This window comes from Calypte anna, chromosome 3, assembly GCF_003957555.1.
Source record: "Calypte anna isolate BGI_N300 chromosome 3, bCalAnn1_v1.p, whole genome shotgun sequence".
In the NCBI taxonomy this organism is placed as follows: domain Eukaryota; kingdom Metazoa; phylum Chordata; class Aves; order Apodiformes; family Trochilidae; genus Calypte; species Calypte anna.
Genome location: NC_044246.1, coordinates 95,315,035 through 95,443,731, shown reverse-complemented (window position 1 = coordinate 95,443,731; position 128,697 = coordinate 95,315,035). Strand labels below are relative to the sequence as shown.

The following is a 128,697-nucleotide window of genomic DNA, read 5'->3' as shown; positions in this document are numbered from 1 at the left end:
TGCCCAAGGCAATGCCCTGGCTGCCTGGCTGGGAAGGGCTCTGGCTCTGCTCACAGGGTGGCTCCATGCCATAGGAATATCACTGAGCTTGATTCCAAACCCCAGGGATTAGGCTCCTCACCTTGATGTGAAAGAAAGCAGTAATGATCCCATGCATTTTAAAGGACTCTTTCCTCTCCCACTCCTTCACTGTATATAATTAAAAGTGCTTTTGTGCCTGGGCACATACCTTTTATTTTTCTGAAAACAGTAATTAAAAAAGCAAACATCCATGCAAGCTTTCATATGCCTCATCTCCAAGACAGATTGCATGCAGCACAATGGCTGGCTCTCTTTGCAATTTCAGGCAATAATTGGGCCATATTTCAGCACATACACACACACTTAGAAGCACTTCATCAAGGTTCGTATTGTTTCTGTACAGTTTTATCTCTGCACTATCACAGTATTGCTTTGGTAAGTGCACTGACCTCAAGGGAAAATCCCAACCCTACAATGGTGTTACTATCTTGTGTTTCTCAAAATTAGTACTTAGTTATCCCTCCTGTAAAGTATGGTGTGAAATTGTTGTGAAAAGACCCATACGTGGAAGAGCAATGGACCATGGAGGAGAAAGGAGAGAGGGGAGGAGTGCTGGGTTCAGTGGCATAAGACATGCTTGAGGGTTTAAGTCTTTTTGTTAGCTGGTGCAACATCCCCCCACACACTATTTCTAATATTTGCCATCCTCAGGATCAGGTATGTGAACTCAGACTGAGAGAATTAGGATAAACAAGCATATATTTTGAAGAAGATGTCTTACAGGTATTTTATTAAACTTGAAATGAATGGGTTGTTCCCAGAGACACCGAGATTCCTTTTTTCAGATAATAATTTTACAATAACAACAGTAGGGCATAGAATTGCCTGGGGCCAGCTTTGGGTAAGTTGAAAGAAAAAATCTGTTTTTCTCTCCATCATCTTTAATACAGTTGCGTTTTCTGTGTATGCCTCAAGTGAAAATGATATATTATTTTAAAATTATACTGAAGCATCTATTACCCTTTTAGTGAGCCTACATTACCGAGTATGACAACATTTAAAAAGACATTTCTTCAGAAAGGATTCATGCATCCATGGATGAAAAGCAGTTTTTCATCACAAAGGTAACAGCAGTTGCAGTGAGTCAGAGCAATGTCTGTCCTTCTGCGGGCTGACAGCAGCCAGTAGCTGTTCCTCAGGGGAAGTGTTACAATATAGAGTGGTGTTTCTCAAAGTATACCTTGCCTCCAGATTCCAGGCTTCCAGCAGTCTCCTACTTAGTGAAACTATTAACCCTTGACAAAACACAGCCTTTCATATCCAGCTGCAATCCCTGTGTACGCTTCAGTTTTCCAATGCACAAAAAAATGTGGTTTTTTTTGTTTGTTTCAAAACTTTGCCTGATCTCACTGGATGCTTCATAATTCTTGTATCTAGGCCATTCATGCTTTTAAAGACTTGTCATGGGTTAGGCCCAGCTGGTATCAACTGGACCTCTGGTCACTCACCCTCCACCCCCACTGTGGGACAGGGAGGAGAAAATCCACCTTAAGGTTCATAAACTGAGACAAGGACAGGGAGGTTTGCATTCCCCAAATATGATAACAGGCAAAACTGCTCAACAGGTTCAACTTGGGAGGAAAAATACTTAGTTAACAAGGAGAAAGAGAAAACATGTACAGAGCTTAATACTTTCTTACCCCACCCCTCCTTTCTTCCCAGTCCCGGATCCCTTCACTGCAGCCCTCCCCTCAGCAGCACCGGGACGGGCAGGGGGGGTTTAGGGTCAGTTCCCCTCATGGTGTTTCTGCCGCTCCTTCCTCCTCAGGGGGAGGACTCCTCACAGCCTTTCCCACTGCAGTGTGGAGTCCCTCTCATGGGAGAGTCCTTCAGGAACCCCTCTGCCATGAGAACCTCCCATGAGGTGCAGTCCCTCAGGAACTGCTCCAGCCCAGGAGCTCCTGCCCACAGAGTCACGGCTGCTTCAGGAACAGTCACCTCCTCTGACGCGGGGTCATCCATGGCTGCAGATCCACATCTGCCCCTCTCCAGGATCCTGCACAGGCTGCTGCTTCACGTCTGCCCACCTGTGAGACTGCAGGGGCTACAAATTCCCAATTACCCCACCGTGGTCCTGCAGGGACTGCTCCATGCCTGCCCAAATGAGGCCATTTACTCAGGTCAGTCCTACCTGCCTGCAGTCAGGGCTGCAAGGCGGCTACTGGGCTCCTACTAAGGCAAGAGCAATAAGGGGGTAATGGGCTCCTACTAAGGCAAGAGAAATAAAATTTCTAGTAGAAAATGTGTAGAAGTACAAAGTTAATGAGAGATATCTTCAAAAACGATGAAAATACAGGAAAATGAGAAATAGCTGAAGTAACTACCTAAGTACCAAAACAACACTTTGTTAATTTGTTCAGGAATTATAAATACTTTGTATTTTGTTTATATATTAAAAAAAATCTTCTCTATATCTTTATGGAATAAGTGTATTTTAATTTTGACTCATGACAAGTACAATTTGTATTGCAATCATAGCTATGAGGAAGGTAACATTGCTTGCATATTTACTGTACTTGTTAACATATGTCTGCAATAATAGGAAAATAATAGAAACACTGAAAACAAATGATGGCTGTTATCACCAGCAGAAAGGAAATTGTATACACAAATAGGTTGCAATGCATACAGGGGAAAGATTATATTTCAGTAGAAGAAGCTAGGAAAATAAATATGAAAAAATTTTATGCTTTCATTTATACAGTCATTATACTGTAAATAAAACTCAAATAATCATCTCGCTGTTCAGTGCAAGAAAAAATGTTTCATTTGGAAATTTTCTGCATTTTTATTTCAGATCCCTGTGGCAGGAAAGATGATAGGAATGGGAAAAGAAAAATAATTTTTCTCTAACTACTCTCTTTTCTCTAACTTACCTCTCTTTCCAGACTCACAGATCTGTTTGGGACACCCCTGCCCTTAGTGTTCTTTCACAGAAACCCAGCGTCTAAAACATTAAAATAAACAGTTCTTCTGTGAACAGTAAGGAGAAGATTTCATACCAATTCTGGCCTTATAAAAAGAGATCAAAGCATGGATGGATGCAAAGGAGTACTTTATATGTTAGGCAGCACAGGGAAAATGCAAAGCAGAAAATGAAAACGTGTATTTTCAGTGTATTCAGTATGTTTTCAGTCTACCTCTGTAGAGGTAACTGCCTGTGTTTGCCCAATCACAGGAGAGAAAAGAGGTCAATGGATGCCAGAATGGCAGAATGGATGACAGAGCCCCATTAGGCAATGGGGCTTATTCAGACCTGGGAGCAGACAAATCTGTTTTGAAGGACAGGAGCTGTTTCTCTGCAAGCAGCCCCCTCACTGAGCCCCTCCAGGATCTCCAGGCTGGGCTGGCAGTGGCTGGTGGCAGCTGTCCCAGCTCCACCCAGGACTGACAGCACTTTGCTCTTGGGAGGTGCAAAATTTGGCCATCCTGATGCTGTTGGAAGACCTCAGTTTGCCTGAGGGCTTCTCAGCCCTTGGAAAGACTCTGAAGTAGCTATTCCAGAACATTTTTTGGGCACACATCCTCTCTGGATGCTCCTTTTTCAGAATGTGAGTGCTTTTTTGGACTGAGTGTAATCCATATTTAGAGCTAATTCAGAAACAGTGTGGCTGGATAGAGAATTAAACCCAAAATAGCTATTAAAAAGTAATTATTCTGGAGTAATAATTAGAGCTCTCAATTCTGCATCAGATACAGTTATTAAGGATTACATTTTCCAGTGAATTTCCACATGGAACATGAGTGTTATACCAACTCTGTTTTGCTCAATCGGGTAAAGAGAAATCCTTTTGCCAAAGTCCTGGAAAATAAAAAGAAAGATATTTAAAATAAAACACTGCTCTAGACTGCAGTTATTTTTGCAATAGATCAGTCAAAGATATGACACTTTACTTCTGGTGCCTGAAGAGATGCATTATGAGCTGTAGCTTCTGTTGCGTCATTAAGTTACTCATTGCCTTAAAATTAACTAAAGATGATTCATGGGCAGTGAATGGCAAGGAAGAGAAATGCCATTTCAGAACACTGAAATAGTACAGCAGTTTATGTCTTTGACATTGTTATTTGGGTTGGATTTTACAGATACTGACAACAGGTGCCAGACTGCTTCCAAAGGCTGCTCAAGGTTGTACTTGGGCTTCAAGATCCCATTTAAATTGAAATTACCTGATTGCCTTGCTGCTGAGCCTGGCTTTGAGCCAAAGCCTGCTGCCCGAGCTTCCCCACCTGCCAAATCTGCTGCCTCACATCAGGGTGTTTGAGCAGAGTGGACACAGCAAGATCAAACCCCACTGTACAGCTCTCCTCCCCATGCTTGAGCAAGACCTGATGAATTTATACAGGTTCTCCAGGCAGTGAGAGTGGACAGAGTGGACAGAGTCAGCTCTGTGCCCTTCTGCTTTTGTTTTCCATGTTCACTCCACACATCTCTGCAGTGAAATACCAACTGGAACTGAAACACCACTGGACCAAACAAGTCAAGCAGTTATTTGTTGTATATATTCCAGTAAGAATCACTATAAATTTAATGCATTTTCTAGTACTAAACTGTAAAGATGGGTAGGAAAAAGCATGGGATGAAAAACATTGGTGCCATGAGCCCAAGGTACTTGGGCAGATACCCTTCCTGATAGTCAGTAGTCCCACAAAGGATGAGTCAGAGCAACTGCTGAGCTGAGATGCTCTGTAGATGAGTCTTTCTCACCACTGCCTATAGAGGAAGATTATCCACCTCCAAAACAGGTGTTTTTATAGCATCTGACATTAACAGCTTCCATTTAGGTCCATAATAAAATTATAGTATACATCAACAACAGAAAGGGTGAACTTTCTTTAAATCTATGCTTAAGTCCCCCCCCCAAAAAAAGGGTAAGATGCTACACCTGTCGAAAGACAGATGTTAGGCTGTTGGGACTGTCATAGTTACTGCTACAAGGCCAACAGGTAATAAATAATCATAAAGTCAGCCTATTAATTTCTTTACTAGCCCTGGCCAAAAATAGGCCACAACTATTTGTAGCAGAGAGACGAATACTGGATGAGTACAGAGAAATAAATTTCTGTTGTAAGTGATGAGTTAATGGGTGTTGAAAATATATAAATTATAGATATTAAATACTTATGCACTATATTTCTTCATCTGATAATTTATTTAGTGCAAACACATACAGTATCTTTACAGAGTGACCGTGGTGGCAGAAACAGTCCTGGTCATGTAAACCTGTAGGCATTAAAAGTAATCCAACTTCTATTACAAATGTCCTTGTCTTCCTTTCAGGAACCTCAAAGTTTTTCCTAATGTTAAATAACATGTTCAGGTAGTCCTCAGAAATACAGCAGGGATGGGCAACTTGAGCCATAGTACTGGCAAGGGAACTAAGATGCAGGACTTTCTTTTTTTTTTTTTTTTTAAAAAAAGGTGCAATAAATAGCATTAAAGAAAAATAGTTCACTTTTGCAGAGATTCGCATCTTTCTCTTTTTTTTTTTTTTTTTTTTTTTTTTTTTTTTTTTTCCAATTGCACAATTCCCTTGGTGGGAATGCATGGTGGCAGGAGCAAGCAGCAGGGCAAGGGCTGGGATCAGGAGCGTTCCCCCAGATGCTGTGGGCTGCAGAGGTGATGCAGGATCTGTGGCCTCTGCCTGAGACACTCCTCAAGTCTTTCCCTTAGCCCACAAAGACAGTGGCCCTTCTCTGAATGCACTGCTGAGACATTGTTTTGCAGGAGATTGGGAGAAATCCAGCAAATCTACCTTTGTTTTTCAAGCTGATCACATACAGTCCTCACTGGGTCCTGGTTACACTGGTTGCTCTCTCAAATTAAATTAAATTTAAACAATTAAATATGCCACTGCACAAAACCAATTGTACTGGCTGCCAAGACTAGCCTGAACATAAACACTGACACTGGAAAATAATTAGTTCAGGGCATTTCAGTGTGTGTGCCTTTTAGAACAGGCAGAAGCTGAGCAGAAAGCCATGCAGACAGGAAAAGTCCTGTTTGCACATCAGAAAGAAAACCAGAAGACCACTTTTTGGGCAGAATGCTAGTAAAAGGACAAGTCTGGAAAGAGGTGAATGGAAATTGTCTCTGTATGATCTTCGTGCTTATGACAATGGTATTTGCCAATAAACATAGATGTATCCAAGAAATAGCTGCCTTTCATCATTTACTCCTGTTGAGAAGGATGCACAGGTCACTGCACACAAGACAAATGCTTGCAATAAAAAGAATGAAAATACGTTATCTGATCTGTTGCATCTGAGGACTCTACTGGGATATTTAGAAGGTGCCTGATAATTTGAAATTAGAAACCTTGGATATCCCAGCTACAAGGCCTGATGAAACCTTCTCTAGCCCTGCTGAAGCCTGGCAGTACTCACACAGCACTCCCTGCAGCCCAGACTCAGCTGTGCCCAGCAGAAACTTTGAAACTTCTCTGCTGAGAGCTGCAGGGGTGAAGAATCTTTTGCTGCTACATGGGATTTTTAGGTGTATTTCTTGCCTGTTGAAATGAAACCATAGTTCATATGAAAAGCTTCCCTGTGAAACTGGGATGAGGTAATTTGAAAAGAGGGTGATTTCAGTATCCTGCCAGATGTCATGCTAACACCTATAACACATTACTGTGTGCATATAGTAAGTAATGGGAATTAAAGTTCAAGTAACACAGGATTTCACTGACTATCAGAGACAGAAGCCAACCTCCACCTCCCAAAGGGCAAGTGAAGGTTGTGATGGGATATGTCAAGCTCCCATCTCCTTACCAAGAGAAATGACTCTCAGCCTGTGGCTTGCTTACCCAGGAGCAGACATGTTAATCAGATGCCAAATCTCTAACAGGTGACTGCATTTTGCTCTGCTGGTATGCAAAGGATGCTTGGCAGCAAGGACTTTGAGTGTCCCTGCCTCCATCATCCACAGACATTCTTGGTCTCCTTGCAATGATTTCTTTCCTGCAGGACTAATTATTAGCTTTAAGTTTGTTGAGTAATAAACAGATTTTAGTGGGTTAAATGGCTTCTGATGTCATTCCTCAGCTTCATAATGGAACACCTGGATGTTGCCACAGCAAGAGACCACTGATTATTATTAATGTATTAAATTAACATGAAGTAATAATGATGGTGGAATTGTTTTTACTGAAATATAATTAACACGGGGAATGCATTTTAACAAGGAATAAATAAGCAGTAAATCCTAGAGGTAACTCCTGGAATGAGTATTACCATGTAAAGACATTCCTTTTCTTTTCCATATTCCTAAATATAATTTTATTTTCCTAATTTTCCTCCCTTTCTTCTCCCTATTCCAACTCTATCATTCTCACTCTGCTTCTTTGCACTTTTTTTTTTTTTTCCAACAAAGGGGAAGGAAATCCTGCAGTCTTCATTTTACTGCTCCTCCATAGTGAAATCAAGAGAAAACACAGCACAGAAGGAAATAAAGCACACTTAAAATTCTGCTACCATTGTCCCTGACATTTATATTGGTCTAAGTTACACACATTCTAATTAATACATGTAGTAAAAGGGAGAACTCAGCAGTGAAGATACAAAAGTTTACAAGCTGCTTTCACATCTTTATTGCTCTGCTAAAACCCAACTCCCCTAATCAGCTACACAGATTATTCCTTACATTCACAATGCCCAGCTGACAACAAAATGTAAATGAGCTCCTGCAATGGAAGAGGTAAAATCTATAGAGAAGATCTCAATGTTAACATATGTCTTTGTTCATGGTGGCAGGAAAAAACAGAACAGTAATATAATCCTCAAATGAGTAGTTTTTCTGCAAGTGAAAACAATCTCAGTGGTAAAAATTGTACAAGTCAATAACTGAGCTGCTAATTATTGAATACGGTACACACAAATATATGAATCATGCAGCTTAACAGAAACAATAATTTTGATTTTCATTTGAGGAGAAGAATTATTGAAGTGCCAAGAAGATCTCTCCTACTAACCCTGGTACAGCCCAGGAGCTGCAAGCGAGGTAAACCTACAATATAAGGAAGAAGAAACTTCACTGACTGATCCTTGCCTTCTGTAATTTAAAGTAGGCATTCCTTTTACCCAAAAGAAAAAAAAAAGGGGGGGGCACAGACTACTTTTTTTTTTCTGCCACCTGCTGCTCACAGCGAGCTCACAGTTGTTTTGGTGTCTCCACACAACACGTTGGATCTTCAGAGAGTGCTGAGCACTACAGGGGAGTCAATCCTATTTTCACCTAGGTAATTTGCAGGTTAAGGGTAGATCTTGCCTCAAACTATGCCCTACACTCCTGGGAGCTGACCCCACTATGAACTGGTTGTGGGTGGGATTCACCCAGAGAAACCTGATTTTCTAGCCCAGGGGTGACCTCTCATCAGTCTGCATCTGTAGGAATCAAACCAAACTTGTCAGATAGACTGCAGGGCTTCCAGGCAAGCAAGCACATGTGAGTTGGCCAGGCTGTACCTATATATGCTGTGCTGTCAGTTAAACATGCAGAAAGAACATGTGCATTTTATCAGTACAATGCAAGTCATTAGACTTCTCTCTGCTCTTACCAGTTCATACCAAAATCAGAAACTTTTGAATAAGTAAACACTCTATAATCACTTCCAGCTGTAAGAAATTAGTTTCAGAAGGATATGATCACCTATTCTGAGTTCTTGAGCCCTAAGTAACAAGTTTAATTTGTCACATGCCACATTAGATTGCAAGGCAACTCAGGCTGCTGTATGGAATTCCACAATTGGATGAATTTATATATAAATTCAAATAAAAACATCTTCAGTCTGCCATTCAGTCAAAGAAGGCAATCCCTATTTATCATATTCTCCTGATACTGGCTCAAAAGGCCATTGCAGTACGGACAGAAATACAGATATAGCCTTCCCATCATCACAAGTCAGCTGTGATGATCCCAGAGACAGATAATTAGAGTGTTCTCCTAAGCTTTTTGTGCTCAAACCAGTATTTCACTGGTTCAGCATACATGTTGCATTCACAGAAGGAAATATCCAGTGTTTATTCGAGGGCACTTCAGGATGTCAAGCCTTTTGTTCAAAAAGTGATCCCAGCAGCTTTCCCATCGTGTGGGACCAGTAACTGAAGCTGATGCCTTTTTGCTGACCTTTCTCTGCAAGGCATATATGCAATCAGGGGGGTGTAGCCAATGATGACAGCACTTTGAGGTATCTGATCTAAGGCACTTTCAAGGCACTGTGCAGCAGAAAGACAGTCAGGGTCTTCATACAGTTCTGATTGTCTTCTGGTAGACAGCCTGGTGCTGGCTCAAGGAAGAGAAATCTTCCCAGAAATTTCTCCAACTGAAAGAGAAGTTCAGCCCTGGTCATTTAACACAAATTTGACTTGTGGAGGTTTCAGTTGTCAAATATCCTGTGTTACATTCTGATCTTAGAATTTCCTTGGGGTTTATGGAGGTTATAGTTGAAGATATTTCAGTAAATTACCCTCCAGTGTGATACTTCTTTAGGAATTGCAATAACGGAAATGGCAGAGCGCAGGCCAGAACACTTGGCCACATAGGAAGGTTTAAGCAGGAATTAATTTGGGTAGAATAGTATTTGGCTCTAATCCCAAGTGAAGGAGTCTGGGTATTTAACTGTAGTGCAGCTGTTCATGTCAAAATGCCAGAAACAAAAAGCATCAAGGATTCTGGGAGAGCATGGACAGTATGGCCTCAAGGGGCAGCACAAGGAAGAGAGAAGATTTATTTGAAAAGTAGTTATTTAGTCCTACTATAATCCAAAAAATAAGAATTAACAATGGTCACAGCATATAATTTAGCTGATGCATTACACTCCTGCACTAAGTCACTTTCTATTGCTTGATGACAAAAGTTAAAGAAAGGGACCTCCCATGCCTATAGCATTCATCCCTCTTGTGTCTGCTCCCTGGAAATGGGAAGCACAGCACTGAAGATGCTCCCAGTTCACATCACACCAATAGCAACCCGTGGCTCAATACTTCAGCCCAAAGCAGTAACAACACTGTTCTGTAAGTCAGGGAGACACAAGGGCTTCACTGCAGATCAGACTGTGCTACTGTCAGACAGATTTCACCCACCATCCTCAGGGGAAAAAGTCCTGATTCACACCAATGTAGCTGAGGACTTCCACATACTGGGGACTAGTAACCTGCTTTCATTCACCTGCTCAGCAGTAATTGCCCAACTGCATTTCTCTTGCCCAATGGGAAATTTAGGGTAGCTCCAGATAGGTTGCTTCTTTTCCACAGGGAGTTAGATCTCCTCACATTTTCCATGGAATAAAACTGTTTAGATTAGCAGTTGTTATGCTATAGCTAACACAAAGTAAATTAAAAGGATACCATGCCTAGAGGTCCATAATTCTGAGAGCAGCATCAAGCACAAAGGCCTGAGGAAATAGTAGTAACAGGTTATTCAATAGTTTCATTCAATTAAGATTTCAATCCATGCAACAAATGCACTAAACAACTAATAATCTTATCCTAGGTAACCAGAATAATTAAGATTGCATTTGTTTGTATGTTTAGAAAAACTTCAGCTATCAGGGGAGGAGGTTTTGCTCTCTTCCCTGAACTAGATAATTTAAGAAAAGTCATTACTTGAGAGATTTTTTTTTTTTTTTACTAGTTAGATGGATAAATTGCTGATGGACCCAGGTGGCTCTTTGACAAGCCTATTTTCCTGACAAGGCTAGGAATTAAAGGGCAAATGGCAAGGTTTGTCCTGGGGGTTTCCAGCTTTCTCCCATGCCATGCTCTGCCTGGAAAGTTGCTTTTATTTCCTCATCTTGTGTCATGCTCCGCTTCCTGCTTTGACTTTGGGTTCTGTAGGGTCCTTGTGGGCTTTTTTTTCCTGTTTCTCTTCAGCAAGTTGCAGCTTTCTGATGACAGTGATAATGCTGATGACAGTGTTAGCAAGAAGATGGGCTTCCATTTTGGGTATTTATATGTACATATTTTAAAATATATTTCTATGTTCATATGGGGATATGTGTGCATGTGTATACATCTTCCAGGAGCTGAATACTGGAGCTGCTATTGATGTAATGAGATTCGGGATAAATAGCACATCCACAGTGCACAGGAAGGGTTTAAAAAAAAAAATGTGTCCTTGGAGTGCTTGGGATCACTGCCATTTAACCTCCTGGGCTCAGGTTGGTGGCTCTATCCTGAGAAAGGGTATAGGATCTTTGAAGTCCTGAGTCAAACTAGGTTGTAAGTTGCTGTCTGCTCTACAGCTGCTTTTTACAGAAGTGCCATCAGCAGAAAAAGCTCTGTAAGCTGAAATAACTTCTGCTATAAGAAACTATGAGCTCTCTAATTATATATTACATTTACAAGAAGCTATACAGAAGCACTATAAAGTGAAATAACTGGTGAGGAGTTTACACTTGAAAGGATTTTTATTTAATGTTGTTTGGAAGAAAAAAATACGGATTGATTTCATTACCTATTTTTTTGTAGTAAGTATTAAATGTCAAAAAGTAAAAGTTAACCTGAGGTGAACAGTATGAAATATAGTGTCACTACTGAAAGACTATTTACAAAGCTTTAGAGGCAGGAGGTCCTGATTTCTCCAGCCTGGCACGGAAGCTTAAAGAGCAGGACACTGAAGTAGAGCAGTGACAAAATCTGTTGCAAATCTTTGAAAGGGTTTTTTTTTTTATTACACAATAATGGATAAAAATATTGCTTTTTGCCTCTAAAATTGTCCTTGTATCCAAACTGCCTCTGGCTCTGTCCATCACAGGGCTGTGGTGAGTGGCCCCTGAAGTGCCTCAGCAGGGGCTGCTTTGTCATCACATGGAAAGAGCCCAGAACGGCTGCTGAAGGGGAGGCATGAGGAGAGCAGTGGTGCCTCAACAAGTCCTTTTGTGACAGTTCTAAACAAGAAATAACACTGGGGTGGACAGCTCATGCTTCTCTTAATTTCAATACTGTTTGTCCACTGATTGCATTTTCAAGCTAAATGTACTGGGGGCAATAAGGTGTCCATGTAGATTCTGATGTTAGCCCAGTGCTGCAAGACATTCCTGCCCTGATACTTTTGTTCAGCTGCTTATGATTTTCTTCTTATGGATTGTGTTTGATTCCCAGGAAGTATCTCAGAAGAAAATGGGATATTAAGTAGAGATTTCTTAAGATGGCTCCTTTCTTGAGAGCAGTGGCTGGTGGGAGGCTTCTCCAGACTGGTGAGATTTATGTCCTGGGAAGAAGACAAATCTCCACGCTCTTCAGAGCTGTGAAGCTGCCTCAGTACAAACATCTGAAAAGCTGATTATCTCAAGTACTCGGAAAGTATTTCTTGGGTAGAATGTGCTGTTTCATACTTTCAAGGTAATAACTCACATTGCATTTGCTTCTTACAGGAACAAAATATTAAGAATTCTGTAGAACAAAATGTTGTTCCATGAAGGGCAGTGTAGTGGCTGCAGAGGCTTCAGACAGGAATTTTGAGAAATAGCTTTGGGCAAGTGGGCACAGGAAGAAATCTGTAGAGACAGCCAAGAGCTGTGATTGATTTCCCAGTCTCCAACAACAACGACACTCATCAGAATGTGGGTTTTTTTTTACTTTGTGTGTGTGTGTTTTCCTCTGTGGTTTTTCACAGGACTACTTTCAGCTGAAATTTATGGCAGAACTTTCAGTTTATTAATTTAAATTGGCAGACATTTTTTTTAGTGTATTTTGGAGAAAATATTTTTAAAGTTTATACTCCTGCAGGGGTAAGGCAATAATAGTGTGTAAAACATTAATTGCTAAATACCATCTTTAATTTTTCCTTCCTGATTTTCAGGAAAAACTCTGCAACATAATATATAAAAATCAGTTTGGCCAATCCAAGAATTAACCACAGAATTCCGAGTTTTGTTATGTCTATTTGATAGGAGGTTTGCATAAATTTAGATCCAATGAAGTCAACTCAAGAACTATTATGGTCAAAAGACCTTCTCTGCTGTCCATAGGGTGCTGTTGTGGTGGCTCAGTCCATTATGAGCTATGCTTTTCTTAGCACATTTCAGTACATCCACAAGACCTTGTTGTCAGAAGGCATCTTAGCAAAAAAATTAAGTCAGAGAGCAACAGCAAACTGCAAAGCAAGACTGAGCAGACAGCATAGGCTATAAAAGAGGTCCAAGAGAGGAAAAAATTAAGTAAGTTCTGATGCTGAAGGGCTGCCTTGTCAAATCATTCCCTCAGTGACACTGCAGGGTCCTACTAAATTCAGTGGTCTTTAATCAATGTGAGTAAAATTTGATTTTTTCCAAAGTGATAGAGCAATGCTGGAGCTGTTTAGGATTGGGGTGTTTTGAGATATCTTGTAACATTTGTCCCATGAGCTGAACTGCTTCAGAGTCTGAGATGTCAGTCAGCTATCAGGGATTTTGGTTTTTACCACTTCCTGAAAAATTACATCTCATGGAGTCACATTTAGCATTTCTCCCTGAAAAAAATGTTACTAAAGAGCAAGTCTTTATCCACTTTTTGATTACTATTCCCCTGCCCTGTTCCCCAGGTATACCATGAAGTGTTAAAAAAAGCCAAAACAACCAACCCAAAACTTGCTAATGGTTAATAAATACAGTTCTATACTTAGTATACTGCTAAGTATGTAGAAAAACTTGTTAGCAAGCTAAATTTATTACCTAGGATCCTTCCTATAATAACCACCTATCCAAATGTTGCCAGTAGATTTGACCTCCTGATATGTTTAATATATAGTGGGGAACTTGGCTTGCAGCACTGCTCTGGGACCATCTCAGGGAACGGGAGCTGTCATTACAGCTGCCCCATGGTATGGGGTGTGATGCAGCTCTTTTCTCCCTCAACATACATCAAAATCTCCCAGTGAAATGAGAACAATTTTCTGCTGGCAGGAGAGGCACAGAAGGGTGTGTGGCTGACACTGTGGTGGGGTTGCAGTGTGGGGGGCTGCAGTACACAGGGAACACAGGGAGGGTAGGGGTGGCATTTTATAACATGGCAAATAACATCTCTCACCCAGCATTTTAATAGCAGGAGTTTGGCACACAGAGGGAGGTGCCAATGAGTCTTCCTGGGGGCTTTCATACTTATGGGTGGTGTATCAGGTGTTTCTGATTAAGGAAGCACTCAGTTTTAATGCTTCTTCTTGGGGTAAACTTGGTTGGAGAGGTGGTGCTCCACTGCAGGACATGATACTTCTCATAGTATCCCAATTCATCTCTTCCTTGTTTGTGGGAGAGGAATTTCATAAGACTTATGCTTTTGTGGAGGATGTTACAAAGGGAGATAGTTGAATCATTAGAGATATTTAAAACATTTTAAGAAACATATCAGCAGAATCATAGAATCATAGAATTAGCCGGGTTGGAAGGGACCTCAGAGATCATCTAGTCCAACCCTTGACCCACCGGAGCAGTTGCTAGACCATGGCACTGAGTGCCACATCCAGTCTTTTTTTAAATGTCTCCAGGGACGGAGAATCTACCACCTCTCCGGGCAGTCCATTCCATAGCCTAATCACCCTCTCCGTGAAGAAATTCTTTCTAATATCTAACCTAAACCTCCCCTGGCACAACTTAAGACTGTGTCCTCTTGTCTTGTTGAAGGTCGTCTGTGAAAAGAGTCCAGTTCCCACCTCGCTACAGCCTCCTTTCAGGTAGACAGCAATGAGGTCTCCCCTGAGCCTCCTCTTCTTCAGGCTGAACAGCCCCAGCTCTCTCAGCCTCTCCTCATAGGGCCTGTGCTCGAGTCCCTTCACCAGCCTGGTTGCCCTCCTTTGGACCTGTTCCAGGACCTCTACATCCTTCTTAAACAGAGGGGCCCAGAACTGGACACAGTACTCAAGGTGTGGCCTAACCAGCGCTGAGTACAGGGGAAGAATCACCTCCCTGGACCTGCTGGTGACGCTGTTTTTGATACAGGCCAGGATGCCATTGGCCTTCTTGGCCACCTGGGCACACTGCTGGCTCATGTTCAGTTTCTTGTCGATGCAGACTCCCAGGTCCCTTTCTGCCTGGCTGCTCTCCAGCCACTCTGTCCCCAGCCTGTAGCGCTGCATGGGGTTGTTGTGGCCAAAGTGCAGGACCCGGCACTTGGCCTTGTTGAACCTCATCCCATTGGAATCGGCCCAGCTCTCTAGTCTGTCCAGGTCCCTCTGCAGAGCCCTCCTGCCTTTGGGTTGGTCCACACTTCCTCCCAGCTTGGTGTCATCTGCATAAGCATAAGTAGCATAAGCATATGCATTTAGACCAAGTTATATATACTAAATCTAAGTGTCCAGAATCAGAATGAGAGCCCAGAGTGAAGGAAAATACACTGGCCCGTAGCCCATGCCTGTTTGTACACAGACATACTTCAAATACAAATGCACCGAGAAGTCCTCCCCATGCCCACTGTATGGAGTAGGCTTTGCTGTATGGTGCTTGTATATGGGTGGAATTTGTAAAGCTGCTCACCACATCTTTAACCCTGAAGCAATGTCTCTTTCCATGTATCAAAAAAGGAGCAAACCAGATGAGTACAAAAAGCCAACCCCCCCCCCATTTCCTACAGCCCTAACAACTCCACGTATTTCACCACATTTTCTACCAGCAGGCAGAAGGATGCGTTATGTGAAATCATAGTGGGAGACCACAGCTCACCAGAGCGAGCCTTGCCCAGGAGTTTTGCATCAAGTTTATAACTCTCTGTTTCAAAGTGAGAGAGATTACCTTATTCCCCATAAGGCATTCCATGGGAGAGGCAGTTTTTTGGCAGGGATGACGAAGATCATTTGCCTAAACCTCTCAACCTCATTATGCACTCAGCTGGTAAATGGCATATGCACCCAGACAGACTCCCAGAGAAGAAAATACCTCATCACTCATAGAAAGTAGGAAACATTAAATTTGCTAACATTACAGTTTTCATGGCACTTAAAATAAAAGCAGCTGGTGCTAGGAGTTGATTTAGTCTCATTTTCAAGACTTGGTTCTCTTCTGCCTCTTCCTTTATATTTTAAACACAGATGCAAGGCATTGACTGAACCTACCTTGTGAAAGTTTCCTGGTTTGGCAAAAACTATTATACATTAAAAGAATAATTTTTTAATTGCTGGAATCCATTCCGGTGGATTTGTGAACATCTGCATTTTAGAGGGATGGTTTAAGGATCTTGTCTGGAAATCTGTCCTCAGATACCCTTGCAGTAATGTATATTCAGATTCATTTATTTCAAACAGCAAATCTACAAGGCACAAGAGATTACTTAAAATGAAACATGTACATCATTTTTATAGAGGAGCTTTGGTAGGCAACACAGAAAAAGTATGTACAGTGAATCAAAACAGATCCTGTGGGTACACTGAGCTCCAGAGCTGCTTCCTTCCCCAGCATGCTGCTGGCTGTGAGGTGGCCCTGCTGGCTCCAGGAGCTCATTTATTCTGATTTGACATTTCAGTGAGGTCTTGCATGGAGGTGATCACCTTCACTGAGGCAAGGATGTTGGCTGGCTTTTGTAACAATAGTAATGTGATGCCAGTTTTGACAGTGAATGTTTAAATTAAAACCCCTCTGCATTTCTGACTGCATAAGTTAATATTTTCAGAACACTGTCAAAACCATTTTGGTGTTTGCCCAAGTCCTTTGAATCGTCCTAGAGCTGGTCAGAAGAAGAGCTCAATTTCAAAAAATCAACAGAGAAATGGAAATTTTCACTAAGTAAATTTATCTTTTTTTTTTTTTTTTTTTTTTTTTTATCAATTCTATTTGCATCTAAGTTTCTGAAAGAAATATTTCTTTGCTCTTTTGATCTTCATATACTACCCACACTGGTGCTACAGGGACAGACCAAGGTTGAGAAGGAAACCCACAGTAACATTTTGTCTCTTGATGATCAGTAACATATGAAATAAAAGCTCAGTTCCTAAAAAGAAACTAGGAATTTCTGCTGTCATATTAGCTTGACTTTACCTTAGGCAAACGAACTATTATTTGGGTTACATAGTATCGAGTAGTGGATTTAAAAAAAAAACAAAACAAACCTCTTTTTTCCACTGCCTCCTTGGAGAGCCCTAGTACCCTCCTGGCATGGTACAGCTCATTTTGGTGAGGTCAAGCTTTGTAATACCTAAAAAAAGACACCTGAAATAGGAAGCAATGATTTTGGCTTCAGTGTCTTTACAAATCTAGGCAAAGCATATTTTTTCCCCTGCCAATAGTACGGACTGTTTCCCGGGCAGAATGAAGAGAACTGCACTGTCCTTCTTCAGGACAGTTCTTGGTAGCACTTGGCACATCAATGTTCCTGGGTGCCAACTTGTGGGATGGAAAAGGTCAGGGATGGCTCATCCCTCCTTGCACATCAGATGGCATCTTCCCTCTGCAACACCAAGTGCTGGCTGGCATTTTGGCTGGTTCCAGGATAACCAAACACTCCTCAGCCTCCGGTCTGCACCAGCTTTATCCGGCATTAACTTTGCTGTCCAAAACGAGACACAACAGTCACCAGCACCAGACAAAGGAAAAGGACCCCTCCAGCCTGCATCCCTCCCTCAATGTCCCTGGAAGACTCTTTCCCACCCCCACAAGGATTTGATGTGGTTGGCTGCTCTTGTGATTCACTCCATCGATCCTGGGTTGCTCCTCACCCTCTGTTCCCATGGCTGACACTTTTGCCAAAGCATCAAGATTTTCGTGCTTGTTCTTCTTGAATCCCACTGCTGCTCTTAGAGCACTTTGCAGATTTTGGATCATTGTGAATTCTGTTCGTGTCTTTCAGTGACTGCAGACCTTCTGAGGTTGATGTTTTATGCATACCCACTATCATAACATGAGTCATTAGTAAAAATATCAGGCAGCTCCCATTCACAGCAGCGTGCAGCAGCCCATTCTGTACGGTGTTTTTTTTCCAGACACTCAAAGAATACTGTTCATTCTTTGGAGGTTTTCAAACAAGAACTGTAATCTTATTAATGTGGTTAATTTAAAAGTGCTTTCCCTCAGCTTGTGTATACAATTGTCATTTCAAACTGTCTTACTAAAGTCTTATGGTACAATACTTGCCCACTTGCTTCTCTAAGAAGGAACCTGGGTTGTCTGCACATGATTTATTCCTGGTAAACACGTTGGCTGCTTTTTATCCTCTTATTTTTCTGTAGGTTTGCAGATAGCTTTGGTTATTTGTTGGGTACTGTTAAGAGTTTTTTAAGCACCACTGAGTGGCACTGAGTAATCCTAGGCTTTTCCATCTGAAAGATATTTACTTTTCTTGCAGTCTTCTAGGACCTCAGTTGTCCTTAATGAACATCAGCTATAACCACTAATGGCATTGAAACTCCTTAATCCAGGTCCCAAAGTACTCCAATGTGAATTTCCTCAGGTCCATCTGATAATTGTTATTAGGTGAATGCTTGCTCTCAGGCACAACATCTCTCAGGAAATGGAAGCAAGTGGATTCTTATGTTAAAATATTATTTAAAATAACTACATATGGATGATATGGCTGGGAGGGAGTTGGAGTCAATGATCTTTTGAGGTCCCTTCCAACCCCTAACATTCTGTGATTCTATGATATTAATTAGAGCACAACTAAGAGCACAGTTTCAGATTTGATATGTACAGAGCATTTGAGGAATTGGTATAATTTCTTTTCAACATTATCTAATACAGTACAGACCTTTTCAGCAAGACTGATAGTCTGGGTCATTCAGTTGTTGCCTTATTCTCACTGTGCATGCATATTAGTGTTTTCCCCAATCCTTTTATTAGGAGCCACTGGCACAAAAGGCAGGAAAAAATCTATTACTCACCTTTGACTTTTCAGAAACACTGACTGGTCACCAGAGCTACTGTCAAACATAACATCTTGCTCATTTGCACAGATAGCAAACTGGGGTAGGCAATTGTGTCTGTGGCTGGTAGAGGCCTGGCACAGCAGGGACATCCCAAGGGCCTCTTGGAGCATCTGCCATTGGAGTTGTAGATGTTCATTCATCAAGAACTGATAAAATCCCTGGCTTTGGGTCACTTAATGTGCTGCTTATGCAGCTGGAGAAAGGGAAGACTGCTTAATCAGCTGCAGATAGATATGGAGCCAGATGACTTAAGATCTTGGCAAGTTTTAGGGTTTTTTTCTGAGGAGGAAAGGATCTTAAGCACCCAGGAGCCATCACTTCTGTTCAAGAGATTTATTTTTTTTAAGCCACCGACTATTTTTTACTGTTGTCTTTACTGCTATATGGCAGCAGCTCATATTCTTCTATGGGAAGACAAAGGCTCTTTGGCCCCAGTGTGCCATGGTATCAGGCAACTGAGGGGGCTGTGGTCAGCCAGGGCATTACATGGAGCCCAAAGTGCTGCACAGGTGTCAAGCATGTCCCTACCTGGGCAACTGGCAGCTGGAGCACACACTGCATGCATGGCAGGGCAGCCACCCACTGCCACTGCCACTGCCACTGCCACTGCCAGAGCAGAAGCATGAGGAAAAGTAAATATTGTTGTCTGCCTGCTGCAGATGGGGAAATGAAACAACTACCAGAGTCCCTAATCTGATGGAAATGTAAAGTTTGAGCTGCATTCTCCATATACACTCTCTTTTTCTCATTAAAGTAAAGTGGATGATTTCAGGTTCTTGGCACCACCTCAGCTCACGTAGCACAAAGCACACACAGCACTTTGTTTACAGTGCAGCATGGACCTGCAGATAATTCATTCTCAGTAATATTGTGCAATTACTTATAAATGCCTGTATTGAAAATAAATGAAAATTATTATTTTCTGAGAACTTCTCAGCAGTCCCTGGGATTAAGGAATATAATAACCAGTAACAATTTATGCCAAGCATTGTGTGAACAGAAAGAATACTATAAAATAGGCATTGACAAATGTGTATTTAATTTAAAGTTTTATTAGACTACAATGAGTGAATGCTGTCCAGCTTTAAAGGATCCATGAAAATTGAGTACAACTTACTTTTTAATCAAAGTCAGGGGTGACAGCGAAGCTCACAAGAAACACGACAGCTCAGGGGGAGAGATCCAGGGCTCACATGTGCAAGATCACTTGCTGTGGTACTTCACAACCCTTTCATTACGCATTGCGTGGTGCCTGAGTGTGGGTTATCTCAGGACAATTAACATTGTTTCTGTCTGAAAAGGGCTGTGGGACGACACAAAGATGGTTGGTGTGGTGTGGTGTGGTGTGGTGTGGTGTGGTCAACACACTGGATGGAAGGGAAGCCATCCAGAGAGACCTGAATAGGCTTGAAAGGTGGACCCATGCAAGCCTCATGGAGTTCAGCAAGGTCCTGAATACAGGTAAGGGTAATCTCAAGCACAAATACAGGCTGGGTGAAGAATGGATTGAGAGCAGCCCAGAGGAGAAGGATTTGGGGGTGTTGGTTGATGAGAAGCTCAACATGAGCTGGCAATGAGCACCAGCAGCCCAGAAAGCCAACTTCATCCTGGGCTGCATCAAAAGAAGCGTGGCCAGCAGGTTGAAGGAGATGATTCTCCCCCTCTACTCTGCTCTCATGAGACCCCACCTGGAGTACTGCATCCAGTTCTGGTGCCCACAACACATGAAGGAGATGGAGCTGTTGGAGGAAGTCCAGAGGAGGGCCACGAAAATGACCAGAGGGCTGGATCACCTCTGTTATGAGGACAGGCTGAGAGAGTTGGGGTTGTTCAGCCTGGAGGAAGAGAAGGCTCTAGGAAAATCTACATCAGCCTGTCAGTGTGTAAGGGGCCTTGTAAGGAAGATGGAGAGAGTCTTCTTACCAGGGCCTGTAGTTACAGGACATGGGGCAAGGGTTTTAAAAGAAGTTAGATAAGAAGTATTTTATGATGAGGGTGGTGAGCTACTGGAACATGATGTCCAGAGAAGTTGTCAATGCCCTCTTACTTATATGGTAAGAAACATCCCTCATCCAGGCCCTGTGGGGCTGCTGCAGCACATGGGCACCTTCTGCTTCAGCTGTGCCTCTTACCCTGGTGGCAGTAGAAGGCTCTATCAACCACTGGACTTCATGCTGGCCTTAGTACGCCTCTGGTCTTCAGCCTGTGGGCAGCAGCCATGACCCTGCTTCAGTGGAGGCAGGAGATGAGGCAGCTCTGATAACCTAATTGCTGAAGCAGTCCATTTCCCTGGAAGGAGAACCAAGAGAGGTAGCACTGGAAGGGACTAGAGTGAGCAGAATGGATCATTGCTTCTCTGGTAGGGAGATGGAGGGCAGTAGCTGGTGGGCTGTGAATGTGCTTCGTGGCAGATTCTCCAGTGCCATTGCAGTTTTCCGAGCACCTGGAAGCCATCCTTCCATGGAGAGTATCCTGTTGCTTTTTGGGAGGAGGGTTAGCAAACACATGCCAACCACCCATCTAGTGACTCCCATCGTAGTGCAATGACAGTGCAGACATGGTGGAAAGGGCTTCAGCTCCCAAGGAAATATGAAATGCCCTTGGTGGGTACCTAGTGCCTCACAGATGCCTGGACCTCTTTGTCCTCACTGCAGCCAAATGCTAGTCAGCCCTGCTAGCTTGGCCACACACCACTGCATTCCTCTCTCTGGTACAAGAATAGTCACCCTGAGTGCTTCTTCAGGCTCCCTGAGATTTCCAGGGGCCTCCAGATGGGAGGTGAGCTGCAGTGGGGTTGCCTGTGCTGGTCAGTGCCCAGACTCCACTTTCTCAGACCTGAAGACAGCATGCTGCAGCACAGCATTTCCCTGGAAAGCTGCCCAGAGCCTGGCAACTGTGCCTCTAAATTCTGTGTCTGATTATCTCAGTGCCTGTCTTCAACAGGAAATTGCTGTGATTGGAATAGGACATCTTTGTAGAGATAGTGTTGATTTGTCTCCCCTACCTTCAGCTTTTTTAAAGTGAGGTGTCCAGTACATGTTCAGTAAAAGAGAGGCACACATTCAGAGGGGGAGTTGGGCCACCTCTTGAAGGGGAGGAATTAATCTCTAAATATGCTCCTCTTTTGCACTCACTGTAGAAAGAACCTATGGAATAGCTCAGTCTGAATATTTAATGTGCAGTGGCTAAAGTTTAGGGAGATTAAGGTGTATCATCACTCTCCAGTTTCAAAAGACTTGAGAAAACTCTGGGTTTTTTAATGCATTGCTCAGCAAGGAACTAATTTTGCTTTAATGTGGGGGAAAATTATGAAGTAGAATTCAGACATGATTAAAAATAAAACAAAACAACAAACAAAAACCTCAGCAAAATTTTGAGGGACCAAGCATAAACTGGTTGCTTTCCATCTGTCCTTCTCTTACTTAGGCACAAACTGTTGCATAGTTAAACCACAGCTAAAACTACCCGTAGCCTGAATGAGTCCCCACCAAGCTGAGTGAGCTTTATGAAATGGTTGCAGGAGCATTAGCTCATGAAAGCCACGATGGGCTCAGCGTGATCTGGGGCTCCCTGGGTGGCTGGGAGTTGAGGTTTACAGCCCCTCTCACCCAGCAGGAGCCATGTTGCTTCTACTCTTGTTTGCTGAGTGATATCTCTCCTCCCATTGCAAGATGGGGGTCAGCTGAGGCCTCAGTGCCTTTCTGCTTGGCAAGGAAAAGGCAGGGAGATGCAGTGTTGTGTACAAGAGCAGAACTGTTCTTGAAAAATTGACAATAAGCAGGAAAATGGCAAAAAACATCATATGTATCTTCTCGTGCAAACACTCTCAATGCCTCTCTAGATTCTCCTCTTGATACTACAAAATCAAATTAAGTCAGATGGAGCTGGGATGAAACATTACAAGTAATCCCTAAGGTGAATTCTGGGGCTAATGAATGGGACATAATTGGCAAGTGAGGGAAAAGAGAACTCAGAGTGTCCTGATGAAAGAGCCCTTGTCATGTGTGCTGCAGATAAAAGCAAAGACCCAGCAGAAGTTTCCATGTTACTGAGGGAAGACACAGGGAGCTGAACAAATCATTGGCACTCTGATGCATCCTTCCTCTTGCCTTTGGGGTATTTACCACCTCCTTCAGCCTGAGGGGCAGAACCTGGTCATGCCCTCTCTCCCTTCTGTGCACAGACAGACACAGAGGTCAATCACAGCTCAGTATGCTACAGAGGAGCCAGAAAGCAGCTCTGGGAGCAGGAGACAGCAGGTGGGATTGAGGATTGAGACGTGAAACTTCACTGGAGGCTCAGAGATGCTTTGGGGGCCTTGGCTCAAAGCAGCAGCCTAGGGGCTCTTTGTGCAAAGTTTTTGGTGCTGTTCCTCCACCTTCTACTTGCCTACAGTGAGGATCTGCCATGGTGCAGCTGAAGACCACCTGGGGAGCAGAGCACAGTCCTATGTGCTGGCTTTTTGTTTGTTTGTTTGTTTGGGGTTTTTTGTTTGTTTTTTTGTTTGTTTTTTTTTTTGTTTGTTTGTTTTTTCCTTAGGCTAAAGCTTGCTTTTAAAAAGGAAGTCTGGCTCAGCTACCACAGGGAAGACTTGCAGTGTTTTTTTCCTCAGCAGTGCTGATTCTGGTCAAGCCTTTTTGCATTTTAGTTTTATGTGCCACCATCCCTTTTGGGTGTTTCAAGTTCCATTACTGAAGAACAGAGTTAGGAGAAAACCACTTGGTCACTTGCTTTTGTTTCAAATGATTAAAAAAAACATTATCAGCAGCAGGGTCACTGTGCTTTTGTATTTCTCCCCTACTCTGGCTTAAATAACAGCAACAAGGTAAAACACTTTCCCTCAGTCAGGAAAATCACAGAAGAAGAAAAAAGACCCCAAACACTAAGAGCTTTCAGGTATAAGAAAACCATCCACATCCCTTCAGCTCACCTCAGAGCATCCTCAGGCTGCTGTCAGGTGGCAGGGTGGAGGTGACCTCCTCAGGACCCCGTGTTGGATTGGTTTGGGTAGCAGAGTAGTGACTCCTGGGCTGCTTCCCATGAGAAGCTGCTCAAAGCATCCCTGGTTCCAAAAATCCTGCCCCACCTTTGGCTAATGCTGAACCCAACACTGACGATGGATGCACCTCTGCCATTAACATATCCTTGGGAGAGGGGGAGGTGAGAGCTATGCCAAAGAAAAGAGACCAAGGTTAGTGAGGAAGACGGGAAAGGAGATGTCTGATCAGAGGTTCTCCTGCAGCCCATGAAGGATCATGGTGAAGAAGATGTGGACCTGCATCCCGTGAAGGAAAACAGTGGAGCAGAAGTGGATCTGCAGCTATGGATGACCCCGTGTGTTACGGTCCGAGGTGACATTAAAATTTATTTTTGCTTTGGATAAGCAAAACAGAGTCCAAGCATAGAAAGGGTTGAGTGCAAGCAGATTTCATTTGACAATTGACACAGGCAAAAATTTAGAGCCAGACAAAAGAGGTAGAGAGGAAAAGAAGATATACGAGAGAAAAAGTGGTAAGAAATTGGTAAGAAAGCATGAAAGAGAAAAGTGGAGAAATAAAGGGTAAGAAAGTGGGAAGAATGAGAAAGAGAGTCACCACCAGGGGCCCAGCTGTCCAGTGAGGTTCTTCAGGATGGCGCTGATCCTGGACAGGGTCCCGTGCAGAAATGGTGGTGGGTCAAGAGAGGACGCCAGTCAGAGCATGGACAGAAACATATACCCCTGAGTCCCTTTTGTTCTGAAGGGGCAGCTGTCAGTCAGCCAGGTTCATTAGAAGGCAGGCTGCCTGGAGGAGAGCAGAAGGGTGTAGCCCTCATCAGTTCTTATCTCCTTCCAGATGCCATTCCTCCTCTCTTCCAGCCACTTTAGCCAGGTGCATCGTGCCTCCAAGGGTCTCCCAGCATTGAAGGTTGGTCCTCAGGAAAGGGGAGTAGTCTCCACCCATTCTCAGTTCTTATCTTCTTCCTGGTGCCATCCTTGCTCTGCTCCAGCCCCCTTAGCCAGGTACTTCACAAGTACAATCATTGTGGCTCAGTCGTGTCTGGAGGGATGTCCCAGCATTAAAGGCTAGTGCTCAAAGGAGAGGAATAACCTCCACCCAATAGGTCTTATCACATCAAGGTGTCATCTCCTGCTCAGCTCTGGCCAGCCAGGTCCTCCACCCAAGCCAGGGCTATTCATTTTAAAATTGCTTCTTTAAGACATTTGCAAATCAGTGAGGTCAGACTCACACACCGTGCCAGAGGAGGTGACTGCTCCTGAAGCAGCTGTGACTCTGTGGGCAGCCCAGGCTGGAGCAGTTCCTGAGGGACTGCACCTCATGGGAGGTTCTCATGGAAGAGGGGTTCCTAAAGGACTCTCTCCCATGAGAGGGGCCCCATGTGAGAGTGGGGAAAGGCTGTGAGGAGTCCTCCCCCTGATGTGGAAGGAGCTGCAGAAACAGCTTGTGGGGAACGGGTCACAAACCCTGGTCCCTGTGCCACTGAGGGCTCTCAATACCGGGACTAAAGTGCTTTGGGCCCTGAAAGAGGGGAGGGGTGGGGTAAGATATTTAACCTTCCCAGTTCTTGTCTCAGCCCAAGAGGTTTTAGTTGGATTTCCTCCTCCCAGTCCCACCGTGGTTGTGGGATGTGAGCGAGTGGCTGTTCCTGGCTGTGCCTCAACCAGGACAGAGCTGTCATGTGGTCAGCCTCTCATCTCTGGTGTCAGCTGAGCTGAACCTCACCCATCATGTCTGAATAGAAAAAAAGGGGAAGCAGCCATTGAGACTTAATTCAGGCCCTCCCTCTGCTTGGTATCAGACACCTACTCTGAGCACTCTGCATCCAGTGTCTCCTTTGCAGGTTGGACTTGATTGTTGAGGTGGTGTGGATTACACAGAGTTCCAAAAAGCTTTAAAAAACCTGTAGATTATTTGTTTTAAAGCACTTAGAGACCTTAAAAAAAAGTCACTTGCAAAAATGCTGCCAGGGATGTGAAGAACCAGCTCTTTCTGAGCCATTTGGGTTGCTTTTATGCTCACAAACACACCTCTATAAAGACAGGGACATGATTAAATGTCAGCAACAAATCACAGCTCATGATTACACAGTTAAAAACTGAAGTGAATACAGCTCCAGGAACCATATTAATCTACTGTTTGATTAAACTACCTTTCAGATGCCTTATTAAATTGTAATAGTTGTAGAAGAGTAACAAGAAAGTCATATGAAAGACAAGATTGATTTAGAGGATTATTTTGTATTGTCATTGACTACTCATAACTAAGAGGGAAAAAAAGGAGTTTTATCCAAGGTGAGAAAAGACGTGACAAGCATTAATATCTTTTGTTTTATCACTAGTATATTCCTAGGGAAGTGCCATTGCACTGCACAGGTAAAAAACATTTCTGAGTTAAAACTCTGTGGCCACATTTGACGGAAGCCAGGGAGGTGAGTAGTCACCATGAACACAGCTCTGCCACCAATTAAACCACATACAGTACAACTTGCAATGGAAAGGCAAAAAAAAGAAGACAGAACATTTTAAGAAGGGACTTCCCATGCAGCATCAGAACGCCAGTTTTATTGTTGATATTAATTACCACTACAGAAGCACCTAAAAACCTCACCTGAGGCCAGACTTCCATGTGTCTAACACTGGGAAAAATGTATGGTCTAAAATGAAGGGCTCCTAAGGAAGGCATGGGTGGCATGAATTACGCTTCCAGAACAACCTCCAAGCCATACAGTACCACTATCCGGGGCCATGGTGGATCCTTTTTAAATATAGAAGCTTGATAGAAGTTTTGCATGACATGAGACCTCAAGGTAGCTGAAGGGCAGAAAATAGTCCACTCATGTGATCTGATTCTTCAGCCTACAACACATTTGCTGTACAAAAGGACATGCATGTAATTTAGAGGCATAAAAAACCCTTCTTGTTTGGGTTCTGCTCTTTGTTTGACACACAAATTAAAAGCTCATCATCCCAATGATGTTAGCACTGCCTAGTAAGTGACCAAGTGTCCACTCATTGGAAAATACTCAAGTTTGCCTTCTTGGTCTGTGGCATATATGGAAATGCACAATGTGTAATTCTGTAGACTTCAGCCTCTTAGTTGATAGTGATTATTAATAGTAAAAATTAAAATACTTTCTAGAAGATGTATGAAAATATGTCAGAGAAGTTGCCTTCATTTTATACTGCCTTTATTAATATGATTATTACAATGAGTAATTGTCCTAGGTGTCTGTGCTGATCGATGAAGACAGAAATTCTGCTTTAGACAAAAGAGCTTTTCATACAACACTCCAGTGAATTTAACCAACTTTAGCACAAGAGATCAAGCTTAACGCTCTCTGATACTCACTAGCAATGCTATTTATCTCAAACAACTCTCCAATCTACACTACATCTATTTGAAGAGAATATCAACAGTGTTTGATTTTCTGATTATTTAATATTTTCATTTCACCTGCCTTTAGGAAGTGGACTCAGGCATAGACTATAAATACCTACAAAACCTCTTGGGATTCCTTCTCAAATAATAAAGTAATTACCTTGATGTATCAAGACATAATTCAAACTAGAGAAGTTCCTGCTGTTAGAAGTGGATTAGTTTAGTTGAAATTGTTTGGCATCAGGAGATATTTGCTTGATTGGTAAAACCAATCCAATATATTTTATGAAATGGCTTTTAAGGTGTGTTTGTAAAGAAGGTCTAGTATTTACTAGCTTGAACAGTACTTCTATTGAAATGTTTTTACAAGTGAGGGAAAGTAAAATGTAACTCCTAGAGAGTAATTCCTCAAACATAACAATTTATGTGCCAAATGAAATCCATTGCTAGTGTTTCTTAAAACCTTTGCAAAACCAAGTAAAACAGCATTAACCTCCCTCAGCTCACCAGGCTCCCACCTTTCATCAGCATTCAATTGTTGATGAATTGCCAACATTTTTGAAGTAAAAGCCATATAAACAAAAGGACAAATATGTTTAAAATGTAAATGCTTTGGGGGAGATCAAGGAAGAGATTAAATACCACAGTCTGGCAAAGGATATAAGGATGTTCCTTAAAACCCCCTTTGACTCCAGTAGGACATAAACATATGCTTGAGGTTTGGCATGCTCAGAGCTTTGAAGACTGAGTTCACAAGCAGGTTTGGGAATTGCACATGGAACGGTATCCTGCCCAGATTTTGGGAGTCCTGCCACATACTGAGCCTCCAGGCAGGAACTGGATGGCTATAAACATGACAAATTTAGGTAGGGTCCAAGTACAGGGCACAGGAACTGCAGGGAAGGGGGCCAACTTAGCTCTTAGGCAATTAAGAGGAAAAAGTCTTCAGATTGTCCAAACTGTGAGTTTGGGCCCCTTGCTGCAGTGGGTGCAGAGCTGGGACAGGTTCACACAGTGAGCATCCTCCCAGAGTCAGGACCATCCGAGTCCTTCAGAACAACATACAGAAGGCAGGTACAGCACCATGGATTCCCTCTTGAGAGCTGTGCAGGTGCCTTTCCTTCCTCTGTCAAATAGGGTTTTCTCTAAGAAACAACAGGATGGAAGGGGTTGGGGGATGTTAGCTTGCAGTCCTATTTTGGGCAACCCTCAGTCTACTGCTGCACTTCCAGCCACAGGGAAGATGAGGAGATGAGCCCCCCTACCAGGTTTCACTGTCTTGTGCTCAGTGTACCCCAGCAGTGGGGAAACCTGAGAGCAGATCTCCCAGGGAGCTGCAGCAGTGAAAGGGATGCCAGTGAAGGCATATGGTTGTTCACCACCCTCAGCACGTGCTTTAGGAAATCTAAATTTTGGATTTAGAGTTTTACAGGGGCAAAGAGGTGAGCTATAGGTGCTTACACCTCCTCATGGATGGATTTGCAGCTTTTCACCAAAACAGTATTTTAGCCCAGGCCTGAAGTCATCATCAGCAAGTTTAAATGTATCCATTCTGTAATTAATTTCAATTACACGTTTCTGCTGCTTCCCTGTATGCTCCTGGGGTTCCTAAGGCCCCAGGTACCTTTACTGAGTCTCTCCACATTCAATTTGCCTTTCCCCACTGTTGTCCTCCAGTCATTTTCATTGGTACCAAATACATCTTCCAAAATTATTCAAACAAATTCTCATGGAAAAAATGCATTTCCTCAAGAGATTCTGCCCACGATACAGTAAAATAAGAGCATCTCAGTGGTCCACTTATAATTTATTTTCTTTAGCGGATCTTCTGAAAATTATATTGTTATACTTAAAAATGGCATCATGTTATTATACTTCGCTTTTATCTAGTTCTTATTTTATTTAGTTCTGATCTATCTATAAGAGTTCATATTAGCATAGCAATGGCATTGAAAACAGGTAGTGATCTTACATTCACCCAGCATGGTGGCAGGAATTCAGGCAACACAAAAACAGCTGCCCCAAATCATATAAATTGATTAGAAGGCCATAAATACGGCATACTGGGGATGTGTGTGTGAGCCACACCTTATCTTCAGTCAATTAGATTAAATGCTTTCCAGGTATATCATTCTTACTTTGGTCAAAAGGATCAACTATTTTGTTTCATTTCTTGTAGGTGAGGGCAGAAGACAGAATATTCCAGTATTTGAGGTTTTGTTTTAAATATAAACAGAAGGGGATAATTTGTGACCTGGTACGTCTGGTACATTGTAAAAAAAATGACCTCATAAACACTAATTTTCTAATCTTCAGTTTAACAAGAGTTGTGTGGGGGTAAGAGACATTTCTTTAAGGGGGGAGAAAGGGAAAAAGGGGCAAGAACAATATTAAAAAGAAAAAAAGGAGGCAAAAATTTCAACCTAATTCAATTTGCATTTGTAACATTGCAATGAGCAATCTGAATACCTTAAAATATTGAGCTGTGTAGGATGCCCCTTAGTGGTTGAATATAAACACTGTTGACAGGAGAAATAATTTTAAACAGAGAAAAACCTCAGAAATAATGTTTGTATTTATTAACTGAGAACAAAGGATTTTAAACACTAACATATGCACAGAAGAGCCTACAAAACCACGTTTACATAAAACACTGGGAACAGTTGGAAAAACGCAAACCAATAGTAACAGAACATTCCTGAATAAGGTATTGTATTGAGAAAGAAGAACAAGAAAACAAGAGAAATGGAGGGGGGAAAAAAGGTCAATGCCTAATTTTATTTTTATCATAATATATATTATAGGATGAGTGGGCTTTGCAGAGGAGTATGATAAGATATAGAACTCTGAAACAAAACCCAGCCCTGTATTTTACTGATATTTTCTAGAGTAAAGCATTTCTGTATAGAACTACAAAGTTATCTCATCTGGTGCCATGGTTCTTCCCAACACCATATGGATGACATAGCCTCTGGCCATCACTGATGTTGCAGAAGACTACCAGCTTGTGTTAAAAAAGACAAATGTTTCTACACAAAAAGCATCAAGAAATGTTTAAGATTCAATATTAAAGGTTAGAGTGCACAATATCTGTAATACACACAAATGTACAAATCTAGTTAGATATAACAGTACAAAGGCTCTGCAAGAGACTATTTTTGCTTGGTTTAACTCTTATCATGATTCTGTGATGCTATGAATATATTGCTTCTGACTTTCTTTATAAAAAGCAGTCTTTGCATAGGACTCAGTCTACAAAAGCTGCAATGAAACATGGTCCCTCCATCAATCTGTTTACACCTACTCCAGTTTTAGCTGTATTTTATACCTTTAGATTACTCTCTATGTATACACTGGGAAACAAAAGCAGATGTACAATTGTCTTATTTGGGGATCCGATGCCTCTGCTGTCCTTATTCTTTATTTCTTTCTGGAAGAAGTCTGCGATTCTTCCACCTTTTTAACTTTGCACGTGGAAGTCATGGCTGCAAAGTATCTCATTACCTCCACACGGGTAACTGAGGCAGAAAAGCCACACATCAGTACTGCTGACATCAGCCTTTACTCCTCGGGTCGAGTCCCAGCAGAGCTTAATGGGTCAAGGGAAGCCTCTTCTGTCGAGTTAGTTGGTGTGTGCTGTAGCTGGATATACTGATCCCACACATGCCCAGCAGCAGCGCTGCCCGGTGCAGCAGTGTGTCTGATGAGTTGATAATGATTTTTCCTGCAGCTTGAGTCTGTGGGAGACACAGGGCAAGTTACATGCTGATTCAGCTGAGGGAAAGGCAAAAAACAAGTTTTTGGAACCTACAAAGCACTTTTTTTCCTCCCCATGTCACTTAATATAGTATGACTTTGCTGCCCAATGAAGAGTATTCAGCACAAAGTATTGCCCGTTTTGGAAGGCCCCTCTTTAGAAAGGATACATTTCTGATCCGATTTTTCTTTCATTTGTAACTCATTGATTTTGGTGACTTTAATGGGGTTCCCTCTGGCTACTTGGCAGAGGAGAGGAGCTGAATCAACTGCAGAGGCTTAGGGATAAAGGAGAAGAGACTTTAAGTACAAAGATCTCTTCCTTCTCATAGATTAGCTACTAACACAGTGATGCTCCCTTGAATGTTAGTTATTAATTCAGGAAATCAAGGCTAAAAGGGATCAATAACATCTTAGATTAGCTCTGCAGGTAGGACTAGAACAAGTAGACAACTTTTAACACAGTCTCCTTGTCAAATCCAACAAAGAAGCAGGAAATGACAAGATAATAACTATTTATTCATTATCTGAATACAATCATAAAATACATCAAATTAATGCTTCTTGCCTAGTATGTATGATACAGTGACTGAAGCAGAAACACAGTTGCATGGACCTCCTAAAGAGCAAGCCACAAATTCCTATACTTATTGAGATCAAAAATTAAAATATATTATGCATCTTTCCAGATGCAGCATTTCTTATATGTAATTATGGTTAGGCCTTAAAGATTTTTTTATGCTTTCCCTTGCAGTCCATGGAAGGAAAGTATGGCATCACCTACAGGAGTGACAGATTCCATGGAGCCTGATCTTCACTTTCAGATTCTAGGTTTTTTATGTAAGCTTCAATAATCACAGAATCATCAGAGCTGAGTGCACTGACCTTGCTAAATGTGGCTGGCAGTGTGGCTACTTCAGCAGCAGAATAAATAAAGATAAAGGACATTCCAAATAAAATTACTATGTAAGCTGATATGAAAAGATAAGCAGGGAAACACGAAATAAATTGACTGCTAGGACTCCAACGTGGTACCCTTAGCTCAGCCTCTCCTCTACCCAACTATGACCTCTCATCTACTTTAGTCTATAATTTTGAATGCAGATCACATTGTTCAGAGCTCTGAGATTCTCCAATGAAAGAATATAGATACACTGTAAAAATCAAAGTATGGAGTACAATAATAAGCAAGATGTTCTATTTGGTAAATGGCTTTGGCTGGTTTATTCTCTGACTTAAAACATTTTCTATGCAAGGTTGTGTTTTTTTTTTTCTTCATATAGTGATCAATACCTTGGCCTTTTAATGTTCCAGGGGTCAATACTGCTTGGGGTTTCAATATCATAACCACAGAAGCTGGTTGAGTGTTTCACTGACAGCTCATTTGAGTCACTTAGGAACCCATCACTCTCTCTACCATTAACATTTTCCTACTGCCCCAAACACACAAAGCATTTGCAAGAGAAACTGGTGAAGTAGTTTTTGTTTAAGCACTGCAAAAACATAAATTCCTTCCAAGTATTCTACATTTGGTATTCCAGCATGATACCAATTATCAAGAATTATCATAATTCATTTACTTTTCAGTAGAGGCTTAATTAAGGCTTCTTTGAGATGTTATCGAAGTTAACCCACCAGAAGCCAGCATTCCCTTGGGCTGGTAATGAAATAATTTGAAATAAAATCAGTGTGAGCAAAAGAAACACTGGTATTTCAAAGATCTAATTAAAAGTAGGAAAAAATTTTCATACCTGTAACAACCTTATATACCCAGGTATCATTCTCCGGAGAGTTATAACCATGATTTCTGAGGCGTAGATTTTCAGCTCCTGCAATTTTAGAACACACAAAACATTAATAAAATCCCAGGGTTTTTTTACAAGTTGACCCCCTAATGAAACAGGAGTTTTATTCTAATTATGGTTTACTACAATGCCACAAGCACTCTAAGGAGCACAGCATGAAGAAATTCTTTCCTCACCTGATGCTCTTTTCCCTGGAGCCCTTTACATGCTTAAGGTCCTAGGGGTATATAAAGCCCAGCTGAGTTGCATAACCTGCCACATGGTATCTGTCTGGATCTGTCTGCACCTCCAGGGGGTTGGCAGGGCCCTGACTGTCCTGCTGGGGCCAGGTATGTCTTGCAATATTGGAAAACTCTCTGGGGGTGCCTGAAGCTCATTAAAAGTGCAATGCAAGAGCTGAAATAGGGGCCTAAACCTGCTTTATTGATAGCCATGGACATCAAAAAAGGAGGTCATGATAGCATTTTGTCTTGTAGAGTGACAATGCAAATAGGATTGGATGGCTTTTAGTAACTTAGAGCACGCATTTATACTCATAGGTCAACCTGACTGGATAGGAAGCTTAATGCAGCCATGACCTGGATTGAAAGGATGTGCTTGAGTAGGGTTATTTGGAGCCACATTTAAAAATAAGTTCCAGTTGCAGTCATACTTGCATCCATGCAAGACAAAACTCCTCAGGTGGTATAAGTCAGCATAGCACCAGCCTGCACAATGAGTCCATATCAGTTTTCAACACAACTGTGCTATAGAACAGTGCTAAATTACATCCATTTAGTCTCTGCTACAGCAGCCTAAAGCTCTCCAAGGAATATTCCTGTTGTAAAAGAACAGAAACATGAAATATTTCTTGGAGAAATACTTCGAAATACTCCAGATTAGGTAATACATGATACCACTTATCAAGAGTTTTCATAATTCATTTACTTTTCAGCAGGTGCTTAATTAATGTTATATATACAGGATATATTTATATACGAAGGATATACATGTATGTTTTCTTCTGAGGCTCTGTCTTACTGCACACAACTGGCAGATCTCATTTTCCTCTCACTGCACCACATTTATACCACATGGACCCTGTGCTATGTCTCGTCCACCAAAAAGGCAACTTGAGTTGAACTCATCCTATGCTGTCAATATAAATACTAAAAGCAAGAAACTGGGAAACTTCCCATTCTGTTGGATTTTTCTTATTTGTTTGGATGGTTTTAAATATGCAACTTGCACAGTGACCCCATGCTAAATCTTAAGTGCTGTGTACCTTAACTACAGGAAATATTGTATTGGCATGCTGAGTTTTTCCTTTTAATTTCCAGCCTTGCCTGCATTTAAAGAAAAAATGACTTACTGCAGTATCAGAGTTTTAGGATTTGCAAAAAATTTGTCATTTTTTGTAAAAGTCTTTCCATTCAACGAATTGCACCTGTGGCATGGCATTCAGAAAGAAAGAGATTTCCAACCAGTTTTCCTTGTGTGGAAAATAAAAGGGAAGGGAAGGCAAAGACTATGCTCTGAATACCACAGCTGTCTTTAAAAATGATTTCTTAGCCAGGTTCAATGCAGCTGCATTGTAAAACTACTTCTGTAATTCCAGGTGTTACAAAAATCTGTATTACATCCCCAAGGACTCTGAAAGAATAACCCTCCCAGGCTGTTTCAGGAGAAAGCTGAACAAACAAGGGGCTGCCTCTGTTCTTTTCTGAGAACTGAGAATTTGTGCCACAGCACAAAGATGAATGTGCCCCTCATGGCCAGGGGACCAGCTAATGGAGCAGGAAAAGCAGGAATAGCAAAGGGCTTTCAGGAAATACCCTGTGGCCCCACATGCAGCGGAGACTACACACCTCATTCATCTGCTAATGCCTGCACTGCTTGATGGAGACACGGTTTTCCAATAGGCATCAAGCAGTTATGAATGCAAATGGTATAGTGACATTCTCCCCAACCCAAAATTAGAGCTGAAGGACACTTTGAACTCAGCTGTCAATATTCACCACCTTGTGCTCTATTTCCATTAAGAGGAGAAATCAATAATGAAATTACACATTTCTTCATTGTAATCCTCTGCCTTTCAGACCAGCAAGGGCTGTTTTCCCACATGCAGTAGGAACTGAGCAACAGGAACAACTTCTTTTCACAGCATTACAGGTTTCCCTCCCTTGAGTGGCTCTCCCTGAAGAGCACAGGGTGCTGCCCATGAGCACATCCCTGCCTCTGGAGCAGGGTGCAGGTTTACTCATGTCAGCATTGGCCACCAGAGGCAGTGGCAAGCAGCAGGGGCAGCACGGTACCATGGGGCTCAGGCTCCTGCTCTTCGGTAGGTTTTGTGGTCCACACCAAACCTGTGCTGTTCACCACTCTAATAAAGATGCTTCTGAAGTTTAGGCTGAAACTACACTGTCATTGTAGAATCATTTAAGGTAGAAAAGACCTTCAAAATAATTGAATCTATTGCCTAACAACTATGAAGTCCACCACTAAATGATGTCCCTAAGCACATCTGCACATCTTTTAAATAGCTGCAGGAATGGTGATTCAACCACTTCCTGATGCAACCTGTTCCAGTGCCTGACAACCCTTTTGGTGAAGACATTTTTCCTAATATCCAATCTATACCTTCCCTGGCACAGGCCACTTCCTCTCATTACTTGTTACTTGAAAGAAGAGACCAATCCCTACCTCACTACAACCTCCTTTCAAGAGATTCTGGCTGATAGTGGGCCCTCTCACCCCTGTGGCAGTCCATTGCATACATTCAGACATGCTATTTTCCCTCTGCTTTCTTGTATCTCAAACAACCCTATTTCTAATTTTTTTTAATCCTCCTGAAGCAAAGGGAGGGAGGGAGGGAGGCAGGGAGAGAGGAGGAAGGCAAGCTGGTAGAGAGCCTGAAACCACAGGGGATGGCAGCTGGGGAGAGTAGTTTCTCTAACACTTTTGTGGAAGCCCAGTGGCTGTTACACAAAAGATGTTGAGACAGGTTCATATGCACAAAGATGTGGCTGTGGCTGATGGAATGCATGGAGTGTAACAGTGAGAGTTGCTTTTGGTGAAAAAAGGAAACAATAGAGGAAGTGGAAGTACAGGAGAGAGAGAGAAAACAGAAAAGGGGAAAGTTCTTAGTGGCCAATGGCAAGAGAAGTGATGAGGATGAGCAGTGTCCTCAGAACTCTCCTGCAGTGAGGCAGGGACACCCAATAAAATCCCTTGTGGAAAGGACACAAGTCTCATTGAGACCTGCTCCAACCACTGCTGGTGGGGCCTGTTTGCGATGCTATTATTGCCCACTGGTGCCCTCTGGCCAGGGCTGGTGTGTGCTGACTGACTGCTACACTCCCTGCACATCTATTATTTGGACTCCAAGCAGTGGTAGGATAAGCAGAGGAAAGGATTCTCCCACTGATGGCAGCTGCTTCCTATGAGAACCAGCCATGGCCACATGGCCAGCTTTGTGGGGCAAGGCCACAAGAATGACAGAACAAGAGTAAAAACTTGAGGGGAAAATCCCCAAAGAGGGGAAAATCCTGTCCCATGGGCAGTGGGGGTGATGGGCACCCCCTGCCAAGGGAAGGCAGGCTGCACACTGGCAGACAGGAGTCTGTCAGAAGAATGGAGGTTATGGCACACCATGGAACATGATGCTAAGTGTACATCCTATGAGCATCACTTACTTGCAACCTGCTCTGTGCTCAAGGGTTGGAGCTGCTGTTTCCCAACAGTTGTTGTTCCTACCCGATGGATAAAAATTGCAGGTAGAACACTGCAGGTCTATGTGTGGTGCATTTCTGAACAATAAACTGTTTTAAAGCAAGACTCCCCAGTGGCTTTGAGGGTCATTAAGCTTGATTTACTCTAGGCCTTCCACAATGATACAGCAGCATTTTAAAAGAGGATTTCCCAGCAAGCATACACAATTTCAATTTTTATGTGGACAACAACAGAAACATGTATTATTTTAAAGCTCTAATTTTGAAAATAATTCAGATATTTGACTAAAGAAGTACTTTCCAAAAATCGTTATCCTTAAAGAGGCCAGGGTGGAGGAATATAAGCAGAATTCTGAACCTACTCACATCTTCCACTGCTACTCTTTGTGAGGGACAAGAGTTAACACCAAGTGCTGTAGGCCAATAAATAAAACAAACCACATAAAGAAAACAAACCAGCAAATCTTCCTCTACTCATAACCAAATGACTAATTCTGGACTTTTTGACTTCAGCAGTTATTAGATCTGAGAGTACATCCTTACAAATCATTTTGTGCATCGTTTATATACCAAAGCTAAGCTAAAAGGAATTTTGCCCAAAACAAAGGTAATTAAAACACCAGCTCTGTAAAGGAAGCAGGATTGGCCAGCTCATAGAAGAAAGAGATGGTCCTGCCTCAAAGAGCCTACAAACCACGGGGAGGCTCCTCCAACAGATGGAGTGGGCCAGGAAAACAAAGAGAATATATTGCTTGGCATGCAAGGCAATGTTCTCAGCTCACTCATAGTCAGATTATTTCCAAATTTTTGTAGGCGTTGCAGCAAAGCACAGCATTAAGGAGGGATGTGAAGGTGGTTAATGAATTTTAAGATAAGGCAGGCAAGGAATAGGAACAATGTTAGTCATATTGTTGTAATACACAGGAGCACAAAATGAGGGAGATGTATTGGACTACACTGATGACATCAGGAAGAAATACTGTCAGTAACAGAGGATGGAAACACTGTGGAGATGAGCTGAGACATAGATAGTTCAGTTCTCAAAGCCATCTAAGGTGACGGATAGAGAGCAGCAAGAGATTGTGTTGCTGAAGCTCATGGAGTTACGACTGAAGTAGCTTAAACTATTCATTTATTTCCCACTGAGAATTTATTTGTTCACTTCCCACAGCACCGCTGCCAAGCAGTTACTCCTGCATTTGCAGCCTGCCTACCCTGTCAAAAAATTTAACAGCTAAAGACTTAATAGCAGAAAAACAAGTTAATTTCTGCTAAGGGGGAAGGAGAACTTCTACCATGAAATAAAATTTTATGTTAGAACTTGCTGCAGTTTGTATCTGTTAGACACTATAGGGAAAAAAAGTAAAATCATAATATTTTACAAATAAATAAAGTATTTCCAAAGCAAAGGCAGATTAGCGCTACTTTCACCTGCAGCAGCACAGGTATAGCACAAAGGCACAAGCACAGCTCATCTGGAACCCAGTTCTGGTCATGTGGGGCTGGATCCCTTTCTCCTAACTCCAGATGTGGCTTGATGACTGCCTCAGAACTAGCCCCTGTTGTAATTTACCTAGTTTAGATGTTTAAGATGTTTTAGATGTTTAAGATCAGGGAAAGAAGTGATGCTTGATAGCACAGTGACTACAGCCAGTGCAGAAACAGAATCACAGAACTGTCAAGAGTTGAAAGTGACCTCTATAGATCATTTAGTCCAACTCTCCTACTAAAGCAGGATCACCCAGAGCACATTCCACAGGACTGCATCCAGGATGGTTTTGAACGTCTTCAGAGAAGGGGACTCCACAACCTTCCTGGGCAGCCTGTTCCAGTGCCTTGTCACACTCATGATAAAGAAGTTTTTTCTTATGTTTAAGTGGAACTTCCTATGTTCCAGTTTGTGCCCGTTGCTTCTTGTCCTGTCACTGGGAACTAGTGAGAAGAATCTGGCTCCATCTTCCTTGCACCCACCCTTTAGATATTTGTAGACATCAGTAAAGTCTCCCCTCAGCCTTCTCTTCTCCAGGACAGGGTGTCCCAGCTCTCTCAGCCTTTCCTCCTAAGAGAGATGCTCCAATCCCCCAGTCACCTTTGTTGCTCTCTGCTGGACTCTGTCCAGTAATCTCCTGCCCTCGAACTGGGGAGTCCAGAACTGGATGCACTATTCCAGCTGTCAGACAGTGATAATGTAAACACAGCCAGGCATGTGAACTGCACCCTACAGATTAGAGCAGAATTCAAAGTGAAGTTAGTATGAAGAACACCTACTAAGACGACCAGAGCAAATGAAAGGTATGTATTACAGCAAGAAGTTATACAAATGTTTTCACCTCACAAAAGGAGGTTTGTCAAATCCTTCCTCTTCACTTCCTTATCATCATGAGCAGTGATGTTCTTGAACACTGATTTTTGCCTTATTCCCCAGTTACTGGATGCCTTCAAAAGCCTAGCTGCAGTACTTGAAGTTGGGTGAATAAACTCACTGTCAGTTTTTCTGTAACTATGGTGTGTACTAGTGCAGATGTACTTAATAATTTTACAACTGAAAATCAAAAAACCCCACCAAAATGTAAAAACCCACAAATAACACCAGACCAAGAATGAGCATTAACAGAGAGACCTGTGTGAGGTCTTGCAGGTCTGAAGACCTTAATGGAAGTACCACCTTTCAAAAAGGTGACATTACACTCACAGCAACGACTGACAGCTCTGACATTTGGGTCTGCCTTAGTGACTTGTGCAGCTTTGCAGAATCTGTGTTGGACTGGAACAGAAAACTGTTCTAGCAAATACAGACTGGGAGAAGTTTTCCTGCTTGCTGTGCAAGTGACACCACATCACAAGCACCTCCCTATTGTGTCTTCTGTCGATACCACTCCCAGAAATTGGTTTAAGTGATTAAAATGCATAGCAGAATAAAGGCTGTCATTTCTGAGGAAAGCTTTGTGCCTTGCTCCGTTTGAGACTGTTTCAGAAACCAGCAAGTACAATAAGCTACCAGAGAAGCTGGAACAGTATGGACTGTTCTCATTGGCCTGGGAATTAGCTGGGTGCATACTGGTGGAACTATTTCATTACATCAATTATTCTAGGAAGGTTGACATCTGGCAGGCAGTGGACAGACTTCCAGTAGAGATCCAGCATCCCATTTAACCCTGGAAAACAGTTGGTAATCAAGCTCCCCTTTTCTCTTAAGTGTACTGCACTGTCTCACCATGATCCCAGGATTCAGAGCATGTAGCAGCTACTGCAGCAAGGCAGCACAATGGAAGGACAAGCAATGCAAACCTGACTGTGAAGAACATAGGTATCATAATTTAACACCATTTTTCAGCTAACAAGGCACTGCTGATCTTACTAGAGAAGCCTGTGGCACATTATGGATATATATGGAGACAGAAATATCTGACTTGTGAGACACATCAATACTCAAGAACACATCAACTCCTGTAATTGCATATGGCAATTAGCTGCTATTAATCCAAGACAGTGTATTATTTGTTGCTCTACAGGGGTTACAAATAATGGTTGCTACTTTGCTAAGAAACAAGATGTTAGGCTTTTTCCTGTGAACACCCTGTAATTTCCTTCCAGTTAAGAAGAGAAGGAACACATGGGGGTGAGCTGGTTAAGGAGTAAGGCAAATCCTCTCTCCCTCTTCTGCTTCCCCAAGGCCACTAAGATGGGTATCTACATCAAGACAGCTACCAGACAGAGGCTTCTGTGCCAGCTGAGCGTGTGTTCTTGGCTAGCCAGTCCTCAGTGGGTGTTTTGAACTGTGAGAGTTGATTTGAGAAATTATATTACAATTTGTGATGAGAACTCTTCCCATTGTGTCCTTTGCTAGTTCTGTGGCTGATGAGAAAAAAAGGTGACTCCATATCCTCATGGGCATTCCTTACACCATCTGCAAAGCATCCCAGATAATGAGAAGTTTCATCATGGCACCTCAGGTATCTTTTGCAGCTTAATACAGTGTATAGAGATACTGACCTGCCTCGGGTCCCATGTGAATAACCCACACAGCCCAGAGCCTTTTGAATGTGAACTACTTTTTTGTAAAAAGCTGGACAGATCATGCTGCTGTGAAATTGCTTACTCATGAAAACAAGCAAATGCTTTTTTAACTAAAGAGCAGGGTTCTTCCTCCTCTGCATCCAACATTGCAATTCTGTTACACACATGACAAATCTTCACTGTGAATAACACAAATCAGAGAGCTTAAGAAGGAGCCTCCTGAGATGTAATTCTGGAACTGCAGGTATTTGGGTATGGCAGAGAGGACAGAAGGCCACGAGGTCTCCTGTGGTGCCTGTGAAAGACTGGGAGGCTTGCAAAGGACTTGATGTATTTTATGTACAAGAAAGACCCTCTCATACAATATCCTCTGCTTTTCTATAGCTAGGGGCATTTTTTTTTTCAGAGCACAGCCACAGTGTGAAAAAACTGCCCCATATATGGATATTTAGAGAGTGTACCAGGACCCTGGAATGGAAAAGTATTCACTCTGAGAAGGTAATATAGATACATTCAAAGTATGATCACAATCAACTTTGATTCAAATTCTAAGGGACTGATTTATAACAGAAATACACAACTTCAGTCAATCATTTCACTGCTACCTGTTTCTTCCAACAAAATTTTCAGATTGTCAAAATGTGTGGGTTACAATATTCCATATGTCTTTTTAAATTTTGAGTCATGAATCCTAGACAGTTTGATGGTCTTTTTTAATCTTTTTAAAATCCTTGAACTTTAAGGTCTACACTTCAAAGCAACTGATCCACCTTCTAAACACACCTGCAGAATATTCTTTTGGAAGGGCTGGAGCTTGTTCTGCAGGTGGTCACAGTTGAAATTAATTTAGAGCTCTTTTCAATTCGTAGAATTTTACTGACTTTTGCTATTCCTGCATATGCAACTGTAGATTACTGAGGCATTCCTAGGTGGTCTCTTAGGAACGTTATTTACTTTTAGCAGTAATGGATATCTAGATCTGTAACATCCAAAAAGGGTTTAGAAACTGTAAGTGCTGTGATCCATCCTTGCAGGTATAAAGGCCTGAATATATATATATAGTTTGCTGTATACTGTGCATTTCCAGTGTAACAGGTAAATTAATTAGTCTACCCAAACCACAAAAGGTCTGTAAATTGTCTTGTAAGACTTCATGCTGTAGTATAAAAAGATACAAATTACTGGAGCCCCCCAAGTATGATAGAAAATGCCTCAAAGCTTTAATTTAAATTACACAGCTTTAATGGGAACCTTGCTCATTGAATTTCTGCTCTCGCACACTTTCTGACATCCCCTTGTTTTGTTTCCTTGTAATTGCTTTCATATTGCCAATTACACAGGGTTCCCATCCCTTACTATCTGTATTCCTACTTAAATCTTCTAATCCCTTAAGGAGACTTCTGGCACGACATTGTGCCAGCACAATTGTGGCTATTTAACATGATTAAGAATCTATTTCCAGGCATAATCCTGCCTAAAGGTACACATCTTCTGTTGTGAACTCTCTAGATGAACACTAGAATATTCTTTCAACAACTTCAAAAGAAGAGGGCAAAGCAATCTATGCAGAAATAAAACAGGAAGAATACATTAATCAAGAGTAGTGTTTCTAGAACATTTATTTTTTTATTACGTGGCTGTTATTCTGGTAAAAATTTTGTAGCTGTCTAATTGTGAGGTCAAGCAGAAATGATTGAAATGGACTTCATATTACCTAGAAGTGGAAAATGGGAAAACGAATCAAGAGTGAACATTTGCACTTAAGCATGATGCACTGGACTTAGCATGGAGTTCCTCTCTCAGAGGTTGTATTTCTCATGGCAAAACATGAAGACTCACTAGGACCTGATGGTATTCACCTAAACCAACCAAAGGATGAAACAACAACTGCACACTGTGGTGTGTAACCTCTCCCTGGGAATTGTCTCAGAGCCAGGGGAGGTGGTGAAATAGCTAATTTTTACAAAGGGTCCCAGGGGGGATCTAAGGAACTACAGACCAGTGAACCTGATTACGTCTTCCAGGAAGTCAGCAGGGACCATTGCAAGGAACAGAATGAGAAGAAATATGGAAACATATATTGGGAAGCACGTCATTAAGCTTCTATAAGGGGAAGACATGCTTCACAAGCCTATTGGCATTTTTTTTCAGGAATCAACAAATAAGTGGAGAAGGACACTAATAAAGTGCATTTTTAAAATGTATTGCAAAAAAACCCCAAAACCAAACAACCTCTTGAAAGGGAAGTCTCATAAACTAAGAAGATTCTAATTCAAAGTAATAAGTAATTAAAAAATAGGAAAGAAAAAGTAGGAATTCAGGGTTTTTCCACTGGAATAAAATCACCAAGGCACTCCTAGAGGACTTAGTGCCAGGACCTGTGATGCTCAGCAAAGTCCTAAGTGACCTGGAAAAGGTGATAAATAATGGGGGAACACAGTCTGCTGATTCCACTACATTTATTACGGGGAGTTAAATTGAAAGCTGACTATGCAGAGCTGCAGGAGAGAGCTATGACAATGAACAACTTGTGATAAAACAGCAGATGAAATTCATGTAGGGAAAAGAACATAATTACATAAACTGATAAGGACTGTTCAGGAATGAAATAACAGTTCTATGATGATGTCATCTCGGTAACCAGTGAGGGGTGAAAGAAGCAACCAAAATTATTTGGAAAGATCTAGAGCACAAATCAAAGTACACTTCAAAAAACACATCAAAACTGTATTTTTAAAAATGTAAGCAGCTTTAGTCCTCCCATCTCCATATAGATGAAGCACAGTCAAAAAAATAGGATATAGGAAAGATATAGGAAAGGGGAGAAAGGGTATAACAAAATGTAGGAAAAGTTTCTTTATGAAGAGCACACAGGACTCCTCATTGGATACACCCTTTTATTCTTCTTCCTGGTTTCCTTACTTCATCTACCATGTCATCTTCACCCTCTCATATAACTATCAGGGTCTTCCCAGATGTGCAGACAAATGGAGGCTTGAAATACAAACTGTTGGGATTTTATTTCCTCACTCAGAGTGAGAGAGAGGGCTTCCTTCCCTCTTCCTGTACTTCTTCAAGGCAGGAAATGCATAAGGACTCACTGTACACACCACCCCCCCACTCCCCCAAAATATAAAGAAAAAAAATGCTTCAAGTTTTTTTAACCTCCTTCCTACATCATAACCTTGTCAACAAGTTTTTTATTGATTATCAGACATAGACTTCTCCAGTTTTGAGGTGGACAGACTGCTTTCAGTGCATGGATCCTCTGTGAGGGAGGAGCTGCTGGGACAGACTGTCCCACCTTGAAGTTACTTCAAGATCTGATTGCAGACTCCTCCCATTTCATTGCTTATAGAAATCTCAGCCAACTGGTTTTCCCTGATAGCAAGGTGGTAATACTAGTTAAGCATGGTTCAGTCTTACCTCTCACTTAGGGGAAGTTTGTGTCATATTTATTTGGAAACTGAAGCACAGGTACTACAATAGATGGGGGGTGCACATGTCCTAGGTGCTTCATCTTAAAATTTAGCTTAGACCAGCTTTTTACTCTGATGGAAAACTGACTCCAGTTTGAGAGACGTGTTCATGTATTACCACTCATCTGAGCCCAAGACAGGTATTCTGCTACTGAGAAACACCCTGCTTCAATCCTTGGCTCATACCACTCCAAAGATTAATGCACAGGTCAGTTCAGGAAAAGGAGGACTAATGGATTGCAGACTGGAAACTGCCCTTTTTATGGGGTTTGCAAAGACTTTCCACAAGGTGCGTATCAGTTCATCCCTAGGAGCTTTTATACAAAAATACTTCCCTACCAGGGATAATGGTCTACAGGAAGTGTCCAGTTACCCAGATTATGCAGAAACTTCTTTACCTTGGTTTCCTACAGTTTAAAGCGTTCATCTTTGTTAACTTAGTGTCATATATTAATGTGAGCATTAAAAACTTGGTGGAAGTCTGTGTGTAGCATCATGGGATAAAACCAAAATTGTCAGTCACTGTAAAAATGCAAAGCACAACCAAGGGAGAGTGCTTTAATTTCAGACAGCAGTAAAATTGCTTAGCAAAGATAGTTAGATATTTGTATTTCTTCCCAATTGCAATGCAGAGGTAAGTGGCTGTGTACTGATAAAGCCATCTGTCTTGTGAGTGCCTGGAGGAAGACCCTCCACTAAAGCAGCATTGCCAGTTGTACAGTTAATATCCTGGTGCACAATTCTCCTGAGCTGAGAATTGGACTGCATTCATTTCCGCTGCCTTAGAGCACACTTCAGAACAGCGTGCTCTGTTGTGATGACTCCTGCTCACAAGCATGGGCTGCCAGATTGGGAAAGGGAATAAAAGTCCCTGCAGGGCATAATGGCAATGGAAGAACACCATTCCATGCATGGAGATAATAATCAGATTTATGGACTTGGATTTGAACCCAGAGAAGAGAAGGAAGAGCAACCATTGACAGAATGCTGTTACTGGGCGAATTTTTCAGATTATTTGCTTATCCTGGATATCACAAAGAATAACAACAACCATATAGGGACACATCTCAATAACAACAAAAAACAAAGGTGACAAGGACCAGCCTAGTTCAGATTTCTAATAGATCATTCTATAGGTTTTGTACTATTATGAGGTTCTTTTCCAAAGTTCTCTGGTTGACTATAAATAAAATACTATACAAGAGACTGCAGTAGAAACCTTTTAGGATTTATAGATCCCATTAATTCCTGTTATTTGGGATCATCTGTGGACAACTGGAACTGCATCAAAGGTGAGACAGTTACTATTCAAAAGACTAGATATCCTCTTAATCAATACCACCCCATCTTTGTGACTTCCATCTCCCAAATTTTCCCCAATCTCATTTGAAAGTGCAGGTCTTGGGTTATCTATGAAATTTTTATTGAGCACAGAGTTGAACAGGTCTGCAAATACCAATTGCAACTCACAAGGTTGCAATGTAAACATTACACTCAAGTAGCTCCCTTCCTTCTTCCCTCCTGTTAACACCACCCTGGTAAGTCACTGTCACCAGATGCTTCCCAGGATCTGCCATGTTCAGGTTCTCATCCCATGGTACCAACAGAGTAGTTTGAGACTGCTTCTCACTTAAGTGAAACAGGGCAAGGTCTTGAAAATTATGGAGAAAGCAGATGGTCATCAGACTTCGGGAAACACAACAGTCAGCCAAGTTTTTGTGTCTACAGGCATACACTTTTGCCTTTGTAACTAAAGTTATGGATGACACCTTGCAGGAAAAGAACGAAATACAAAATTTCCTCTGATCTTTAAAAATAAAGAATCTTTCTCAACAATCCTTAACTAATGCAAATCATTCCTCATAGAGCAAAAAATTGAAAACATGCAAGATAAATTTGAGAAGCTAGTTGCTTTGAATGCTTTTCAATTATTCTGCTTCCCCTTAAACATAATTTACAACAGCTTTTTTGATACAGTGCCTGCAGTTCAGACTCTGAAAGATTGAAAGTCTGACATTTAAGAACACTGAAAACTTTCACAGACAGAAAACAGTTGCAAGTGAGGGACTACCTAATCTAGTGAAGAAAGTCATACCAAGAACTAATGGCTGAAAGTTAAATCTAGACAAAGCCAAATTTAAAATAAGGCACATGTTTCTAACTATGAGAGTGATTTACTAAAATAACTGACAAGAGAAGGGGCACATTTCTTGATATCTTTAAATCAAGCTTGCCTGTCTCTACAGAAGACTTACTTTAGCAAGAACCACAAATTGTGCTTTTGTCAGACTGAAGTTACTGATCTTCACCTGAACTAAAAGGAAAATTTATGACCAGTGATCTAGACGGGCTCAGAGAAGATAATCTCATGTCCTTTTTCAGTCTTATCCTCTAAGAATCTATCAGTATTAACTGAGAAAGTATGGAGAAAAAACATTCTGAGTGACTTTTGCCATCTGGATAAAAATATGGGATGCAGCAGGTTGTAAATCATTCAGTAATAAATCTTGATAGATGAATATATTCTTGCAACGCCTTCTAATTTGTAAGTTTAGAGTTACTTAATATTTTACACATTTATTTTACACTGGGTAATTGAATTAATGTGAAAGGGTTAAGCAGACAGGTTAATGAAACACTGTGCCATGTACTTAGTGTAATGTGGTTGGAAAAATCAATGCACTTTGGTCTGTCAGTTAGCAATCACAGATTTAATTGAATAACATGTCAAGTATTTTAAACTGTTTACCAGTGTAAGTAGAATACAGCACTATAGTAATGGTAATGAGCTAAGAATCTTTCCCTGAATTCCAATCAGTTTTGAGCATGACCTTCATTTTAAGCTCTCACATGCCAGCCAGCTCAAATAGCTATTATTATACCTACAGAGTTTGGTGATTACTCCCTGATGCTGAAAAAAAATATATTTGCTATTGATTCACTCTCTAAAACACAGGTAATGAGTAATCAGTTTGATATTCCAAGCAATAGGTACTCCTCTGTGCATTTGTATTTGCTTTCTCTTCAATAGTGTTACTGGGAAGAGGAATCAATCACACAGCAAGCTTTTTTCTGAGCCTATCTGAGACATGGGATTGCACAAATGGAACAAGAGGAAGAGTAGAGAAGGAAAAGCACCTGCTCAGCTTGTGCTGGGTAAGTTCCAAGCAAAGCTGTACAACTGCTCTTTACTCTTCTTCTCCCTTTAACCACACCCGGGCAAGGAAAGACAGGAAAGCAGCAAGGAGGGTGGAGAAGTGTGGCAGCCATGTCCAAGTTAAGGAGTTTGCTACTGCCAAATCAGCACCATGAGTGGGCAGTGTTTTGGTCATGCAACCCGTACCTCTCTGTCCCTTTGTCAGATGAAGCAAATGAATTATTTCTTTGTAAGACACACACTGGCACCTCAGATGCAACAGAAATTCACTGTGCTGGGTGCTCATATGCAAGAGGCCAATCATTGAATCAAACTGCTACTAGTTTAAAAAAGGAAAAAACAGATGAGAAAATAGGCAGATTGATGTGGGAGTACCCAGGCAGTATTAGTCAGCACAGTAGGCACTTGTCTTAGCACACCACTGACCTAGGCATTGCCAAGCGTTCGGGCAGCATCATGGCAAATAAAAGTTTTGAAAGAAACTCTTGAAAATGGAAGACTGCTCTTTGGAGAGCTCTGAAAGGCTCTGTAAGAAAAAGCAGAAATACGTTAATCTGAAAATTCAGCAAGTGGATGATGGACGCTAGTAGCAGAGGCTGAGAAGAGGAATCATCTGTGCACAGACTGAGGGACTGAGAAGACTGACAAAGATCTTGGAAGTGAAAAAAAAAGCCTCTACATCATGCAACAGAAAAGAAGATACTGAACTAGAGATTCAGTCCTTCTCCATTTTTATGCAGTCCTCTTTAGTCTTAGGTAACAATTTTTTTTTAAATTATGTGTCCTAAACCAGAATGTGGCTATGCAGTAATAATGTGAAAGAGAACTACAGCTTGCTTGTACATTTTACAAATTTAAATTTTACAGTCCATAAAAATTACTATGGACTATTTTTTCTACAAAGGTACTCAATTGTGAAAACTTCCTTATTAAAGCTGTATATTGGACTTTTACTGACTGTTGTGCATATCTCTTTTCAAATAATGACGGAATAGACCAGGTTTTTTTTTTCATAGAGAGTTAGAGAAAGGAAAAATATGCAGCATTTGTAAATTTCTGTTTCTTCTTTATACTTATGTAGAATTTTTACACCATGACTTAGTTCAGCATAAACCTATTTATTTAAAAATTTAGTTTTTAAAGAGGAGAAAGTTGGTAACAGTGAAGCTATATTAGATGCATAAACATGTGCAGTGCAGTCTTCTTTAAGTCCAGTCTAGGGCTGAAGCAATTAATCACAAACCCTACATAGTAATAACCTGAGGTTGGCCTAAATATTATATATAATGCATTTTCCCAAACTCAGTTTGCTGGCCTTTTCACTACCTCTCTTTTTTATATACTTAATGTGTGGCATCCTGTACAACCACAACACACACCACTTTCCACTCTCTGTCTGGGGACTAGCTTTTCGATAAACCAGGTATTACTGCATAAAGTATGTTTCCTTTGGTAAAAGACAGTTCAAGATTTTTCTGCCTTAATGCTGCCACTCACCCCTTTTTTCCTTTCTTGTCTCTTTTTTTTTAAAAGTCCTTTTTTTTCCAGAAGTCATTTCAGAAATTCAGCCTGAGTAGCACACCTCTCTGCACTGATGCAGGGGAGAAAAGCCAGCTGTCATAGGAAACACATTAAGGAATTGATAACTACATAATCGTAAAGTACTATATAAATTATTGCATCACTTAAGAAGCAGTAAAAACCTGTAACAGTAGAGGTTGATTTGCCCATTACATAACCGCAAAAAAGAAGAAATAAGGTCTCACAGGCAATTTTAAAAATAAATCATGTACCAATATATAGAGATAATGGCTTTGAACTGTTGCCCTTGCATACAAGTGTAGTGATCAGCTATCACTACTAAGGCTGCCCAAAACACTTTAGCCTCTGCGGTCTTCCTTGCACACACCCCCTACTCAATTTCTCTCACACTGTGCTCCTCTTCCTTCCTTACTGTCTAAAGTTTAATTATGCAAACTAGAAAGCAACTCTTGAAGCCACATGTAGCTATTTTCCATTTCATCCTTCAATTCTTCCTAATGTTGGAGTCGGTTGTAAAATTTCAAAGTTGTAACTTCCCAGAAGTTTGAAATATGCTTATAATAGTGCATTTACAGTTCAGTCTCAAGTTCTCTGATGTGTAATCCAGAAAAAATCTTCCATGCATCAGAAATTCCCCAATACTGCACATTTATTAGACTGAATGATGTGGGAGAAGCAAAAATTCGAGGCCATCTCCTTTGCTATTTATGAGTTTAGAAAGAGAGTCCAAAGTGATAAATGTTTCATCATGATGCTGAAGGAGCCATGTATAGTGAAATGTAAAATACACTGTCTTCACTGGTAGATATTAGTTTAAAAGTTTCACTTTTTATACCCCAGCCATGTTGGTTACACTCTTCTTAAATAAATCAAAAAGCGTGTAGGAACATTCAGCATTTCTTTTAGAGAAGAAACACATGAAAGTAACCAAGCATTACAACGGTGGTGTATGAAATCTTTTTGACTGTAAACAGGATGTTAAACATGGAACTAAACAATCCTTCCCCCCTGCCATTTTCAGTACATTGACTAAGTGGTATTATTACAGGTAGAGCACTGTCCATTTTCTCTGCTTTTAAACTTTCTGCTGTGTTCTCTCATGAAATGCTCTTAAGTGTCCTGAAGCAAACTGCAGATCAGCACACAGTTGTCACGTTTGTTTCAGAAACAAATACACTCTCATGCTTTTGCTTTTAACTTCAGTGACAATCTATAATTTACCTGCTTGAAACTGGTCCACATTTTCAAAAGTCTCCAACATCTCAGATTCTACTTTATTCTCTACTCTTTATAATCCCTGTCAGTGTAATAGTGGCGGGTTTGATAAGTGGCAGATTCAAGATCCTGTCACAGGTCATTACAAAGACATCAGATATCACTGACTCTTAACTAGCTATGTCCTGAAACTGTTCCCAAGCTTGCTTTGTTAGGATCAGCTGACTTCTGCACAGAATATAAGGCTCCTACAGTGGTTAAACTGTAGGAAAAAAGAGAGATTGAAAGCAATCTTCTCCTCTTTATTACCTGTTTCAAGCAACACACACTTTTGATCTGAGAAATTTTACTCCCATTCTGGGATTAGACTACTGACAGTACAAAACATTTCTGTTTGGCAGGAGAGAAATGGACTGCTCCTCTGTATGAAGCTAGTAAGAATTCAGTGTCATTTTAAAAATCACTTTGATATTAATGAGAAATGGGCAAGCACTTAAATGGAAATAATAAAGAAGAGAAATCAAGGCATTAAACAAAGCTGCGAGATAAGTGAGAGCAGTATGTGAACATGTGATAGTGTGTGTCAGGCTGGTGAAAAGGAGACCTTAGAGCAGGCAAGAGGGCAGGAATGTAAGAGAAGCTGGGGGCCTGTGCTGGTATTAAAGGCATCTGGGCATGGAGATATGCTTGTAAATCTAGGAAGGGAAGGGCATATGTGTTTTCACTCATGAACTTCAATACCAATTAGCCAGATAAGATGATGATACTTTTGTGTTATGTGAGTCCTGGCAGGGCTACTCCTGGGAGGTGTTACAGGTATTGAATTCTTTGTCTGTGGCAGCCTGTGTAGTCAGACAGATGAGCACCAGCCTGGGAGCCAGAGGACAAGGAAGAGGAATTTACAGGTCCTAGGGTGTATCCAAGGCAGTAGTGTCCGAACATCACTCAGCAGAGTCACTCCAGTGTCAGGAAATGCAGGCACTACAGCTGTTTGTGTGGTCCTAATTTCACCTGGTTTGAACTTGTGTTTCAAAATACTCTTTAATTACATGACCTCATTTAGTCTTTCATATTCAGTGGCTAGGACAGATGATGCTTATCATGTGAGTTGCTGTATACCCTGTTTGTGCAGTTCCTAGGCTTCATTCACTTCACAACATTAAAACCTGAATCTAAAGATGCAGTGATTAATTTCCTGTGAACTCTGTCAATAGAGTATGTAGATGCTTCACGTTCAAGTGTTGCTTTCTTCATTCTCCAGATGTGAGACTGAGGCAAAGAGCTTCTCTGTGAATGGTCACAGCTACAATTCAGTACCTGTGAGTTAATAACTCAGGAGCATTAAAACAGGGAACACAGTGTTAGTCTCCCCTCTGCAAAGTCTGGTTTTAGAGACCTTTCCTTGCAGATATAGACCTAACTCAAGTTCTGCAGAGCTGCACACAGCTGTCTTAGCTGTAAAACCATTTTTTCTGCACCTGCAATCCTTTGGCATGTCACTGAATCCCTTTTAATTTGTTCAATTAATGAGAAAGAGCCATGATTGTATTTTTATTACGCATTTTTGAGCATCACTAAAAACACTGCCTTGCAACAGGATATATCAGGCAATATAACAAAAAACAAAGCAAAAAAAAAAAACCCCAACACAGTTTATACAGTCTTGTCAGTAATATATCTGCAAGCACATGTTGGAGGAGATACATATGTTGCCCCTGTCCTGATGTGAGAAATTCTTTGCCCTGTGTCACCTATCAGGCGAAGGACTCAGCTGGGAGTAGAGCCTCTCACTTCTGCAGCATGTATTTCTTCAGGAATCCAAAATATTTTACAACCACATATACTTACTGTATCACCTATACATGGATAAATTCAGTTGCAGAAAGTTCAGTTAGGGAACTCAGTCCCATTATGCTGCAGTCAGTGAAGCCCAAAAATTGTACCAGGCTGGGTCATGAAATAGTTCTAAAAATACCATCAAAGTTTCTGCATAGCTCCAAACAGTACCTACATGACCCACATGTAGATATGTATGTATTTCCACAATTCAGTTGTTTAGTCAGCAGAAATACACTTCTCAAATGTACTGTTGCTTAGATTTAAATATAAAAATATATCTCTGTTTTTCAGGTAAGCAGATTATGTCAGATAAACAAGAAAAGTCAAGAAATTAAACTTCCAGAAAGGTACCATCGATTTATAAACAACAACAAAAATACTTCTTAAACAAAATGCTTGATACAGACTTTATCATTCCATAAAAATCTCTCATCCTAAAGTGATACATACCAATCCAGCTGAAGACTCAGGCCATACAGCATATGAATATTCTTGAACCACAAAATACAAAAAACCACATGTAGTTTATACCATGTTTGTTGCCTTCTTGAGTTTGTAATACAGAACAATAATTCATTTACCTGAAGGTATAGAATGCATATTGACACTGCTCTTCCTGAACAACTGATACTTGCTTAAGAGTTTGTATATTAAATTTTAATCCTGGGCATATGGACACAGGCAAGGCTTTATTTCCTGTTCTTCACAGGAAGGATATCTGTAATCCAGTAGTGAAACAGAGAAATGACTATCTTGGTATGATCTGAAACAAAAGAAAAACATACACATTCCTCCTGAAATATCTCTAGACCTTCTGAATGCTGAAGAAAAAGACTTACACAAACATCTTTTTCCATTTGGTATCAGCATTTAAGTAAAACCAGTGCAGATATCAGAGCTTGAAGATTAATACATATGAATTTCTAGATACACAGCTGCATTTTCTTTTAGGAGGTCAGTTACTTGTACGAGAAACAATTTTAGTTCTATATGTCCTCTTTGTTATGATCCAATAATTCAGAAAAAAAGATCAAAATTACATGATTGTATCAGTAAGGATAAAAATGCACTTCTCCACTTCTTTCTATCTGGAGAGTAATTTCACACATTATTATTTATCTTACAGTAGCACCTAGAAGTCCCAGTTGAGAATGAGTTCCCTTGTACAGACAGCTGCATTAAAATGTCATGGCTTCTGTCATAATTCAGAGACTACCTATGTGATTTCATTTATTTTTAACAACAGGACTTTCTACAGAACTTATCAATATCACATTCCTATAGTGCTATGCTAACATAGGTTTCACATTTTATTTCCTTTTCTTTGAATGTTAATTCAAAAAAACCCACAAAAATTTAAATTTAATCATTTTAGGGCCTCTGTATATCCAGCCTGTGCACTACTGGCACACAGTAACTGTATTCTGGTTTGTAAAATGTACCCACTCCACCCCCTGCAATAGAGGCATATGTAAAGGACAACTCTGAAAAAAAAAAAAAAAAAAAGCAGTTAAAAGAAGCTTCTAGCTCTTCCGTGAGTAATAATTTCCTGGGCAACAAGGGAAGAGTATATTTGAGACTTGATACTAACCAACAAAGAGAAAATGCTAATAGATGATGGAATGAAGATGATGAGTAGAAGCTGAAGGAGCTCATAAATTAGGAACTAGTTTATTTTTTTTTAATTAGGCAATCACCTATGCTTTATTAATTGATGTGAAATGGGAATTAAGTAGCCCATTTCAAAAGCTCATTTTAAAAGCTACAGTTTCTAACCAGCAAGTGGAGGGTGACTTCCAGTCACAGCTCCTCTTTGCCCACTGCACTGCACAGGATCATGATGGTGTTTGGCTTCCTTGTGCACATGGACACTGACCTGACAGAGCACAGCCAAGCCTCCATCACGAGAAACGCACAGCTATGGGACTTCTAAACATTCTCTTGCATTTATGGAAGAGTTGAGATACACGTAAGTACTTTTTGTTAAAGATCATCAGAAAAATGGAAATGTTAGTAAGACATTTTGTTCTTTTTTACAGTCTGAGAATGATGATACTTTTAATAGTCATATTCAAACAAAAACCTCTTGACCAACCTACGTGGTGAAATACGAGGTCAAAGGGAACTTTATGGAGTAACATGAGACACAAAGTAGAAGGTTGGTTGAGGGAGAATGACAACTAGATATAATCACCATAGTCTCTCTTAATTACAGGGATTTTCTTGTTCAAGTATGTTTTCTGATTTAAATTAAGGGTTAAAATTAATACTTTAATGTTGATTCTGTTTCAATCTTCCTAGCAATTTCCTCTTCCTGCAAAATTATTCAGACCCTACCACCAACCTTGTTAGACCTTTCTTTGATATGACTGCAAGTATGAGGATCTCAGAGATTAAGATAAAACAGAATGGTTTTTATTCATAATTTCTTTTTTATTCTGTTTGAGCCATGATTCCCAATCTGAATAATATGCTAAGAGGTGTGAAGGAAATACCAAAACACAATCCTCAACCTGTGGTTTCTAATTTGGGATCTGCAGACTTCGAGTGGTTTGTAGCTCTACTCCAAAGGGTCTGTAATAAGTTACAAAGGAAAGCAAATTTATTCCTTGAATTAGAGATAAAACTGACCAAATATCATAACCATTATTATTACTTTGACTCTGGCATTTTAAGTAGACTCACAGGCATTGAAAAAGGGGCTAAGATATTACTTCTTGAACTACAGGGAATAAAATAGGTTTATTTTGTAAAAATAATACACCCTTGATAAAATTAAGAAAAATTAAGAAATTTATTTCAATAATGTTAGTACGGAATGACCTTTTCTTTTTGTACATCATGTACCAGTAAAAATAAACAAAACAGAAAAAAAAGATAATCAGGCAAACTTGTAAAAAAATATTGAGATTTCAGTGATGTTGTGTACATTTTTCTCTTCCAGAACAACCCTAACCTGTAGTTCTGTAACAAGAACTTGAATTTCTGAGACAAGTTTTTGCAATAAATCTTGACTTTTATTACCTGTTAATTTGGAATGAAATCTAAAATTTAAAAAAAAATGGGCAAGATGACCTATTTTTGAGCAAAAAGTATAAAGAAAAATATAATTAAAAGCCTAACTCTAAGTAAGTTTTCAGAGCACTATATTCTCATTCACCAAAATTCCTGAATTACAAATAGAATGTATTGATACACACTCTGAAGAGCCACCCCTCTTTTGCGGTGCAAGAAAATTCAGCACATCTTGTAGAGTTGGCTGATGTTCAAATCAAAGTACTAATCACAAGTAACAATGAGTGCTTAAGAGAAGACTACTTGGAAAATGAATTATTATACCTTCTATGGACTACATGCTGATCACATATTCACTTCAGGAATTATTAACTGCCCAAGAAGAATTTTTACTAAAATTATAAGGGCTAATATAGAGAATGAAATGAGAATGAATGAAATCAGACTTGTGCCTCAGGGATGAAAAGATTTAGCAACAGAATAATTTTTCTTTCTATGAATGACCTTATAATATATTTTAATTTAATATAAAGAGTGACTTTATGTTTTTACACAATCAACAATATTTTTTAGAAAATGTAAACCAGACCTTTCTATTTAAAGTAAAAAAACCCAAACTGTAAATCACACTTTGGCATGCAAAGTCCACGTTAAAAAAGCCATGTAGGTGACCAAGAAGAAATCACATAACGGGTTTTATGGATTCTTATGTAAAAATTAATTCCTCAGCCTCTACTCATAGGACTTGCTCTCCAGACCCTTCACCAGCTTCACTGCCCTTCTCTGAACTCTCTCCAGCACCTCAATGTCTTTCTTGTAGTGAGGGCCCAGAACTGAACACAGAACATGAGGTGCCGTCTCACCAACACCAAGTAGAGAGGCATGACCACTTTCCTTCTCCTGCTGGCCACATTACTTCTCATATAAGCCAGGATGCTGTTGGCCGTTTTGGCCACCTGGGCATGCTGCTGACTCATATTCAGCCTGCTGTCAACCAGTACCCCTAAGTTCTTTTCTGCTGGGCAGCTTTCCAGCCACTCCCCCCTAAGCCTGCAACATTGCATGGGATTGTTGTGACCAAAGTGCAGGACCTGGCACTTGGCCTTGTTAAACCTCCTGTCCAGGTCCCTCTGCAGAGCCTTCCTACCCTCAAGCAGATCAACACTCCCACCCAACTTGGTATCATCTGCAAACTTACTGAGGAAGCTCTCAATTCCCTCATCTAGATCATTCATGAAGATACTGAACAGGACCGGCCCTAAAACTGAGCCCTGGGGAACACCACTGGTGCCTGCTGTCCAACTGGATTTATCTCCATTGACTGCAACTCTCTGGGCCCTGCCACACTGCCAGCTTTTAACTCAACAAAGAGTATATGTGTCTGTGCCATGAGCTGCCAGCTCCTCAAGGAGAATGCTATGAGAGAGATGGTGTCATAGGCTTTATCCTCAACCACCAGATGGGTCACCTAGGCATAAGAATGAGACCAGGATGGTCAAGCAGGACCTCCCTTTCCTGAGCCCGTGCTGGCTGGGCCTGATCCCCTGAACTCTCTGAGATAAACAGGTTAATTACTATAATTTTAAAAATCTGCAAAGAGAATGTATTAAAAATATGCTTTAAACATGATCAAATAGTAAAAGTTAAGATTTTAAAAATAGGGCTTTAAGAACCTGAATCATCTTGTATTCTATGGTTGCTGCAAAGTACGAAAAATTTCTGTATTGTAAATGAACATGAAAGTGGGAAAATGTGTATTTTCAAATCTTCTGTAAGTATATATTTACCACTATGTAATTTTTTACAGCTTCCTCATTAAAAAAAATCTGTGACAAATATGAATTTTAATTCACACAAAAAAAGAACATCAGTGAATGAACAGGGGTGAATGGTACCTACCAGGAGGCATCATGGATTGTTCTTGGAATTGTTTCAAAGCATCTTTCAATCTCTCAACATCCTGTAGCAATATGAGGGATTTCAGCCGATGTAGCAGAGTCAGATCTGAGGAAGAGATGGTATGGAATTCAAGACACTGTAAAAGCTCTTGGGTAGTTGCTGAATTCACAGCAGAATCCATGCATTTTGATTTTCCTGGAAAAACAATTGGAAAACCACATTAAAAATACTGAACAAAGAGTTTTCCTAGTTATAATTTCTTTTCAAAGATGGAATCTTCCTTACTAGTACAACTCACAACGAAATATTGGGAGCAGCCTGCTCCACTGCTCCTCTCATTTTTCATTAAATATTAAAAAAATGTTAAGAGAGGAAAGTATCATGTTCAAAAAGTAAAAAGAACCATTGGATTCAGAGACAGGAATGCAGGAGGAACCTAAATTTTCAAGATTACCACAGGAAAAAGGTGTGATGAGGAAACTGTATTGTGGCCAAAGTGCTATTTTCACTTCCTCCACACTATGTGTTATAAAAATACACACACATGTAGAGACAAGGAACAATTCTGTGGAATAACTGCAAAGCACATTATTACAGTATGCAAGACAACAGAGAAGGAAATGCAATGCTTCTTCAGTATTAAAGCATAAATTCATTTTTCCAGTCCAGTTACAATGTTTTTAACTTGTCTGCTTTTCAATAGCAAGCCAACTGAGAAGAACAGGTTTTTCCAATTCATCTTTTTTACATACATACAAGAAGTATAATCCAATGTGACCGTTTGACAATGGTGCTAAAAATAATGGCTTCCAATTTTATCTAAAAAGAAAAAAAAAAAAGGGAGTAGTAGAGTCACTCAACTAAAAAAGGTAAACAACATAATGTCTATACATAAACTGGGATTTGACTAGCAAGAAAGTTAGTCACACACTCTGCTTTATGGATGTGACATCTGTAGGTGAACTTTCTTTTATCTGAGAATTCCTCAGTGTAGACTCCAAGGTCCTTATACGGGCTCACCCATCTTATCTGTAGGTTTGACACCAGGACCAGTCAATCTGTCAACAGCTACTAAAACATGAACTTGACTTTCAGGAAAGCTGGAAGCTCTATAATTTTTCTTTAAATTCAATATGCAACACAGCTGTGGACAAATAACCAGGTTTCTGTTCTGAGTTATGTACCAACAGCAGAACTGTTAAATGAGTTTGCAGTCTTGCTCAGTTACTCTGGAGTTCCACTACTGCATGCAGTTTAGCTAACATTTATTTAGTCATATACTGAAGTTGTAAAATTCTTACTTTTGGTGATGGAAATGCAGTAGCCAGAAATTGGGATGGATTTTGAATGTTGGGCTTCTGCTAACATAGCAGAAACAAATTAACTGTAAGCAACGAAAATTCTACTAAAACTTGAGAAAAAAACTAACAGGAAATCCCTAATGTCACCTTAACAGGATTTTTCAAGTAGTCTGAAGATGAATTTTATGGGACTAGGAGCTGACAGCTCTGACTTAAAATGGACATTATAGAGGTAGGCAAGCTGCTTGGTATTTTTTATTCAGTTCCAAAAAGACAGTCAAGGCCATACACTTTAAAAAATTCTTCATTTGCTTTTCTCCAGTTTTACAAGACAGTTATTTTAAAGCCATGGTTCTGAGCTGAGCAAGTAAAGAACACAACAGCTTGCCCTTAAGAAAACATATTTAATTCTAGATGATGCCAACTTAATCTGCTGTATGTACAGAAAACTACTATACTTACCATTAAAACTTCATTATCTCTGAAAGGCATTTGTGACATAAGCACCATACAATAAGCTTTTTCAGAAGGCAATGGAAGAAACATAACAGTATGAATTCCTCTGATTTTAGTGGCCACATGAACACTGAATAGGCCATCAGGGATAACACCCATGCAATCCATTTTAAAGTGCTATGGAATCTGCATTGAGCGTTAAGTTCACATTCATTTGGTTCAAAAGTGCTTTGTGCCAAAACACTTTCCCAGTGCCAACAGTATCTTCCCCTTCCCTCTTGGATGCTGTTTGCATAGTTCTCCTTAAATACTACAAATAAGTTTCCCCCTGGGAAGGAGAACTTTCTGAAAAGTAAGTTGGTTCAGAGATAGTAAAGCACGAAATTAGTTCAGAATAGCAATTACTGCCCTCATTTGAAGCTCTCTGAAAGCAAGTAGTCCTACTGGATATTTGCTTTCAGAGGGAAGAAGAATTTGGTTCATTTTAACCACTGTGTTAATCCCAAGTCCATTGGAATGTTTCAAGAAAGAGCAAAGAACAGAAAAATAAACAGATTAGGACCACAGTTTTTCATGATGTGAATTTCTACACATTCATGCACACAACAGAAAAGGGCACAATGTTAAGTACTTGCATGTCTTACTGAGTTCAAACCAGACATTTCTCTAGTGTATTTGGCCCATTCTTCAGCAATAATAAGTGCACATCTATTTTACTTTACATAATAATACTCATGGAAAAGAGGAGAGAGTCGTACATACTGTCAGTAAAATAAATTTGTTGTGTTGCCTGCAGGAAGTCCAAAATGCTATCTGCCTTTTCATCTATGTCTTTTAAGCCTGCTGCTTCTTCTCTGTTGCTTTTGTCGGGCTGATATGTAAAGTCCACACTGGTGGTTTTTGTTACCAAGCCAGCTGCTCTCCTCTTTTCTTTCTGTCGCTTCTTTTTCAGTTTCCTCTTCTTGTTTTTGCTTATTTTGGGACTGTCTGTCTGCTGCAGCTGTATATTATCTTGAACAAGAGTCTCTTGCATTCCAGATTCTGTTTGTTCTCCATGTAAATTATTAGAGTTCTGCAAGCTGTTCTTTTGTTTCTTCCTTCGAATGCGCTTTCTTTTGGTTTGTCCTTGGTACTCCTCATCTGCAGAATCAGAAGACAAATGATAGTTGTAAATAAGAAGACCAATAGTAAGTATTTTGGAACTGCATACAATGAAATATTACTCCGCTGAAATTCTGGGATGTCTGAGTGGCTCTAACCTTACTTTTATGCTTAGAATGCCTTTCAGTACTACAGCGTCAAAGCCAACTTTTCTGAACGCATTGAATAAGAAGGCAAGTTCTTCTCCCTTCTGCTTTAACCAAAGACTGTAGTCTTCATGCTACATACTTTGCATCACATTTACTTTTTAAAGGCAGATAATATGGTTCCATACAGACAATGTGGTCAAAAGAACTGCCAGGGCAAAAAACAATGTGGGCAGGCTAGGGGACACAGGATGAAAGAACTCCTCCAAGAGCCCCACACCACCTATTCGTAGACTTGACCAAGAACACAAGACGAATGTAATTTACAATAAAAGACAATAGTGTTTATACAAACAATATCCCTTCCCAATAGTTCTGTGCCTTATAACACCAAGCATTTATTTCTGACTCTACTACTTTCTCCTCCTTAAACATATGCCTCCTTTGGGATATCTTACTACTAGCTCAGCTTTTGACATCAACTTTATAGGAAAACCATGAAAGACATCAGTGACCTTGGCAACTATCTCTGATCTTTTTAACAGCCTGTCTTTGTTCTGTCATACCCTTGCTACATTATGGTTTCCTTACTAGATAATTCTTCAGAAGGCTCAAGTGTCAAGGGAAAGAAGTCCCTCTTGCTCCCCAAGACAGCTTTCATGCTGCTTTACTCAGATCTTCTCCCTACACACAAAGGCAGAGTTCTAAAGTAATCTCTGACCCTGAACTGCCTGCCTCTCCCACACACTCACTTCTGAGTGTAAGCCCTCCTGGAACTAGCACAGGAAGACTGCCAGAATCCATCTTCCCTCTGACTGCATTGTTCCTGTAGTCCATATTCATGCCTACAATAATTCTCGTCTAATTAGCTGAAATTCCCTCTTTCATGGCCTAACGAAATCCTCAAATGTTTAAACACCATGGAGTGCAGGATGCAAGTGCTCTAATGTCTTGCTCTACAAAGTTAAGCCATTTCTTCTTCCCTCAACCTCTTGCTGTGTGTTTCTAAATTCCTCACAGTGCACTGAGCCCAGTGATCTTATTTACTTGGTTTTACACCATTCCTTTAGGGTCAAAAAATCTTTGCTTGGCTAATGCTGGTATAATGCAAGAGAGACACCTGAAGCCCAATGCTTGTTTCCAAATGATGTGCACAGTCTCCTGAACTGCCTGTGACTCTCTGTTTGGCTTTCTTACTACTCCTCCTCCCCCTACACGTCTTTGCCTCTACTTTCTCCATACTTTCTCCATGGTTGGAAGCCCACTCTTAAATTTCTGTTTCTTTTTATGTCTTGAACTCTGTCAGCTCTCAGCCACTTTCTCCCTTTAAATATCACTACAAGACTTTTAGTTTTCTAGCTGACAGATGACTCACTGAAAAGCAATTTTTCCATACTTTCTATGAAGAACTTTGCATAAAAATAAGTTTGCTTTATTGTAACTGAACACCACAGCATGTTAAAGACAAACCAAACGTCACCTCGTACCCACAGTGTGGAATGTTTCACACATATGGTATTTGAACTAAATATCTTTATACATGATTTGGACATATGGGATGTGGGAAAACTAACGCCTGTGTCGTTCTGCTGGAATAAAATATCAGAACTGAAGGCAGATATGAATGGTGAGAGATGCTATAAACAAAACATCAATTTTTAAACTTAAGATCTAATTTGGATTTTCATGGGAGTATTTGTGTTATAATAGGTAAAATTCACTGTAAACAGATACATAGTTCCATAAAATTTTTCAGCTCTCTGTTAACCTGAACCACACTGTTTGCTAGTAAAGCTACTCTACTTTGTGCTCTCAGCAAAGTGGCCCAACATGCTCTTTAAGACAAAGGATCATTAAACCTCAGCAAAACTATACTGGGTTGTGCAGTCAAGTACCCTCAAATGGTTTGAAAGCACCTGAAAAAACATAGTGTAAAAAGTAGAACAGGGCTTAAAATAATTGATATTTTGAGACAAATCCAAGTTTACTTATCCTTTGTAGCTCAGGACAGAAAGTCTGAAGAAGCCAGGGTGAAGCTGTCAAAAGGCAAAATTAATGCAGTCTTCACATGTGTATGTTATTAAGATAAATACCCAATGGAAAGGAAATCAGCACTGTGCTGAGTTTCTTCAAGCACAGAAAACAAATCAAACACAAGACTAAGTTCTCTTGAGGACTTAAACCAGTAGCTGTCCAGCAGATTTGTCACTCTTTGCCCCTTATTTTAGTGTATCTGTAAGTACCTACTGCTCCATGTGTGGGATCTACTAGTGATTCAGCACCAGGAACAAGTTAAATTAGATGATGGCAAATGCAAAGCAATCCACACAAAAGGCACAATTCACTCCTAGGATTAGAGCAAACTGTTACCAACTCAGGAAAAACAAGATGGAAGCCAAACTTGAACACTGGTATGGAACACTCAGTTAAAACATTTGCTCAGTGGGTATCAGTAATCAAAAGAGCAAATACCTTGTTTACATACATCAGAGGATGGAGAAAGACAGGAAAAATATTCTAAAGCTATTAAATGTGTTGTACTCTTCAAGCTTGTAATTGTAATAGCATTAGTCTTGTAGTGCTATGCTTCTTAGCATAATCTCAGCACAGTAAGACACTGGCAGACAAGAGAACTCTCACAGAAGTTACCAGAAAAATTAAAAAAAAGGTTTGTATGATTTGACTTGAAAGAGTAATAAAATGAGCTCTTTTTCTGCCTCCTCATGCAAGAACAAAATTATATCTAATTAATCTGAGCAGTTTCACAAAGAATTAGAAGAAATGGGTAGTCTACATGAAACCAGGACTGCTGGAGACAGACAGAGTACTCCTGTTTCAAAGGGGGAAAAAGATTTTTACAGAACTCATCCAAAGAGATTTAAACTAGATCTGAAGGTGGAGAGGATTAAACCAGGATTGCTAGAGATCAGCCTGGGGGCAGCATACTGATGTTACTGGGACTGTGTGCCTAGCAAGGTCCTGCAGTCTGTCATCTCAATGAAGGTTGAGGGTGGAAAACCATGTGGTAACACAGATGAAAGGGTAAATTGATGGGTTAGAAACCACAGAAGCACCTCTGAATGGTGATTCTCAGAATTAGGACCTCAAAAAAACTGGTGAGATCCACAGTCCAAATTGATACACTATACCAGTGTACAGAGCACAGACAACAAACAGGAGAAGGTAGAAGCAATTGTGCAGCAGGAAAACTAGAATATAATTGCCAGCATGGAAACATGGCAGGACGACTCACAATTGGAGAGCTGCAATAGATGGCTACAAACTCTTCAGAAGAGGCAGCCAAGACAGGAGAGGTGGGGTGGGCCTGTATGTTAGGAGTGTTTTGATTGCCTAAAGATTGGTAATGGTGATGAAAGGGTCAAGCATTCATGGGTAGGCAGGGGGAAGGCCAACAAAGGTATCATGGTGGGAATCTATTACAGACCACATAACAAGAATGAAGAAGCAGATGAAATATTCTCTAAGCATCTGGGATCAGTTTTATGATCACTAGCCCTTTTTCTTGTAGGGAACTTTAACTTCTGACATGTCTGCTGGAAATACAGCACAGCAGAGGAAACAGCCTAGTAGGTGCCTGGAGTGTGTGGAAGACCCCTTCCTGACACAGCTGGTGAGTGAGACAGCTATGAAAGGTGCCCCATTGGGCATGCTGCTTGCAAACAGAGAAGCACTTGTGGGTTATGTGAGATTTGGAGGCTGTTTTGGGCATAGTGAGCACGAAATGATAATTTTCAGTTCTTGAAGAAGGAAGAGGGTCAGCAGAACTGCCACCTTGGACTTCCAGCACGCAGACTTCAGCCTGTTTAGGAGATTGGTTGACAGAGTCCCTTAGGGGGCAGTCCTGAAGGACAAAGGAGTCAAGGAAGGCTGGATACTCTTCAGAAGGAAATCTTAAAGGCCTAGGTGCAGGGCATCCAAGTGTGCTTCAAGACAAGGTGGTGGGGAAGAAGACCAGTGTGGCTGAACAAAGAGCTCTGGTTCAGGAAAAAGAGGAGTTTATGACCTTTTTGGAAGAAGGGGCAGGCCACTAAGGAGGACTACAGAGATGACATTAAGCTATGGAGGGAGAAAAATCAGAAGAGACAAAGCCCAGCTAGAACTTAATCTGGCTACTGCAGCGAAAGACAAAAACTAACTATAAGGGTTAAGGAGAATATCCATCTGTTACTGGATACAGAGGGAAACATTGAGAAAATGGATGAGGGAAACACTGAGGTACTTTTTCTTTGCTTCAGTCTTCAGTAAAAAACCCTAGTTATTCTCTGGGTACCCAGCCCACTGGGCTGGAATACAGGGGTGGAGAGCAATGTTCAGTGGGGTACACCTCCCATAACTTTAGCTGTCTGAAAAGAAAATACTTAGTGCACACTTAGACTCATGCTTCCTCTGATAAACCAAGAGATACTAGCATCTTCAGAAAACTTCATCTATATTATTTCAGCTCCTTCAGACAACTGCAGATGGAAATATTCATGGAAAGCATTGAATGAAATTGACTCACCTATTTACATAGGTGTCTGCAAGCCTAAGATATGCAAAGTTCCACTGCATGCCAAGATGAAGTTTAGTTTTGAGTTTTAAGCTGATCATACTAGTGATTTTTAAAATACAGACCCCTAAATATTATTAGAAAAAACGTTTACAACAACACAATAAAGAAAAAAAAAAGGGGGGTGGGAGATAAAACATACTGAGGAATAGATAGTCAAAGAATATCCTCTGAGCTTTAGAAATCTCTTGTAATGTGCTCATCATGACTGAAGCATGGCAGCTGGCTCTTCTGCTCAACGACTGAGTCCCAGAATAGGCTGCCTGGATATTGTTCATGGTAATTTTGCTCTTTTCCTCAAATGAAACAGGACATGTACCTGTCCTGATTTTTTGTCCAGTTTAAATCATTTTCTTCCCCCTGATATACTTGTTGGCTTTTCCATGGTGAAGCAAGCAGTCAACAGAGAGGAATTTAATTTTGGTGTAGGATCTTACATGGGAAAAATGTTATTTTTAGTACCAACTGAAACGCAGCAGCTACAGTTTGGCCAAGAGTGAAAAGCTGTGGCTAATGAATGCAATAAAATGTAACGGTTCATTATAACAAAAGCAATACTGAAAAGATCTCAGGAGCACAAGGTGAAGTTAATATTTTTACATTTTTTGTTTTAATTGTTTCAAATCAACATTTGAAATCAGAAAAAAAAACCACTTCAAAGGTTTTAGTAATCTACAACACTTTAGATGTTGGAGAAAACTGCAAAAGACTGGAAGCTGTTTAGGATAAGGACCATTGTTTGTTTGCTTATTATACTCACAAAAGAAGAATTCATATAAAAATAGCAAATATTGTATATACTCTGCCTACCACAACCAAGTACCCTCATGGATTTAAAGCAAATCCAATTAACAGTAATGACAATAATAAGATATCACAATCTGCAAGAGTCTTCCATGTTAAATGTTTATCTGACCGTACATACATATGACTTTCTCTTACGAGCTATGTCAAAGCCCTGCAGTAACAGTAACCTTACTCAGTCACAAACATTTTTCTGGACTTCACTGAAAACTCTGTGGAAATTCAAGGAATTTCAAAGGAAATTCAAGGGAAGTACATCAGCTGTGGCACCCTTATCCACATATTTTCTGGATCTTCAAAGAATGCCAAAATATTTGTAGATTTTCTCTTAACAAACCTCATGTTGATCTTCCCCATGCAGATGATAGGTTTTCAGGCATACACAGATCTTTGCATTATAATTTGTACTGAACTGCCTAAGCGAAACACCATGACTACAGGTTTGCAGTTCTCTGGATAATTTCAGAACCTTTTAAAAAACTGCCACTGAACTATCCAGCTTCAAAGTCTCTGATAACAACACAGTTTGAAAACCAAGTGGTTATGCATCACTGTTAGTAATATGGGCAATACTTTTCCTTGAATTCTTTCAGAAATTTTAGGTGAACAAAATCTGGTACTAGTGATTTTATATTTTACCATTCATTCTATTGTGTGACCATGAAATCACTTCAATTCCACATATCCTTTGAGCAAGCCCAAGAAAAATGTGTTCCAGCATGGGATTCTCTATAGATTTTCCACAGATAACATCAATGCAAAGAAGTTACTTAGCTTCTCTGAAACAGGCCTCTCTTAAATATTCCCTCTACATCATAATCATTGGCTCAAAAGACTGGCAGACACATTGCTCCTGATGCATCAAAAATAAGACTTGTTACCATTTTTAATTTTTTGCACCATTTGCTCAAATATCCTTTGGCCTGCCTTACCACAACTTTTGCATTTAAATCTGCTTAAAACGTCACTTAGGTGTGAATTCAGCTTTTTAAAGGACACCTACTTCTAACAACTCCCTTTACTCTGCTGTCTAGCTCTGCTGTCTTCCTTTCACTTCTTCTCAAGCCTTTCATGACAGGTGGTGGGCGCTGGCCTTGAATATCACATATGGTGTCCTTAAGTAGCTTTCAGACAACCTGGTGCAACTTCCTTCTCTTAGCTGACCTTTTTTAGGTTCTCTTCAGTAAGTATCTTCACTTTTGTGCAGTGACCCTTCCTGAAGCAGATCAAAACTGTTGTAGTTTTCTTTGCTGTTGCCATTTCATGAGAATGTGGAACCTAATGCTTGTTGCTGCTACAATGTGCCTCTTGTGAAACAAACACCAGGTCGAAGCCAAGTCACATTTCCTCTTGCAGGCAAAAACCCAATGCCTTGGTTATACTGTGTCTAAAAACTGAGACTTTTCACAACATCCTAATGCAAAAGTCACATCCCCTGAAGAAAGAGAAACTGAAGATCCCTTTACTACTCTCTCTTGATGCTTCTCTGATCTTTGAGCTCACAGCAACGAGTATTCACAATTCCAGCTACAAACAAAACGAAGCAGACTTAAGCTTGCTTTGCTTTTTGGTATGTACACTCAGTACACACATACACTGATCTAAGGCATCCAGGAGATCTTTGAAACTATTCCAATGAATAAATAAATTTTGACAATATTTTGGCCTCCTGTCACTTTATGCAAATGATATGCTTGATGAAGCCCCCAGGATTTCTTATACAACAACTTTTCTGATACAAATTCTGTACCAATCAGTGATTTCATTTTTCAAGCAAAGGAAATATTTTGACTTTTTATTGATCTTTCTCATTATTATTGTTTGAATTTCAAGCCATCTTCATTAATTTTGGCTTTTTTGGGTTGAAGTGCAAAAACTCTGTCTGAGACTGTCCCTGTTACATAGAGGTAACAAGCAACACTTCCTTAATGGGCTCAGTTGTGCTTACCAAAACCACTTGAGAATTATTATGTTGGCACAGTGGGGAAAATAAATGAAACCATGGAGCTGAGCATTTTCACAGACATGAAAGAAGAACAGATTTTCCAATGACAATCTAACTGTTCTGAAGGCTACTAAATGGGAAATGCTCGAGGGTCCTAGAGTTGCCTATGAAGTTTCTACAGCTTAGCAGCCACAAAAGACTAATTACTTCTAAATACAGAAATCTTCTTTATCTTTGGCTAGTAAGATTGTGCCTTTGTATTTGAACAGAAAATATCACCATGAATTGGAGAATGAGATTTAAAACACTTGTATTAAAATATTGACATTTTAAACCTATGATGTCACATTTTCACTTTAAAAATTTGTTCTTTCCTTTAAGTTTGCAGGACATGATATGCATTCAGAATTTTCTTTCAAGTGTTTTTGTTTTGGTTTGTTTTTTTTTCCTCCAGAGTTGGTTTTCAACCAATGCTTAAAGAATCCAAAGCTTTCCCTTTCCTCAGAAAAAATGACAATGACAGAGATAATAAGAAAAGTTGCAATCTTAAAACTCTCTTCAGCATTTAAAATGTTCTTTCCAAATACACAAGCTGAAATATAGTAACATGTAAGAAGTTATTTACACTACAGGAATACAGACTATTAAAAGATAAGCAACATAATAGAAAATGGTACCTATTTTTCCCTGTGATAAAACAGTATCTAAGAGCAGCTCTAAATTAAAAGTACAATCTTATTTAAAAAAAGAGAAAAAAAACAGAAAAAAAAGAAAGCTATCTGAAAGTGTACAGACACCGACATAACAAAATGAAGGTAACTCTGCAAAATCCATCTCAAATTTATCAATTTAGGGGCCATCTTATTTCTATTAATCATATTCTGAATTATTTAAGCTGGTAATATGCCCATTTCTAATAGATGGGAATCTGGTGGTACAGTTGTCCCAGTCACATAGGTTTGTTCTGGACTGCATGCTGCTCTATTAGAACAGATGCTTAAACAGGTGATTTTTTGGGGGAGAGAAAACTTAACATGAGGAAAATCAAACCAAAATGAAACATAACTGTGTCTCCACCTTGCCCACTACATCCTGGTAAATCAATACGCTCAGTAACTTCCAGAATTGCAGAAGTCTGCACAGTCCACTCTGGATCTCTAGGGAAAGCCCCTCTGAAGTTCGGGTCCCTGCTATTTACGCAGATTCTTTCCTTGGCCATCATTACTCCTCCACAACCTGTTTTTCCTTTATGTTCTAGACAGTTATTTTCTCTCAGTAAATGTCTCCTCAAGTCCTACGGGCTCCATCCTGGCCTCCCTACTGGGTTACTATAGTTTTTCAAAGAATGAGACATGATATATGATATATGACATAAACATGGTATTATTCATAATAAATTACAAAAAACCCCCAACTGATACCATCTGATACACAAATGTTTGGGAAGTGTCTGAAATAATCTTGTCACACATTCTGAACATGAGATCATGCACTATGCATATTCTATTTTCCTAGGCATTGACCCACTGTGTATTATCTGCTTCATACTATTAGATCACTTTGCTCTAGGCACAGCAAAGTATTACTGGGATACCACAGACCACTTGGTCTTTGTAATTTCCAGGATTTCTTGTGCTGCTTCCCTCAAGCAAAACACTTAAAATGGCAGTGCTAATACAAGGACTTGTCTGTTCAACTTATTGAACTGTCAAATTCTTCTTAGCTCCCATTCAATTTGTTGAAAAACAGGAGCTGTTCTGCATCTCGTGGAAGCATAGTATCTTTGCTAGATTTTAAACAGACTTTCTTACTGTTCTTCAGTTATATGACATAATCTGTGAAATAACCCTGTTACAATAAAGGGAAATGTGTTCATCTGTCTACATGACATTAGATTTCATACAAATTTTAAATCTGTCATATGCTTGCAGAACACAGGTTTTTTTCCATAACATGCTGTGCACCCAATCCAGATTAGTGGTGATGCTATAGCTTTTTTTAAATTTACTTGGTGCATTGTCTGACACCTCTACAAACAGAAAGTTTAATTTTCCTTTTCCGCTTCATAGACCTTTGGGTATCAATAGCTACAGTTCACAGACTACATACCCCATGCTATGGATATGCATATATTTCCCTCCATATATTTATACATGTACTTAGGTGTTCATTACTGACTGAATCTCACATGCTTTGGTGAACTGATGGGTGTGTACTACTATTACATTCTGTTTGGAGGAACTTAAGTCCCCTTATTAGCTTACAACCCCACTGCTTCAGGGAGGGAATGAGAAGGTTATCCTGAAGAGAACTTATGCTGCCACAAACATCTAGATTTAACCTATATGCTGGCTTGGATGTTCTACCTAAATGAAATACCTAGCAGAAAGTATGAAATCTGTGAGAGGACAGGAGGAATAAACTGAGGTCTAGTAAGCCATTCTCCAGGGCTCAGTGATGTTTCCTTTGTACATCTTCCACAATCTAAACAACAGATTTGGGCAAAGAAATTGTGCCACAAGTTATTTGGCAGCAATGACATAAAAGGATAGTGTAGAACACAATTCGTTGTAAGCATCTCAACCTCTACTGGATATTGTCACTACATTTACCACAGCTTGTTCTGAAGACTTTTTGGACAGAACTGACTTTCTTAATCTGATCCCTGGCTTCTCTGACAACTTCTCTGTACTCCTCCCACGTTACCTGTCCCTGGCTTCCACTCTTCATAGGCCTTATTTCTGCAGTGTCCAGGAGCTCCTTGCTCATCCACAAAGGTCTCCTGGCCTCCTGCCTTCCTCTTTGTTGGGACACATTGTTCCTGGGTATGGAGGAAGTGATCTTTGAACATGGACTAGCTTTCCTAAGCTCCCCTTCACTCCAAGGCTTTGTTCCATGGTATCCTACCAAGCAGATCCTTGAAGAGGCCAAAGTCTGCTCTCTTAAAATTGAGAGTAGTGCTCTTGCTTTGCACCTTCCTTGCTGCCCTAAGACTCCTGAATTCTACCATCTTGTGGTCACTGCACCTAAATCTTCTGTTAGGTTTTACATAACCTATGAGCCCATCTCTGTTGACGAGAACAAGGTCCAGCACAGCACCTCTTCTTGTTGGTTTCTCTACTCTTTGGGAGAATGAAGTTGTCACCACTGCATTCCAGGAACTTCCTGGATTGCTGGTGCTTTGTGACTCCTGGATGACTGCTTTTTGAAAAACTACTTTAAAAAGAAACAAAAAGATGGAAAACACAGCCAAAACAAAACAAAAACACAGGTTCTAAAGACACATGGTTTTACAGCTCAGCTGTTTCAATTCTTTCCAAAGTACATAAGAAAGAGATGCATAATGGATCACGGGAAAATGGGTCATTTTCTTATACATCAATGAACAGAAGAGAGAAAGCAAGACAAAAACTCAACCAAATTAATTTAAATGAAGTCCAAGAAATCTGTATCAAGGCTACAAGGTACCTGCACATTTCATTAGCAAAACAGAGTTTTTTTAAAGATTCACTGAAATGCTGATTTTGGTATCAGCTCAAGTAAAGGTTGTTAAGTTTCCCTCTTGCTGCCTTGATAAAAGCTATTATCTTTAGTCATGCTGGGCAAAATGCCACACAGTACAGGCTTCTATCTTCTCAAAGAATTAGCAGTTTGTTGTTGGGAATCAGTTCTTGGGTTCATAGGACTTTTTTTCATTCTGGAATACTTAAGAGGTCACAAGAATCTTTCAGCAAGTGACATAAGCAACAAAACACAGCAATGGCTTCAGGTTCTCTGAAGATAAAGACCAGAGCACTGAGTTCTGTGAAAGCAGGACTAGGAATGGCAGCCATATGGATGGAGACAGCAGGTGTCTGGCTCTGTGCTGTTGGCTACTTCTCTGGATGAGCAACATCAAGGAAGACTGCAGACAAAATTTTATTACTCACTCATCCTCTGAAGAAGCTACATGCTAAGCAGGACTCTACACAAGAGTACCTTATATGTCATTTACTTGTGTTGTAGCAGGTAGAAAGAACTTCCACTGTACCAAAAAGTAGGGTGATAAAAAAAGCTGGCATTGCACCAGAAAACAGACTGTGAACTGCCTGAAGAAATTTAGGGCTTTCCATTTATTTGACTTTTACAATAAGCATTTCACTGCAAGCAAGTGTAACTGTATGGAAATACCATCATTAAAAGAGAAGGTATAAGAAAAAAAGGGAAGTATAAAAAACTTGTAAATACATTTGAATTAACAGATATATAATACACAATGAAAGTTTATACTGCTCGTTATATAACTGCTAGAGGCATTTCACTGTAATACACATGGTTAACCAAGAATGTATTTAATAAAACAAAAATGCTGGTTACAGAGTGAAAAGAAGAACCACTGCAGATGATCATTACAGAACACATTCAAGTAATTTAACCATTGCATTTTTACTTAGCTATTTTTCTTCATATGTACAAAAGTTATTACACCATTCATAAAGCTTATGGTAAAGTTCTTTATGCATATATAAAGATGGACTTGCACTAAATGAAGTGCTATGGTTATTTTCAGATGCAAACATTTCTGATTATTGGTGGATTCTGTATTCTGATTCCTAAACACATGTTGCAAAATACTGTAACATTTTCTCTCCGAAAAAGTAATTTCTAAGATTACTTAAACATATATCCAAATTCCATGCAATCACTAAAATAGTTACAATCTACTTGGAGTTTGAAACACAGATACATGCAAGTGTGTAAAACATATGAAGTAAGGGAATACTGTATTGCATATTGTATTCAATAATTTTTCATTCTTCCTTTGCACAGTTCTCTTCTTTTTCAGAGGAAAAAAAAACCAAACAGCTGTATCCAAAGGTCTAAGTATACTTAGCATTAGACAGTACATCCATGGATAGCATAGTATATTCAGGATTATGGTACCAAAGTTCAGCTGCATGCATACAAATACTTCACCAGGCCATTGTGTCTTAAAACAATCACAGGCAGATGTAGTTGAAGAATCATTGTCAAAAAGAAAAACCAAAAGGGGCATCAGAAACTACATGAGAAAAAAACCCCAAAACAAAACAACAAAAAAAGCTCAAAATAAACACAAAATGCCCAAGAGACCATGAGTTAATTATGGAGATAAATGTGAGATTTCCATTGGCAAGTGCTACAAGCAAGATGCTAAGATTATCTGGCATTTTTAGCAAAAGGATAAAAGCTGGCAAGAAAGAAGAAGATTAAACTTATATCCTTAGATAAAAGTGGAAGAGCTCTATCACTGATTTATTATTTTAAGCTTTCTAGTTCGTCTTAAGGCTATGTATTTCCATTTCTATTTCTTGAGAAGCTGTAAAAAGCCCAAATTAACATTTCTCTCCTCCACAATGTTCACCTATATACCAAAAAAAAAAAAAAAAAAAAAAAAAGTACTGAACAAAGAATCAATCAAGTCTTTTCTTTGGCAGAAGAAAAAGAAGGATAGACACTATGTTCTTTTCAGTAAAAAGACTACTGCTCCTCAGAGGTATTTAGTACAAATGTATACGATACCACAATATCTACTCCCATTTCTGCAGTCACAGAAAAAAAGGCAGGCTCCCCAAGACTGTAAGGATGATCCTAGCTAGTCCTTATTATCATCTCTTGTAAATAATATTACTACATGCTTCACTCTTCTAATTATATGAGCAGTTTAGTAAGGTATTCTGATACGCTTCAGTAAAGAGGTGGAAAAAAAAAAATCAGGTCCTTGCACAAATTTGTTCTATGCCAGCAGTTCAGGGTATGAAGTATCATAGATGGGCAGACCAGCCCTGGAGCCTGCAGCAGTTACTGCTTTTCTGTGCTGATATGCACAGTATGTCTGCATTTCACACACATTCCTATACATCTATTTCTGCTCATATCTTTGTATATTTGGGCTTCCACAGAAGAGTGGACTGAGTGAAGTCAGCCTCAGCTGTGTTTACTTTAAAATGAAATGCAGTTATTTATTAGAACAGCACCCAAAGACAGCTGGGATGACTATGTCAGATGAACAGAGACATAAAATGCAACAAGTTGCTAAGACTGAGAACAGTCAAGTAAAGGACTTAAAAGTTAATGGACAACTAACCTAATTCTTCAAGGGAAGTATAAAAGAGCTAAAACTTTTCAGTATATTGAATAAAGGCTGAAAAAGAATAGGTGCTAAATTTGAGCACTAAGAACTATTTGAGATACTTTCCCCTTATTTGCTGCTTGCTCCAGAATCCCATATGAGTACAGACATAATCCCAATATTTAATGAGTAACTTTTCAAAAAGTTTCACAGCAAATAATTTTCCTATCAATTGAACACTTGCACACCTTTGTTATCTTTGGAAATAGTATCTTACACTTCATTTTAAAATAAGGGTAACAAAGCATTCTATTAAGAAAGGACATATGTAATAAACAGTACTAGTTTCTAACTCCCATTGTCAGAGACAATGACCAAAAAATTAGTCTGGACAAATAAACAGCTTGCACTGAGAAAAGATGTTTCTATTTGTAAATATTAACAAAATGTGGATAAACTAATGGAGCTGAGTGCATTCTAAAAATACAAACAGAATAGAATGGTCTGTGAACATATTGAAAGTCTATAGCATCCAGATGAAAAAGAAAAATAATTCAGCACTTATGGAAAAGTACAAAAGCAGGAAGAACAGATATGAATTCAGACAAAACCTCACCTGCCATTAGACCAGCTAGGCCAAGGCTGGAGGCTCAAGATTATTTTTTAAATTACTGCATCAAGTAAAGAGAAATAGTGTAAGATGTTGGCAGTGCTCTACATGCTCTACATGTTTCCCTGTTCCCCACTACAACCATACAGGGCTAGCTGGCCAGCTACTGAGAACTACCAGATTCATTCACATCAGTACGGCTGTGCTGGTTATATCAACCAAGAGTCTGAGAACACTCATGTTTCATGCAGAGGGCCTTGTGAGGTGAAGCATCATCAGCTGGATACAACTCATCTAGTACCGTGAACCAGAGATACAGCTGCTGAAGTGCAGTAGCTTTGGTCAGCCAGAACATGCTCTGCAAAACAACTGGGAATCCTTGGAATGCACTTAGGCTTGCCTGTAGTGCATTTTGTCTGGATTACAGGAATAATCTGTGTGCTGCTACTTGTCTTTTGCTGCTTTAACATAAATTTCATTTTTTTCTGCCCTCCACGGATCACTGTAAAGATAGAGGGTGACTGAGGCTGATGCATGGCATATGCAATGCAAATCCTGCAGTAATGAGTAATCATGATTCTACAGTGAAATAAGGGACTTTCTCTCCATTTGTCTGCTATAAAGGCTCTCATCGAATTAAAAATTACAACAGGGTATTCTTCATTTATGAACCAATTTCTACCTGCAGTGATAAAATGGAAGGAAGATAGCATGACACTAGCAGGAAAAAAAAAGGAGTATTAGGAAAGGGAGATGGATGAAAGACAATTTTCAAAGCTTCCTGGGCACAGACTGCAGTTGTACAGAGAGCTGTACTTTAAAGGATACCTTCAAATTTTGCAGGGGGCAGTAACCAAAGGGAAAGGATATGAGATCAAGAAATTTCCCAAGTGGAGCCTGAATGGAGACAGTCCATTGGAAGCTGTATCAATGCGTGGCTGTAAGCCCACATACTGCCATAAATTAAAACAGCTGCTGTAACAGAGAAACAATAAAAAGAAACAATTGAGTAGGCCTGACTGTGATTTCCAACATGAGACATCAACTTTTTCTTTATGTTATACAAAACACTTACATTAAACTATTTAAGAAAATAAATGCATGGTTATTACTGCTCACACATTTTTTTCCTCCTGTCTTAGTTTTCTTTGTCCTCTGAGCCATACTGATTGTCAGCTCCTTCGTGTTAGGAATTGACTTTTTACTATTTTTTTTACAGTGTTCAGAATATTTAAACAGAATAATAAGTAACAACAGAAATTCTGTATTCAAATGGTTTTCCACTTCCCCTTCTGCTTTTTTTTTTTTTTTTTAATGTGAAAATACTACATTGAAACAAGTCTTATTAGAGAGAGAGAGCAACATGATCCCTCACAGTGAGAGGGTGAGCCAGGGCCACATTCTCCTGCTTAGTATTTACAAGAGTGCTGTCCATGAGTGGGTATTTGTGTCCTGACATGTGGGACAGCAACATGTTGCTTTGGTTCAATACTAACACATTCACAGGCAGCAGCAGAGCAGTGAAGGCTGTGATTTTACAGCTATGCAACTGATAGCCAAAATTAAGGTATCATGTATTGTTATCAAAACCTTTCCAAGTTCTACAAGATGATCAAATCTCCGGCTTTTACAGGTGATGAATAGAGATACAGAATGATGAAGCACTTGAGCAACCAGAGACCAAGCTTTAAGTTTACTGACATGCCTTTCCCCTTAATCCAGCACCCAATTGACTTTACCCTGCTGCTCCATGATAATCTAAGTAGAAAGGCTTACATCTCGATTACGAAGTAACAAGGGGAAAGCAGAGAAGCAGTGTCAGATTCCCAAAGTGCTGGGTGCCTCCTCAAGTGAGGCAGCAATTGGAACACTGCTAGCTTTTTGATGGGATCTACAGTGGCTGTTGGTGCCCTTTTCTATTGCTTTTGCTTTCCCTGTCACTATGACAACGAGAAGCCTGCAACACAGCTACAAGGTGGAAGAAAGAGGGAGCACACTCCAGCTAAGGAGGAAGAAGTGACTCAGCGGGTGGGGGGCAAGAACAGGAAAATCATATGGAAAGCTAAAGGGATTCTGTCAGGAAAGTCAGGAATGAAGAGAAAAGAGAAGTCCTCAGTGCCTCTTCTTTCTGTCAGACCCATCTATTAGAGAAGAGGATACTCAATCAAAATGCTTAGCATCACTGTAATTAAAAATACAGCAAGAAAAAAAGTGCCACAGAAATAAAGGCCCTAATTCCCCCTCCTCCTGCTTCACATATTGCTACATGACTAGCTCAACCTACTTGTAGCTATTTGAGACATTGATTGTATCATGTGGGAATAAGAAACAAGGAAAAGATAAAGAACAAGAACTACCACAGAAAATGTAGGTAATAGCCAGAGTAAATGTCTCCTTGAAAATACACTTGTTGGCAAGTGTTTACTATGCTTAAGCACACATTTGCCTTCTGGTTCCAACTGAGAGCTCTTTTTAATTTGTTAAAATGTAAAGGCATAAACCACGATTAGGAGTACGTTGGTTTCCACACTGCAGAAATGCGTAGGAACGAGATCTCATTTCAAAGATACATTTTTGGTATTTAAGTATTCAGAGCTTTCTCAAAAACATGCAGAAAGCTAACTAATATTTATAGCATCTCTAACTGTACTTTTTATATTTATACAAATATAAATCCAAGATCCTTAATAAACTATTAACTTGCAGCAATGGCTAAAGTAATCATTACCTGTGTATCACATTACTCTATTTTTTCCTCAATACATTTTCAGCATTTACAGCCTTTCCTAAATCCACACCAAAATTTGGACTAAAAATCTGGGGCAGAAATCTGTGCTTCCAAGCTTCCAAAGACATTTTACAGAGTTATTTTGTGTGTGGAGGGGTGGTGTGTTTTTTTAATTGGTGACTAACAATGCCTTTATGTTAGATACTATCACACAAGAGCTACTGAAGATTTCAGTGACATTAAACAACTTCTATTTCATACCATGATGCATGAGTTCTGTAATAGTTCCATATGTTTGTAGCTATATTGGCATTTAGAAGAAGTAAATAGTTACAGTCTCCAGTAGCTAGAAATGACTGATTTCTACATTGTATACATATACATTGTATATATGAGAGAAAGAGAGAGGAGAGAGAGGGGGAGAGAGCGAAATATAAGCTATCACACTGGTCAGCTATGTTTTGCAGCATATCAGCAAGCATCTCCCTTAAGCATAAATTTAATTCCTTGAAAATCAAGATAATAAAAGTTAAACACATGACTAGAATTCTGGACGACTCTTAAACCAAGTGTCACTTCAAAAAGGAAGCCTTCAGGAGTTAAAATTTTTTTCCAAATAAGAGTTGATTTAGGTATGTCTTAACCTTGCAGTTTCATTCAAGTGATGTAACTCTACTGATAACAGTGTCAATGTAAATTGGAACACTACTGCATCTAGATTTTTTTGTGCATAAAAAATTAAGCCTGATAACAAATGACTAACTACTTCGTTTACCTCTGAAAACAAAAATGCTTATTTAATCTTACACAGTTTCAGAATGAAACCTGTGGTGATTTTATCTATTAGAAATGTCATTGCATCTATTAACAACTGCAGAAAGGATAAATCAAGGAGAAAACGTCTGAAGCACAGCCACAGCTTTCCAACATTTCTACTTGTTTATGGCACCTTTTGCAGTAACTGGTTCCAAAATGTCAAGTACACTTAAAATGAAGAAGAAACTGGCTGTAGAGGAGAAAGTTGCTGAACTTCACAGGCATCTCACCTTCCAAGTTATTGATTAATCTATAAACACCAGCAACATTATGGAAACGCTTGTATTAACAGCTTTAACAGAGGTATCATCATTGCTACAGCTTGCCCTCCAAGGATGACATGTACATGAGAACGCCAAAAGTTGTTGGGAGCTCAGGAAAATCTGCCATCCACAAGCAGGGATGCATGCATTTCTACAAGGACAGAGCTGCATTACAGAACATTATTACCTATTTTTTTATCATGTGCAAAGATACTGTTTTAATAATAAATAGTAACATCTAAACTTAGAGAATGAAAACCAGAAAATTAACTAGAGGAATTCATTACCAGAAATTTAAAAAGAGTTAACCTGACCATTAGAAATACAAAGGAGCCAGAACCACCATATAATCACCACTTCTTCACTGCTGAATTATTGAAAGCCACTTTTTCAAGTAATAACTCTTTTACAAAGAAGTTTTCAACCTACAAGTCCATACTATCATTTCTAGAAGAGGAAAGACACAAAGTCAGAAGAAAGTCAGAAAAAAAAAAAGTCAGAAGAAAGGAGAAAGGAGCAATAGTTTTAGAAGCAGCTGAATCTGGGGCAGTAAAGAGCTTTTTTTTCAACAAGTTGTAAGAAAAATCTGGACATCTGCATATCAATCAGATTCATTTATTAATGCTGTAATTTGAAATATGATCTGGTGGATCTGTATTGGCAAATGGTGACTATAGAACTACCTTAAGAGCTGTACTTTACCATCTCGTTATTTGGAGATGATTATTCAAGCATGTTTCATTATTCAGGCATACTTAAATTAAGTCCTAAATTAGGTATCACTTATCTAAAAGCATTCTGTAATAGCCTTGTTGTTCAGGTTGTTTGTTTTTGCTTTTTTTTTCTTTCTTGCAATGGCCTAGAACTGGAAAGAGTTTTTTTACTTTTGCTTTCAAATAAAGAACACTCACCCTCCAAACTGCCAGTTCCCTCAATTTATCTTGTTAAAAGCTTTAAATATTCAGAACACAAGAAATTGCTACAAGACTCTGGACAGTCAGTCTAGATGCACCTGACAGAACATGCTACAAGACAACCTAATTCATAGGAGTTTTTTCCATCATGCTTTCTTTCAGACACCAGATTCAGAAAAGCAATCATACACATGCTGCATTAATATAAGGAAAATAAAATATTTGCAGCTTTGGGTGGCCTTTTCTTGTAACACATATAGCCTACGAATTCATAGCACAGAAATTCTGAAATATAGTTTGAGATGAGTTAAAAAACAACTCTCAATTTAAAAAAGGCCAGTTTAGCAGGGAGCTTGCAGCTATTTGATTTTTTCATCAGTGATTAGCACAGAAATTAAGGCTGTTCTAAAAAACAACCAACCAAACAAAAAAGCCAGACAAATGAATAAAATTCCCCAGACACTAAACCAAACACATTTTTAAAAATGGTCAAGTGCAGTTTATCAGAAAATTTTTCCAGAAGACTGATTTTCGGCAATGGCCAAGGTTTCAATGTAACAAAGAACAGAAGTTCTTGGTGGAATGCTGTGACAGAAAAGAACTGACGAATTTTTTTGCCACACAAAAAACCCCAGAATAGTGGGCACAAAGACTATTTTATTTCAACACCTGACATTGTTCACACATGCCACATGCAGTATTAGAGTTCATAGTCTTTAAATGATTCTGTGAAAAGGCAGATATACAAAAGAGCTACAAGAGTGACTTGAGAATTGAAGTAAATATCTTAGAGCAACAAAGAGTCAATCTGTTTCTCTATTCAAAAAAGATTGATGGTGAGCTGATCACTGCATTTTGTTGGAAGAAAATGCTTAATAAGGGCTCTTTACTCAACCAGAGGAAGGTGGAAAAAAGCTATTTTCCAACTGTGGGTTGTTTTTTTTTTGGTTTTTGGTTTGTTTTTTTAAATAGAGTTACACCAACTAGAACAAACTATGAGAAAGTAATGGAACCTCTGTGACATCTTTGAAATGTGAATGATTTCTTTTTCTTGCAGACACAAATTTTTGAGTTCAATATGGGGTAAGACCTCTCTAACAGGTACAGAAGAGTAAATTACACAGTCTAATGATCTCTCAGGTTTGAAGGCTACAAAAAAGACTCCTTATGCTTGAGTCTCAGAACTGGTGCTGCCTACCAGTGAAAAAGATTTGCTGCCAGCCTTAGATGATTGAAACAAATTGTTCCTCTGATGTTCTGAATCCATCAGTTCTGTAATACACCACATTCCAAACTACCTGCCAAGAATGTAAGTAGCCAACACGATTCATACTTAACAACAAACTTAAACATTATGAAGTCTTCCTAAAATGGCTGCCTTAAACCTTAAGTGAATCAAGACACCGACAGATTAGAAACTACCCTATTATGCCTTTACCAAATTTATATTTTGCTAATCAGTAAGTCCAAATATTTTTGCCAGCTGAGACAAATGCAAGAAATGAAGTAGCTTTAAATCTCTTGATGCAGCAGCAGCAATTCTTTGCAGTACTGCTCTGACAAACAAAAAAAGCCACAGTCCAAAGGGCAGCTACAGTGACAATTAACTTGTGTCTACCTATCATGTGCAATTGCACTGCCTCAGGCCAGCAAGCAAATTTAACTAGACAAAGAAGTGTCCCACAGAAGTACCACCTTCTACATCATTTCACAACTGACAGCTGCCAATAGGTAGAAAAAGCTGCTTGCTTCTGTTTCTCTAACTTTTTATTAGCAGTCCTGGCTGACTGGCAGATTGGAAATCAGCCAGTGCAACCTCCTTATATAAGAAGGGATGACATGATGACCCAGGAAACTACAGGCATGCAACTTGGACTTCAGTACTGGAGCAGCTGATGGAGCAGGTTATCCCAGATACAACCATGGTACATGCAGAACAACCAGGTGATCAGGTCCAGTCAAGCATGGATTCATGAAGGACAGGTCCTGTTTGACTAACCTGATCTCCTTCTATGACAGGGTCACCTGCCTACTGGATGAGGGAAGGGCTGAGGATGTTGTCTGTCTTCACTTTATCAAGGCCTGTGACACAGTTTCCCACAGCATTCTCCTGGAGAAGCTGGCTTCTCATGGCTTGGATGTGCACTCCCTTCAATGCATAAAAACCTGGTTGGATGACAGGTCCAAAGTGTTGTGGTCAATGGAGTTAAATCCATCAGGCAGCCTGACTGTCACAAGTGGTGTCCTCCAGGGCCCAGTGCTGGGGCTGCTCCTCTTTAATGTCCTTATTGATGACCTGCATGAGGAGGGCACCCTCACTAAGTTTGCAGATGACACTAAACTGGGTGGAAGTGTCCATCTGCCTGAGCGTAGGGAGGCTCTGCAGAGGGATCCCAACAGGCTTGATTGGTGGGCCAAGGCCAATAGTATGAGTTCCAAGAAGGCCAAGTGCTGGGTCCTGCACTTCAGCCACAACAACCCCAGCAGCACCACAGGCTTGGGGAGGAGTGGCTTGAGAGCTGCCCAGCAGAGAGGGACCTGGGGGTGCTGACTGACAGCAGCTGAACATGAGCCAACAGTGTGCCCAGGGTCCAAGAAGGCAAATGGCATCCTGGCCTGGATCAGAAACAGTGTGACCAGCAGGGCCAGGGAGGTGATCTTACCTTTGTGCTCAGCCTTGTGAGGCCCCACCTTGAGTATTGTGTGCAGTTTTGGGCACCACAGCACAGGAAGGACATCGAGGTACTGGAGAGGTACAGAGAAGGGCAGCCAGGCTGATCAGAGGTCTGGAGGACAGGTCTTAGGAGGAGAGGCTGAAGGAGCTGGGAATGTTAAGCCTGGAGAAGAGGAGGCTGAGGCAAGACCTTATCAGTCTCTACAGATGCCTGAAAGGAGGTTGTATTGAGGTGGATGTTGGCATCTTCTCCCTAATGCATAGCAATAGAAGAAGAGGTAATGGGATCAAGTTGTGCCATGGGAGGTTCAGATTAGATATTAGGAAAAAATTCTTCACCAGAGTGCTGAAGCAGGGGAACAGCCTGTCCAGGGAGGTGGTGGGGTCACCATCCCTGGGGGCATTAAAAAAAGCAGGTAAATGTGGCACTTCAGATGATTTATTGGTTAAGGTGTTGTAGACTGGTAGTTGGACTCAATCTTGAAGGTCTTTCCCAACCATGATGATTCTGTGATTCTATAACTTGACTTGTTCTTAGCACAAGAACAGAACATCCAGACTCGACGGTTGCTCCTAAGTAAAACTCTGCCTCATAACATACCCATTAGGAGGTAGGATAGAATACAGTAGATTGTGCTCCTTTTACCTATATAAAGGGTTTCACCAAAACTGTGTAGGTTGTAATCAAGATAGTAACAATAGTATATTATCAGTTGAATATTGCTTTGCAGTCCAAAATATGAAGGAAAAATGAGTAAGACTCAACCAGAAGAAAAAGAACAGGTTATGGAATTTAAAAAAATATAAATTCTCACAACCACTTTTCTTTGAATTCTCAGTATCTATTCTTTTGCTGCCCTCAACTACTGAATATTACTGAACTCTTACATGCATAGTCTTTTTACTTTCCATTGCCTCTGGCTCAGAAATTTTCTCTGACATGAGTCCAAGAAACATCTATACCACTTTGGGACTCTATGAAGAAATGGATTCAATATTAAAGAAATTTAGAGAAAAAATATAATCCAGCACATTGTTTTGTGCTAAAATAAAGCTTTATGTTATATTCAAAGATCTTAAATTAAGAGTATCCAACAAGAAGCATTGCTGGAGAAATAAAATGAAACAGTTTATCTTTTGGAAGGGATGAAGTTACATTTTTAGCATTCCTATTTTAATAGGAGAGGGTATTCTGGTTGTTACATCTGTCTTAAAATAAGAATCTAGAATTCCAAAATTCAACTCATGAAACTAAAAACCGAAACCATTCAAAACCAAGCTACCACTTCCTAGCAAGTTAAGGAACACATAATTCAAGCTTCCTGGATTCTCCTTTCATATAGAACACCATTTAATACATGATGGTTAGTCTCTCAAGTGACTTCTCCTGGAAAAGTATTTCTCAATGAAGAGATAATAAAAATAAAATAATTTTGATCTCTGATTTAAGACCTATGAGCATATTGAGTTAACAACCAGATTTTGATAGTTGATAATTTATCTGTAACTCCAACATTACAAATTTTAATATGACCTTGTCTAAAGTATAAAGTCACTTGCTAAAAGAATGTTGGAAATGCATTAACATGTATCAAAGTGAATAAGAAAATTTTGTGAAAAACAACAGAAATTCCCTGCATTGTTTTCTCTTCTCCCTTGACTGTAATTCCTGTTCATCCATTCAGTCAAGAGAAGGCTGACATGATCAGAATGAGTCAATTCCTCCAAGGCAGTCAGTCAAGAGAGTTTTTAAAAATTAGACACCTAAATACAACTTACTCTTCTAAAGATGTTGGTCCACAGACCAGGAAGTGTTTTAGCTCTGTGCCACAATAGTGGGCACTAGCCTGAGTTAAAACCAATGTTTCTGCAGGGATGTCTGATGCTTCCACCCAGACAGAACAGAAGACAACTTCAGAACAGACAGTACATTGCCAGCGCCTTCACAGACCCCTCTCCTGGAGAAAAGGTAAGTAACTGCAAAAGATGTGCACAGGTTGATAAACTGTTCTGTCAGGTGGCCAGGTGGCAGGAGACACTCAAAAAGCTGCTCAGTATTCGAAAGGCTGAGACAGAAATAGAGAAGTGTTTTCAGATCCATGTTCCTGTGGAAGACACGAAGACAATGGAGCAAGGAGCACAAAAGCTCATGCAAGGAGAAACTGCACCAGCATACAGCAGATGTCACAAAAAGAAATCTGTGCTTGTAGGTGACTGCTGAGGGGCACTGAGATGCCAATCTGCTGGTCTGACAGGGAGTCACAAGAGATAAGCTGCCTCCTGTGTTGTAAGGTCCAAGATGTTGCTGAGACGGTGCCACAACTTGTCAAAAGCACCAGTGCTACTCCTTCCTGGGGACAAATTACACATGCATCACAGGGTGCCTGTGTAATGTCAGGGGCATAACTGGTCACAATTTATTTGATTCAACTGAGCAAAGTATTTAAAAGTATTTGAAATATTTTAAGTGCTAAAATCAACATGCTGAGAGAGATGGAGAAAGGCACGCTGAAATACTCATACAGACCTGCTTTGCTTTTTTTCCCTTTGTTTAGAAGAAAGCCTGGACAAGATGAATTTCATTCAGACAGTATTAGCCATAATGTAACTACTTTAAGACAATGGACAAACCCAAACATATTTTAAAGATAAGAAATTTTAATTTAGAATTGTAATTAACTTCAACTTCTAAATAGCTTCTCAAAACCAGCCAACATGTGAATAAATATTCTTGTGACTGAATGGTTCATTCTTCCACAGATTAATTTAATGCAATGAAGTATCAGCCATTGTATATCTGTGCCTCTTGATAGCCTTGTTATTATAATTCATATAGACATGGATTTGATTTTCTTAATTTATTGAAAAGACATCCCAAATCACACTGATATATAACTAAGTTGCAACTGAAAATTTTTAATCCCCCAAATTGTTCAGATTATTTTCATAAAACAGGTTCAATAAATTTTGTTGTTTATTTTATGAATTAGGTTTCTGTTTGTTTGAATTTCTACAGAATTTATTTCATTTACTTCCAGGTCCAAAGGCTACAAAAAGGCTATCAATTATATACAACATGCGCCACTATTTAGGAGACAGAGCAGAACATGGACTGTTGCTCTTCAAAACGTATCACACAGATAGTATTAAAACAATGCAAACAGTAGGTCCAGGTCCGTATTTCTGCCCTATGGAGCTGTTTTTCTGGGAATACCTGAGGCACTTCTAAACAGAACAGATTTTTTTCTATATATATACACACACACACACATATGTAAAGGATGTTCACACATACAGACATGCACACAATTTTTTTTCTTCAGTGCCATAGGCTCTAATTGGAGCTTTCCTACATCTTTTTGGCAGAAGATCTAAATAAGCTATATAAAATTAGAGTTAGGCAAGCAAAGCAAGTAATCCACAGTATGACCATCTAAATTGTTCCTTTTCTATTCTATAAGCACTCTCAGAAATCCCAGCCTTCATCATGCAATAGATTTTATGTATATGCCTAAATACCATGTAAAATGCCTATTTAGACAGAACAAATAGGGCTTTAAGATGCAGCAAGAAATACCTAGCATTAAATAGCAATGAAACTGCATAATAAATAGCATGTAGGCAAATTTCTCTATGGTGATGTTTTAAAGAACAAATTAGACAAATACCTGGCAAGCATGACAGTTGTAGCCCAACATACTTTGCAAGGGAACATAGATTAAAAACCAAAGATCACTTTAAACTTTTTTTTTCTTGATTCTATCACAAATTGTAAAGCTTCAAGTAACAAATTCAAATATGAGTCTCACAAAATTCCAGATGCATTTGATAACTGTTAAAAAAGCAGCTGAAGTCCAAAACCTACTCTTCCTGAGACTGGGATCAAGAGATCACCATTCAACAGTCAATACTGTCACTAAGCAACACCAGAACATTACTGATTACTGTCATGGCTGAGAATGCTCTTCAGGACATGGTTTAGTTTGGCCTGGTGGTGTTGGGTTGATGATTCAACTTATCTTCCAACCTCCATGACTGTGATATATTCCAACCTCAATGACTGTGATTCTGTGAGCCTAAACAGGGACAATATACCACAATCCTAAAATTTATTCCACTTTACTGATATGCAATACATCAATATCTAATATGCACCATATATAGATTTATTCATAGACTTCAAACAGAAGCTGAGTATATCTGCCACAAAACTTCTGGGCTTATACCTTAATATCTCAGTTACAATAATGTTCAGAGGCCTGTATTCTAATATTTTATTTAGAAATTGCCTAAGTCCTACAAAAGTGAGTGGTCCAACCCTATTTCCTACAAAATATTATAAAATTTCATTTAATCTTATTAATAAATAAAGATGGGGACCATCACTCTAATATCTGAAAGGATACCTTCCTATCCATATTCCCACCCACAATAAGATCTTACTCTGATAAAATTACTTCTTCCCTAATCCAAAAAGCATCTTTCAGCCATTTCATCCTGATAAAGAACATTCTTGATGTGCTGCCAGTCATGCTGTATTTTGCTTCAGTCACTTGGCTGCTTCAAAGCTTTACTCCTATTCTGATTCTGAACAGTGCTCAGAGCAGCATGCAGACTTAACTTCTCCAAGCCAAAAGTTCATCCCTCTGAGTACCTCTTTCAAAGGCAAGAAACATTTGCCTTTCTGCATCTTTATATTTTATCTCAGGTTTTCCTTACATTTAGGCAGCCTCCAGGGTGAAACAGATATAGTAGTTTAATAAATAATGCTTATCAAGTGTTTTAACTCAGTAGGCTCACTTGGGTTCTGTTTTGCTGTAGGTTACCCCTAGCAAATGATACTGATACAGAATCATGGACAAAAAAACATTGACAGAAACATAGCAATTGAAAAAACAACATAAATTTGTCTTATCTAAGCTTGTGACTTCTTTCTAATAGAGACAGAATCAAGTGAATTCTGGCAACATCATTCAGAAAACCATGTTTTTACCCAAAGTTAACTTAGAACACACTTTTTTAAAGATCCTGTGCTGCTTCTCCTATCATTTGACAACACTGAATATTGGTTCTGAAGTTTACATGGTCAGTTTCTCCTCAGAAGGCCTTTCCATGCTAAACAATCGATGAGTCTCCTCATCAGCTCCTATCAAGTGAATGTCTGTTCTAACAGGGAGAGCTAAGCTTGAAAGCTCTTTAAGTCTTTCCCAATATGGGAGAGCATCAGGAGTAAGACTTACTAAAACAGCTTTATCTAACATGTCCGCCTAAAACTGACAACTGTAAGTAGGCATACTATGAACATATATATGTCACTTGAGTGGGAGGAGATGAAGACTTTGTCTTGAGTCATACTTTATTTAAGTCAGTGGCACTGAATGGCTGTAACCAAATGTTGAATCTGGTCTTCAATGGAAGTGAGCTCATAGGGATGCACAGCCTCATTTTGCTTATGTTGCAAAACAGTGACACCCACTGGTAGCAATAGTTTAAATATTTCATTGCTGCAACTTGGACCTCCTAGGTAAGACCAGCTAAGAGGTTTTCCCTTGAGAAAAATTCATCATAGTAGTAACTATACAACTTACCTGTTGAGTCAGCACTATGGCTTGAGTTTTCAGAAACTGAATTACTATTAGCATCTGTAGTAATTGCAACGTAACCCTCTGGGGGAAGATTCACCGTGTACATTTTCCTTGAAGACAGAACTCTATTGTCAGCGCCTACAAAACAGGAAAAGAAAAAAGTCTCTGGCTATTGATCTCAGTATAGATTCTCAAATGTTTTCCCACCTACAAAAATGACAGTAAGTGGTCTTGAAAATCCCTAAAAAGGAAAAGGAAGTTAGAGAAAGTAGGAGTGGAACACTAAAAATATCCTATGAGGAGCAAAATATCACCAAATTCTGTAGCTACTACAAATCAACACATACTCCACAGATTACATGTTTCCAGCAGTAACTGTAAGCTCAGAAAAAGCTTCTACTTAGAGTAATATTTTCAGAGACACTTGACACATTTTCCCCATTCAGCATGAGATTTCTTTAAGAACTGGTTCATAAGAAATGGCTGAACAGAGAGAAAGAAGTTGATCATGAAATGATAGCTACCATAAAAAAAGAATCACAGATCTGAGGTTTGTCCATCTGCAGGCCTTATAAACACAGCCTATGCTGTTCTGAAGGGGTCAAAGATAGAGTTTGAAAGCCACACTTTGACTAAGCCTCAGCACTGCCTGCCCAAGAGGGCTCATCTCCTCATCTTTTTTTCTACTTTCTGGAGGGAAGAGAGTACCCAGGGCCAGCTTTCCAACTGTTTCATTGTATAGGAAACCATTTGTGATGATGGCAGTAGACAGCTGTTGTATGATTTCTTGCCCCATTAAAAGGTATTTAAAAATACATGCAAGAATGGCAGTATAAACTTCATTTGTTCACCAAAGTAACTGTAGGAGTAACTGAGAAGTAACTGTAGGAATGAGAGAGATGAATCTCTGCTCCAGTTACACAAACCCAGTCTAAATAGCAGACTATTTTTTTTGCTCAGTAGTGACAAGAGTAGAAGTGAACTACAGGGTGACAAAAGCCTCCCCAGAAGGCCAGGATGCTCAGGATGTCTCCAGATGCTGCAATGTCATTTTATATGGTTCAGTGTGTTCTTTCTACACTCAGCCAGCTCCCTAAGCCAGCACAGACACAGAATTAACCTTTCCTTCTTTGGGGCAATTTGCCCCTTAAAAAAGAGGTTGATAGAACTGTTAAAATAACAAATAGTAAAAACATCTATGGTAGGTAGATGCAATTAGCCTTCTTCCACCACAAACTTGCCAGAAGATCCCAGATGATCCAAGTCTATTACCAAACTGCAGCTATGCTTGAACAAATACCTAAACATACCTAAAAATGCAGTTGTGTCTGATAGAAATAATTCTTGTTAGGGATCAGTTTCTAATATGTAATTTAACTATACATGGACACTTCTCAGAAGACACACTTGAAAGACTCTGGCATGGCTGACAGTCTCAGATACCTATGATAAAGTACATTTCCAAACACATAAGGCAATTTTCAAAAAATAAAACAAAAAAACCACAAAAAAACCCCAACAAAACCAAAACATCACGGTTGTTTTTATCATTTGGATGTAATACCTTTGTTCTGAAAACACATTAGGAAGTTATTTTTTTCTTCACCAAGGCAGAACATTTCAAACAGTTATTGATAATACTTACTCTGAAGGATAATAAAGGAAAAGAAGTAAATAATACAGGAATACGAAAAGCAATTATGTGATTTGGAAAAACATGTCCTAAAAAATAATTTGGAATAATTCTTCGACAGATCTTTTTTGTGAAGATGCTGCCAAATCACTGAACAGGCAGTACTTTCATTGATTATTTTTTCCCCTGCCCAAGTTGATTAATGATCAAGGGCTAAATGGTAATAGTTTTAAATTATGAGGACGTATAAACGTTTCTTGAGTTACTCCCTGCTGAAAATTTTCAAATTTTCTCTTTTTTTCCCTTAAAATTTAGGTTTTGTAAAGCAAAGATGACCATGAGAACATTAAATTTCATTTGCAGTAGCCCCAACTAACTCAAACTCTTTAATCATAAAAGAAGTAGATAAATTGGGATATTGATTTTACCAGTCAAAACAGTTACACTTAAAAGATTACAGGGGACTATCTGTAACATCTGATCTTACAAAGAGTAACATTAAATACTTTCATTATGCGAGTGATGACAAAATATTTTTTGAAGTCAACTTGTTTAAATGGGAGTCCTCAAATTATATACATATTCATCCCTTATACATCTTAAAGTGCTTTACAAACCACAGATCAAGCATAAATCTTTGCTAATCCTGCATTAGTATGTCAAACCAATGTTTGACCAGCAAAGGTAGTCAGATACTGGAGATACTCAAGAATGCTCTTCTTTCTACTAGTTTTAAGTAATGAATATAATTTCTGAATTTTGTTTTATGGAAAAAAAATGTTACCCCAAAACATCTCAAATACGTTTACAAAACAAATCAAATCAGAATTACTCTAAGATAAAATAAGAAAGCAGAATAAATATTTTTAATCCAGTTGTCTCCTATACATATCCTTCCTCCCAGAATTCCCCCAAAATACTCCTTTGCATGTATATCAACCTAGTGCACAGAGTAGCTAAGTGCATCTAAACTACACCGTTACCAAGGCTGCAAATATGTCAGTAGTATGGCTATGTTACCATCTGCTGCCCTACTACAAACAAATATCAGAACTTTTAAGAGGAAGATGAGGGTAAAGCTTCCACCTTGCCATAGCCATTTACACTTACAAACTATACAGTCTGTCATCATTGCAGGATGACACAGGATATTTTGCTTTAAGGCCACTTCTCAGTATCCTTAAACATTCCCCTACCTGCACCTTAGAACAGTGGTACCTAACACTAGCATGGCTTCCAGATGGCCTGAACACAAAGCATGCTTGAGCCCATCTCAAGGCTAGACATGGCCAGAACACACATTCACATGACCTTGGTACTTTGCTAATTATTTTGACCGAGAAAATCCTGGGCCAAGAAGGAATCACTTCCAGTTTCTACAGTGGGTCAACCCTGGCTATCAACCAAAATGTCTCCCCCACCCCCAAAATGCTCACTCTCTTCTCAGTGGGACAAGAGTAGGAAAAAAGTGGCAAGAACAAGAATGAGAGAGCTTGTAGGTGAAAGACGAGGAGAATACTTACCAACTACTGCAGGCAAGAGAGATTGTGACACTCAGGTATTAGGGAACAGAAACAAAATAAAAAGCAACAAACATTAAAACACTTAGAAAAAACACCTCTCCTCCCCAGCTCATATTCAATACAAAATTTTCCTCTCCCTGCAGGTCACACTCAGCCCCTTCAGCAATGCAGTGAGCAGTGCAAGGTAGTGGTGGGTGTTTACAGTCATTATATAATGGTTTCTTTCTGCTGCTCCTTTTTCTCACTCTCCCCCTTTGCCATTGGGGGTTCTCCATAGGCTGCAGTCCTTCAGGAACATTTGCTCAACCACAGAGCACCTCCTCCTCTGACCCTGGTGTTCCCACTGTTTGTCACTTCTTGTGAAATTGTCACTCTCTCAGGAGTGTTCTCTTCTTTCTTACATGTATTTTCCCTGTGAAGCCACCACTTTAGCTGGGGGGCTCAGCTGTGCCCCACGGTGGGGGCAGTTGGGTCCATCTGGGACCAGCTGTGTTGGGCGTGGGGCAGCCCCAGCCTCTCCTCACAGAGACCCTCCTGCAGCCCAGGACACCAGCACTCCATAACAGTTTCAAAACGTTACACAGAAACAGTCTTTCTCAGGATGTGCTTCCCTGAAATGTAAAGCTTGTGTTCCCCCAAGGCAGGGCCCCATAGACCAAAGAAAGGACTCAAGTCCAGAAGTTAACTAGAGCATCTCAAAGCCTCTCTCCAACAGCCATCAAACTAGCCCAATCTGACAAAGACTGATCTTTTCTCCCAAATTATCCCTTGGAAAAAACCTCACTACCTCTTCTCCAAATGGAAGAAAAAAGTTTAGCCCCCAAAAGAGATCTTTAAAGAAAAGCAAAAGAAGCGACGCTGGATCAAAGCCAAGGTCTGATTAGTTCAGTGACACCTTCTAAAAAAGTCAATATTCTTTGTAAGCATTTAGTGCATGGTGTTACAGTGGATATGATCTGGACAAAAGTAAGGCTTGAAGAAGGTCTATTGCCTCCTTTAAAATTTTTTATCAAACTAAATTTCTACATATATGACCATAGTTTAGCTATTCCTAATTTTTATTATATATAAGTGCATAATATGACAACTGTGTCAATCCCTAATGCACATATTCATCTCCTCTATCTCTACACACTATAGATGCACTATCACCTTCCCCTCAACTGACTAGCAAGACAAGCATCTTTAAAGACAGTGGGCAACAGAGCTTTGCCTCCTCCAGAAATTCATCATAAATTGAAGAGTAGCAAATGTGATGCCAGTGACCAACTGTAGAAAATACAGACCTTGAGGGCATTGAAAAATAAGTACTTTTTCAGTTGATCAATGTGAGGATATCAAATTTTCCTTCATCAGCATGAACCTTAAGCAAATCTGTAAAAAAAGCAAAAATCTTAAAAGCAAATCTAAAAAAAAAATCATCTGCAGATATTACTGCCCATCCATCTCCCCCATTACCTGTGCTTTACAGCACAGATAGAGTCACTCAAGCCAGTTTTTGGCCAAAAACACACTCCTTCCAAAGATTCTTCATCTCTTTTTAAATAAAAGTTGACTGGATGTCCAAAAGACATTCAGTAATCTCACATTACATTATTTGCTAGTGCCATGTATTCTACTGGCACCAAAACTTGTATCAGAATACTGAAAAAGTATGCTCTTCTGCATAGTTCCCTTCAGCTTTAAAACTTCAAGGTGTCTGCTATGCTGTTCTGAATGCTAAATCTCTCTGCTTGCCAGGTAAAACTTTGAAAAGTGTGCCATTCTATTCCTAAATGCACAATTGCACAGATTCAGACAACAAATTTGAACAGAAAATTCCACCATTTTTGATGGTCAAGAAATAGCATGTTTTCACTGCATTCACAGATTTTTTTCTGTAGAAACTTCACCATAATACAGAATGCTGCTCATGATTCTTAGGGTGTTTATTATTTGTGTCTGGTAAGATGCTGTCACACAAGTCAGTTCATTCAAACCTTCCTCCTGACACTTCACATCACCAGGAGTACTTAACTTCATTAAAAAGAGCAAGTCTAGATTACAGAGGTTGCTCCCTCTTCTCAAAAAATGGAGATGACAATGTACTATTTGTGAGCACTAAGCACTTGTTTTTAAGATTTAATGATTCAGTGCATTTTATAAGATAAATAAAACTAGGTCATTAAAGTTGATTTTTCAAAGAAAATTCCTTTTTCTAGCCATACCCCAGGGCTTATCCTGTAATGACTTGCCTGTTATCAAACTGATGGAAAGCCAAGATGAATGAGCACAAATAATTTCTTTTTCATTCCATCTTTTCCATGTAAGGAAATAAGCCTATTGTATTACAATCTGCATGTGCTCCTCTTGACTGAGTTCTTAGAAACTCAGAGGAGTACAAGGTTTCACCAGGCAGATCTCTAAGAAGCCAACATTACCTACTGCTTAGGGTCTGGAACCAACTCTTGCAGCAGCTAGATTCCCAACTCTCTTCCTTGTGAGGAACATGCAAATTGAAGAGAAAAGGAAAGGAAGAGGATAGCTGCAGGCCAGCCTTAGAGTTTGTCCTTTCAGTGTACTAAGATATTTACTAGATTTGCAGTGAAACCAGATACAATTATTGAGTGGCTCTCATGATATTGGTGGGATGGATTCTCAACCCATTTCAACTAAGCAAATGGTAATACTTCTTTGAAAGATGAGTCTACTTAATATTTGACAAGCTATATTTCAGCCTTCCTGTTCAAACACAAGTATGATTATAAGGCAGGGAGAATGTAAAGAAGAATAATGATAGCATCCTAATGAATGATGATCCATGCACTCACCTTGTAATAAATACCTCAAATACTACAAATATTGCCAACTTAGTTACCTTTTTGTTAAACACTCTGCACTTAGGATAAGCTATCTACTGTGGATTTTATTCAGTTTTAAAATTATTTTGTGTTTAAATTAGCTTTCAATGTTATTAAAATCTACTGTTCAAACACCTGTTAAAAGAAAAAAAGTTAACACTTCATTACTCAGATTCATCATCCAACTGAGAAGCATGTAACTATAGTGCTGCTATCCACCAGTGCTGAGATCTTCAACTCCTAAAACTGCCAAAGACCAAAAAAATAAGGAAGAGGCTTGATGTTCAGAGGACTAGAGTGTTAATAAAGTAAGAAATATTGAGATAATCTTCAGAAGTACTTTTCCTTCAGCTTGATGGCAAAAAAAAAATCAGAAGGAAGTCAAGATCAACAAAGATATACCCCTTTTACAAGGCCCAAGGTTGGGACAGGAAATTCATTAAAAAAAAATGAATAAGAAAGCTCAGACTTGTTTTCCTCACTACCTCCAACTCAGACACTAATTCTTAGATTTTTCTGTAGACCTAGAAAGGCTGTATTAGAACCCATTTTATTGGAGACAGGACTCACTATTATAACTCAGCCTCAGTTTCATTACATTAGAAGTGGCAGACATTCTTTGTCACAGAGAAAACACATTAAAAAAGTACAAATCCTTCTTCCTCTTGCTCTCACTCAAGGTCTGAGGAAGAATTTTTTCCTCTGAACCATAAAAATGCCTACATTCCCTTGGAAAAAGTAATGAAAACAGCACAAAACAAACAGTGTGAAACAGGGGAAGAATCTTAAGGAAAGCAAGAAACAGAATACTTTCCAGAGAGTTATCTGACTACAGGCAGATAACAGTTTTAAAATTCAGATAACTAATTTCAAAACTGGTACAAGTTATTTTGTTGTATTTTGAAAGCTGAAGAGGTAATGATGAATAAATAGCTGTATAGTTTAAGTTACTTAACTTAAAAGCTTCAGTGTCTCATATAGGTCCTGGCGTATGATTATAGGCAATCTTTTGATTAGCTGCCTAAGAATTTTAGCTTTGTGAACAGAAGAATGAAGCTATCAATGTGAAGTTTAGTACTCAGCTCAGTTATTTCTACTGGTGATCCAGATCTTATTTGTTCAAAGTAATTTTCAAAATCCAAATACATGTCTGCCAATAAATATGTATTTTTTAAAATAAATGCAACAGTACTGAATCTAAAATGTCATCTCTCTGTTGCAATAGTTAATTACCCTCACTGATTAAGTGATTATGTCATTACTGGGACCTGCCTGAAATGAGATCAGGAAATGGGGATGTGCTCATAAGAATAAAAGTAAACCAAGTTTAGGGCTTTACATGTTTTTTTTTCCTCCCTCCCAGAACACATTTTTAAATTCCATAACTGGAATTCACCACAGAATCATCACAGTCGAAACCAAGACTTCTAAGATCACAGAGTTCAACCATCAACCTGGAAAAAACCACCACAATCACTAAGTCATGTCCTAAAGTACCTCATCCACACATCTACTCCAGAGATGGCAACTCCACTGCCTCCCTGGGCAGTCTGGCCCAGTGCCTGACTACTCTCTCAATAAAGAAATTCTTCCTAATATCTAGTCTAAGCCTGCCCTACTTTAGACCCTTTCCTCCACTTCTATCATTACTTGAGAGAAGAGGCCAACACCTGTCATCAGTAACAGTCCATTCCTGCTTGTGTACAAATATAATGCAGACCACAAAAGCACAAAAATCATTTGCCCTAAACTTAGCTCAGTACTTTCCCTCTTCAAGTAACGGAGGATACAGATGGCAGGAAAGACAGGCAGGAGGTAAGCATGTGTACCAGCAGAAAACATTAAATTTGACTCCAAATAACTATGATTTTGACAACGACAGCTTAAAGTAATAAACTCCACAGTGTACAGGGGAGCAGGAAGGGCATCTTGCACAATCTGTTTTGTCATCAGCTCTTGAAAAATAATGTCAAACAGGGAGACAAGGTGGACAGTGAGAATGCTAACACCGACAATTACTATGCTACAGTGAGATTAACTGCAGGGCTATCAGCCCTTCTCTATCTGAAACAAGTCCGTTTTATCAAGTTTTTACACAAGCCATTTTCTTGTTTCCTTTTTTAAGCTAATTAGTTTTCCTGCAGCTGGCTACATTTACCTTTAGAGATGGCTTACACTTTTAGCTGAAGCTGGCACTTTCTACTCCAATTAGGCAGTGGTTACATACTATTAGATGAGCTACTTGTTAAATTGCTTTCAGTTGTCAAAGTGGCCAGTAGATTTCTCTATGACAGCTAAGCTGTTGGAAATGAAGATGAAGGGAAGAATGTTTATGAGAACACTGGAAAAGGAATCTGCCAACATGCAAAAAAAACAAACCAAAGAAGGCATTGCTAAAGGAACTGGAGACTGAACTACAAGTCTGTTTCTTTCACAACAGAAGTGACAGGCACTGTACCTGCAGCCCACTGAATCTGAACCGACAGGTGAAGTTTATTTGTCTTTTGGTCCTTCCTTCCTCAGACCCCAGATCTCTACGTTCCCCCAGGCACACAGCTACTTGTACATGGCGTTGGACACCATTCCTACCATAGCCACCTACAGGCTACTGTCTTCAAACACTCTACTCACTTCTGGATATAGCTGTCCCATTTTCAGAGTGTAATGCCACTTCATTAGGATTTTTAAAACCCTAAGAACATAAGGGTGTGTGACAACACTTCGTTCTATAATAATTATAATCTCCATTGCTCTTTAGCTTATTCACAACAGACGGCTTCCCAGAGTAATTAACTAAAATGAAGCTGAATTATTAACAAGTCTCTAAAGCTGCTTACTGCATTAGGTGCTGCTAGTTTAATTTCTCAAGCATTTGCACTTCAACAGTTTGATCAACCAAGAGTCAAGACTATCCACACATTTTTTAGACAAGTTTTGTCTTCTAGGCATTTCTGTCAAGCTTAATCTCTAATAGGATGGCTACAGGAAAACAGGATTAGAATGAGTAAGGGCACAGTTCAGACATCCCAACAAGGATTTCTTGAACGCAGGATACTGATGGTATTAATAACATCAATGGAAAAGTAAGATGACAACCACACAAAAAAAATAAACACACAGCTGTACTACTTTTAACAGGGGTTCCTGATACAAGATATCAATACTGGAGTACTTCACAGTTGACAAATATTCACATTTTTATTTAATTAATTGCATTCAGGTTTTATTTTTTTTTTATACAGCATAACATGGATTCCCTTTTGTAAAAAACCCTTAAACTTAGGAATACTAATAGCCTAGTAGTTCTACTCATCTTTCTTAAATAAATGAAGTAGACATAGAAGATCAAATAGTTTGTTTCCACAAGATCTGAGACTCTGCCTAGGCTCTCTGCATTTTAATTTCCTTTTTCAGAACTAGGGAAAATACAAAAACCAAAAGCAAAACAGCATGCTTTATACAGAAAAAATTCAATAATATACATTTCAACTTGTATATATTTATCCTTCTTTGGCAACTCTTAAATTTTAATTTTTATAAGGATGATGCTAAACATTGATCAGTAACTCCCAAGTCCTTTAAAAATGGTTATAAATCTGACGACGTCCTAAGACTATGAGGGCCATTAAAAAACAAAATTTAAAAATTCTACAATTAGCAAGTGTCTAATCAGAAGCACACACATCTACTTTTAATAAATACTAGAAAGCTATTAAAAACAACTAACACAGTTATTAAATATCAACAAAAATAAAGAAAACACAGAACCAGAACCACAGACCTCAAGAGAAACATCCTCCAAGAAATTAATGCTTGTTGCAAGTAGACCCTGCCCTAACCTAGGGTCAGAAAACAAAACCAATCCTCAGTACAAACTTAAAAGAAAGGCCATACCCAGACAAGTAATTCATAGTTAGAAATGCTTTCTTGGTCTTCTGCCAGATACTTCTTTCATGGTAAATTTTTAAGCATTTACTATTACACTTCGAAGCATATTCACAAGCTTAGGGAAAAATAAATGAAGTCCTCATACTTAGAAGCTTGCAATTTCCTATTTGCTCTCTTTAATACTTCACTTGTCAAGAAGGGTCAGGTTTATTACATGTAACTTTAAAATGGTTTTAAGGAAATAAATGCTGATAATCTAGAGTTTCTTTAGTTTTTAGAAACCAGAAAGATTTTTTACATCTTCTAAAACTGCAAACTAGAGTTCTTCCAATGGAAGAATTGGGTTCGTCAACAGGAGAAATGTTTAGAGAAATGTCTTACCTAACTGTTCTGGGGAAGAAGGAACACCCATTTTGGTTATATTCATTTTCTTGCTGAGTATTTTTGTAGAAGAGGGGGAAGAAGCAAATCTGATTTAGATAGCTAGGATCCAAAGGGAAAGTACATCTTAGTATGTCCTTGAACAGAAATTTTGGCCACAGGCAGATCATCAGGTTTGTTTGTTTCTTAAGTCCCCTTAAAAAGAAATAAAATTTTATCTTTTCAGATATAAGCAACTGCCCTTCCTTATTTGGGGTTCAGAAGCTTGGCACATCTACATGTTTTCTTCATCTCTAACAGAACTATCACCTTCCCATAACAAATACAAATACCACTCATATTACTTTGTAGTCACAAAGAGCAGCATCCCGCAGAATTTTCCTTCAATCTCCAGTTATTCTGGGTCTCATTATAAGCTTTAGTTCCAGAACTATGTGGGTACCTCTATGGGACAACCCTTTCTGCTACCAAATTTTATGGTATTTAATTTAATTTATTTACCTTGCATTATTAAATCATAACCAGTCATTAATATGGGTCCTGATGCTTGAGCATCTCAACTTGATCTCAAGAGGCAGATAAATGCAAGTATTTATAGGACGTAAAAGGATGATCTTTAAATTTTATGGATGTGTGTCTTATGCTTCAATATGCAGACATTTAAGGCAGTGCTGCCAACTGTATTCCAATAAAACTAAGAACCTATGGAGGGTTAACTTGTGCATATTGGTAATGGTATTTTCACAACCTGAAATAACTACTAACTAAAATAACTACTATAGCCAACCAGAATATTGTGATGAATTTTAAAGATAGAATCGTATGTTACTTAACACTTGAAAACACTTGACTTCAAGTCAGTTTCTTTTTAAGTAAGTTTTTAGTTTCTAATTGACACCAAATTAAATCTTTCAGTAGATTTTGTAGGGCTGAAATCACCTTCAAACTAGGAGCAGTTCATATTTTACAATCTCTCTCATTTTAATTTGTTCATCTCTGACTCCTGCTACTTAAATGATGAGCTGTTTGTTTCACAGTTACACTCATAACCTTTCTACTCTACCAGAAAGAAGTTAAAATAATATATGGTTTAAAGAAAAAGCATTTATGTTTTTCCTATTCCAAGGCCACTCAATTTGCAGCTCCAAATCTTAAAGCCTACTACTAAACCTGCAGTGCCCAATACCACGAAATCACCACATGTAAATGACTATTCATACCAGAGCTCCTTAAATTTAACTGAAACTGCAACCAGATGAGAATGGTTCTGTTGGTTTCACAGACGGGTAACTGATTTCTCTTTTTGCTACAAGTTCATCACTACAAACCTCCTCAATGCCTCTTGTTTAAAATACAAGTTTGTAGACTGTAAATCAAGACAAAACACTTTCCGTACAATCATAGCCTTTGCTCATCTCCAGCAGCAAACAAGCTCAGCAGTTTGCTGTTAATTTCAAGAACAGCCTTGTTCCTTTGCCTTGAAAATCTTAAATAACTGTTCTTTTGCTCAGTGTTCCTTTTCCAATGAGCTGTGTTTTACCTGTATTGTAATTCTGGATCAAATATTTTTGCTTCATTAACTTGAACAACACTGTATTAGGAACCAGGTATAAACAATCAGGAGTCATAAATCAAGTTCGACTAAGTAAAAGGAAACAAGAAGACTGTGTTCAAACATAGCAATAGCAAAAGGAAGAATAGGGAGAATGTGAGCCCACTGCTGAATGGGGCAGGAGCCCTAATAACGGAGTATGCAGGGAAGGCAGAGTTGCTGAGTAACTTCTTTGCTTCAGTCTTTACTCCCATGACCAGACCCTGTGAGCTCCAGACCCTGGATATTAGAGAGAAAGCCTGGAGGAGGGATGACTTGCCACTGTTCAGTGAAGACTGGGTTAGAGATCAGCTATGCGAATGGAATATACACAAGTCCATGGGCCCTTATGGGATGCACCCAGGAGTGTGGAGAGTGATGGATGATGTTACAGCCCTATCACTCTCCATCATTTTTGAGAGGTCACGGCAAACAGGAGAGGTGCCTGAGGACTGGAGCAAAGCCAGGGTCACTCCAGTCTTCAAAAGGCACAAGAAAGATCCAGGCAATTACAGACCAGTCAGCCTCACCTCCATCCCTGGAAAAATGATGGAGCAGCTCATTCTGGAGGTCATCTCTAAGGAAATGGGAGAGGAGGTTATCAGGAGTAGTCAGCATGGATTTACCAAGGAGATAGTCTTCTACAATGTTGTAACAGAATGGGTAGATGCAGGAAAACCAGTGGATATACCTTAGCAAGGCTTTTGACAAAGTCTCCCATAACATCCTCTTGAGTAAGCTCAGGAAATGTGGAACAGAAGAATGGACAGCGAGATGGATTAAGAACTGGCTACACAATAGAGCCCAAAGAGACCCATGATGCAGAGTCCAGCTAGAGACCTGTAACTAGCAGAGTCTCTTTGAGATCAGTGCTGGGTCCAGTGCTGTTCAACATCTTTATCAATGACCTTGATGATGGGACAGTGTCTTCTCAGCAAGTTTGCTGGTGACACAAAGCTGGGAGGACTGGCTGACACCCCAGAAGGCCGTGATGCCATTCAGAGGGATCTAGAGAGGTGGTAGAGTTGGGCAGGAAAAAATTTAATGAATTACAACAAGGGCAAGTGTAGAGTCTTAAACCTGGGAAAGAAAAACCCCAGGTACCAGTATAGGTTGGGAACTGAGCTGTTAGAGAGCACCATAGAGGAAAGGGACCTGGGAGTTCTAGTGGACAGAAAGATGACCATGAGCTAGCGATGTGCCCTTGTGGCCAAGAAGGCCAATGGCATCCTGGGGTGTATTAGAAGGGGTGAGGCTGGTAGGTCAAGAGAGGTTCTCCCACCCCTCTACTCTGCCTTGGTGAAGCCACATCTGGAATATTGTATCCAGTTCTGGGCCCCTCCATTCAAGAAGGACAGGGAACTGCTTGAAAGAGTCCAGTGCAGAGCCACAGAGATGATTAAGGGAGTAGAACATCTCCCTTATGAGGAAAGGCTGAGAGAGTTGGGTCTCTCAAGACTGGAGGAGACTCAGGGGTGACCTCATTAATGTTTACAAATATGTAAAGGGTGAGTGTCAGGAGGATGGAGCCAGGCTTTTCTCAGTGATGACCAATAGCAGAAGGGGTAATGGATGCAAGTTGGAGCATAGGAGGTTCTTTGTAAATATAAGAAAAAGCTTTTTCACTGTGAAGGTGACAGAACACTGGAACAGGCTGCTCAGTAAGGTTGTAGAGTCTTCTCTCTGAAGACATTCAAAACCCACCTGAACATGTTCCTGTGTGACCTACACTAGGTGGTCCTGCTCTGACAGGGAGTTGGACTCGATCTCTTGAGGTCCCTTCCAACCCCTAACAGTCTGATTTCTGTGAAATTCTCCCCCTCTCCTACCACTTCTGTGGGAACTGGAGCAGGCTCTAATTTATAAAGGAATAGTATAGTTCCACTACAAATGAAGGCATTTTTAGCTTAAGAAATTACTATATAGTCATGCTTATTTAGCATATAGTCTATATAGTCTATAAAGGGCCTGTTACCCATTTCAAAAGGACAATTAGTTTGCAGTGCTATCAAATGATTTTACAGAATAAGCTTAATGTTTCATCAGCCTTTTGAAAATGTGTCTCTCATGATTCATTACACAGAAGAAGTACTAAAAGTACTGATCTAGAAATACAAAATGGGTACCTGCACATGGTTTGGGGCAATAGCAAGCACAAATACATGCTGGGTGGAGAACAGATTGCAAACAGTCCTGAGGAGAAGAACTGGTGCACGTTGGTTGATGAGAAGCTCAACGTGAGCCGGCAATGTCTGCTTGCAGCCCAGAAAGCCAAAAATATCCTGGGTAGTATCAAATGAAATGTGGTCAAAGGAGGCGAGTGCCCCTCTAGCTTGCCCTCACAAGACCTTACATAGAGTGCTGTGCCCAGTTCTGGGGTCCCCAACACAAGAAGTTTATGGAGCCCCTGAAGCGAGTTCAGAGGAGGGACGCAAAGATGATCAGAGGGCCAGAGCACCCCTCCTGTGAAGAGAGGATGGGAGATTTGGGTGTTTTCAGCCTGAAGAAGAGAAGGGTCTGGGGAGATCATAGACCAACTTCCAGTACCTGAAGGAGACCTACAAGAAGGCTGGGGAGGCACTTTTTACAAGTTTGTGTAGCAATAGCACAGAGGGTAATGGCTTAAAACTAGAAGAGGGTAGAGTTAGGTTACACATTAGAAAGAAAACTTTTATAGTGAGGGTGGTGAGACACACAAAAATGTGTCCCAGGGAAGTTGTGAATGCTCTCTCCATGAAAGTGTTCAAGGCCAGACTGGATGGGACTTTGAGCAGCCTGGTCTAGTGGGAGGTGTCCCTGTCCATGGCTGGGGTTTCGGAACTAGATGATCTTTATTGTTCCTTCCAACCCAAACTGTTCTAAGCTTTAATGAAACAGAATTCCAGCAAGTTGAGATTTCCAAGCTACCTTCTATCACTGTAATGGAATGAAATACAGGACCAACAGTCACACAGCCCTTCAAAAGCAAATTCTACTGCAGATACAAAGAAGAAAGCCCTGTAGCCAAGCTTTTACTAGTAAGTCTTGCTACTAATTGGGTGGGGAGCTTTTTTATTTATTTATTTAAAAGAAAAAAATTAAACCCAAATAACACAGATGTCTAGATTAATGTATGTTAGAAACAACTTATGGAGCCCAAATCCCCTTAAAGTTTGACCCAATTAGATCAAGTTTTCTAGTGTACTGGTTAGTTTTTAACTCCTCCAAGAATGGAGACACCAAAACTATTTACAATCAGTCCATCCTCAATACCTGATCATCTTCAAGGTGGAATTCCCCTCCCTAAGTAGCTGGAAGTATTCCTGCCACAATGTGTTTGTTGCTTTCTCTCCTATTGCTAAGCACCTCCAAAAAGTTCACAGCTCAGTCTTTTCCATACTCCTCCTTCCCATTTGGCAGATGAAGTAATGAGATTTCATCTTAATCTTAATTCTGTCAGTCTCTCCTCATACACAGCACCACCTGGCTCTCTGGCCATTACAAGTGCCCTTCATTGGACTCACTATACTTTGCCACCATTACTAAAGAGCCCAGCAGTAACAGTGCTTACACATTTTCTTCAGCCTTCCAGTTGTTGCCTTCCACCTTTCTTGTTTCTTCCTCACGAGTTTCTACTCCAGCTGCACTCTGGCTTTCCTAACTGCATCCCAGCACACTCAGGTAACTTCTCTACATTTCTCTTGGGTAGCTAATACAGAGAAGGGGAAAGCAGGGATGTTTAAGGGCACAGAAATCCCTCTTAGGAGCTTTGCTGCCTGCACTTACGGGTAGGTGTTGATTCAGCTGCTCATGAAACACCTGTAAGAAGCCACCTCAGCAGGGACACCCTTCATATCACTCAAGAGCTGACTTAAAGCTGAGGCCTTTAAGCAGATCCCAGATGAGCTAGACTGCAGCCATGCCATTTACTGCACATCCCAACTCAGACTTTACATACCTGATCTCAGACCTTCCTTGGCATTATTGACTTGACTGGTATCACTAGAATATTGACCAAACCTAATTACTATCAGCAGACATGCTCTGATCTCCTTTTTCAGGTACTGTGGGACTACTACTACAGCGGTGACAACTCTTGTACCTGCTTTGTCTTGTGGTGACAGCTCTTTTACCTGCCTTGGGGCTTCTGTTGCAAAATGTGGACAGAGAGAAGGGCTGGAATCATGTATTCCCACAAATCTTTGGGTCCACCTCTAATAGCTGAACAGAGTTGTACCAGCAAAAGTAATTTTATCACTGTTCAATAGATATTACACCAAAGACAGTTATAGTTCACACTGAACTATAGCTCCTGCTAAACACTACATTCACACAAATACACTGTTTCTTGCCTTTCACAGACCCATGTGCTGATAACACAAATTCTGTGTACTCTGTGTTCAGAGTGCTGGTATTCAAATTTTTCTGTTGGTATCAACAGATATTATACTGTTCTCCAGTAAAATAACTACATTTAAAAGCATATTAGGAGAAAAAGGACTATGAAGTCTCACCTTGAAATGATTTGCAGGGTGTATCAGTTGATACGTTAGCATCTGCTGATGAAGTCTGAACATTATCCAAATTCTTTTCTTCAGATTTTGAGCCCAGATTTCTGCAAGGTGCCTTCTCTTCTCTACTTGAAGTATGCACAGAAGAAGATGAAGTTTCAGGGTAGAGTCTTTTCAATACTTTCTGTATGAATGCTGTGGAGTAAGCAAACCTTTTTAAATAGAAAGAAATGCAGTACTTTAGGAGTATTTTAAGATTTAATAAACCACAAAACTGACTGATGTAAGATTGTTTTCTTCATATTCCATGCAACTTTGTCTTCAGCAGTCCCTAACTTTCACAGGTAAAGAGAAAAATAGTATGTTAAAGACAAACTTGAGTCAGAAGATCACTTTTAAAACCCTAGAGTTTGCCAGCAAGGTTACATATTGAAGTCTTGCATGTGACTGTGCAAAATGCAGGTCTTTTGGCACTCATGTATTGCAATTGAATGGCTATAATATTAGTAAGCTACAACAACTAATCATACAGAAAAAACAAAAGTAGACAGCAGCAGAAACACATGGTAACCCAATTATTTCTACAGAATCAGCAGTACACCTCTTCCTCTTATTGGCCCCTTTCTGAGGATACTGGCATTCTGCTACTAGTTACTCAAATGCAAGCATCATTTGATTAAATATATGCAACTGATTTACTCATCAACAAAACTATTATATTAATATGGAAGCATATTTCATATGCATGCATATTTCAATCCCTTGAAATGACACAGTAATACTTTTCTTTTTCATATAATAAGAAATTACATAATAAATTTATCTATTGCAAAATAGCATCCGCAGCTTCATGAATTCTATGAAGACAGATACTGTGGAATGGGAGAGGAGGGTAAAGAGATTTGAAGAAAAACGTGTTATCTAAACTCCAAGTGGAATCATTTTCATCAAGCTGGAAAATCCTTGAACCACCAGTCTTTGATAAGACAAACTTTATCTCCACATGAATCTTGGCAATATGCATCAGTTGTCAGGTAAATTACTAAGTATGGGGCGTATGTTTGTTAGATTGTTTGTAGAGATCACTTATATGTGCCAAATCTCTTTAATAATTGGTGACCTTATGAATGGCCTGAGACAACATGGGAGCCTGAAGAGATATACTTGTGCAGAAAGCTTTACTTATAAAGCCTGAATTTTAGTTTTTCTAAGCTTATTCACAATACAGTGACATGAAAAAAAAACCCATGACAAGCCACTAGTGATGTCCTCATCATGTAAGCACAATCTGTTTGGCAAGTTACAGGTCAAGACTGCTGTTCCCTGAAACGGATGTCAACATGTGACTATTTTCTTTGCGTAAGAAAAATTCCCTTGCCAGGACATTCTACAGCTAGCTAGCAAGACAAAATCCACAACTACTTTCCTCAGAGGACAACTAGAGAAATCAGACTGAAGTAAGCAGCATAATAAGCCAAATGTAACTGTTCTTTGCAGATTTCTGACTCTAAAGCAGGTTATCCTGGGCCCTTTTCCCCAGTACTGCTAACAACACTGCAGCATTTCAATGAACTCCAGTAAAGCTATTGCTAAATGTGATGGTTTAACCTCAGCAGGCAGCTAAACAACACCCAGCTGCTTGTTCACTCTGCCCCAGGGGTAGAATGGGGAAGAGAATCAGAGAGGTAGAATTGCAACAACTTGCAGGTTGAGATGAAGACAGTTTAATAGATAAAGCAAAAGCTGTACACTCATGCAAAGCAAAATAAGCAATTCAGTCAGTGCTTCCCATCACAGGCAGAGTGTTCAGCCATCCCCAGAAAAGCAGGGTTCCATCACATACAGCAGTGACTTGGGATGACAAACACCACCATTTCAAACATCTCCACATCCTTATCCTTCCTTCAGCTTTTAATGCTGAGCACAATGCCATAGAGTATGGGTGAGTCGGGGTCAGCCGTCCCAGCTGTGTCCCCTCCCAATTCCTTGTGCACCCTCAGCCTACTGACAGGTGGGGCAGTCTGTGCAACAGAGAAAGCCTTGGTGCTGTACAAGCACTGGTCAGCAATAACCGAGGCACTGGTGTGTTATCAACAGTTTCCACCACAACTACAAAACATAGCAGACAGGAACAGATACGAAGAAAATTACCTCTAGCACAGCCAGCATCAGTACAAAAAATTATCACTCAAGCACTTTTATTGAGGAAGCTATTCTGCCAAAGCTAATGATCATTGATACACTGATGAACTGTATACAGAAATACATCTCCAAATTTGTTGAGGAGAGTCAGTCTGCTCAGAGCTACAGTAGATTTTATGCTTTCTGTCTTGAAGTCTGGTTTCTCTAGTCATCTATTCAGTGACTCCACAAAAAAAATAATTCACTCTTTTTATTTCATTTTTAAAACACAGGGACTATACTCATACACACATTAGCATTCCTTCAGAAAGCAATAGGAGACCAGTTTCAATACATTCATTCCTCCTCATTCATATCGGGCTCTCTCCATCTGTACTACCTATGCTGGAGAAAGCAAGCAGAAATAACGCCTGCCTTGGGAGGGTGTGAATCCTGAGGAAAAGCATTCCTCCACAAAAATCTCTCTTGCTTGGAAAAAGTATCTAGATGAGAAGCAGTGATAGATTTACTTCAGCAAAGCTATGGTTTAGCTGCCAACACCAAAGTAGTATCCAGTCTTAACTGGTGGAGTTTTCATCAGATGCAGGAAGAAGCAGCCGGGTGCAGACAGAGGGTTATCGTTGCTGCCTGAAAAGCTTTCACACCTGTGTCAGTGCCTCTCAGCTCTGCAAAGTCATCTCTTAAGGCACTAGTGAAGTCCCAATAACCACAACAGAATGGAAATGAGCAGTAGTGACACCTAGGCATGACAATGGCCCTGCCTGGAACCAGATATATTTCAAACCTTCCGAAGACAGCAGGGAGCAATGTACCCCAGCAGTACACTTTCTTTGGAGGAATGAAGAAGGTGGTATCACTAATATGCAGCTGAAAAAACTGGCAGATGAAAAATTTAGTCTGAACTATTTGGAATTCTAAGTATATTCTAGCCTGAAAAAAACCCAATAATAAAAAAAATCTGCCTGCACTTCAAAACCTTTTTGACTTTTGTCTCATGTATTAATGAAAAAGGAAATGATGCTCCAAGGAGTATCTATCCTGCCATACTCAGTAGCTTTCCATGCTCCAAAGCAGCATTCTGCTTTGCAATTAGGAGTCTCAAAGCTGAGCTACCAAAACATTTTTCAGATTACAGATGATGCTCTTTCCTCTGGCTTTTATCACTGCAATTAGTTAAAACAAACAAACAAACCCACCAACAAACAAAAAAACCCCGGTGATATCCATGAGCATTGGTTTAACCACAGGAGGTTAAGATCTTGCCAGATGCTGCTGAGCTGCTTTTCTCCCCTATTCAAAACTCTCCTTAACCTGATGTCTTTGGCAGCATACAGCAGAGATCAGTCTATCTGGTAAGAATTGCTCAAACACTTAAAATGAACTACCAGAGCCATATCTAACCTATCACAGTTCAAAACCAGAACAAAACATGCTCTCACCATACCCATAGGATAGCTAAGTACATACAGTCATATTTGTTGCTGTCTTCCACTCAACAAAACTGATGGAAGATCTGTACACATTCACGTGGTCTTTCAATAGACCAATCCAGGAACACTTTTCATGACAGACTGATGTATCTAAGCTAGCACATAGTATTGAGAAGTGTTTTTAAAATGACCAAGAAAAGGCAAGGGAGACCACACAAAAGTAAGGGAGACACTGCTGGGAGTCAGAATCAATGAAAATCGCCACATTTACACACAGTGTGAATACACATGGTATAAGACATTTAATTTAATATATTCTATTTGGTATGATTTTGAGGAAGTTACCAAAAATTGTCTTCACGTATTACAACTATGGTGCTCCAGCCTGGAAGAGAAAGACTAGATTGAGGGGAATTATCTCGGGAACTAAGCCTGTAATTGAACAGGAAAGAAATGTGAACAGCAATAAGAAGCCAATTACATGGGGAAAAAAAGGAAGTCTTTTTGCACAGACTACTGCAAATATATCTCTCCTTTTACAAAAAGCGGTCTCTGGAACAGATGAGAACCTGGAAGTGAGAGAGGAAAGCAGATAAAGTAAGAGTTTAGAGGCCAGAGATGGCAGTGATATGGATGCAGCTGAAAGCAATGCAGAATGCTCTGCACTGCTTTCAACTGTCCTTGCTCCCAGGCAAAATCTGGGACAGCAGGTAGTAAACCAAGAAGTTTTATAGGGCACAGACCAGACAAGAATTAATGAAAGTAGGACTTCAGTTCACTTAATCCATATTAAGTCTTTTAAAACTACCACAGAAGCTTATCATGGCTCCGTTTCTCTGAGCTATAATTTATAGCTCATTACTCCCAGCCTATTGAAGAATGAAGATGCTTTTCAAGTTCTACAGGGAATGTATTCTGCAATCTGAAGAAAAGTTTCCCATAGCTATATGTTATTGAAGGAAGACATGGCTTTGAACACCTGGTCAACACAGTGACAACTGGAGGAAGCTTTAAGCCTCTAGGTTACATGAGCATAGCCCAGGGATCACCATATTTTGAAGTACTGTCTTAGCATAGCAGACATTTGCCATTTTAGTTCCAAGTAGTACATGGAAGTATTTTTCCACTGCTGGTATCTCCAGAGTCCAAACAGAAGCCCAAAGAGAACTGTCAAAGAAGTGCTTGCCACATTTTTTGTGCTCTTTTACTATCAGAAATCTGTCAGGCCTTTAATATTAAGACAAATAGATTCTTTATGCCGTTAGATGCGCAGTGTTGAAAACAAGACACTGAAGGTAAGTAAAGGTGAGAGAAACACTAGACTTTTTATAATCCTCAACTAGAGGATTTTGTTTTCTTAATCTAATTGGATTTGCCAGACATCAGATTGTGTGTGCACACATGTGGTGGCAGGGTCAGGAGTTGTGTACATTACAACAATTTTGTGGAGAAGTTTTAACAGAGTTCAAGATTATACTCAAAACTTCCCAATATTAGATCTAGACATGTCCAAGAGTAGGCCCAGTGAAAATATTAGCATAAATACCTGGCCCAAATCCTAAAGGTTTAAATAGTCTTTACCCTTTTGCTACAGGGCATTACCAGGCTACACTGACACTGCCTTTGTTAATAAGGTCATTGGTCATAAAAATTAGTGAAAGAAATGAGACCTTACAGCCCTTTTCCCTCCCAGGGAAGTAGGGGGCTTCATACTTATGGGAACAAGCAAATATTCCTAAGTGGTGATTATTAAACTCAAGGTGACTACAGATAAAAACCTCTGTGGTTAACTAATCAGGAGAGAGACTGAACCACTACTGTGATGGAGGTAAAATGCAATGGCAATGTGATCCAAGACACTACTGGGCCAAGTATTTTTTAATCTGAGACAGGAAAATGAGCTACATTAATACATGACTTGAGACATCTCACCGAAAATCCCTGCACAGCCTTAAGTCTTCTGTGTACAAATCAGATGAACTCAAACCTGAGAAGACAGAGAAGAGTTTTTCCAATAAACAACAAGACATACAAGAACAAGGAGAGCTTGGGCTGTGTAGCATAAACAAATGCCAAAAATTTTAAGCTAGTATGATATACAAGATAGATGCTCATAAAGAAGTAAGTTATTAGTTATACCCACTGAAAGGCTGTTGCTTTTTTTAGATAGGTAAAAATCACATAACATCTTTGTGCAGTAATCAAGATACTGAACTTTTGCTTAGTACTTCAGCAGTATTTAAGCACTGTAAGATTCCACTGATGATCTCAGTGGAATTTTATTTGCCCCCAAAAGACAATTTTCAAGTGAACAGCCCTGTCCAGGATCAGTGCACCAGCCTGAAGAAAACTCACTGGACAGATGGACTCTCTCTCTCTCTCTCTCTCTCTCTCTCTCTCTCTCTCTGTCTCTCTGTCTCTTCTTTTATCTTCTTCTTTTTCCTCCCTTCTTCTTTTGCCTGACAATATATTCCCCATACTTCCATGAGGATTTATCATTTTGCTTGTGTCAAATAAGTTTATGCTTGCACCCTACCCTTGCAGTTGGACTTTGTTCATACAGATCAAAACAAAACAAAATTTTAATGGTACTCTGGACCATAACAGGCACAGTCACATTTAAGGGCAGTACATAAAAATGTGGATGAGATTTTGCTCAGTTTCCTCTCAGAAATGCCACTGGTATCAGGTTTCCCACTGAAAGAAAAGGAAGTGTAATTTGGCTTATGGTAGTGGCAAATAACAGTTTAAAAAGCCAACAGTGGAAGATTTTAATCTGTAGTGCTGCTTTACTTTACTGTGTTTACATATAATTTTATTTTGAATGGACTTTCCTCATAGTATTAAGATCCTATGCCATTCTACAGGAAAGTACATTGTGCCTGTATACTTCTAGAGCTTTAAAAAAACCTTACAGTCTTGTGTCTGAGGTGCAGAGAGCTGTAAGCACAAGATGAAAAGAGCATTTGGTGTATTTCAGTTGGAAGGGGCACTACAACAATCATCTAGTTCAGCTGCCTGCAAATTTTCAGGAGAAAACTTCAATTCTGATAGGCCCACAAATGTGAAAAAGCTTACATAGTCTAGCCCTGTCTTCTGAATACATTTTCTATCTACATTCCAAACTGAAACAAATTCATTTTTCAGCTGAAAACATGAAGCACTATCAAAATACCAACCCTGTAACTGAAAGCACTGACTTTTCCTTCTGTGCAATGTGCTGTAGCAACACAGAATCCTAGAATTGTCACAGTTGGGAAAGGCCTCCAAGATCACCACATTCAACTCTCGACATCCACACCCCTCCCCCCAATTATATTTTTATATATATATATATATATATATATATATAATTTTAGAATTTGTATCACCCACTAAAGCATGTCCCCAAGTGCCTCATCTACATGTTTTTTAAACACTTTCTGGAATGGTGGTTCCACCACCTCCCTGGGCAGCCCATTCCAACACCTACCTACTCTCTCAGTAAAGAAATTCTTTCTCAGATCTAGTTTAAACCTCCCCTGGTGCAACTTGAGGCCATCTCCTCTAGTCCTGTCATTGTAGAAGACATATCTTGCAAGGACTTCCTCAATGACCAAAAGGAGCAAATATTTTCAGAAATGAGAATAATTTGCAACAGATACTAAACTAGTTCCATGACTAATTCTCATCAACTAATGTGTGAAGTACAAATACATCAGAAAGCTGAAAAGCACCAGGTCTCTACAGTTTGACATAACATAAGCAAAGCAAAGTGTAACTCCAAGAAATGGAGTGCAAAACACATGCTGGTTACTCACACAAATAGTGAATATGCAGGATCTTTCTACCACCATTTTTCAGAAAGGTAAAAAGCCTCCTTCGAATAAATGCAATGTTTGGCATCTATTAAATGCACACCACTTTCTTATGTACATAAGCAGACTAACCATAAACACACATGTGCCAACACTGGAACAGCACTGCCAGTTTATTAAGGTTCTCCTGGGGTTGAAAGCATGACTTAAGACTCAGTGAAGACTACAGACTTGGCAAAAGCATACTGAATAACTAAAAAAATTAACTGAAAAACATTACAAGTGTTCCTGTCCATCTGAGTGTAGGAGGTAACAGTTTTCTCAAGAACAATTCTGTGGAGAGTGACTGGCACTTACTTTTGGCTACTTGCCATCCATACTGTAAGCACACCCACCTTGTTTCTCAATTGCTTGCCTTCTGCCTACTCAAAGGCAATTGGGGCAGCAAGAATAAATTAAGTGGCATCAAGAGCACTAAACACATTAGAATTCTGTGAAGCTTGCAAGTTGCCCTACTTGTTCTCTCCTACAAACAGAAGACTTTTCCAAAAAGGGAAGAGTAAAGAATTTCTCCAGAAACCATCCCATGTGTAAGATGTGTTAACATGCTATTTCTGCTAAAGCAGAAGAAATGATAGTACAGCTGAACACAAGAAGATAGAACAGGCAGAATGATAATCCACATGCAGAACATATGGACAAGGCTTCGTTTAAAATGTTCAGTTCATCTGTTAGTGCAGAATTACTCTCTGAAACTCAAAATTATTTAAGTCCTTTGAGTCTCTTATTGTGTAAGTATCTCCTACAAAGGCCATAACAGGACAGTTACTTTACAGAATTGTCATAAAAAACAGAAAACCACTAAGGTTGGAAGGGAATTCCTGACATTTTCTATCCTAGTCTTAACGATCAGAATGGGATCAACTAGAGCAGACTGGTTAGGGCCTTGCTTAGTTGGGTCTAATAACCCTATTTCCTGGATAACCTCCTCTAATTATGGCTGGACAGTCAACTGATAAATGCAGATACTCATGGGGAACACCTGAAACAGAGTGGCTCTTGAAAAGGATATCCCTGAATTCCATTAGGTCTCAAAGCAAAAAATATAAAAGTGTTTTAAGACACTACTAAATAAAGTCTGTTTGCCAGACTTCCACTTATCTGCTAGCAGGTGGAAGATTGATAACTTCTGGCTAGGAGGTGCCATTCATTCCCTCAAACTACTCTCTACAAAGCTTACTTGCCCTTAAACATACTGCATGGAGTTTAATTTTTTAGGTCTTCTGAATTCTTCCTGATGGAGTTGCTTGACTGGTCAAACTGATGGACAGAGATGGAGAAGATCCCAGATTTAGGATACCAGTTCAGCACATACTAACAGCTTAAAATCAAAGAGGAAAGGGAGAAATTAACTAGAACAAAACATTCTAAAGCAGTAGAACAGCGTATCACTTTCCCACTCCCCCTCATATGACCTTCCCATCTCCAAAAATGTTTGAGCTGCAAAGAAAGATGAGGAAAAGAAGAATGCAGTGACACACAATTACATTCTGTTCAGCCAGATTGTTCAAATCATCATTAAGGCATACGTTGCACTTAAGAAGTGATGTTCTTGTTCAAATCTGGAGGGTGAAAAGGAAAATGCAGTCTTCTTGCTACCAGTAGGTCAGCTTTTCTAAGAGTGACATACTTGCATTCTACCACAGACAGGGTGCACAAACCAAAGCAAAGCACTGTCATGGAAATAAATTTTATCTTTCCAAAGTAAGGGGAAAAAAGTGTGAAATACACAGAATTCTAGATGTGGCTGAAGTACAGTTTTACTTATATAGGAGTGGGAGCCCTCCAATTTTACAGCATTTTGCTTTGCATTCAGTCTGCAAGCAGTCCTCATCAGGCAGGTGAAGCTACAGTAACAGGCTCTTACAAGAGTAGCTGAAGGACAAAATAGGAATCAAGTATGGACTGAATAATCTGCTGCAAAAAATTCAGGTTGAATTTGACTATCTCTTGAAAGAGGCAATTGTAGACCAACATAGAAGCTAATACCTTTCAAGACCTTATATTTGGTCAAACAGGATGCTATCCTGCACTTTATGTACATAATCTTCAGTTTTCACACTTCATAAATCTATAGTCCATGTTTCCAAACAGCACTGTTAAGCTCTGAAATTCTTTCTTGAGGAAAATACTAAGTAATTTTTCAGCTTCAAATTTCAGGGTGGAATTCACTTGCAAGTTAAGACCAGAAAATAGCACTAGGCTGTCTTGTGTGAATGACTGGAAGAAGTAATTTTACACACCTACCCACACTGATAGTGACAACTTGTGCCTGAACATTCTTAATGTATTTCAAAAAACTCCCCCCTTCAAGAAGTAGGGGAAATAAATAGCTCCCATTAGTTTTTGGTGGTGTTTTTTGCTTGTTTGTTTTTTCCCTCTCCAACGCTCTATCACCTTTGACATTATACACCCCCCTCCATGTTTGTTACTCACTCTTGAAAAATCTGGGGTTTTTTGGGCTTAGTCCTTTTTCTGCCTCTCCTTACTACATTAAGGAATCCCATATTACATATTAATTTGCTTCCTATTAAGATCTCCCTACAGATTAGAAACCTCGTTTCTGAAGAGACTTCTGGTCTGGAACAGTCTCTTAGCCTTATGTATACCTTGTAATTCTCTGTCTTTGCAAGGAGAGCAGCTTTCTAAACAAAGGCCATTTGTCCTATTTCCCCCATAACCATTAACATCTGGGTCAGCAGATGTCAAGAAGGGTGGGTTGCTGGTATTGGTTTGGGTTTTTTTGTTTGGTTGGTTTGGTTTTGGGGTTCTTTTTTTTTTTTAACTACAAAACTCTGGAATTAAGACTTAGTAAAACACCCTTCTATATTTGAGGCACCTTTTTAACAAGAGCAAAGTATTTAAGTATGTAGCACACGTCAGTTGGGTAAGAAAGGAAGAAAATTAAAGTAATATGCTGATTACATACCCCATATTTATGTATTCCCCTAAATTAAGGAGTCACAACGGGAGAGTGATTCACTACTCAGAGACTGGCCCATGTGCGTCCAGGCCAACAACTCACAGCAACTGGAGATACAAAACCCTAAGTTATTTCCTACAAAAAGCATATATATATTTTCTCTCCTTAGTTGATGCAAAACTGATTCAGGTTCACTAAGCACAATCAAATAGTTTCAAATTAGTAAAACTAGTGTTACATCTGTCAGCGAATTCTGCATGACTGCGTGCTCAATAAGCATCTGACTAATAGATCCTGCCATCCTGTTTCAAAAAAAGGCTTTAAAGATCTCTCAGGCCACCTTAATTGTAACCACAAGCTCCTAGACATCTAATAAACTTGACATGATACAGATAAGAAGCTACACAATCAACACAGTGGGAACATCAGGAATTTGTTCCAGCTGTTCATAAAAGACCTACCTGCCTAGTAGTGTATGTACTCCCCACCACAATTGTGGGAAAATCATTATTTCATCTCTAACAAATATTTCCATTTGTGCATGCTATGCCTTTTTCTAAGCATCTTCCACAATATTTAAAAATAGATTTCTCATACTGCACCATTATCTTTAGCTGGCACAATCAAGCAGACCTCACTCAAAGTAAGTAAAGGTATCTCATCCACCCTTAAAGAAGCTTAATGTTGATGAATATCATCACTACTAACAATTCTGGCTACTCAAATTTGGGACAACTGTAAACCATAGTTGGGAGAGACTTTTCCCCTCCCCTTTCTTCCAAGACAGGTTTTGGGGGAAAGAAAAAAAAGGCTGTGAGTTTATAACATCACTCGTCACCAAGACCAGTCCCTATGAGCACAGGTGTAAACTTTTTAAATTCTCAAAAATTTAAACCTTACTTCAAACTAAGGAACTCTTATCCATATGCAAACAGCATATGGCTTGAAGTGAAGAACAGCCAACTATACCATGCATGTGGGCTTAAGTTAAATGTTACAGTAGATGCTGGGGATAACATGGAAAACAGACAAATAGTACTATAATGGCCTAGAGTACTGCCATAAGAATAGCTGAAAAGGTAGAATAGAAAAAACAAAGCTCTTCACAATCAAGATTACCAAAGAGGAAGAAAAATCTGGAAATTTTGAAGAGCTTGTTGTCGCTGCTCTTATGAAATTAAAATGAAGCTCAGTACACTACTATTTACAAAACAAACTATGAAACTGGCAAGGAGAATAACAGCATAGGCTAAAGGTCAACAAGACTATGCATTTTTTGAGTTCTATTTAAAAGAAATCTTCCTAAGTTCATATTCTATAAAATAAAAAAATACAATTGAATGTCTATATAGCCTCCTTTAGGAAGCAAATACGCCACCTCTTGCTATGACTTGAAGATTTGATTGTAACACAATATCCAGCAATTTCTGCAAGAGTCCCCACATATACACGCAATAGAAATTAGTTTTATAGCAAATATTTCACCATTATAAAGCAATGGAAGTTCTACAGAGAATTTTTTTTCTTTCTAGTCATAAAGGGAGTTTTACTTTAACACTTCAGGCAACTCCTAACAGAAATGCAAACTTCTCGACAACAGTGTTCAACACTTTGAACTAAGACAACTGAAAACGTAAGAATCATACATTGCCTACCGTAAATAGGCAATCTGTGCTGGTTTGCTTTGCTGGTGTGTTCAGCTTTTGCTTTTCCTGTTTAACTGTCTTTATCTCAACCCATGAGTCTTCTCACTTTCACCCTTTGGTTCTCTCTATCATCTCACCAGGGGGGAGTGAGCAAACAGTTAAGTTTCCAGCCAGGGTTCAACTACTACACAAACAACTTTTTCTGGATTGCTCTGAGATAGGCCATAAATTCCAGAAGTCTACAAGCTCAAAACTAATGTTGACGGAAAGGCATCAAACACTGACTGTGTAAAAGGGCAAAACAACCCCAAATCGGCACAACAAAATGGCACACATCACCTCCCAAACTCAGTACTTTTACTAAATAACACACACACCTGTTCCTAAAAATATCCTAACATGTCTAGACAGAGTCCTATCTATCTCTTGTGGACCATCCTATCTCACAGCAAAGCAGATAAAAATTGCTCCTAAGTATAATTGCTAAAAAGAAACCAACCCAAAACCAAAATAAACCACCCACACCAAACACAGGGCCTTGAAGCCATTATGTCAGGCTTTACAGATTCAGCTGTATGAGTTACCCTCACTACTTTCTGAATGCAAAGCCATTGGATCTATCATTTCTGCCTCTTCTTTCATTACCATGTTTGCCTTCATCCAGACATAAGGTTGAAGTGAGCAACAGCAACAAAAAAAGCCTAATATTCTACCCTCCACGTTTTTAATGGCAGAGTCTATTACACTTGCTGTATTGTAACTTCTACATTGCAAAAACTTTCAAGAACTACAACTATAAGTTTTAAAGACACAAGTGATGTTTAACAGCTATTAATTCAGCTGTCCCAGAGAGGATAATTGTCCTGTCAGTATCAAATATGATGACAATTGCCTGTTAGGAACAATTGGTACTTGAGCAATTGGAAAACTAAGAGCACCACAAAACACACAAAGAACTATGCACTTTCTCAGTGGTAAAATAAAGTGCATTTCACTTAGCTGCAACAATTTCCATATATGCTAGCAGCTGCAGAGGCTGATCAAATGAGGATGCAAATTCTTACAATTTTATTATTTTGTTTCGGGTGACCACATGGAATTGTATCACCTCTATATTACCCACTGTATTTTCAGCATAAACCTAAATCTCCACTCCTCAGAGTTCCCGATGAAACCATGAGTAATTTCTAACTTTACACAGTAAAGACAGTCTCTCAAGCACAATAATTTTAGCTTTCTGTTGTACTATACAGTAACAAGGTGTTCATTATTTGACCTTTGGTCTTAAACAGTTTGAGTTCTTTGGTACTTGCTTCTTCCACTTTCAGCACCAAGTCTCACATCTATTTACAAGTGATTAAACTCACTCTTCCCATCTCTCTTTCTCCTACAGACATCAATTTGTAATTCTCCACCTTTCATCAAAGTAGGTCACACTGTAGGCAAAACTGTTAGTCCATCAGCCCTCTTCATTTCTTGAAATGAACTGCTTCTAAAACACGGAGGATACTCCTGTTTTCATTCTTCCTTACAAGCTACCACTCTTTGCAGTCAGCCAGCAAATAGCTCAAACACTATGTCTCGCTCTTCAGTCCCACTCTCATGCAGTTATCCTTGTAGGTAGAACTCAAGTTTCAGGATGCTGGAGCTGTTTGAAGAGCCAGACACAATGTCACTACTGTAGATAACCATTCAGTTTTCCCGTATCTCAGCCCTATCCAACCCTCCTTGAGAACAAGCTATCACTTAAAGAATACCTGTATTTTTATTATGCTTTCTTTCTGCACAAGGCCATAACTGATAAGGGCAAGCCAAATGGACTGAAGTTAGACTTGGGTAGAAGGAGGCTACTTTTTTTTTTGGCACAGTGTCACGGTTTTTTCAGAACTGTGCTAATGCACTTTAAATAAACCTAGCTATCTGGTCACTGACAACATGTACACACGCACGGCCTGGATAAGGAAAAGGGTGTTAATCTTAGAATACTTTGTTGTTTAAGGGCTGACTTTTCTTACTCTTCCCAGTCCCCATGCAAGAACATGCAGCAGCAGAAACTCTCGCTAGCGCCTCCGAAACAGAGGAACACAGGACGGAGCTCCCAGAAGGGCTCAGCCCACGAGGCCACGCTGATGCTGACGCCGTCCCCACCGGCCGTGCCTGTGCTCACCCTGCACACCCGTCCCCACCGGCGCCCTTCCCGTCCGGCCCGGCCCTGCCCTTCCCTTCCCACCTTCCCCTCACGGTCCTTCCCGCGGGAGCCCTCAAAGGCCCCAGGCCGCCCGCCGCTGCCGGGCTCCCCTCCCCGCCCACCCCTGGCGTCCCACCGCCCTCATTAGAGGGGAAGGAAGAGGCGCGGCTCTGAGGAACCACGGCAGCAGAATACGGCCGGACAGAGCCGCTCCTCGGCTTGAAGGAGGCTGCGTCTGGAGCCCTTAACCCCCGCCTCTCCCTATGCCCTCCTGCCCCGAGAAGCGGGCACGGCAGCTGAGACACCGCTGCTCCATGGCCCCTCACTGCCTCTCCGGTCCGGTCCTGTCTTACCTTCCCTCCTGCTCAGGGCCATGGCCCTCGGGCCCTCCCAGCCGCGCCTCTCCCGCTCTGCCCCGCACGGCCCGCAGCCCCGCACTCGCGCTCCCCCTTCTTCCTGCTCGCGCCTCGCGCGTGTCCGTCACGGGACTGGGGCCGCGCTATTGGCGGAGGCGGGGGCGGGGGCGTTCTCGCGCTCCCCCGCTCCGCCCTCCCGGTCCCTCCCGCTCCCCCCCGCCAGCCCCGTCCGGCGCCGTTGCCCGCGGGCTCCGGCAGGGGGAGCGCGGCTGCGCAGAGCCGCCGGGTGTCGCCGTCGCGCGCGCAGGGAGGGGGGGGGCGGCGCGCGGGGGAGCGGGCGGCGGCGGTGCCGGTGGTGGCGGTGCCGGTGCCGCTGGTGCCGGTGGTGCCGGTGCTGCCCCGGCGGGGTGAGGCGCGGCCGGGGTGATGCTGGCCGCACGCCGCTGCTCCCGCTCCCGGCCGGGCGTCTCGTGCACCTGACCGGCCGCCCCGCGCGCAGTCCGCGCCCGCCGCGTCAATAATGCACTAGAATAATGTCAGCGCTGAAAAAGGTACGGACGGCGGCGGGGACGGCGGCAGGCAGCGAGCGAGGGAGGCAGGGAGGGAAGGAGGGAACGGTCTGCCGTCGGGGCGCCGCCGCCCAGGCAGCGGAGGGAACGGGGGAGCCGGGGTCCGCGGCGTGAGGCAACCGGCGCCGTCGAGGAAGGGTGCCCGGGCGGCGGGGCGAGGGCGCGCCAGCCGCGCCGTCGGTTGTGGTGTCCTCCCCCAACACCCGGGCGTCCCGGCGCCGCGCTGGCCGTGGCGGGGGTCTCGCCGTGGCGGGGTCTCCCTGCAGTTCATCGTGGGCAGGACGGTACATACAGGCGGCGTGGTGCTCTGTGCCGGCGCGGGGCGGCTGCGGGCTGGCACCAGCCGCGGAACACGGGGAGATGGGGGTGCGGGGTGGGGGCACGGACGGACCTTCCGTGGGGTCGGGAGATGCTGCACGCGGAGCCGTAGCACCGGCGACGGTTTAAATTTTGGGAGTGCGTGATTTTCGGGGCTGCCTAGCAAGGAGGAGCCGGGACTGCAGCCGCGCCACCGCCTGCACCTCTCCCCTCTCTCCCCTTCCCTCTCTGGGGGGCACGTCGGTGGGGCCGCGCTGTGCTCCCGGCCTTGTCACAGCCTCCCCGGAGGGGCGGCGGGGCCGCAGCCCGGCATCCGCGGAGAGATGGGTGCCTCCCCGCGTTACCCTCTCCGGCTCTGCGCATCGGCCGCGCCGCAGGCGCGCAGGGCTTACAAGTCCGCGAGCGCGGAGGCGCGTGCCGTGGGCCGGCAGCATCTGCCGCTGGTCGCCGGAGTGATCACGGGTGGCTCTCCCCGTGGGGAGGGGTGGAGTTTGCAGCCGGTTTGGCCGAGCGCCTCCTCAGTCCTTTGGTACAGCATCTGCCAGAGGAAAACCACTAACCAGCACCGGCGCTAAAAACGCAGCTCGCTCCGGCCCCTCTCGCGTCCCGGAACGGAGCCTCCGGACCGCCCGGCGGTCGCCACCTCGGGGCAGGCGGTCCACGGCGCGGATCGGTGCGGTGGGGCCGGTGCGTGTCGGGTCGGTCCGGTGGAAGGGCCCGGGGGTACCCTCCAGCTGGCGGGAAGTGCCGAAGGGGGATTCGCCCACTGCCCGGCTCTCGGTCGCCGCAGTTACCTCATCCTTTCACCGCCGGTGCCCCCGATCTGCCAGCGGTGCCGGCGCCGTGCAGCTCGGTGTTGAGCGGTAAATGCGTATGGAGTGCTTCGGCCTCAACTTCCCTGAAACTTCCAGGGGTTTCTTACCTGCTACGACGAACCTCTTGTTGTTCGGTTCCGATTGTGCTTCGTTACGGCACAAGTTTAGACTGGCTTCATGCGTCTCGGGAGCAGGTGATATTCGAATCTCTTCCAAATTAAAGCATTTAGAACGAGATCGAGTGCTCCAGTCACTCCAGGTGGTGTGAGCCCAGGAACTCGAGTGCCCTTCCCAGAGGAGGAGTGTTCAGTGTGTGTTTCTCTGTGCTCCGGTGCCGCGCCGCAAGCGGAGCGCTGGAGAAATTCAAAATACTGAACGCCTCGAGTCATTTAGATAGCAGATGGCTGCAAGGGGGCATTCTGCCTGGAAAAAGGGTCCCCTAGACATCTTCGCCTGCAAATTCAAGTGCAAATGCTTGAGAAATTTGGAGTGTGTGTGCGTGTGTGTGTGTATGTGTGTCTTAGTAGCTGAACACTGTACTGCAGGTTGAGATACATCAGGGGAGCCACTTAGTTGTGCCGGACTTGTTTTAGAGAGCGACTCTGGTTTAGGGCAGGGGATATTTTAGAGTGCAAATGTATTTGAGGTATCAGTCTTTCACATCTGTGATTTATTTAATTTCCATCTTTATGTTTTATCTTGAAAACAGGAAAAGTAGGAAGAGTGGAAGTTTTATATTTTTGTGCTTTCAGCATTATAGCAGTTATACTTTAAAGTAATTTCCAGATGCTTTGCGCAAAATGCTTTCAGCATTGCAAGTTTTAATTTTACTGTGCATGGCTATTTTCCAGTGCTAGCCAGATTTTATCATTTATATTTGAAAGGTTGTTTCTGTCCCTCAACCCCCCATCATTTTGCATGCTTTTCAAGATGTCTGGTATATAGTTAAAATGGACTCGTATGATGTTCGATAGTTTTATAAATTACAATTATAAGCATTGGAGATTTAATTCTGAGCACTGCAGTCAGACCCTGTGTGATCTGAAATAATATTCTTAAGTTAAAGAATGCATTTATTATGCCATTGTTCAGTTACACACAAAATAAAAACTAGGACTGTGAAAAAAATGATTCTATTTCAGATTATTTTTATCTTTTCGTTTTAGTACCATAAATTGCCATTTGCATTTAGTTTTGCTTATATGTAATCTGCACTACAACAGTATAGGACATAACTCTGTTAACTGTTTAGAATTCCTAGTCCCTCTGAAATTACTTCAGATTTCTGGTACAAGTTGAAGTTACACTTAGAGTGAAGTCAGAACTGCTTTAAGGAAGCATTTAATAACCAACAGACACAGACTGCTTTTGACAGAGGTGTTGAGAACATGTTTTGCCTATCTTAAACACATAAAACAGCACAGTCAAATCCAATGTTTGCTGAATTGGTGGTAATATTCCTAAAGACTCAGTGGGATCAGGATTTCACTTTTGTGTGGGGCAGAGTCCCACCACTATTAATGGTGATGTTGGCGGTACCAAACCATTCGAAGGAAAAGTTACCTATCACAACAAAAATGTCAAGATCCACTATGGGTAATTAAAAATATAGTTTAATGAATTACAATAAATTAAGCAAGTTATTTTAATACTAGTTGGTGGATGTGATAGGAGAAATGTATCCCTGAATAAGGCATTCATACATGAACCTGGGTAGGCCCTGGGTATTCAATGCCCACTGTGAAACCCGGTAGCATCCCACTCAGGAGGTCCCCTCTGCAGGCTTCCCTCACATTGCTCCTCCTGGTCAAGTTACCACTTCAGAATTAGAACAGTGTTTTCTGTCAGCAGATGTTCTAATAGGAAATATTAATAGACATAGTCCAGGAGACTGAATTTCAGCTTGACTGAGAGCTTTGTGTGGCTAAATTATGGACATTTGAGTAATTACAGGGGTAATTTTTGCATGTGTTAAAACGTTATTTGACACGTGCTTTTGGCAGGAACTCTTTTTCCTGTTTGCAATTACATGTAGTCAAAGCAATTTCCTTGTATAGCTGTGATAATCCCTATGAGCGGTTTTGGGAATAAAAAGAACATTGAAATAACCCTTGTTTTTTCTGAGGTGTGCCATCAGGGGGCTCTTTCAAACTGCATCAGTCAAACAAAAACAGCTGCTTCACTTCTACTTCATGAACAAGTCTTTCTTGCTGCTTCAGTTCCTCACTATGGTGAATTTGTTTATCTAACCATGCCTAGTGAATGAGAGGACCACTAATGAAGAAAGTCAATATTAGCTCATCAATTATTACTGTATTGAAGAGAGGCTTTCAGTTCTTAGAAATATATTATATGGGCCAAAATATTCCAACTGAATACAAAATACTCTGCTAAGTGGGTATTTTGTTTGAATAACTACTGAAGAGCAAATATGTGTAGTTCAGTTTGCCTTGCAAAGATTCGTAGTTGTCCACAAACCATATGGCTTTCTTAACTCCAGTAGAGAAATACCTCTCCCCGTGGCAGATACACTATGTCAACAGCATCTATGGTCAAATGCAAGTAGAAGTGGGCATGGATGAATTAGAATCTCTTTTAAAGTAGGCCTGCTGGAGACCACAACTTCTCATATTTCAGTCCATAAGTATCTCCATTATAAAATTTTATTTCTTGGAACTGATTATAGTTCATCACAGCCAGTTTCTGTTGTAGGGTCCAAAATGATTCATTAAAGTAAAATAAGTACTCTTCCCATGATATTTGTTTAGGAAATGTCAAGTAGCAGTTTATTCATTTAGTACATGCTCAGTTGTGATGAGAGGGTGGAAAGCACTGCAGTTAGATTTCTCTATCAGTGTTTTAGCTGCATACATATGTCTTCAGTCTCACTTCCCTTTTATCTGTTTCTCACTATGCTTTCTTAAATACTTGATCTATGCATACCATTTACTTATCTTCTAGGCATTTTCATTCCACATGTGTCACACTTCTCTGTCCTTACCAGTTCTGAAAATGAACAGCAAATAGCATCTGATATGGCACTGGCCTTTAGCCCTCTACATCTTTTTGTACTCATATAACCACACCTGCAGCTATAGCAGAGATCTCTGAAGGCTTTTATCTCTGTCTATTCTATTCAGAAGATGCTGCTGCAGCTGTGTGTAGATAAAGTAGACAAATTGACAGTAATGAAACATGAAGAAAAAATGGTAAAAGACATACATAAGTACAACAGAACAAAAATCAGTAACTTAGAAATTCCGATTGCACATATGCACAAATAAAATAAAGTGTGTACTAGAGCTTTCTGTCTATGGATAACTCCTCATCTTGGGTCCTTCATAGCTGCTCCTTCTCCACAAAAATCCTTCAGCTCCTCCCAATTTTATGTCTTCCATCCTAAATACTCTCCTTAAAAAGTAAATTTGTTGTGTCAAAGGAGAAGAGAGCATCTTATGGTTGTCAGATTGACCTGAGCTCAGGTTGACCCCAAAAAAAGTTGTTGCAAAACAAAATTTATTCTAGCAATTGTAAAGGTTAGGTCTTGATAATGGAGTTGAAGGCACAGTTAACAAAGCATAGAACTAAGAAATACAAAGTCAGGTTGTAATTGGACACCAGTCTCTTATTTAATGGTCATTTCAGGTGTTTCTGGCATATCCTGGAAGCTGAGAGGCTGCTGAGCAGTATTCTGCCTCTGGAGAGCTGCCTTTCAGAGAGAACAACAGCCCCAAAGAAGTGATAGGGCAGGACTGAGAAAACAATTAAAAATGCTGTTTGTAGTGTGTCTTTATTATCTTTCTTATTTAATTTAGATGATTTTCAGCAATCCCTAAGGTGTGAGGGAGAATTAATATTTATTGTTTAAACTTGTGTGGAACCTAATTGCTCTTAGCATGCTGGTTTTTTAAATATGCTGATTTCCTACATTTTATTTTTGTGCATTGGTTTCCTGTGATTCTTTACTTCTTGAAAGATAGGCTGGTGACTTTTCATAGAAACCATATATGATATCATTAGCGACACACATTATCAACTTAACCTTTAAGGAAGATTTTTCCAAACTCTTTCGCTCCTGCATGGACTTCTGTAGCTCATGCATATGCAGGGGTAAAGAAATATGGTTTTGTATTATTGTGTGGTTTACTGGCAGAGAGGAGTAAGAACTTCCCACCTTTCACACCTGCCTTCTACTTTCACAAGTAACCTACAAAAATAACACAGAACAAATAGCTTTAGTTGCTGCAAGTGGGAGATTTTTTTTGACCCTCTTTTTTTTTTCCCCCTGAATGGTGGACAGTAGAGAGGAGATCTCAAGTAGTTACTCCTTTTATTTCTTTCAGAGTAATACAAAAATAGGGGGTAGGGAAAAAAACCCCAGAGGATCTTCCACTTGGATATTCTTGTTGATTTATGGCTTAGTAAGTCATTGGCATATAAAGCTACAGAGCATATAGAAAAGGAAATATATTGGAAAAGGAAATGAGAAAGGACAATCAAGTTGCTTGAAGACTGTATCTGTCTGAGTTTTTTATCTACCCTTAACCAAGCTTCTTCATGATGATATGATGTATATGAAATATGTAGACTTAATAATGCTAATTTGCCTTTTTTAAACTTGGGGCATGAAACATCCCGTATGAAGAAGAAGTTGCGTACAAGCAGTAAGTATTAATATCCTCTAGCTGGGGAGACTTTGGGCTCCTGTTGGTAAGAGCGACACAAAGTTCACCTTCCCTCTGAAGGGCAATTCAAGCCCCTCTGATGTTTCCAGCTCTTTTTGGCCACACGATGTGAAACTGATCTTTTCTTTGAAGGCAACTTGTGGTTTTGTTACCTACCATCTGGCCTGTTTCTTGGCTGTCTTGGGGTTATGTTTTACTTAAAGGTAAGACATTTTTCAAGTGTGATTGTTAAGTGTTCCTGTTGTACATTGTATGTATGATAATTTGTTCGGTCAGCAACTTTGATCTCGTTCATTTGAGGGTCTGTTACAAATGGTGTCCTTTAGGAATAGTCACCATAATCTGTATTTATACAGCAAATGTACAAAATTCATTTTCAGAGCTAGATAAATCATTGGATTTAAGACAATAATTCTGATATTTAAGAGATTAATTTTAAAACAACTAATGTAAGTGATGTTTTCTTAGTATCCTAACAGAAATTTAAATTTATTCTTTCCAGTCTGGAATTCAAAAGGATAAAGAGGACTGTTTCTTTTTCCATAAGTTTTACCAGGTAGAGAAATCAAAATGTTACATGTGGGCTAGGTATGGCTCCTTCACACCACAGAGTTAACTTAAACTGCAGTATGCTATGAGTTTTAGATGAATGTTTTTTTCACAAGTATTTGCAGTTCATAGCATTATATGCAAAAAAAGGTAGCAGTACATCTGAAAATGCAGCATTACTTTCACTGCCAGTCCTGAAATGCATTGGATTCCCTAACGTCTCCCATCTCCATGCATGTCAACTATTATTCATTAGGAAGAGGTGAGTTTAAGTCAGGTGTTTCAAGAGAAATTATGTTGATGAAGTTGAAGAGTGACACAATTAGTTTTGATATTCTGTACTTTTGTAATTGTATGAGTGGTAAGTAATTTGATAATAATTTTCTTAACCAATAATTTAGAATTTACTAGTCCAAATTCTTAATATATGTGTCTCTTCTAAAAGAGAACACTTGTCTCTACATAATTTTTCAGCCTCATTCCTCATTTTGTAAAGCGTTCTTATATCATACTGACCTGTCCTAGGAAAACTTGAACTTTCTACACTTCCAAAATTTCAATTGCAACAAGGCTTAGAAAGTTATATATTACTTTTTGAATGCAAAAGCACATACTCTAACCTTCAAAACTTATGAAACAGATGACCAAAGCAGCATAGTAGATCTAAATAGTTAAATTCAATAGTTTGAAGGTCTGATGTATTTCTTTTCAAATTAAGAAGTGATAAATTGATTTTGGACCCTTTCCAAAGTTTCTCTTTTTCTTCCCTAAAAAATATTTCTCTGCAGCTAAAACAAATTGTTAAAGGTTACATGAATCAGTAGAAATATTATTAACATCCACCATTAAAAGATCTTCTACAGTGATGTCTGTTCATTCTTGAGATCATTCATACTGTCGTTAATGTTCTTTTTTGAGTTTGAGTTTTCTTTCTGACATATATTTAATTCTTAATTACTGTATTTCGAAGTAGGATTATTAATTTCATAGTCCTAGTACATTCCTTAGTAAGTGTCTCATCTGATACATTAATATTTTTAGCATGTACTGTGCTTATGATTTAGAGCAGAGTAGAAGTCATTCTCAAATACTCCTTGTTGTGGATAAATTACAAAATACACTGTCTTTGCTAACCTGTGTCAGGTCTGTGATTGATTCCCTGTGATTTTCTGTTCTTTTTATTTCCCAAAATTTTCATGAACTGCTATCTTAAAAATGATGCAGAAACAGCAAAACACAAAGCTGTCAAGAGCAGCTTATGCCAGGCTGTAGAATGCTGCTTCAATCAATAATACTAAAGTTTCACCTGGATACCTGTATCATGTTCAGGCTGCAATCTCTTTCAGGAGCTTTCCTGACACATGCTTGTAGGTAGCCTTCTATCTAATTGCATACCCAAGTAATGTAATTTTATTTTTCTTCTCAGTCATTTTTTTGAAAAATAACAAAGGCTCTTTCCAAACTTCTTTTAACTGAATATTTTCTATGTGTTTATAATTTTCTCTGAATTACAATCTATTATTTAAGCAAACCATTGTAGTATGTTTCCTAATTTGATGGAATTTAATTTAAAATGTTCTGACAAATGTCCATCTGTTACTCTACTGCAGGTACACAGTGAAACTTAGCAAACTAAAGTGAGGCCCAGGAACCAAGAGCATTTGTGAAGCCTTACATTCTGATTAAAATGTTGAAATAAAAAGTCACATTTTGCTTCACTCCTTGAAAGATCAGTGCTATCAGTACAGCTTATTGTGCTAACGTTTGTTAGCCAAAGGGTGAGCAGATGCAAGAGCAAGCTCAGGTTCACCTTGGATAAAGGGAAAGTGTTATGGACAGGTTTAGGGAAGCATCATGATACTGCACCAGAAGAAAAGGAGACAGATGATCAAGGATATAGATGAAAGTCTGATTATAACAGTGAAGAGATTCTCATAGGGCAGTAGGGGGAACGACTGTTTTGGTTACACGTAAGGGGCAGGAACAAACTGGGTGAAATCTCTTTTCTGAGATTTTTTCACAGCCTCATGAAAGATTGACAGACTTAAGTGTTTTCATGTGTACAAGGTAAAAGCTACACTGACTACAGAAACACTCATCACTATCATGTAATGCTTCTTGATCTGTAAAAATATATTGAAGGGGCTCAGCTGGTGCGAGGTAGCTGCCAGGATGCATTCTTGGGAAAAAGATTACCCATAGAATGGGGGAACTTGTCAAAAACCAAAGCAAAGCAAAGCAACAAAATAAAACAACCCAGGAAGTAATTTACTACAACATTATACCACTCTTAATTTCAGTTGTGTAATTCCACATAATGATGAATAAAATTTGCCTCTCTTTTCAATATCTTTCATGGCACTTGTCCAGGTTGCCCTGAAGAAATATTTTACCCATTATTGCCATGACTTGCTGTATAAGCTGTGTTCTTCTTGACCAATAGGATGAATTTTTCTTATGTTTCTGATTTTGGATCACAAGGAACAAAGTATTCTTGGCAGCCAGGCTGTTCCCGTGTGAATTCTCCTCTGAAAGACATCAGTGTGATCATTAGTCTTAATTTTCTCAGAGCAAAACATAAAAATGTCTTCTCCAGCCTTGTCCTCATCTTTCCTCATCTGAAAGATCTGCAAAAACTACCAAAATAAACAGCAGTATATGGGCATGCAAGATGCCCTGGTTTTGAAAGAATGATGGATACACTGAAATATTACTTGATAAAAAACTTTTTGATGCATTCTCTCTAAAAATGTATCTATGAAAATTTCCTCTACCATCCAGTCCTACTATTTTTTGTTTGTGGCTACTGTTTTTTGATCTAGAAGATTTTGTGGTGTTCTTCTTGTTTGATTTTGCATAGAAAAATTGGCCGCATACATAAGAAATAAATTGTGATTATACCCAAGCATTTATATACCTTTCAAAAAGGAGGGTGGAAACAGTTATGATTGCAGACCTAAGAGTAGATTTTCAACATCTTTAGTATCCCTAGATTTCACATAAATTTTAGGAATAACTTAAATATTCCTACAGGGGAAAAAAAGATTAAAGAAGTTACTAAAATATAATAAAATAAGACAAAATAAATTGGAAGATTGGAAGATAATATTGAATTAACAATACTGAGCAATAGCAAAGTAGTATTCATATAGTCATTATGAAGATTAAATTAGTAATGGTTTAGCTATTTTTTTCATATGAAGGCAGTTAAGTGTTCCTAAGTACATGGAAAAAATAATGAATTGAAAGACTAAAACATAATATAACTAATGCCCATAAAAACTGAAATATAATATAAATTTAGTGGTAGAATTTTTTTCTTCCTCACATGTGACTTAATTTTTTTTATTCAGAAATTAATAAGAATTTCCTGGAATGTTGCCTGTTGTCACCAGAAAGCAAAGACATCTTTTTAAATTTCTTTGATAATAATACTTTTGTTGATTCCCCACCTCCCCCCTCCTCCAATAACAGACTATTAGGACGTTCAGCTGGTGCTGAATTGATATATTTGTGAATTTACTTTAAAATACCCTCTGTGCATGTTTGTGCCTGAACCAGGGCCTTCACTTAGTTTCATCATGCAGTAAAGAGGGCTGACTGAAATCTGTTTCATTTTGTGGTTTGACCCCTGTGAAAACAAGCACTTGAACGAGAGGAAATGAGCTCAAGTTGTGCCAGGTGAGGTTTAGATTGGATAACATAAAAATTTCTTCATTGGAAGTGTTGTTAGAGACTGAAACAGGCTGCCCAGGGAAGTGGTGGAGTCACCATCTCTAGAGATGTGATGTGGTGCTTAGGGACATGGAGTTGGCAGGGTGCTGGGTTGGACTGATGATATTAAGTGTCTTTTCCAACCAGAATGACTCTAAGATTCTGTAATTGCAAGTGTTCTCTTGTACACTGGCAGTCTGTTTGTTTTACCTGTGCTTGGTTATGTGTCGATTGAGTGTGGGGTATAAAGCAGGAAGCAGCATCCTCATTTTTTACCAGAGGAAACATTTTGGTTGGCTTGCACTAGTGACTAAATGCAGTTTGGCTCCCGTCAGGGCCCAGCATCATTTTAGGTGCTTTAGCATCTTAAAGACTCCCATGCAGACCTGCATAGTATGACAGAGGCTGTCTGGAGTTTGAGGTGCTGGGAGCCCTCAGGGAGCTC

The 128,697-nt window shown here is 40.0% G+C and overlaps 1 protein-coding gene across 4 annotated transcripts; it reads right to left on the bottom strand.

The window, feature by feature from the left end:
- Nucleotides 1–30,632: 30,632 nt before the first annotated feature.
- On the bottom strand, nt 30,633–117,718 carry ERICH1 (glutamate rich 1). 4 transcript variants are annotated; one of them, XM_030447654.1, is made up of 7 exons: nt 117,600–117,668; nt 103,064–103,255; nt 86,718–86,852; nt 59,230–59,607; nt 56,711–56,905; nt 32,784–32,861; nt 30,633–31,013 (listed from the first exon to the last, which is right to left on the bottom strand). In XM_030447654.1, the coding sequence occupies exons 1-7, from the start codon at nt 117,619–117,621 to the stop codon at nt 30,838–30,840; spliced, it is 1,176 nt and encodes a 391-aa protein (XP_030303514.1). In that variant the 5' UTR covers nt 117,622–117,668; the 3' UTR covers nt 30,633–30,837. The 4 variants fall into 4 exon arrangements, with proteins under 4 accessions (XP_030303514.1, XP_030303515.1, XP_030303517.1 ...); XM_030447655.1 differs by having other exon boundaries at nt 56,711–56,815; XM_030447657.1 differs by lacking the exon at nt 59,230–59,607.
- Nucleotides 117,719–128,697: the final 10,979 nt, after the last annotated feature.

Bases quoted from the DNA above. Each gene is read 5' to 3' on its own strand.
- ERICH1 (XM_030447654.1), bottom strand. From the start codon at position 117,621: ATGGCCCTGAGCAGGAGGGAAG. The intron at 103,256-117,599 runs GTAAGACAGGAC...CTTACTCCACAG, and splicing joins GGCCCTGAGCAGGAGGGAAG to CATTCATACAGAAAGTATTG. The intron at 86,853-103,063 runs GTGAGACTTCAT...CCTGTTTTGTAG, and splicing joins ACCCTGCAAATCATTTCAAG to GCGCTGACAATAGAGTTCTG.